The sequence below is a fragment of the Anguilla rostrata genome, chromosome 3 (genome assembly GCF_018555375.3).
Source record: "Anguilla rostrata isolate EN2019 chromosome 3, ASM1855537v3, whole genome shotgun sequence".
In the NCBI taxonomy this organism is placed as follows: Eukaryota; Metazoa; Chordata; class Actinopteri; order Anguilliformes; family Anguillidae; genus Anguilla; species Anguilla rostrata.
Window position 1 is genome coordinate 23,282,430 of NC_057935.1, and position 117,685 is coordinate 23,400,114.

A 117,685-nucleotide genomic window follows, 5' to 3' on the forward strand; every position below is an offset into this window, starting at 1 on the left:
TTTTGCTGTGCACTGTTTATACAGGGTTGGCGGCAATGTGTACGCTATAACCAAGTTTTGATTTATAAAGAAAATGAACAGTGGACATCGCAAACAAGAGCAATATCATTTTTCTGTTTGAGGAGCTGTGGTGTGGGAACACCGATTGTTTTGAGCGACCACATAACTACTCTTATTAGGACTGCAGAAATGCAGCCCAGCAACATTTAGGGAGTAAGGTGCCTGTTTTGATCAAGCTCCAGCGTATTATGTGGTTCTGCACTGGAGTATCGAAGACCCACAATTGGCACAGAGCAGTGGCCCCATCGTGACCGCACTATAAACCATTGAACCAATTCCAAAATGAGCAAAATCCCTCTTCTTCTAGCTGTCAGAAGCAGCAGAATACAGTTATAGTCTGTATCCCAGAAAGCCACTCGCTCATGCTGTATAATATACTTGTTTCTTGTAGTTGCATATGGATTGCTGAAGCACTTTATACTGGATTATAACACATGTGAACCATTACATGATTCATTGAAACCTTTGGCTCTGCCAAAAGAGAAATTTGTAAAAAAAAGTGTAAGCATCCAGCATACTTGCAGTCACTATAGAAATTGGATTTTTTCATATTTGCATATTATGTAATGCTATTTGTGTCATTAAATCATTGATACGAAATAGATTGTGTATTACTGACTGTGCTGGAATGCATGCTCGTCAGGCTGGTCTTTCATTTAATTAAATTCTTTCATCTACTGAAAGTTCAAAAGCAATGACTCATACATAATGTACTGATTGTACTAAAAGACTCAATTGCAAATAATTGGCATTCAAGACCAGCTGACTAACTCCTTATGCGCTGAAGCAGTTCCTCCTGTCTTAAACAGTTTGTCCTGCTTTTGAGAAAACACGCTTTGATGGCACCATTGCACAGATGTTGTAACTATGCACAACCTGTACCTCACCACCAATAGCCTTTCAGGTTTCATACTGCACTGCCCACCGCTGTTCTAGAGTAAGTGCTGCCCACTTCCCAGACGGTGCTGCAAGGTGAAGACAGATATTTCAGAATAAATGTTGTTGCTGTTGCTAAAAATGTTGAAGTGTTACAGTAGTAAAGTGTGCTAAGCAGTAGCTTCTACTGTATGTAGATAGTAATTGAACTAAGGGTGAATTAACACCATGTGAGAGTTTGCAGTGTGTGGGAAAGACCCTCTTGCATCGTGCTGAATAGCAAAGACAAGGGGTCTTCGCTGTGTGTTCTGGGGTTCCAGAAGAGCCAGTGTGGGTGCACACATCTGATTCTACTAATCAATCACTAGAGTCATTGCTAAGCACCTTGATTGGTAGAATCAGGATCAGGTGTGTGCAGCCACACTGGCCCTTTCTGGAGAAGACTGGGGACCCCAGCTCTAAAACATGAAAAGCACCTAATTAAGAAAAAATGAACAGCTTGTTAAAATTCTGGGATTGCTGTTGAGGTTGGAATTAAAACCAGCATACACAGGGGTACCCCAGGACCGAGTTTGAGAACCACTGAGCTATACGTTATAAAAGAAAAAAAAAAACAATAAATGTATTCAGAAAGTTGTTTTATTATTTTAAGTGCTATAAATAACATACAAAAAAACATATACAAATGTATAACTTAAAACCTTTCCCAATGCCCGCAGTTCTTATCTGAAAATATGATAATTGAGAAGTTCTATTATTTTTTTTGAGAGACAACTCAAAGTTTTATTTGTAAGACAAAACCAAGTATATTTACTAATTGCGTATTTACAACCTCAGGCAAAAGTGCAACCTATCATAATGTGCACAGTAGAACCAAAGTATCACAAACCTTAGAGTTATGGACAGACAAGTCAAATTAACATGGAACCACGCCATTGGCATATCCAATTGTGCTTCATCAGGCCTATTTATCATATCCATAGGATTATAGCTCAACAATCAGAGTAGCCAATTTAAACATAAGGCTATCGTAATGTAAGCTATGAGTCTAATCCATAAAGGATTAAAATTCATAAAAAAATATTTTGACATAACTTTCAAAGTTTCATGAATGACTGATAGAGATTCATATCTTGAAGATTCTACTTTATAACAGAATGCACACACTGTTGTTGCAGGTCTCAACAAGTAAATCATTAGTTGTCAGTGAAGTATGACTTAATATCAAATAAATAAATACATTGAATGCATTGTCTCCTCTCATGTTTAGAAGGAAAACAAGAAATGAAATTCTTTTATTAAATCGGTGGATCACCAAACTCAATTTGGCTGAAAAGCAATCTTAAGTTAAGATTGTGACCGTGTCTGAAACAGCCTACGGTGTCCTCAAAATATGTATTGTCTACTAAACATACAGCCCACTGTTTAGTGCATATTTTTAGTAAACAATGGACAGTATGTGAAAAATATCATCCATACTAGTTTCCAGCATACTGCAGAAGTGTCATAAGACGAACCGTCCTGCCTCATCCTCTCTGATTTATGAGACCTCAACACTCCCACACAATTCTGTGGGACCTCCTAAAAGTATGGTTCACTTCCTGAAAAGTGTGCTCGTGAATACATTCATCGAAACCCTGGGAAATAAGAATCATCTGGGAATGTGAACCACACTACTGTACATTTATTTAAAATTTTGCTTACTTGACAACTTTCTCATTCGGTGTTCTCAACTTATATACACAACAGTAGGTAAGTAAGCTGTTTCGGACACGGCCTGCCATTTCTCACTCAGGCAGAGCAGACAGTCCAGCTATCTTTGGTTTTGTTTTCCCACTTTTTGGTGCATTGTTTACTTTGCTTCATAATCAAATCCTTTTGAAAAAAACACAAAAAAAAAACATTTATGCAGGAGCATAAAGGGGGACGAAAGGGGGATGGTGGCCTCAGGGAGCTGTACCGCCATAAACTGTCTTCCTGCCCCTTGTTCTGAGAAAGCCACCCTCATGGAATGAGACACACCGGTTTTCAGTGCTTGGTAGTTCTTGGACCATTTTCAAAATGTAAGACAGGATCATAAGCAGAGAGTTCAGCGCAGACTAGACATGTTTATTTATCTTTTTTTGGCCCCTATTATCTCTGAAGTAAGAATGCCCAACTTGTGTGTGCAACCTCCTTTGTCAGTTTGTGCAGGCAGACCTTGGGAGCCTGATATACCAGGAAGGGGGTCACGCTCAGGTACACAATATCCCGCCTGACCCGAAATTCCTCTCAAGCAGCTTGAGGCTATGGCCAGTTCTCCTAACCCTAAAGGTACTGCAGTCAATCATGCGAAACCAAGCAATCATTTGCTTATCTTGAAGGCACCAAAGTAACTCCCTTCTGCGTCGGGGTCCAGCATCCAGGGATTGGACACCTTGACCAAGAGCCCATCCCCTTCCTTCAGGGCAAAGATCCCGCCCTGCTGTTCGCAGTACATGTTGTAGTCAGTTGTCCCCCATTGCTGGGTGCTTCCGCTCTTCATGAGGACCGTGGGCGTGATGGTGTTCTGGGTGTGCTTCTCATGATAGATGTACTGGATCAACTGTGTATTGTCCTCCAGCTGGTGGCTGGGTCTGGCGCCTGGCTCATATGCGTTGGCGTAGTATCGGAAGCAGGTCTTGGCGTAAATGTAATACAAACCCCCTACCTGGACCAGAATGCGACCGTTGTGGTACCGGAATCGTTCCAGGTTACCCTGGGCGTCGTTCCAATGAATCATCTTCACCTGAATCTCACCTTCTGCAAAAGGAAATGAAAGACAAATAGCGAGAGAGAGAGAGAGAGAGAGAGAGAGAGAGAGAGGTGGTCAGAGGGAGAAGAGAAGAGAGAGACAGAGAAAGAGAGGGAGAGAGAGCACATTTTAACTTTGCACAACATACTTTTTCCATTAATTGCACACTTGCTGCTTCGGTCCAGCAACTGCCAAACTTGCAGTGTCATGTGAGTAACAGTAAAGTAACACTTCATTAATCTGAATCTGAGGATAAACCTCAAAGCATGCGAAAAGCAAAAGGGGGCTTGGGGTATGGTGGGGGATGCTCCAGCTGCCATTTCAGTCAGCGTGGGATGGAGGACATGAGGAGTCAGTTATGACAATGAAGAGCTGCAGAGCTTTTAAACGTCGCCTAGATGCAGTGGTTCGTTAAGCGTTAAAGGTGACGCGTCATATCCTGAGCAGTGACTGAGTCATGCTGTCGATAAGTCAAACTGGAGTGAAACAAGAGAAAGGCAGGGACAGAAATGCACTACACTCCGGGTGGATTAGCAATGCGCCACTCGAGATTTGAGAGACATTTACAACAGACTGTAAACCATTGACCGCCATTTGGCCTAGCTGACCTCTGCCCCTTTACTTTGCAGTGCACTTAATTCATTTCACATTCACATTTGACCATCTGACAGATGCTTATTCAGATTGACGTACCCGGTTTGCATTTTTAGATAGAATCCATTTCTACAGCAGGACATTCACTTGATCAGTTCACCTTTGTCCACCGATACAAAGGTGGTGCCTTGCCTGGTAATCAAGCCTATTACATCTTGACTTAAATCAAAACCCAGTTACCTAGCCATTATACTTCACTGACACCGCTATCTTCTCTATTATTATTAGCCACGTGTGGCTTCAGTGCATCAGATGGACTTACTTTGGGCATAGTCAATGGGTGTCCTGATGGGCAGATGAGCCATTGGGGTGGGGCTTTTTATGTACTTTATTCTTTGTTTTTTTCTGGGTTCTCTAAGCGCCCTTGCAAGGATGGGACCCGTCTGCACCGCCTGCAAAAACAGAAGGAACATGGGTAACAATCTGGGACCTTATTCACATGGGATGCATCGGAATCAGGAAGCAAGAGCAAAGTTTACTTTGATCTTGCAGGATTCAATATCCAGATGTAAAAAAAATATATATATTTCAAGCCTTTGGAGTAAGAAGGCTGCACAGACTTTAAATAAATATAACCCCAAAATGGGAAGTTCACAAGGGCTGTGGAACATATCATGACTCAAAGGTACTTAACTCTGATCTGAACAATCCATTACTGTAGAGATGATAAATAGCCACAGTACATTCAATACAGTGTATAGCTGAGTACAGGAAACCCTAATATTTAACTTAATTAAATCCTTGTTTTATTCCGTAAAACTGTCATTCCCACGCATTTCAGGAATGACTGAAATTCATTTTGCTATTTTATTTTTATTTAACCTTTATTTTAATTTTTTTTAAAGTTTATTGCAAGCAAGATCTGGTAGCAGAATTAAATGCATGCACATTACAAAGGAAAACGCAAATAAAAAGCATCAAGCATGGGAATCACACACATGCACGCACGCACGCACAAACACACACACACACACACACACACACACACGTTCACAGGTAACAACCAAAGTATTTAATCTACCTATAAACTCTATAAAATCTACATATCAGCAAAATGTGGCATGAGTTGATATGTTTAAAAATATGTTGCAAAGCCACAAGTGAGATTTTAATCTTACCAGAAATTACATATTTTAACACATTAAGCCACAGGTGTCTTTTTGTAATACTGGAGGGTCGTCCTTGTCTGCTGAATTTCAGTGTGTCAGTACTTCAGTGCATAATTTAAGAACACTGATTGGCTAAAGGGTCCATACACCTTGTTCCCATGGTCAAAATTGGCAGCTGATTAAAAAAAACTACAGACACTGACCCCTCATGACTGAAGTGTTGAGATCCTTGCATTACGTTATCATAATTGCAGCTGTGAAACTTATGATAAACAAGGCCTCTGAGTATCACTTTCATTCCAACAATACTTGCTTCATAAATAGGGAGCATAGGAAAACATGCCAAATCCTAACATGGGTCATTTTATTACTGACAGAATGTAGAATATAATGTACATCAGCCAAGATGATTCATTAAGATACACAATCTCAAATCCATGTTATTTATTTATTTATTTATTTATTTTTACAACAAATTAATTAAACCTTCCAAGACATCTTCAATGTGTCCCATGGTAAAAACGTTACACAATGCAGGAGCAGCAGAGTGGATTGCAGCTTAATGAACCCGTCAAACACAGACAATGCAAAAGCACAGTACGTGGCTTGAATTTATTATGGCCAATATTAGAGACCTCATCAAACAATGATATCTTCTTCCAAAGTAGCCTGGGGTGGTTTAGGCAAATATCCCTTTGCAGTAAAAACAGCTAAAATGAGTCATTTTAGGTCAAGCTAAGCCATTAAATACAATGCTTTGCCAAATCCAATGTACGGTACGTGATCTAGCAAGGATAATGCAGTTTGAGTATTAAATATCTTTATATATTTTCAAGCGTTCATATTTCCAGCCATTTACATACAGCAAGAGCAAAGATTCACATGACATATTTCACACGCACACACAGACACACACACAGTGCACCTGCCCCCCTCCCCCCAAGATGACACAGATACTGTAATGACTCCAACATGCAGTGAAGTTAAACAACACAAAGATCTTCTTGAAAAGATATGACTCACAAAGAAACAAGCATAGATTCCAGCAAAAGCCACATTACAAAGCCACTGATGCTGATGTAGCAGAACTCACTGTGAACAGGAATCCAGTAAAGATGATGACTTTACTCTGGCGTCCAGACAAGAGTGCAATTAGTCCCCTGTTGTGTGTGTGTGTGTGTGTCTGTGTGTTTGTGTGTGTGTGTGTGTGTGTGGTTGGGGGGTTTCTTTTTCACAGTGGTTTAATCCTGCCTCATGTCATGGATAGTCCCATGGTGTTAAAAGGACCACACCTGTTGCCATGACAATGAGTGAGCCTTGGGTTTATGTGGTTGATGCTTGATACGTATTTCGTCTGACCACATTGGTTACAGAAATGTTTTGAGGAAGCTGTTGTGTGCAAAGACAGAAAAAAAATAGAAAGCGATAGACTATTCCCATGGTTGGGACAGAATTAGACTTTGACCTTCACAAGTCAGAAACTTATATTACTGTTTATATTCCCAATCAGTAAAAGAGGACACCCAATTTAAAATCATAATAGCGGCTAACAAATAAGCTATTGTTATTTAGTGGATTTATGAGGACTTCACTGATCAATCGTGTGTAACTGTATGAGCAAAAAATGTAAGGGTATGAAACAGCATTGCATATAGAAAGTGCAGTGTTAGAATTCATGAGCTAACACACATTGCAAATGCACAGTGTGCCCACTGTGCAGTCTGATAAGTCATCAAAAGAGAAACTCACCTCTAGAGATTTCCGCTGAACTGTAAAGTCTACCTAGAAAAACAACACAAGGAACAACTGAATTAACTGAAGCGTGTCTCAAATTAACTAAGTATGTGTCAGAAACAATGCAGTAAAATTCATCACTAGGAAGACATCTGTGGTGAGTCAGATCTGCATCTGTCAAAATACAGCTTTCCACTTTGTTCCACAGTAAAAGACGTCTAAGTGGCACGCTGCGTCTACTCTAACCTCAAGCCTCCTGTTGGTACTTTGTGAGTGCACCTGCTGTTTTACTGATTGTTGGTTTCCGGAATGATGACAGAAAATGCTGAGTGTCGCCCTTCACGTATGCTACAGGTGCTACTGGGAGCGCTTGATGTGGTGCACAGTATCAGCTCCTAAACTTCCGTTTCCCAGCAGCATCGTGACTAACGAAAACAGTAACAGATGCAGCAAAATAACAACCGAAAAACGAGAATCTAACATTTTAACATTTGCTGTTATTTCTGTTTGCTATTATTCCGGTTTGATGGCAATCCGAATGGCTGATTTGATTGGCTACTTCGTACAGCCACTGATCATGAACATGCCGACAGTGCGATCTCTGTGGTGCTACTGTACTATTCTATTCCAGATGGTAACAGATGTTCCCCACTTCGCGAGTGACCCAGGATAACAGTATCTGCCAAATTCCAATTATATAACGGAATGCACCGTACCGAAAAGGGATATCTCAAAGTGATTCCTCAATTTTTTCATGTAACCCTTTGTAACTGCAAGACACCATCCCTCTAAATCAGAGGCGAGAATATTTCTTTTGTATTTTCTCTTTTTTTAATGAATGCAACAAATTCATTTTCGTACCACAATTAGGCCTACTACTACCAGTTTTCAAAGTAGCCTATCCCATACAGCAGCCAACATATTTCCCAATGTTTCTTCGCCAAAATAAATAAATAAATAAATAAATGTGCTCGTTAACATCACCAAAGCTGAAAAAAATCCGACGTGAGCCAAATTAAACACAAATAAATAAGCAAATTCCACAAAGCACAAATGGTTTAAATCTCACGATGCAAACATTTAGATGAGAAGAGCAAAACCCACAATAGGGGCCACCTGAAGGTCTTGGAAGAAATGCTGCATGGACGAAGACGATCATTTCAGTTTCAAGGTAAAAGTTAGATTAAGACCGAGTTCCCCTTCTCCAAGCGCAATTTTATGCAACCTGACACCATTATTTTGCAGAAAAGTAGACCAACACTGTCCAGGCAAAACATGGTATTGAAATAATATTATGGTATTCTTAAACTGAGATAGGATAGGCTACGGGCTACGGGTACGCCTGATATGCATATAATGTGTTTCACATCGCATACTAAATCTACTGGAACACGGTAACAGTTTCAGAGCCTATACTTTGCGGTTCCTGTGCTATTGTATTTACTTTTTTAATCGCTTAGGAACGCCTCAGAACAGATGTTAATTACAATGAAATAGAAGAAAACTCACACCGGGAAATGTGCCGAGCTCACCGAATCCTTATTAGCTATTAGTTTTCCAAAGCATGTCACGCGCTGCCTTTCAGCAATAGCAACTCCCTCAAAGGTGTAGGAAATAAACTAGGGTAGCAAATCCAAGTCTGCCGCAAATTGAAACTTACTGTTGCAGTTCTTGGAAAGTGCAGAGCGCTGACTTTACTGACCGTACACATTTGGGAAATTTAAAAAACCATTCTAACATTAAGCTATGCATCCTGATAACACCTATGGCTTGCACGAACAGTGCAATGAGTAAACAACTATTCGCAATTTCATCATTCTTAATACTACATTATTAGTGTTTAACAAAGTGAAAGTAACAGAATTTTGAGTTTGAAATTCAAGTTGAAAACACAAAATGCTGACCGAAAACCATTCTGTAAAATGTGTAGCAAGAATTGACAGTCTTCGACCAAATGAATAGTGGTTAAACACATAGCCTACCTCGTGGATATAACCAGTTAAATGTAGCAGGATTGCTACACTCGATGCGACCTGAAGCAATCCCATGACAATGAGCGTTCCAAAAATAAATGACCTGCAACTCGGCTCAGAACTCTTGGCGGAATGTAGTCGCGGTTGACCATTCTCCATTTCACTAGGATCCCGCAGGTAACCGTAATTATCATTCGCTGCCATGGGCTCTTGCGTTTAATATTAATCTAAGTGGAAGGAAGCAAAATGATGGTAATGGATAGATATACACAGTGGGTGGGTAGTATGGTTAGCTTCCTTTACAGAGAAGAGCCAATCAGATTAAAGTAATCGCAATAATTAAGTAGTGTGGTTAGAGTACGGCGGTACAGGTTAAACTAGACGGTTCACATCACGCATGAAAATCACCTCTCAGAAAAGGGTAGGATAAATGGATTTTTTCTAGTTATAAGGAAATAGCCGCCGCGCGTAATCCGAGTGCTTGAAACTTCTAAGACACAGACATTGCATAATTTACCTGCAGCAAAGGCAACCAATGACATGACTTACTTTCTTGTCCGTTTGCTCTGCATTCTATCTAGAAATATTGTTTTGTTAATTCAGGTCTCCAACTTTAAAAAAGCCAGTGCACGTTTGGTGATCACTCGGGCAAAGTCTCCTATAACGACTTAAATGGCGGAGCCTAATGTCTTAGTTAACATAATGGCCAACAACTACTCTAAAATAATCGATTGCGTACACTAGCCTACTATCACTGCGAAATATTCAGAAAAGGCGCGTTCAGGATGTTCATTAAATAATACTAGCCAATATTGTCATTGATAAGTAGGGGAGAGTCGCCATAAATGTAAATTTTTGGATTTTGCTAATTTACTTAGAAAATAATCTAGCACTATGAAATTTCACTTCAGGCAACTTCTACATGTCAGTAGTCAGTAGCCTTAATTCGTTACTTTACATTAATCAAGTCGGATACCACTAAAACGCTCGCTGTCCGATGTTACATATACCACCTAGATGGAATGATTATTTTTGAGGTGTGGAATAATTCTAATAGTAAATTGAAACGTTCCGTAATGTGCGTCCGGAAGCAGGTTTTTTCAACACATTCTAATGTCAATCAAGGAAACACATGTGCAATGGTAACGAGAGATCAGCCACATCCTCATTGTGAAGAATGTGCCTATATTCATGAAAAAGCTATGCACACATTGATGAACAAGCGCCTTCGTAACTACCGTAAAGTCCGTTTTGGCAACGTACAAATCGATTTGTTTGTTTCTCATCACCCAGGTAAGCTTTTACGGACCACTCTGGTCTGTGCTTGCTGTAAATGTCTGTGACCAGGTAGCTGTTTCTTTCCAATTAATTACTTGGAGCATCCTGAAGATGATGCTGTGTCAACGCAACAAGCACATTAGCGGGACACATTTTACAAAACACTGAACTAACTTAAACGATCAAACACGTTGATGAGTGCAATGAATCTATTTCACAAATATGAAACACCATTTAAAATGCCTAAGGTCTCCCCTAAAGGGAACGACATGTAGAAGGTTTTTAAACACTATCGAGTGTACCTAATCTCCAGATCTGAAGCACTCTCCATGACCTCTCTATCTACCAACTCTCTCGTTTTTTCTTTAACGGCGTTCTGTAAAATAACAGCAAAAAGCACGTTGTTTGTTATAGCAATTCAGAGGCGGTGACTGCTTAAAATGATCTTTTTTTTTAATGTGGTAAAATTACTCCCAGAACATATTTTTACGTACCTCGATCAAAATAGATTTTTAGGAAAATTTCCCACGAAGGTTGTCGAATTTCTCCGTTCTTTTGGCAATTGGTAGAGGACTGAATTGCGCTTGTACAAACCTTAAATGGCTAACAGCACTATAGCAGCGCAGTGTACAAAAAGTTAGTAGCCGTGTTGCATTTATAGCGACTCTCCCCTGCGCTTTGGATAAACATTGGTTTATGTTTCCTTTCTCAGTGCGTATTAGTGATACGATATCTACACATTCAGAATTTGTAGTTTAGTTAGTATTAGCACTGCCGCTACTGCTAATATTAATCAGATGCACTTGCGTTTCTCCTACATTGATTCGGCCTGGGCAAGAGGTAAGAGCATCTGCAGAATGGATGTAATGTATTAGGAGGTCGTTAATTAACTGTCTATGGCAGCAAATGGGTCGTGCAGTAATAAAGTCAGGAATTAAGTTTTTTTGTAATTCATTTTTTTACTACACTTTTTAATAACGTTTACTTTTACAGTCCATTGTATGTATTTTCTAAATTTTGCATTGCCATTGTATTACAGACTGAACGTGTCATGGACATCTCTCTCTCTCTCTCTCTCTCTCTCTCTCTCTCTGCAGGGAAGTATAATAGTTTAGTGCACTACTAAAACAACATGTATTTCACAATAATTGTGCAGGGCTGAAGAACAGGACAGAATGTTGAAAAAATTATTTGACAGAAAGTGCCTGGAAGACAATTGCTATGACAAATTAAGAGACAAGGGAAGGTAAGAATGCTTGGAATTTTGGACGTGAAACAAAGATTTATGATTGTAGCAGACTTGATACAACTTGATCCAGGAGACTGCAAAAGACATTAAGGCTGTTCATAAAGATCCCTGGTAGTGCTGGGGTCATGATGGAACCAGAGTAAACTGGTGTTTGCTTTTCAGAATCACAGTAGGGCAGACCATACCCTTCATCCCAGTGTGAGGGAGACAGAAACCACTTCTACAACTAGGCAGCCTGGGGGACAAATATTACCTGCCATAAACATACTCTTGACCCTTTGGTCATGGAGAAAAAAAAGAAAGAAAGAAAAAAAATATATATATATATATATTCATATGCCTCAAAAATGTGACTAAGTCAAGACTGCATATCAATAGTGTCCACATACCCAGAATGATAAGGAGTATTTATGCATATTTAAATAAGGTATCTGACTTGAATGCACACTATAAAAGCAATAAATAAGTATTCAAGGAATCTACCCTCAAGTAAGAAATAGCTGAAGAACACAGTTGTACATTCACCGGCCACTTTATTAGGTACACCTGTTCAACTGCTCGTTAACACACATATCTAATCTGCATTTAGGCATGTAGCCATGGTCAAGACGATCTGCTGAAGTTCGAACCAAGAATAAGAATGGGGAAAAAAGGTGATTTAAGTGACTTTGAACGTGTCATGGTTGTTGGTGCCAGACGGGCTGGTTTGAGTATTTCAGAAACTGCTGATCTACTGGGATTTTCATGCACAACCATCTCTAGGGTTTACAGAGAATGGTTCAAAAAAGTGAAAATATCCAGTGAGCGGCAGTTCTCTGGGCGAAAATGCCTTGTTGATGGCAGAGGTCAGACCAGAATGGCCGGACTGGTTCGAGCTGATAAAAATGCAACAGTAACTCAAATAACCACTTGTTACAACCGAGGTATGCAGAAGAGCATCTCTGAACGCACAACATGTCGAACCTTGAAGCAGATGAGCTACAGCAGCAGACGACCACACCGGGTGCCACTCCTGTCAGCTAAGAACAGGAAACTGAGGCTACAATTGGCACCGGCTCACCATAATTGGACAATAGAAGATTGGAAAAAACGTTGCCTGGTCTGATGAGTCTTGATTTCTGCTGGGACATTTAGATGGTAGGGTCAGAATTTGGCGTAAACACTATGAAAGCATGGGTCCATCTGTCATGTTCTGTGTTTCTGTCTCTGTCTTTCCTTGTTGGGCCGCCAGACGGCGGCACTTCTGTTTTGTGTCCTGCTTGTACCCTGTTTAATTGTATTATTGTTTTCAATTGTTCAGTTATTGTTTTTTGGTTGTCTCGTTTTCCCTTCCCTCTCTGTGGCCTGATTGTGCATTGTGCCCTGCTGTGTCTCGTCAGTGTCTTGTCTATTTAAGTTCCCTTCTCCCTGACTCAGGTGCTGGATTCTTGTTTATTTGTTTGTGTGTGCCTCTGATCGTGTTTCTGCCCCGCGTGTTTCCTCCTGAAAGTAGCTTCTGGTGTTTTTGCCCACTTTCCATTTTTACGTGCTTTTGGATTTTTGGATTTTATTTGTTTCCTTAGTTTTGTAAATTTACTTTGTTTTCTAGGAGTTGCCCTGCGAGGCCTTTTGTTCCCTTTTGTTCCGGATTTGTTTGTTCTGTTTTTTGTTAAGTAAAGTCTTTGTTTCTTACCGTATGGAGTTTTGAGTTTTTTCCCCTCACTCTGCTTTTGGGTCCTAACCCCCCACTACTACCTGACACCATCCTGCCTTGTATCAACGGTTCAGGCTGGTGGTGGTGTGGGGGATATTTTCTTTGCACATTTTGGGTTACTTAGTACCAATTGAGCATTGTTTAAACGCCACAGCCTACCTGAGCATTGTTACTGCCCATGTCCATCCCTTTATGACCACAGTGTACCCATCTTCTAATGGCTACTTCTAGCAGGATAACGTGCCATGTACCAAAGCTCTAATCATCTCAAACTGTTTTCTTGAACATGGCAATGAGTTCTCTGTACTCAAATGGCCTCCACAGTCACCAGATCTCAATCCAATAGAGCACCTTTGGGATGTGGTGGAACGGGAGATTCGCATCAAGGATGTGCAGCCGACAAATCTGCAGCAACTACATGATGCTATGATGTCAATATGGACCAAAATCTCTGAAGAATGTTTCCAGCACCTTGTTGAATCTATGCCACGAAGAATTTAGGCAGTTCTGAAGGCAAAAGGGGGTTCAACCCGGTACTAGCAAGGTGTACCTAATAAAGTGACCGGTGAGTGTATGTACCTTAACATAGGTCTGTTTTGTTGCCCAATGGTTAAAAAAAGAAAAATGAGAAATCCTCAGTTTGAAATGCTGATTATTTTAGATAGGGAAACATTATGTGGAAAAAATCAACTTTCAAATAAAATAGGTACACATGTCTATAGTGGGGTGGTGCATATGTGTCCATAGTGATGTCCAGAGGGAGGGAGAGATTCAGTTGATGGGCCTTGTCTAATCACTGTCCAGTGCCCCCTGTTGGTCATTGAGACAGCTTGAGATTGCTTGCTGAAGCTGCACATGAAATACAGTATCTTCCTGTGACTCATGTTTGTTCAAGCTCGGCTTGTGGGCTTTAATGTGAAAAGAAGCAGTGGCATGACATTGTATTTTGGAGGCGAGCACATGGCCTCCTGAAGTGATACTAAAGACTGCATCCGTGAACATGGCTGGTGAATATTCTTTGAAAATAAAATTGGAGTAAATTGGAAGAATCATTGCATAATTATTTTCAAGCATCATCTACTGAGGACACGAGACAGGCAGTGCTATGAGGCAACAATGCTGTTGGCACAAGCATTAAAAAGCCGTTCCTGATATTCACACAGGATAAAAGAGCTTACTTCTGGTGGAGATCCCTGGGCTCCAGGCCAATCCACTCCCATATTTAGCGTTTTGGTTTTTCGTAAAAAACGGTTCATGGGGGATAAACAGCGAAGGTAGAAAATTGGAAACCATGCTTTCAGATCACTTTTACTGACTGTGTTTGCACATAAACACTAAGGCTAGACCAGACACAAGGTTGAAAACCACAAGGCTGAATCCCTATGGTGTCATCTTCAACTTGACCTTGTAGGCAGGGTATTAGCCCTGGCATTCCACCTTCAGATTCCAGTCATGGGCTAACAGTGGGAAACCTTGTTTTGCCATGGCCTGATTAAACTTCAGTTATCATTTGTGAGCGGAGAACTCAGGACAATGGCAGGAAGGTTTGGGTTCAATTCATACCCATGTTTTTCCCTGTGTGAGTCGTAACTGCCTGGCTCAGGAGGTGATGGAGCTGTTCAGATCCCACACTTCTCACAGAACGACAGAGCCAAACCCGTACAGCTGCTGATAGCTAATGTTCCCAAAGCCACCGGCTGTCACTTTTCCAGCGAAAAGGGCAGGGTGCAGGAGGGAGTTCACATCCTCCTTCTCATTATGTTTGAAGACAGAAACAGTGCACTAGCTGTAAATGGGACAGAAAAGAACTAATACGATGATAATAACAATAATAGTAATAATAATTATTATTGATGCAGTAGATGGGATCATTAATGCAGTTACACAAGTCAGTGAAGCCAATATATCTATTATCTTCTAGGTTTTATGCAGTGTAGTCCATGCACCAAATTTCCATATCTGAATGCTATTTCAAAGGCAAACTGAAAATACTGTGCAAACGATTTACATGGCAATACCATTGGGCCTCATTATAAATTCAAAACATACAGTTCATGGCAAAGGGCCTTTGGTTCTCATTTTTTTTTCTTAACTATATTTTTTTGGCACCTTCTTTCCACTAAAAGATAATGACCTTCTCTATTGTCTCCACAAATATGGTTGTTTACCAGGTGATTCAATGAAAACAAAACAGGTAATTTCCATCCCATAATTCTTGCTTCATTGCCACATTCTTTTGTTGTAATTAAAAACCAAAACAATGACATGATTGCCTTGATGAAGTATACACAGTTCATACAGTACATGCAGAGTGAGGTCATTCTTTTCTCTTTCAAGAAAACAGAAACATCTTACCACTTAACGTAATTCAGGGATGAGATCATCAATAAGAGATATATCAGCAGGAGAAGACAAGTTGTCAATTTATCATAAAAGCAGCCACCATGCAACCACAGAGTAGAGCATTGTGATTTGAGATGTGAGTCATAGACATCATGCTGAATGCTTTTCTTCATGTGTCCATCAGATGTGAAATAAGGATTAACAAAACCTCTAAATCTGCAAGTGTTAATCAATCATAACTGTAATTGTTTTTTTGTTTTTTTCATTATGCCTAGATGGTTCCTTCTTGTTCGAAGTCACAGAGAAATATGTATGTACAGATACAGATGACTGCATTTTTTGCATTATAAATTAAGCAAAAAATATATAGCCAGGGGATATTGAGATCATTTATTACAAAAGCCAAACTTAGCACTACTATGGAAATCTTTCTCTCAGTATTTTCAGATCCACACATGTCTTTCAGCTGTTTTCAAAGCACTTTTCCTGGGAAGAGAGATCCAATGAAAGATATCTTTGTGTTGCTATTTTCATTTTTGTTTCAAGTTCTAATAACTAGGCCCTGCATTTTTTTTATTGACTGACATTTTATTGTATATATTCATTGCTCAATTTAAATTTATGATAAACAATACAACTAGTGCATAGCGAAGGGGCTCAGATTCCTCAGTGTCTGAAGTAAACAAGGTTATTGGAAACAGTTTATAAGAGTCACCACTAACTGATATCGACAGCATTCAAACTAGGGCTTAGAAAGGCCCAACCGTGAGGTAATGCACAGAGCAGCATCATCGTATCATCAATACAATAACATTGCACTCACAATTTATGAAACACTTTTGTGAATGAGTCTAAATAATTCACGTGATAAGATTATTGGCCAGATTATTAGCCAGTTACATTACTCAAGATTATGCTTCCTTTAGCCAGTTTCACATGGATACCTTTGTAAAGAAACAAAACTTTGTGACTTCATCCCCGCTTCGGAACTGTGGGTTTTTCCTGGCAACATAAAATTTTGTTAAAGGTTGCAGGGTAAGTGACATCATCCATGAAGTCACCAGAGCTGAATCATAGGCAAACACCAGGGAGATATTCTGGGTGAGGCCGGACTAAGACAGCCTAGTGGAGGGCAACACCTTTCAGGGATAATTCAGGGACATGCCTTTGCATTTCCTCCAGAAGAATTCCCTTCACGTGCATTACATTAGTCTTGTTTTTACAGCTGGAAAGCCCTTGTTAGAAACACTGTGCCTCATGTTTTCTTTTACGACTACATTAATGAACGCACTCTTTGTTACAGAGTACCTCCAAGGATCCTCTTGTTTTCTGCCAGACGAATTGCTGGCACATTTTTCAGTCCCTGTGTCACTGCAAAGATTCAATTATTCTCCTTCTTCATCTCTGTTGCATAAACACTCCCGCAAACAGTAACAGTAAATTCACACCAGTAACTAGGTAGAGCAGATAATAACGTCTCGTTAAACGACAATGGATTCCTCTGTCGTATTTGTCTGTAGAAACACTTGGTGAGGTCTGAAGTTGGTGAGGTCTTACTAATGCCTACAGGTTTGACTTTGATATGCAATTTTGGAGTTTTTCCACAATGAATTAACTGGGCCAGTTACTTATTCACAGGGTAATAAAAATGCCTGGCTTGAGCTAGTAAAATCACAGATCTAGCGCCAGCATGGTCCTTCTTAATTCATGGCCTGGCAGACATATGTGGCGTAAAGCTTGGCAATAGCTAGTCTTGTCACAGTGTTATGGTCTCAGTATTCTGAGTATGTTTAATTAATTTTTTAAAGATGTGCATCCATGGAAACCTACATAAATGAATATATAATACCAACTGAAGATATCAATAAATCACTGTAAGAATAATGTCAAATAATACAATACAAATACAGAAGATATTAGAAAGCAAAGGAAGTTGCTAAAATGTAGATGTGAAGTCTCTCTGGATGAAAGTATCTGCCAATTGCTGTAAAAGTAAATACAGAAGGACCACAGGAGTAGACTGCATCTGTCATCTGCATTAGTCTCCTCAAGGGGGCAGTGATAATATGTTTTTGTTCACTGCATTCAGAATTCAGTTTGCAGTTGGAGAAAATGACTTGGTGCTTTTCAACTGCAATTCATGCAATTGAAATTATGAGTTGAGTGTTATATTGTTACTACAGAGTTATAGTGTTTCTTATAATGGAATCAACTTCTTTTGCTTTCATGGCTTGTGATTAACCTAGTGAATTTCGTTTCATTTCTGGACCAGAGATCTGTTAGTAATGGGGTCAAACAAACACACAATGAAAAATAACAGTACTGTACACATGAAAAAAATGCTTTATTTTTAGCCACAGCTTTCACAATTTGCAAATATAGTGCTTCAAGCTTATATTATGTAAACTAATGAGAAATATCACTAAGGGACAGGTAGTGCACTCACAGTTATAACTTACACAAATCATTAAATATTTTATTTGGCAAGATTATACAAATACAGTAAGCAAGAAAAATATATGTCAGTATACAGTACATGTTGTTTGCCTACAATGTGTAACTGGATGAATATAACTAACACTGCACAAGTAACAAAATATAACTATTCTTTTAACTACTGAGCCAGATCTATATAACACATTCGGTTTTTAAATAACATGAAATAGCATTGGGTCATTTTTGAATGAAAGGGATGCACGTGAATGTACATGAAATAAAGTGAATGCAAACACCTCCACACATACTGTAAGAGAACAACTCCGTTCATTTGGCTGATTCAAAAAAACCATCATATCACAATATCATTACCATCAAAAATAGCTTTTCATTAATTCTTCTAATATACTTCCATTAATGTGCAGTCTTACTTTGTCACTACCAGAGCGCTATTACCATTTAGTCATCAAACTTGCCCTGGGTTCAACACAATATTTTCATAAACTCTGTGTTTTTATGTAGACCTGTTTGAATATCAGTTAAAGTAAAACATTTTGGCAGCTTTCCTTGTCCATGTGCTTGCAAATAACTTGCATGTGATTCTCTTTGTTATGGCCGTCCCACAGATATTTGTGTGGCTTTGAAGAATAACTGATAATGATAAACACCACTGACAATAATACCCAGAGGAAGCATGCATAACTGAACCACTATTTAACAACTGGTTAACTATCCTTGGTTTTATTAAGGCAGGTGAAATGTTCAGATACTGTTCTGGCGTTGGTTTCTTCATGGACTATGCAGTTTAACTTTGTCTGAACATAAGCCAGGTTAAATCATATTACACTTTAAAAACATGACACCATGTAAGGGCGGTTCCCTGTGTGAGAAAGCACAAACTGACACATCACAGCTGTCTAGTGATGGTATTAATACCACAAGTGGCTCAATTTGCTGAGAACCAATCAATGGCTGCCGTTGAGCAAGGGAATTGCTGTGGCGTGCAGAAAATACTTGTGCATTTACCAGTGCAAATTACAAATACTTCTTTTCAAAAATTTTACCTAGCAGTTCCTTATTCATCGAGAATAAAGACTTACACTTAACACAAGCTGGACTTTTACTGGTAAAACTTAGGAAAACACACCTGGGTCAAAGGCATAACAGCAGCTTCCTCAAAATCAAACACATACCAACCCAAGGTGTACAGTACAGTGCCTTTTTGCTACTAGCTTACACCCTTACCAATAGCTTATACTGACAGATTTTACTCTACTTCTCTGTGATACAGTGACCACACAATTATTTGATGCTGTCTTTCCTAACCTTATTTAGAGAGAGAGTTCATCATATACAATTTGAGGTATTTTACACGTATAACAAGTTTGTGCCTTGCTGAACATTATGCTGCTTTGGGACATACGGACATGAGCTTTGTACGAGTAAAATCTTATAATCACGACACAAATGATTTGATTTAAGTGACCAGCTGTCCATGCTTTCAGCACTTGAGACCACACTGATTTCATTGGTCAGGATATAATTCAATTAAATTATTATTATTATTAGTATTATTATTATTATTATTATTATTATTATTATTAATAATAATAATAATAATAATAATAATTTTGACCCTATATGTGAATTTTTCATTATTACTCAGTGCTTAATTAATCAGTTAAATAGTTGATTATAAAGTTCACTCGCCTCACCTTTTTCTAGGGCATGAATTGGTTACTGATTTCAGTTCTCCAAGGTCTCCACTGAAGATGTAAGAAATTCTCAGTATTGCAAAACTAGAGCTACACTCCACAGCCCCAATTTTGTTTGGGCATTTTCTTACTATACGATGTCAGTTACCTACCATTTCTCAGACAGTTTCTTAAAAAAAACTAATTGATTTTTATCATTGTATATATGACAGAAGAGAAGCTTAGTTTTTGCGTTTTTGATTGAAAGGGGATAGTTCACTTTCTAGGGTTTTTTAAATATTATTTTAGTTTTAGTGTATGTATTCAATTGGCTAAGTGTTTGTGCATGATGAAGAATACGTTGGACAATTACAAAAAATTCTGACAAACTGCTGGCTTTACAATGGCTAATAAAAGAGTATTGGGAGTCTTGTTTAATTGTGGAAAATAGACTTCAAGTAACCCAAATAAATCAACTCAAATCTGCCAGTACTTCATTCCTTGAGTGCAGCTTAGGTTCCATGTGCTATGAATAATAGTTGCAACTAAAAATAATATTAAACAATTTTTTGAAGTATAATTTGTTAGTATATGCATGTACAACCGTTGGAGACACAGCATGTCTATACAAGCTGCTTTGGAGTTACTTTTAGTGTGTTTTCTTGCTTTAGACCACAAACAGCCAATCACCACAACACCAGCCACTGTAATACTGGTAGGCCATCAGAAACATCTATAAATCCTTCATCACACATAAAATCAGAAAACCCATAACATGAAAAAACTTCAATAAATATAGAATGAACACAGTCAAGAGGTTTTTTCTAGCCTGCATTATGTTTGCGCTGTAAACAATGGTTTGTTAAGTGACAAAGAAATGTGCCTATATTTTACACAGTAATCTAAGCACCGCTATTATGATGGCGGCATTTGATAAATAATCCACTGAAATAAATGGTACTTAGTGGCCAGAATTTTGAATCCGTTTCATACTGGTGTTATGTAGGCTCAGACAAAGGCTCTGGACAGTAAGACTCAACATCACATGAACACAACTAAAAGAAAACCAGCTCCATTTTCTAAACATAGCCTGAGCCCATATATCAAAATCTAGATTACTTTGCTTAAAAAAAAGCTTACAGTGTAATTGAAATGTAAGTCTACATAATGCTTGCTTAGTGTAACTAATACAGTCCTTCAGTTATGTAAAATTTCACGAACACGCAAGACGGTTTTGGGAGTACTAGTAGTTTCTGGGATTGGCTCCTGACCATGTGGAATCCAGGCCAGGAGAAGAGAGGTATATAATGGTAACAGTTTTCCTTTAAGGGATGGGGATTCCCTGACAGAAACGCTCTCTCATGAGGCGGTGCCTCCTTTCTTTCATGTCACATGACCAGGACTTGAAAACACAGTGCACAGATGATCGCACACAGATGGGATGTGGATACGTACTGTACACAAACGTTACAAATGAAAAACAGCAAGAACAAAAGCCATGACCACACAACAACGCGACTTGAAGTCAAAAGCATACTGTTTGCAACATCAAGAGTGGACAGCAGATTAATTTACGGCTCCCCCTAGTGGGGGGGGGGGATCCACCCCCAAGCAGTGCACGAGACTAAACACATTCCACCAAATAGGCCTCAGGGAACCCCATTCCTGGGGTGCAATTCCTGCATTTGAATTACATACCAACTTCTACAAACTTCATTATTTAATTACAGACCAACGCTGGTTCACTCAAAGGTTAGATCACAGTATAACATTTCATATAGGGACAGCAGTCATCCTTTTTTTTAGCTGTCATTCATTAACTCATTAAGAAATATAACTAAAGATGTAAGGTCATCTAAATGGTTGGGCTAATTAAATAATTACTGGCAGAAGCTGAAACGAAGGCAAGAAAAAGACATCACGTGCCAGAAACACTGAATTCTGGGCAGAGCGCATCAACATTACAGCACATTGTGTTACTCTACTACAGCCAGGTTACACGAAATCCAGGAAGAGACTCGGCCCTCAAGGAAGGGGGTTGCGCACCCCTGTTTTAGGCAGAGAGACAACACATTGCTGCGCAGTAATAGGGAGTTTTGTAGTTAATGGCAACCTTAAGACTTCACTACCTAGAGGGAGTTTAGATGCAGGGATCTACGCTTGCTCCAGCAACCACTGGAAGAAGGGCTGCCCACCGTGCCGGTCTGGCTCCACGCCCGGTTCCACCTCCTCGCAGTACCGGAGGAGGGCCTGCAGGAGCTCCCCCACCCTCCACTCCTTCTCCTTCACCTTCTGAAGCACAGCCGGTAGCTGCAGGAGGAACACAGGCATGCAGCTGGGTCAGCCATGTCAGGAAGTCACCTGAACCTAATTAAAGCCAGCATGCACCGCTGCGCTAGCGGACAGTTCAGGGAAAGCGATAGTCAAATCTGGCGCTCAACGCTAACAGCACGTCTGGTTTTCATTCTTCCCCTCTCAGCAGAGACCGATTCAGATCCGGTACACTGACAGTGCAGCTGAAACTGTCTTCTGATTCATAGTTGTAGCTTCAGCTTTGTAAGTAGCTTGGCTACCATTAGTCATGCAACAACACAGGTGGTGTGGTAGGCCACCCCTGGGCCAGGCCAGCTGCACCTTAATCAAAACTGGTCTGGTCCGTGGGAGTAAACACCTCTTGAGAACTGAGAAGGAAATAAGTATTTGCACAAAATTGCGTAAAATGGATTTTAATATATATAATTGTGAATAAATGCATTAATTAGTATAGCTCCTGGAAGCATAATGTTGCTGTATAAACTGCTGTGGAGCTCTTGAGTGTATTTTCCTGCTTTAGATCCCAAACCCCCAATATTCCCAATACCAGTCATTAAAAAGCTGGCAAGTCACCGGAAGCTTCTTTAAGCATCTAAAATATCCACACAAAAACTTTTTTGACAATAAAAAAACAAACACTAAAACTGAATTAATATAGTCCACATAGTAAACAAGTGAACTCTCCCTTTAACTGCGTATTCAACTGCATTAATTGGTCAAATACATTCTGAGTTTAAAGAAAAAAAAAAAAAAAAGACACTGCAGCTCTTAAGGACAAGGACCAATGATGTATGCACTCACCAGCTGAAGCTCCTTGTCAGGTGACTGGCCCAGCTGCATCAAGGGAAGGTTGGACAGGGAGGCTGCGATCCACTGCAGTACCACGCTCACCTGTGGGTCTGGGGCCGGTTCCTCCAGGTGTGTGGTGACCACCAGCAGCCCTCGCTCTGGGTGGAGGGGCCTGGTCTCCACACGGGGAGGCCCTGAGACAGGGAACATGGACCAAGATGCTGTCAGGGTGCGGTCATTACACATAGAAAAAAATAAAATAATTTAAAAATGCCCCAGTACTCCAACGAGGATACTGTGCTCCAGGAGGGTTCTATTCAATATTTATTTACTCAATGTTTTTCATACAGTATGCTTGGCAAAACGGAGGGAACAGAGAACACAGTTCCAACACATTGGAATGAACATGAAAAAATACGAGTTAGCAATGCTAAAAAGAGACAGCATAAAATTAAAAAATACATAAGATTTAAAATGTAAAACACCTTGAAAAAGAGATCTTGCTTTTTTATTTGTGTTCATATTTTTTTTTTAAAGTAATTATAATAAGCTGGCAGGTCAATAAATCAAACAAACATTTGCCTTGAAAAATATAGCATTTCTTGCTTCCATCTAAGGAATAACTTGCTTTTAGTCCTGTCAGCTTTGTTTTCTTTAGCTTCACCTGCAAATATGGAATTGAAATAATTACCATCTAGGTGCGCCTTGGCCTCCAGCTCTTTGTCCTCTGTGCCATTGCTACCACAACAGAAAAAAATAGAATTTGGAATCACAAAACATCAAAGAGAATATGTTAACAGGGCAGAGAATAAAACCAAATACATGCAAGAAGTTAATCAGGATAAAATGGAAGAAATGGAAAGACAGCAGAACTACATCTCCCAGCATGCCATGCCACACATCAACCTGCTCCAGAGATGAGTGAGAGAGTTGGACATGTTCTTTTTCTGTGCTTTGGCAACATATGATGCATCTTGTCATGCCAATAAAGCATTCTGAATTTTAATTTGGAAGAGAATGAATGATAGAGAGAGAATGCAGACTCATCAGAAACTTATGCAGCATGTAGTGCAGCTATATTTTAAGCAACACTCTTCACAAAAAAAAAACCCTTGGAATGAATGAGTGAAAAACATAATCCCACCCACCTTCCAAAACAATTCTTGTAACCACCATTCACCATTCGAGCTCAAACAGAAATTCCATTTACAAATTCCATAATGTTGACGTACAAAAAAGCATTTTATTCTTGTCCATCTTTAAAATTAAAATTTTTTTTAAAAAAGTATAATGCTGCCAGTCAAAGACATGTTTATGCAGTTTTCTTTATCAAAAATCTGATAAAGTTATTTACTGCACATTTGCAGAGCAGGGCAGGCTGGAGTTCTAATGTTAGACTTCTGGATAATAAAATGAGTAGAAAACTCCCTTATGATGGACAAAGTGAAGATGCCTTTGTGAGTGCGCAACCTATACGTTCACAGGTAGGTAGTGTCTAGAAAGGAGCCAATTCAAAGAGCTTCAGGATAAATGCATCAGTTTCAACCGATCAGAGACTCCAATTCTATTTCCAGTAAGGAATAGGCGTCATTGTAAATTTCAGCCAATAAGTGACATGTGCACACCATCTGTGAACTGTGTGGATTTGATAAAAGCCCTGAAGTTAAATAGTTATTTTCTGAACAGAGTTCCGAGAATGCCCAGTCTAATGCCAAGTATTACAGGGACTTTAAGGATAACGATTACTGGCTAGCATGTTAGCTTATTAATTAGTTTAATAGTGAGAATTTGCATGTCTAAATAGCTGAATTACTAATCTTAATATACAGTGCAGTGCTAGACACAGCTAGGTACTTTTGGTCCCAAAAATGTATATACTGAATATGGTGAACTTGACAATGTTTCGGACAAAGACATTTTTTCTTGATTTGGCTCTGTACTCCACAATTTTATACATTTTAATTTCACCATGTAGAAACTATAGCACTTTTTATACATAGCCCCCCATTTCAGGGGCAGCATAATGTGAGAGACATATTAATGTTATTTAAATGAAAGTAGTAATGTTTAGTATTTTGTAGCCTGTCCTTTGCATGCAATGACGACTTGAAGTCTGTGACATCTAGACATCGCCAGGCGCTGACTATCTCCTCCAGTGATGCCCTGCCAGGCCTGTACTGCGGCCATCTTCAGCTCCTGCTTGTATCAGAGGCTAGTTGCCTAAAGTTTTCTCTTCAGCATTTGAAATGCAAGTTCAATTGGATTCAAATCAGGTGTTTTATTTTTATTTCTCAGCCTCAACTTCCTAGACTTTCATTGTCACAACTCTGGTCCTTATGCTGACAAATAGCAAACAGACTCCAAAGGCAATCAAAACCCAAAAATCAAGACTAGATACTAAAAGCTCTCTTATACCTGCTCTACGGAAGGAAGCGAACACACCAGACTAATCAGAAACACCTGTGAAGTAGTGCGTCCCAAACATTATAGTGCCCTGAAATAGGGGGGGGGACTGTGTATAAAAAGTGCTGTAATTTATAAATGGTGAAAGAAAAATGTACAAATGTACCTGCACTTTAACCACATGTGAATTGTTTGATTACAAATAAAACATTTACATAAATGCAAATATACACTCACAAACATATTTAAAATCTAATAACAATATGAACAGTCATAAGTTGGTCATCTTGCAGTTATATTTCTGTAGCCAAACTAAATTATCTGTTAATATAACAGGTATGCATTTGAAAAGCACAGTGAATGAGTCATCTATTTACATTGAAAGACTAAAAGGTTTTGCATTTTAGAACAACCAATCAATCAGATTTAGCCTAACAAGTATGTGTGCGTGTGAGAGAGTTATTAACAATTTAAAAAGCTTTAACCCTTTAGACCACAGGTGTCAAACTCCAGCCCTGGAGGGCCGCAGTGTCCGCTGGTTTATGGGGTGTTCTCAGTACAAATGTTTCATTTAAGTAACTGATTGGCTAATGAACACCTTGTTCTCAAGGCCTTAATAGGCAACTGATTGAAAGCAAAACAAAAAAACCCGCAGACACTATGGCCCTCGTGGGATTACGTTTGACAGCCCTGCTTTAGACAAAGTAGAATTCCCACAGATACCAAAAAATGTAAAAAAAATAAATAAAAAAAACTTGATTTCAAGAACATACAATATATATTTCAAATATGTAAAGTATTTGGGCCCAGGTCTTTGTGAACTGAATTCTATACACTACTTATCAATCGGATTTGGCATTATGCATGTGTAAATGGTAAATGATAAATGGACTGCATTTATATAGCGCTTTTATCCAAAGCGCTTTACAATTGATGCCTCTCATTCGCCAGAGCAGTTAGGGGTTAGGTGTCTTGCTCAAGGACACTTCGACATGCCCAGGGCGGGGTTTGAACCGGCAACCCTCCGACTGCCAGACAATCGGTCTTACCTCCTGAGCTATGTCGCCCCTAATGTGTGTGTGTTTGAGTGAGTGTATGTGTGTGTGTGTGTCTGCATGCGTACAAGTTTACGTTTATGTGTGAGGTGGAAAAGAAAACACTTGTATTTCAGTGTATTTCAATGGAACACCACACCCACACTGACTGTCTCCTGAACCGCACCAACCTGTCAGATGGGGAGAGTGATAAGGGATCCTCACAAACCTCCCCCTCTAACCCCAGACTGCTCCAGCTACTGCTGTTCCCATTACTGCCAGGAGAGAAGATGAGGACTTAGCATGGTACATTAACACTGCCTTCAACAATACTGCTAGCTATTTAACCTCTACATAAAAGCTAAATGTTGTCTGCATGCTACAAAAGATAAAACACTGAGGTCTGGCAAAAATCATTTATCACCTTGTGTGTAGGTAGCGCTCAAGAGAATAAATTAATCTGTACAGATTTAGCTATATCTGTCATTTTTCAAAAGCTGCAATACACCACTGAAAGGGGAAGAGAAAATGTGCTTCTTTTTCTGGAATTTACAAATACTGAAGTCAAATAAGGAGTAGACTTCCTCTGGAAACTGGCCAGTTTCAGTGGGAAACCTTCCATATTTCTGCCCCATTTCGTTGCCTAGAACACCAAAAGCTCCAGTTGTTCTGCCCCAAAGCCTTTTAGTGTCTGGGTAAATTACTACCTGCATTTCACATTAATTTTCTCCATGGTTTACATGAAGAGATAAAGATTAAATCTTCTTCGGAGTTTTACATTAAATTGAGAATGTACCGTGACATATTTTGGCCACAAATCAGTTATTTTAATTTCATACATAAAATGTCAGTAAAATTGGTGGTCATTTCCAAGCACTGGCTAGCTGCAGTGTGTCCATGGATAACAAGCAGGCTGACTTAGTCTCCTCATGCTGTAGGATTTCTAAAAACCAAAACACACCAATATTTCCCTGATATGATAACAAATTGTATAAATGGTCTATGATAGAATCACACCTGTACTAAAAACAACAGACTAACACAAGTCATGAACAAACGTTTTTACTTTCTCCACTCTCCCTGAACGTGAGCTGAACAATGAATTGAAAATGACATTAGTAACACTTCTTACTCTCACAGGAAGTCCCTGGCAAAGGTACAGCATGACTAAAAAAAGGTTCCCAAAAGGTCTTCTAAAACAATATGCCCAGTTCATTCATTCCAGCAGTCTACCTCAATAAGAGTTAGAGCCACACTGGTGAAAAGGTGTGCGCAAGAAAAAACAGGGTGAATTAAAGAAAGAAGAGGTGTACCGTTAATAAACAACTGCAGGATCTTGCAAGGAATGTTCATCATTTTATCCTAACCAACCCAAAGGACACACTGCACCCGTCACCTACAGCAGCTTTCTCAGATGATAAATAATGGAACATCTTATGCAAAGGGTAAGGATGGATTATGAGGACTATAACCCGGTTCCAAATCAGCAGCTAGCGCGCTGCTACGTAAGCCGTGCTACACGTCTGGCTTGTCTACCTGTCGCTCAGATGTAAAAAGCTGCTGCTTTCATCCGGGTGCTCGTCCTCAAAGCTCAGGTTGGACCAGCTGCCGATGCTGTCCTCCCCTGCGCTCAGCTGCTGGCTCACCGCAGACTCGGACGTGTTTGTCCGCTCCCTCCCAGGCGGGCTAGGGCACAGGAAGCACGTGGCACCACTTAGCAACAAGACTTCATTTGCCCTTGTAAAGAGAACTTGACTTGGATACACAGACTCAAAGAATTAGAAACAGAAGACATTCCAGCATGAACCAACAATTAATGCCAGCATCACAGTGCAGTCAATAATATGAGCTGCTTTCTACAAAGTCAGTTCCTTCACTTGCTGCAAAGAAGTTTTACGCTTTTGGCTTTTTGGTCATATTCCCTCCTGTGTTCTGTTTGTGGGGAATCCAGTAACAGTGACCGGGGGAAGTGCCAAGAATTTTTTCAGAAGGGGGGGTGGGGAAGCTTGGTAGAGGGTTCCTGAATAACCAAGACACCTCTTTCCACTTTTACATGACTACTATATATTAGACAAAAAAAACAAACTTCTATTTTTTTTCTTCTGGGACACAAATCACTCATCAGCAATTACTTATAATGAAAGTTTCGCTTTGAGGTAAAGTCATTTTACATAAAACAGGTTTTACCTGACGCTGACGGCCCGGCAAATGTTCGATATAGCAGATGCCATTATATCTGTGGTTAGGCTCTCAGCAAAGCTTGCGCCATCATGCCCAATCCCACTGTCCGCATTCAGGCTAGTGCTGCTCAGCTCCCTCTTCGCTTTCTCAATCGCAGAGGACACCACTTCTTCGGCAAACACCTCCCTCTTATCCAAGTCAATGTGAATCTTTGGAATTTCAAGACTGCAAGACCTTGCCTGGCTACAGCAGCTTACAGTCGACACTTCACAGCCCCGCCCTCTTTTCCTGTGAACTTCCTGGAAGTAATGCCGGCCCACGCTGCTTAAAAACGGACGCTCCCTGACAGTACAGTAGCGACAGGCTCTTTCGGCGTACAAATTTCTGCTCATCCTTATCCTGTCCTCTAAAACAGGATGGCCTGCCGTTGCCAGTGTCACCTCTAAAGTATCGTCAACAATCTTCCTGGCATAGCGTTCAATGACTTGCACGACACTATCGCTATAAGTCCCATCATTCAAACTGCCGGTGCTGTGATATTGTTTGTATTTCTCCATATAAGGCAGGAAGGAACATGAACATGAGGTTTTGATAAGCCTATCTGGCACATCTCCTGGCTTGGCCTTTTTGTACAGGCAGGAATCAGTTAGCGATTTGGGCATACGAACAGAGGACAGTCTGAGCTTTCTTGTCACATCACATGTGATGTTGTAAGCCAAAGACTCTGCAAAGTTAACAAGTTCAATATATTCCCCACTGCTTACATCTCTGGCCTTCTGACATGTACACTGGTCAGCCTGTGTGTCTGTAAAGGGTGTCTCCAGAGCTGGTCTTCTCCAGACCTCACTGGTGCCGTCATGATGAAATCTCTTGAAAGACTGAAGCCTCGGACTGGACTTCTGCTTGAGCTTCCTTGTGGCGTGTGCTAGTCCCGACTTAACAGATCTATAAGCAAGTCGGCTGGCGTACTGATCCAAAATGAGCTCCCTGCTGCCCCCTTCCCTCTTCAGAACCCTGATGAGGTACCCGGCATATTCATCAGTCACACTTTCACAACTAGGGAACTTGGATGACAGCCCACTTGACCCGGAACCCTGGAGGTTGAGAACTGAAGTGACAAGATCGCTGGACCACTGGTCAGCTATGTTATTTAATCTACATTCTCTGTGGTCCACCTGTGAGTGACTTTCAGCAGAGTCATCTTGGCTATCCTTCCAGGCTTTGCGTCCATGCTGAGTAGAAGTCGTCATCATCTTCTTTACATCATTGATGACCTCCCCTGCTATTTCCCCGGCATAGGTCCATAAAGAATTTAAGGTTTCTTGTGAGAACCGAGCACTGTGCACAGGGAGGTTGGCTTTACCTTCCTTGTCATTCAACTTCCCCCCTTCTTCCAAACTCAAGGTGTCCATTTCAGTAGCCATAGAAACAATGTGGAAAGCAAGGCGCTCTGCATACCGAAGAGCTCCCTTCTGCATGATTTTATAGTCGCTTTCTACAGGAAGGTTTTGCTCTGGCCGGCAGTCTCCAGCCCGAATTCTGGATTGGCCCCTACCATCTCTTCCGTATTCCTCATCCTCATTCCTACATGCTTCCTCTGAAAGGGACCTCATAAGCTTCAGCATGAAGTCTTTCTTCTCCGAGTCAGCTCCAGCTTCAAGGGGTCCAGCGGGAGGCTGGTACTGTGGGGTAGATGGCGGCGTAGCTGGAGAAAATTCCTTTGCAAGCTTCCCTTTCAGCTTCTTTGAGAACTGCTTGATTTGTTTCTCCTGAGACATAGGCGGAGGCTGCTGCAGTGGGGTGGATGGAGGAGTGCCTGGAGTTCCACTCCATTTTCTCCCGGTGCTACTGAGTGCCTCTTCTGGAACCGTTTTCCTGTCACCTCGCCCTGCCATTTGGATATCTGGCACTTCCAAAGTATCCTTCACTGATGAAGGACGCGTCTCAAGCGCTGCATCTCTTAACTGCCATACATTCTCACGAGCATCTTTATTACAGGAAGGCTGTGAGGGAAAGTGGGAGCTCTGATCAGTAACACTATCTTTCTCCTGCAGGTAGGCAGCATCTGTTAGCTTGTCTGATACTGAACTGTGTTCATCCAGCATAACGTATACACCAGAAGTATTCTTCTCAAGTACTGTCCTTAGATCCACTTTCTCTACACTGTCACTTAGAAGACATTCATTTCCGGGGGCTGAGGTGTCAGTATTTCCTTGTACAGCTGTATGCGTGGTGGCAGACTTCACTATACCTTCATTGACGAGATCCTGAGACTCAACCTGCCGTGATGAGGGCATGCAACTTCCTATTTTCTTGCTCAAATAGTCAGCACAGTCCCCCACTGTCTTCTTCACTTTGGAAGTGGCCATGAGGTCATATGCTTCATTCACAATCAAGTCGACCATGTTTCCAGAGAAGTTCTGAAAATTACTCTTCCTGGATGATGTAGCTTCATAAACATTCTCATCGTTAGCAAAGACTGTTTCTTCATCATTGGCACGCATTTCACCATTTGCCCTATTGCCTTGCGCAGTAGCCAGCAGCAAGTCTGTCTGAGTTGCTGTGGATTTGTCCAGTGCTGATGTTGTCACTACTCCCAGTTCAGAGCAGTTGCTTTTCTTGGGACTAGTTTGTGAGGTGTGGCTAACACTGGATTTAAAATGACAAACATCTGCTGGATTCTGAAACTGGGAAATGCCTTTCCCTGCCACAGGTACTGGCACACAACTGGCAACTCCAGACATGCAGTACAAAGCTTTTCTCATGGTGCACCGGTTTTCCGGTGCACCGGCCAGTTCAGATGTGCCTGGCAATTCCAAGTAATTTGTAGCAGCATCACATGTCATTGTAGACGGATTGGAATCCTCAGCGCTGACATAATGTATGTTGTCCAGAGACACGCTAATGGCCGCCTGTGTTGTGAAGGTAACCTCCGCTTGAGACAGCTCAATGAATGCCTCCTGGAGTACAGATTCTGAGAGGTCCGAGGCATACGATGAAACAACCTCTTCCTCTTGCTCAAAAGACCAGTCACATGAAGTCGAGGGTGTGGACGGGTATGAGAACTGGCAGACCTCCATGATCCCTTCGAAGACCAGCTCCTCTGCAAGGTCTGCCGCAAACTGGGCAACAGTGTTGTTGAAGATTTGCTTCCTCACAATGCAGAACTCTTTCAGTGCCTCAGACATGGCTTCCCCGACTAAGAAGCCAGCTAAACCATTTACTGCACGTTCTTTTAAAACATATGCACGCCTCATGCCTATCTCATGAAAGGCCATTTGAAACACTGAGGAAGTTAACCTTGCAGCTAGATGGCAAAGTGTAGTAGTGCAAGAGGACACCCCTTTCTGTAGATCTCGGAAGGCACTCCCTAGGCTCCTTTCCACCAAGTCCGTAGCAAACTTCTGTATTCCATCTGTCAGTGTTTGCGATTTCTGTGATTTGGATATCGTAACTGTCTCCTGTATGTCAGAAAGTTTCATGAGGTGGCCACTGACGTTCTGAAATTCTTTATGACAAACGCAACTCAGGTTCTTGTTGATGTTCATGTCAACAGGCGATGAGTACCCACAGACTGAGGCAAGGATTTCCTTCGACATACTGCTTGCAAAATCCGAATACGTCTTATACAGCGCACAGAGGTCCTGAGGCTTGCGCAGTTCTGTGGTATCTCCGTCTGCCTTCCAAAAACACTCCAAAGAACCACCCTCTCCTAGAGGGCTAAAAGCAGACGATCTGACCGGACTGAAGAGAGCTCCATTCTCCTCACCAGAGGCTCGCACTTGCCGCGGGGAATCAGGGACTTCAGAGTGGGTACCGCTTGCCAATCCTGGTTTTAGTGGAGTGGGTTTCCTTATGTTGGCGGGGAGGACTGGATGGTCAAATTTCTGTGGATTCATAGCTTTAGCTGAACTGCCTCTGGATACATATTTTGAGCCTCGGTCCTCTGAAAGCTTCTTTTTATGCGTCTGGCCAGTAGGCGTTATATCCTTGTGCAACTTAGCCTTGGAGGTGTTCTCCAGAACTTGTTCCAGGTCATCAAACTGGTCAAAACTATCGAAAAACTCACTCACTTCTGAATCCGAGTCTTCTACCCCATCCTTGAGGACAGGGATTTTAGGAATGTCGAGCTTTGCTCTCAGACTTTTTTGATAACCTACTTCATCCAAGAAGATAATGGGGCTAGGACTCGAGCAATTGGACTCGTCAGACTCCGTAAGGGAGGTGGAGGTGAGACGGCCTTTCTCAGGACTGCTTGGTGTGTAGAAGCTCCACTGGCTCCCTGAACCTGTGGACCATCCTACTGCCGAGCTCTGTACAGAAACCGATACTTCAGGAGGGGTTGTCTTTTTGGCTGAGGCCTTCTTGGAGAGAGAGCGGATGATGACCCGTGAACCCGACTTGTCTTTGCGGTGGGAGGGGACAGTCTGAGAGGCCACGTCACGCCGGTTATGTTGACAGTAGGGACCAGAAGCTAAAAATAATGAGACACAGGGGTATTTAAATAACACATTAATTTAATTATGATTAACATTCTACAAACATTAGGCTGGCCTGCTTTAGCTTATAACACTTGTTTCTTTTTGAAAATTAACTATTTCAGGCTTTGAACTGATAGCTGAAAACAAAACATTTAGTTTGCAGTATGATCAAAAGTGATGTAGTGCTTGGCAATAAATATAAGCCAACATTTAATGGGGCATTCATATTTCACTGCCATCTAGTCACAACAATAAGAAAATCATTTTAAAGTCCATCTCCATGTTATGGGTAAACTGTAATGTAATCTTAGCTGGGGCCTGGAAATCAACTCAAACATTACCAATTTAACCAAACATTCAGAGAAACAACCTACATGGGTAATCTGTGGTCTCATCTTCCTCCAAGTGCTCAAAAGCAGTGACAAAGTCATCCTCGATGGAGGAGACCGACTGGTTGGTATCATCGTCTTCGGATTGGCAGGTGTCAGGTGCAGCCTTCTGTACAGACTGCAGCTCTATGGCGTACTTCACACCGGCAGTGTACCTGGCCAGTAGACCCAGTGTAGTGTTGACACTATTCTGAGGAGTGTGGGAGAACCGCAGTATACAGATGGCTTTCAACCAACCATTCTGGAGCAAAAAGAGAGGACATGACCATAGTCAACCAATGCAAAGGAACCAAGGTGTGCTGATTTATTAAGAAATTAAATTCAGGTTAGAGAAAGCACTGCAGGAGGGGGGGTTTTCACGTGCATATGAGACTAAGGGTTGGGTTCCACACATTGCTTTAAGGCACAAGGGATTTAGCGCATCACCTGAATTATTGACATTATTATGTTTTATTAACCTCATCTTTTAGTATTTTAGTGTTTCTCACTACATACTCAACACATCCTTACTGTGCCATTAAGTATTTTTAGAGCAATAAATTTTAATCTTAAACTTAACCATAAATGCAACAGAGCCCATAGTCATTCTGTTTGTGCTTGTTTGATGTGCACTTCAACATGCAGTCACAAGAAAATCATGCCCTGAACTGATCCAGAGTAGTTACTGAGTCTCTATAGGATTTATAATTCACCACCATTGTCTTTGGAGACAAGACAGAAAGTGCATACATAAAAAAGCCTTGCTATGTCCAATGTTACTTTGCCAATTTACAGGGATTGTGAATCTTATCTTACCAAAGGGCTACACTCTGCAGTCACAAAAACATACCAAACAGAAGAGCCAGACAAAATCATGCAGGAAAATGAATTAAGTGACTTCAATGATAATGCAGCAATTACAAGTGGTGAAGAAAAGAAACAACTGAAAATACTCTAAACACAATTACACTAACAGAACATATAGCAATTACAAAGAGCGCATACCATTACTGTAAATAAAAACGTTGATAATTCTATATCTTACCTGTGAACTACTGTCTTTTTTCTCCAGGAGATTCTTAGAGTCTTTGAGCAGCAGCAGCTCTTCGTCTCTCAGGCTGGGGACATGTAGTGATCTGAGCAGCTCAATCACATCACCTGGGGCAGCTGCCACAGCCTTTACACAGCGCATCAGACACAATTAATTTAGCTTTTTACAGCATTACAGAGTTTAGAAAAATTCCAAATATATATATATATATATATATATATTTGCTCAAAATGTGTCACAAGCATGATAAGCCACAAAGATTACTTTTATTGGGAATGCTGAAGATTTCTAAAAATTTTATTTACATAAACTTTGTGCAATGCAATTTTGAAATATTAAATATTTGAAGACAAGCACTGACCTGTAGTGTGGCACTGTCTCCAAGAGAATGACTGGGTAAACACACAAAATGAATCTAAGGGTGGAAAAAAAGGTGTGTTCAGAATAAAAGTTAAAATAACAATCAGAAGAATTTGGCCAAAGAACAACACAAATATGTCATTTTAACAACACAATCAATGACTCAGAAGGTAATAAAATAAAAAATAAAAAAACACCTAAAACCATGGTAAAATCACACACACACACACACGTACACGCAAATGCATACAAACGCACAAACACGCACACACAATGCTGCAATCTGCTCTGTCAGTTTGGGTCACTGCTGCACTCTCCTCCAAAACACAAGATGTCAGCTGCTGCTTCTCTTCACTCGACCAGTTAAGCTCACGCACACACAGCGTCACAGGGCGCCACTTGTAGCCTGTGCAGGTAGACTGTGGGTGCCCGATTGCCCAGAAAGGTTACTGGTGCATGATGAGATGCAATCGTCCCAACAACAGCAATCACATGCAAGTCCTTCCCTGAGCGACAGAACTTCCAATTACGCACCTCCCTGTTAGGCTATCAGCTACAGCAGATGTGGGTTTACTGTAAGAACGTGGAGCCCTTCCCACACTGGAACAGCATTAGCCATTAGCAGCTCTTAAGTTAATTCATTACTGCGGTATGGAAATACACACCTCAGTTACAGACACCGTCTCTCTGATCGGCAGGTCCAGCACCACATTACACAGCTGTTTTCTGCTCTTCACAAGGTTCTTCAGACTGAGTGTGGAGCTCTCCTGGATGGTCTAACCAACAGAAGGAAGCAAACAGAGAGAGGTTATCAAAGGTTATTAAAATTCATTGCATACCAGACCCGGGAGTCAATTAATTATGGAATTACCTTGAAATATTGAATTAAAGGGCGGCAGTATGGTGTAATGGTTAGGGAACTCTTCTTCATATGCTTGTTTTGATTGCCTCATTAGTTCATTTTTTGCGGGAAAGTGCTTTAGACAAGCCACTGAACTTTAAAAAAAACATATTTTTCCTTCCCAAGTTTATATTTGTTGCTTTTATATGATAATGTTTGGGATTGTAGCCTAAAATTTGCAGGTTCGATTCCCAGGAAGGGCGCTGCTGTGGTGGGACTTCCACCACAAAACAACATTGACCTCATTTAACAGATCAAGGCGTAACTGATTCACTCTCAGCGTGGCTTGGCAAAGCAATCTCTGACCAGAAATACTGCAAAAGGTACAATTTGGGTACACCACTACCCTTTCACATTTAAAAATGACAATAGGCGGGTAATTTGCATGTTCTTCAGCTGTGTCTCAGGTGAATCTGGAGGATATTAAGCATTCCCTATAGAGGTCTGACATTGTTTTCAGTAAAAATAAATTCACTGATGTTAAACCCTTGAAATGTTCTACACAACAGCAATGTGCATTTTCTTTTCAGTAGAACTTAAGCATGCAAGTAATAAACCTAAACTTTCTTTCTTTAGTGGCTAGCTTGCTAGTAAGACCCAGCCCCTACGTTTGTATTCAGTAGAAGTGGAAACCTCTGTCATGCCAAATATGCACTGTTTGCCATTATTGTGCTGCTTATGTCACAGACTGCTGAGGTCTGCATTCTACACAGCAGGAAGATGGCATGTTTCGATAGCAATACTGGACAGATCGGTTTCTGAGCAACATCACAGTTGAGGTGTGCACGCAACCCTGGGGCAGCATACTCAATTTTGCAAAAGAAAAAAAAAAACAATATCAACTTGTGATTGCAGAAACTGAAATGGATTATAAGCATACTTGTTTAACACTGAAAATATGAGCTGAGCTAGCTAAGCACAGTGAGCTCCATATTGTTTGAGACAAAGACTTTCTCCACAATTTTAGAACATCATCGCGAACAAAGAGAGAACTGGTGAGCTCAGTAATCACAAGGTCCTGGTAGGCCAAAGAAGACCAGTTGATGACTAAATAATACTCACCATAATAACAAAAAACCCCCAACCACCTTTTCGACAGATCAGAAACACTCTTCTGCGGACATAACAGTAGCCTAATAAAATGTTTTAATTAATAAAATTTATTGCGTATTTAAATTTTAATAATTAATAGTTAATAATAATTATGAATAGTTAATAAATATAGTGCAATGTAATCAAAATCAACTAACCTCTTTCCTAATGGAGGCACGTGTCTTCAGTGGGACCCCTCTGATTCGGGCACAGGCGTCCATGGCTGGGCAGGGCTGGGGCAGGACGCTGGCCACGCACCTGCAGTTGTCATGGAAACAGAACTCTCAGGCATTGGCACTGACGGAACAATACCGACAAAACGAAGGCTTCTCATGAAAAATCTGGGCGATGCCTATCAGACATTATTCCATAGTAAAAGTAATCACACACCAGCTGTTTTGGAGCAGGGGGATTTATTTATTTATTTATTTTAATCAACTGGGTGATGCTTCAGTAAGAATTCATCCTGGAAACTGGTGAATGCCCTGCCCGTTGCAGTAAGTGCCAGGAAGCCATACATTTATCAAAATGTATCAAAGGTATCTCACCTTGTCCCAGTCACTGTGCTGATACACATCCACTAAGATGATCCAGAAGGCAGAGTCTAGACTGTTGCATACGCACAAACAGCACAAGACGGCAGCCTTGTTTTCCAAGAATCTCTCATGCAAGTGTTAACAAAGCCCAGCCCCCTCCATCTTCTGCCATATGACAGGTTACAGGGTAATATGGCTACTGGCAACAATGAGATCATTGTCTTGAAGGTTGTGCAACAATGAAATGTAATGTTAACCGACAGCTAGTCCTCACTGTCTGCAGAGAGGGAAAAACATATACAGGAAAGTCACTCAAATAAAGCATTGGCATGGGGCTCCTGTCAAACTGAAGAGACGGCTTCCAAGAAGTTCTAAGACTGTGCTACCACTGAATTACGCAACATACCATTAGCAAGACGGGGTCCCAATATGACATGAAAGAAGGTGACAAATTTCACACTCCCTGATCCTCTCAGTGCTTAGCACTCACAGCAGCCTAATCCTTTTGTGCAGGGCCCAGGATGTTCAGGGCTTATCTGTTCATTTATTAATGTACCCTGGGTGCATAATTTTTCAAACATGGTTCTGGGCCCAATGAAACTATGAACAGTAACATAACTTTTTGAAAGCAGTCTACATTTGTACATGATTCAGTTCTGCATCCAGTGCTTTTAGTTAATGGGATAGTTCACTTTTTGGAGCAGGGGGATTTATTTATTTTTTTATTTTTTTATCAACTGGGTGATGCTTCAGTGACCAAGAATTTATCCTGGAAACTGGTGAATGTCCTGCCCGTTGCAGTAAGTGCCAGGAAGCCATACATTTATCAAAATGTATCAAAGGTATCTCACCATGTCCCAATCACTGTGCTGATACACATCCACTAAGATGATCCAGAAGGCAGAGTCTAGAGTCTAGAGTCTAATGGGATAGTTCACTTGAAGGGGTTTTAAAATAAATTTTCTGACGGAATGGACGTTTATGGTCTAAAGCAATGAAATAAACTCCAATGCAGCTTGTACAGCAATGCTATATTTCTAGATGCTATAGGTCTAATTATGATATAGCCTATAGCTCAATTGTAAAACATTTATTCATAATTGTAAACATAAGTATTTGTTTTTATACTGTACTTCCTTGAGTGTGGCAGTTTCAGGTTATGTGCACCATTGTAAACAATTCCAAATAAAATAATGTTTTGCCATTTTTTAAGAAAAATGGTGTAATATTCATACACATAACCTATGGAATCATAGCTTCACTGTACAAACTAGCCTACTTGGGAGTTACAAGCAGTTGTGTGTATTTTCTTGTTTTAGCCTGAATGCCATTATACCTGCCAGCCTAAAGCATGGCAGTAGTCATAAGCTTCTCTAGATAGCCTAAAATAGTGTGTGAAATACCTTTCTGGATCAATAGAGAACATACATTAAATCCCCAGAAAGTGAACCATCCCTTTAAGATATGAATTAAATGTCTCGGCAAATTTCCACCAGCAGCATCTGGCGCTATGCATTGATGACATACAAAGTTTGAACTTGGCAGAAAATCCAGCAATGATATGGCAGCATGAGATGTCAAACTAGTTTTTTGCTGATGTCAGTCTTGTGTCATTGCTTCCATCGAATTAGGTTCTACACCTGTGGTAATGCTGTAAAGTTAGGAATACAAGACTGATCTTTACATCTTTTCACTGATGAAGGCAACACAGTGAGATGTTTAAAACTGTTTGCATACTATCCAGTAAAAACTCTAAGTATGGATCATATTTGAATGCAGTTACTGCATTCCTTAGATGAGCACACCCATTATAAACCAAAGGACTGGAATTACAGCATAACCCATTTCTAATTAAAATGAAAAAATAAATCAAAATATTCCAGCTTCTCACAAAGACGCAATGACAATAACCCAGACAAGCTGCTACTGCAGCAGGGCAAAACAGCTTAAATATAACCTTAACCTCATAACCCGAATTTGGCAATGGAAAATAAGGTTATTTCTTATGCAGTTCTGTTGAATAGCTGCCTGAAGTTGTAACATGTGATCAGCAGTACAAAGAATCCCTTGATGATCTGTGATTAAAATGAAAATGTTTGTTGCTCTGGATCATGCGTCCTTGGTCTCATCCAGAAAAACACACGTAGCCTGGACAGGCAAATTACCATGCCCCCTCAAATATCCGAGAGAAGGTAAAAAGCTGGTCCGTTTCGCGGCCTGGATGAAACCTGAATTGTTCCTCTTGAATCTAGGGTTTGACTATGGGTCGTAGCCTTCTTTCCCGCACCTTGGCACAGACTTTCCTGAGCAGGCTGAGGCGTGTGATTCCCCGATAACTGGAACACACCCTCCAGTACCCTTTCTTAAAGATGGGGAAAACCACCCCGGTCTGCCACTCCAAAGGCACTGTTACCGACTTCCACGCAACACTGAGGATTCCTGTCTGCCACGACAGTCCAACAACATTCACCGTCTTTAACATTTCTGGATGAATCATTTCACATTCTTGACTATTCAGGAATCAAATTTGTGCTTTTCTGTTTTTTAATTTTTGTCCTGCTGTTAAAATGTCTTGCGACTACTGGAGCTTATGTCAATAACATGACAAGGAGATTTTTTGGTTTATTAGCCTATGACAACTCAGGGATAAAAGTAGCCAGTCAGCCTCAAGTTGGCCTTGTGGAACACACTGCATTTTAACTCCAGATTTGAACATACAGACTGCATTTTAATGATGGGTGGGTTACAGCACTTAGGCTATATTTTCATATTAAGCGAGACATTTTGTGGGCTCAGAAAGCTGGGAAAGTTGGACATCACTGCTATAGATTCATTTAGAAATGAACTTAATTTACATAATTACTTGATTAAAAGTCGTGAGAAGGAAGTCTAAAGCAAAAGCAAGCACAGAATATATAAAATTACTCCAAATGAGGAATTTCCTCATCAAAACAAGAACTGTGCAAAAGCAGCTTTGCACATCCTTTGCAGTCCAGACAGACCTAATACCCATGCTCGCATTGCATGGGAACGAGGGATAAGAAACCTTGTTTTTCTTTGTGTGGGAAGTGCCCCACTGTGCATTCTGGAGGTCTTGAAGGATTTCCAAAAATGACCTTATGGTCTAACTTCAGAAATGCATTGCTAGCACTCCAATGCAGAGGATCCCCTTGAGATCTAAGCTAGCATACCACACACAATTCATAGGTTCATTCACACCATTCCCAGACTGTCCAATTGTGTGCGCCACACTGTAATTCACTGTAATTTCATTTAGACATTTAGCAGTCTACACTTTAAACCAGACTTACAAAAGTGCATACAAAAGAGAGGCAAAGAGTCTAATGATACCATGTCATTAGTGTTACAACCAATTGCAGTTATTATACAATCCTAAATCATCAACTTAAGTGCCACGGTACATGCAAAGGGAAGATTGAGGATATATGGCTTTAAGTAGCAAATGGATTTGAGGGTATAATTCTCCTACTTTGAGGAAACTGTTAAATGCAGCATATTTCTTCTGCTAATGACAAGGAAAATGGCAAAATGCATGGTGAGGTATGATTGCATTAAGCACACAGTATGATTACTATCAAACTCCTATAAATGTAGTGGAGATGGACATAATTTCTTCTGGATTAAGTGCACACCTACACTTAAAAGGAACATAACGCAAACAAGGCAGGTCACTTCGGTATATGCGACAAAATAAAAATAAAAAAACATCTTTGTTTATCTCTGAAAAAAAGGTCTGACCATTCATCCATGCTCCAAAACATACGAGTTATAGTGCTAGTGCAATCATGTTACATTTTATATACATTATGTATATTATACAGATTCTTATTATTATTAGAATTAGACCATTTAAGACCAGATCGCAGACTGTCACATATTTCAAAAATCGGTTTCAGAAGCATTCAATACCCAGTACTGTAGGTCATTTCTCTATAGTGTGGAAAAGCCATTCAGCATTCGCCCAGTTGTACCAAATTTATAGAAACACCAGCGACTCTCAGAGAAGTTGTGTCGTATTAGCATTAGTAACACACCTACCATGGGCAAAACAATATCAAACGTACCTCTCACGGAAGCATACTGTCGCCTATAACGTTAGCAGAAAGTCACACGAACTGCGTTGTAGTGAGGAGTGTGCAACTAGTTCAGCAAAATGTTTATCTTCTAAGATATTATAAGCAGCTTTAGACAGCCAGGGCAACAATCTGTCACCAGGGCACAATTTAAGTTATATAAGCTCTAGTGATAAAAATAGGTCAGACTGTCGTTTGATGTATACCAGACGTGTGTTTCGAAGTATGGAGCTACGCTGGCCATCTTAAATGAACTTTATCGAAGACATACAATGCTGTCAAATCATGCAACAGTAGCTCGCATCATCACCTTGCGCCTGATGCATGCTTAAGCCATCCTCTATTTTAGCATTGATATGCATCCAGTGAGATACCGTGAAGAAGCTTTTTTGATGCATCGTAGGTTTGATGTAAATGCAGTTACAGCATATAGTCTCCCCTCCCCCCAAAGATTGTATTTGTCCATATAATTCTGCCCCGCCGTGATAACATTTCTACATTTGTCGTTTCAGGCACCGTTGGTCGTAAGAATAAATTTTAGAACAGCGCGTCCCATATTGCTTGTGTATAATAAGTGCTGCGACGAAAACAACGATAGATTCACTTTACATTCACATCTGTCCAGAATGTAAACAAGTGGGATTCGCGGTAAGAACAGTTTTTACGACAACGTAATACACATAAGTCCAATTTAACACGACCAAGGTTACAGCTAGCCAGCTGTGGACATTAAAATCTATGTTTGCATCTGCTATAGATGTGTAGCAAGCCGGTGTAGCATTTTCCTTATAACTGCGGGATGTCACGGGTATTTCAGTCTGTTATTTTTGAGAAAGTCAGACTCTACGGAATAACCAGCAAGTCAGTTTACGCTAGTTATATCCAAAAATGTAGCTACTGGCCGTACTAAGCTTATTTGAGATACGAACGCTAACTGATGACAGAGCATCACAAACAGGCATCATCAAAGTAGCGACGAGCTACAATTTTATATTTTCACAGGGCCGCGGCCTGAATATCACCCAAGATGTTGCTCTTGTATATTTGACTTTACATCGGAAATACATACAACAAAACCGTTGCAACAAATACTGTTAAAGCATCCCAAGATACAATCCTTAATTCGTGCAGCATTCACAATGATTATTCTCACCCGATTGCCGTCAGACACTTTGCTGCTCCCCTCTGATCATTTCACGTAACATGGAAGATTCAGGCCAAAGCAATCAAACCAGGGAAAAAAGCTGCCAGTAAGGAGAAATTGAGAATACTGAAACAGCGATTGAAAATAATAATAATACTAATACTAATACTAATACTACTACTACTACTACTAATAATAATAATACATACATACATACATACATGCATACATACATACATACATACATACATACATACATAAAATACAATACAATGTATATACTGTATACATTTGTACCGATAAAATGTGCATAGATCTAAAATTTGTTTCAAATACATTCACTATAGACGACAAAGATTGCATATGTTACCAACAGCAATCTAGGAATGATAATTGATAAAAGTTGGCCACAGAATGTTGTATTATTTGAAAAATTATTGGAAGATACACTGAATTCACAGTAGAAGAGGATGACTAGTGATGCCGAATTACGTAAGTATATGGGCGTTATAAATAAGATATGTAGGCCTACATGAGAGACAACGTGGTCTCTAAATGATGAAAATTAAGGTTTTTTCCCCCACAAAATGTAATAATTATATAAAAACAACAATGAATAAAGACATGGAACGTGTAAACAAGTAAACACGCATTCCGTAGGAATTCAGGCAGAAACATTATGATTGCATTCCGTTTTATTGATGTAGGAAGATATCAACTGGCAGCCTTTACAAGGCAGCGCAAAATGTACAAAGTTTAACAATTAATTTCTGCAGAATACAAAAATACACATTTCCGTGACCTCCATACTGTAATGGTTACCATGCATTTTACAATAAAAAGGCACAAAAACAATCACTTAATTCTCATAAAAATTACTACTTGACCATTGTTATCAGCTATCTATACAGGTAACAGTGTAACATTATATTCCAAAGGTGAAAACACATTACACATTACTTAATTGTATGATATGCAATAAACAAACATTGTATATATATATATATATATATATATATATATATATATAAATATATATATATATATAATTAAAACAGTTGTAAACAGAATGTAAACACACACTCTCTTCTCCTTCACCTTGTTACATGTGTTGTTCTAGATCAAAGATCCTCCTAACAGTTGAAACCAGGCAGTTTGTAGCTTTTTTTTTACACAGCGATAATTCCTCATGAGTGACATTTTACCTGGGGCATACATAGCAGGTTATCAGGCTGCAGGTTACTTGCCAAGCACATTGCACTTATCATACTTTCCACTAGGGGGACTCACTCAGAAACTCTTCTTCTAGGGGACATAATCAGTAAATGTCTGAGCTACCCACGGGACATTTGCAGCCAGTATTAATGGGTGGCTCTAATTAGCAAGAGAAAGAGTAAGAGGCAGCACTAAAAATGTGATAAGCAAATTGTATATTTAGATTTAAGATGCACTAAAGATGTAACAGGTGAGGACATGCAGACATATGTACAAACAGACACACTCACACACACACACCATTCCAATCCTAAATGTCATACTGCCTATAATATAGTATTGTATAGCACATTCACATAAATGGTATGTATGAGAAGAATTCCCATAAAAAGAAACATCCAGTGCAATACATATTAGCAAATCAATAAACACCTATCATAACTCATTCTAAGGCAGTGACCATTCACATGACCATGGCTAAATCAGATTGGATCATGCCTTGCTCATTAAAGGCACTGTATAATGTTGGGAACTGAATAATTACTGACAAGACAAAACAATAATAAAACAGTAATAAAACAATTTATTGTTAAACATCTCAAATATATATTTTTTAAAGCTCAACAATGACTGGAATATTTTTCAGGTCAGATTATTGTTGAACATTTGTTGAGGTTTTCCATTACCTTTTAACAGTTCTGCCCCAAGTTAATGATGATATTAGCTCAAACACTAAAGAAAGCACATGCTATTCTAAAGTTTGACATTCTTCTTCCCTGTGCTCTATCGTACTTTTAAAGCCTCATCCACATTGATGACATTTTGACTGTCCTTGTTTTCAGCTGAAGCTGAAGGACTGAGTGACTCTGAGTCAATGTATTAATCTTTGGTTATGAATCTTGAAATGAACCCCAGCAGAGCAATTTTGTGCTAAGGGATCGAAAATTCATTTTGTCAGTTTTTTTCTCTCCCCATCCATGTAGATCAAGCAAAGTTGACATATGACAGTTGGGGTTGCTATCACCGGTAATGAGTTGTGACAGCTTGAGAGGGCCATGAAGTTTAATTTCACTGGGTTATTGCCTTCTAATTTCACAGTCAGATGAGGTGGGCAACATATGATGGAACAGAGCCCTTCTGCATACGAAGGGCAGCCAGAGGAGGGGATTCAGAGGAAGCTCGCCTTTGATCTGATTGGTAATGTAATACTTTTCTCCCTCATGAATATGTCCACGTTATTCATTTCAGACAGAACTGGACATTTGAAACATAGAATGCTTCAAAGTCCTGGCTTGCCGCATCTTTGAAAATATGTCCACATCTGCTGATGGATAGTTTGGATTGGTCGCACTTCTTAAAATAATCTATTGACGTGTCTTAAATGCAGCACCCTATCCTTTTTACACTCTCAGACAAGCTTGCACCCACATTTACACATCCATCAGTTCTCAACATTACACAGCACTCAGTGGGACAGGACCTATACAAAAATCAAGACAGTGGGTTGGGTAAAAATACAACAGCATGAAAATGATTCATGTGTTAAAGCACTGGAACAGATCTGCACTCTTGAGCAGCCAAAACAGGAGGATTTGTCTTGTAATAAAATAACATGAAAACATAACCCAAAAAAATAGTAACATTAATCAGTCTGAAACAGTCTATACACATGTATTTTGACACCCAAAAAAGTATTCTATCCCAAAAGTAATAAACTAAAAGGGACAAAATCCTGAGATTCTGAGTAATAAAAATTGAGACCAATTTTCGCCCCAAGTCTGATACTGACTAAATAATTGATTGTAGCTGTGCAACTATTGCCTCAAAACACATTTCCTCTTTCCCATTATTACTCATGTAAGTTTTACATTGTAATAATAACAAAATGGGAAAGACTTTCATTGTAAATATATTTTTTCAAATATTTCTTAAAAGCTTTTGAATGCACCTTTTGGTTACTGTTGAAGTACACAATATGTACTTGCTGTAGTGCATTCAGAAAGACATTTCAGTGCATGCCTCCTATATTGAGCTGCCAGCAATTAGTTATACTAGCTTCTGTATATACAGCCTTTTTCTCAAATCACATGATACTTACTTTGGCTCCCAAATTCAGAAAATGTTTTGTACAGAAAATAAGATTGTAATACATTGATGGGTAAAGGTGATGGCCTTTTCAATCAATTCAGTTTATTTCACCCTTCTTGTTTTGCACTCAGAAAAGTAAAAAGGAGCATAATAAAGTTATTCAATAAAACTCATCACACTTCTTCTGGATCACATGTAACACTGTCTGCATACTCATATGCAGAGCCTCATATAAACATACGTTTATGGAAAGGTGATCTTTCTATTCCTTTCTTTTCTTGTCTCATTAGCACCTTCTGGTGGATAACAACAATGAAACACTTTAGTGAACAGTGGCTGAACTTTTCAATATCTAAACAAACTACAAAGTGCATAAAAACAGTTTGATTATTTGCAAAAAGTATTTTAAAAAAACATTTCACCTATTGCATCTGATAGGAGCACAACTGGACTATTTTGCTGTCTGTACTAGGAAATATAGTCACTGTTGTCATGTTTAGCACACAATCTAGGAAGCTGGATCACTGGATCAACAGTGAGCTATTGGAAGCATTTGGAACAATGAAAACATTTAATTTTACGGATATTATCCTTTAAGGTCCACTTAACTTAACAGCCCCCAAAACACCCACCCACCCATTATGTTTTCCACAGAAAAATATCCAAACATAAAGCTATATAGTCAAATAACTGAATTGAAATAACATTATATTGCACCTTTATCAAACAACACTCACTAATATCAATTTTCTGGTGCACTGCACGGGTTCAAGTGTGTGAGTTAGCAAACTGTAACATACATAAATATACCATGCATTGCCCCCACCATAGTTAAAAAGCATCATATTACCACACGTGAAATAAATTAAATTATGGCACGTAACGGCTAAAGGACACAGCTTATTGACACTGAAGAATAATGCAAATATTTCAATATTTAAAAGGCTAAGGAGGACGGGGCTACTTCAGTGGCAACAGCCAGCATTGATATAAAACTTGCTCATGTGTTCTTGTATATTAAAAAAAAAAAATCTAAATCAGACATCATGCAATAAAACATATACCCATGTCAAACAGGCACAGCATGCACAGTTATCTATGTCACTGTTTAAAAATGTTTTTTCCCTTTCTCTACCATGAAACCAGTGAAGTTCACTGAAGCTAGACCACAATGCATTTCTTTCATCCTCTCTCCCTGCCTCTGTGTAATGTAAAATGGTGTTTTTCAAAAGCAAGATGTTTCTTGGACTTCACCCACCTTCCCAAATGCCAGTTAATCTTTTGCAAAGTAGTGTGGCAAATGGCAATTGTGAAGTCATATATAAAACCCAGAGTATAGGTTTGTGAGAAGTTGCTGCTGTGCATTATTATTGATTATTATTTTTTTGTGAGAGAAGAGGCAGCCGGTTAATGATGAGGTACTATTGTAATTCTGCCATTCACTGTATGGAGACTGTGATAATGCCTTTTTTTTGTGAAAATCAAAGCCTTATTGAAATTTCCCATCCTGTTCTTGCATTCTTTGGCACCAGTACCATTTGAAACAACCCATTCCTATTCTCTTTTTGGCAACAAAATGGTGGGAAATGTTCCATCATCCTTCTCCCTCCATCAACTCTTGGGCGACGGTCGTAGGGTGACCCGCCCCTACTCGTGTCCTTCCGGGTCACAGGTCAACAAAGGCATTCTTGGCCAGGTCCTTAGTCCCCTGCAGAATTCTCTTCACATGACCCACTTTCGATATCCCCAGATCCTATCAATACAACAGGAGAGAGGGTCATCAGAGGGCACGAGGCGAGCAGTGCCAAAGGTTAAACTTGAACGCCACACTTCCTTTCCTCTCAGTGAGAGCATTGGGGTTGCCACGGCACCACCGGCAAAGTTCAGATTCAGCTGGGGTGCCATCCAGTTGAGACACCTGTCACTTGTTGCGGAGCCACACTTACAGGGACAAACGGATGCGATGCAGGTCTGGGCTTGACCGAATGACAGGACTCAGAGACAGATGTGTGGACAATACTGGAACGAGCACTGTGCTGCAGGGAACCATCGTAGCTTTAAGACAAATTAAGTAGCCTGGTGACCTAGATTTTGTTTCACCAAACACCAAATAAAGGGTATAGATTTAAAAAGCTTCTTATGAATTCTAACCTTGCATTTAAAGAAAAAAAAAAATCCTCAGATGTTTTCCATCTCCCTTTGAATTTAAACTTACAAATATACATTTAATTTTACAGGAAAATCTAAAGTACGTAGCCAGAGAAAAATCAACTATAACATCAGTCTATGTTTAACATTAGCAATCTTACTATTTGCACACATTTGATCATAGTCAAACCAAATAAGAGTTAGTTGTTATTAATTACCAGCATTTTATTTATGGGATATTGGAGACCTGTGGAAATATCCTCATAATATTTTAAATATGATGTAGAGTATATGCTGCTATTTCACTTATTTCAAGTTAAAGCCTTCATGCATAAATGGGCAACATGGTATTTTTTTATGTATGCAGTTGGTAAGGCTAGTTTACCGATATTAAACTGACATTGTACATGCCAGTTGTGTAATCTCTGCCTTTGCTTAAAGGTTGCTGATGATACATTATCTTGTGTACAATTAGAATTATAGGGGGATAATATGTATTCAAATGGCTTTTCTGTGCACTCCTTTTATAACCTTCAGTGATGATATATATATTCAGCCTTTATAACATTAAAAGGGTTTAATCCAAAGAACAGCAGACCGGCACAAGGGACACAGTGGATCCATGAGCGTGCTCAGTGTGGATGAGACAGACAGGGACAAAACAGCGATGCACGCACTTACACAGTCAAATGGGTTTGAATCTGTGTGCAACCACAGCTACTGCTTCTGAAATCAATAATGTTGCGTTTATCAGGCCTAGGATCTGACAATCCAGGGCTGCAGTGTCTGCTGGTTTTGTGTTTCGTTACCAAAGTGTTGAATTTAAGACACTGATTGAATAGAGTCTGCACACGTTAAACCTAAATTTGCTACTGCTCATCTGGAGTATGAGATGCAATGAGAGTCTGGATCAGTTATAACAGCTTTATAGGAAGTATTGAGTTTTGCCTTTGATTACCAACTTAGTCTCACAAACAGAATGTTAAAATTTTTGTGATTTTTGAGAAGGATTCACCATATGCACAATGACATGCATTTTCTTATTATTCTATACAAATAAATAAATAAATAAATAAATAAATAAATAAATAAATATGAATATACATTTTAAATGGTGGGTCTCCTGGAATTCAAGATAACTTACGTAAAGTTTTCCGTAGTATGGCATATTCTTATGTTATGTTTTTCATATCTTACAGAATGACTGATAGAACATTAACCTGATTAAAAGCTGCTGTCAGGGAAGTGAAGTCTATAGTGGGATGTAAGGAATGGTAATGTAGCGTGTTTGTTTCCTCGTCACACAGAACTACAGATCCCATAATTCCCAAGGCTCTAGTGTCATTCATGAGTTCAGCTTCTTGCCAAGCTCATTCCTTGTTTAAAGGTCTCATTTTCCACATTCATTGCAGGGTTGGGGTCAATTCTGTTTAAATTAGTCAACTTGGTTAATCAAATTAAATTATTTAGCTTAAAAATGCTTACAGAACAATAATTGTTTAATATTTTATGATAATTTTGTTAAATTTTTGTTTCAATCCAGTTCCTCCTTGTGATACAAAATTGTTCAGTAACAAGTGTAAGTGGATATTTTAGAATTTGAGGATGTCAAGACTGGCTGGCTCTGTCCTTATTCCAATGCAAAAATCCTACAACCTTTACTGTATACACTACTGCATTCCATATGCTCTGGCCACCAGGCAAGATTTATTTCACAGGATGCATGGAAACAGTCCAGCCTCTGTAACTTGCATCAGTGAGGGAAAGATCCTTCTCTCTTTCCTTGCTAAACCTGTAAGAGATCTCCTTCTGCTTCTGAGAAATTTGCCCCTTTCATCAAAGTTGGAATGTACACACGACCCCACAGGGCTGGAATGAAACTCTGGGCTTTACGACAGCTTTTTGCACAGGGGAAGCCAAGCAGAGCAGTGCAGAGTTGCAAACGACAGCAAGCAGGGGAACAGACTGAGAGACAGAGAGAAACGAGAGACAACAGATCCGAGAGTTCGGTTGGTCTAGGCCGGTGTTCCTCAATTTTCAAACCAAGGTGAATAACGGCCCAGCGTGTTGCATAGAAAATACACAAATGAGCCTATCCACCTTGTTAACAACTTCAACTCCAATGACAGTGTACATGCTATACATACTGGTGGCACACTGCATGAGTGGATGCATATCTTTTCCATATTGTGGTTCACTGGTATAAGAAAACGACAGCACATTGCAGCATTATAAATGGTGCAAAAAAATGATGAAAAAAAATCTGTGCAGTCATTTTGTGAATGGAAGCCAATACTGAATTTTCTTCATTGTGGCCCATGTGACACATGATGGAGGCATGCAATAAAAATAATCCAAAGATCGAAAATCACCGGCCTAGACCGCTTGGGTAAGAATCTCAAACTACAGCCTTGGAGGGCCACAGTACTCTGCAGGATTTTATGGTTTCCTTCCAACCAGCAACCATCCGGGAAGTTCTTGCAAACAAGGTTATAAATGACTCTTTAGCCAATCGATGACTTGAATCAAGCTTACACCGGAGGGCTGAAAGGATGTGCGACATGACGAAAGGCGGGCAGACACTGTGAGACCTCCGGGCCTGAGGTTTGAGATCCCTGGGTTAGCGCGAGAGGCTCAGAGCGTTGGCGTATACCTTCAGGTCCCTCCTCTCCAGGTGCAGGAGCTCGGAGCCGCGGACATCGTGGCGGATGAAGGTGCCTTTGTACTCCCCGAGGCCGAGCTGCTCCAGCCAGACGGCCACTTCCTCAGTGCCCCACCTCTGAACTACACAGGTCAAGAGCACAAAGCCCCCTTCAGTGTACAGACGCACCACGGCGAGCAGACGGGGAGGGGGGAGTCAGGCCCATAGAGAGTGAGAGGGAGGGAAGAGGGGGAAGGAGAAGGAGGGGAAGAACGTACAGTACGGAGGACGGAGGGGAGGTGGCGGCAGCAGCTGGCGAAAAAGGAGGTCGGGGGAGGTCATCACGGACAGGCCTCTGGTCACTGGCACCCCAGAGTTTCTTGCATGCAGGTTATTGTAAAGGGTGGGGCGGAGGGGGGATAAGGATGAAGCCTGTGCATGGCCCTACTCTCACACAGAGGGCATGGTAATCCCAGCAGTCACCTTACAGCCAGTTGCAGCCGGCCCTGACAGAGGGCCACTTCCACCTCAAGTACATCATAAAGAGCATCTAGTATAAAACAGACGACAAGCCCGCTAGCCTTGGGACTGTCAGGTTAGGGCAAACAGCACTAGGCATCTGAAAGTCCAATTACATTTCGAGGTCACAGCACAATTTACTGACAACTCATAACCAGAGAGGGTCGCTGGTTGAAATGCTGAACAGGGTGCTGCACTTTTGACGTATACTTTTTTCACTTCTGCTCAATATCCTGCAGTATAATAAAACAAGCTGTAAATTCAGGCTATGGGTAAACTACAGTATATAAAAATGAATGACTGAATGGAAAAATCTGCAGGTATAAGCAGCGTTCATTTTACAATATAGTAGGGAATGTAGAATATGGGAAATGTGTGTGTGTGTGTGTGTGTGTGTGTGTGTGTGTGTGTGTGTAGGTGTGTGTATGCGTGTGCACGTGTGTGTGCGTGTGCGTGTGCGTGTGTATGTGTGTGTGATTCCCCAGCTGTTTATGTTGGACAATTACAAAATGACAAAAGCAGGTTTGTTAAATACATCATACCACATATTCTATAGACTCACCAGATATTCAGCTCCTGTGTTCCTTTCGTCCTCTATGCTTCTTAACTACGAGAGTTTCTGGTGCTATGTTACATTACAGAACATCCATTGCCACAGTATTGTCCTTGGTCATGTCCCTTAATGCATTTTCATAGAATGCTTAGAATTGGAATCCTTGGCTTCAATGTTAGGGAGACAGCACTTGCAATGTTAAGAACAGGGAAATTAGTATCTGGTGAGTCTAAAGAGTCTGCGTCCATATTTTGTTCCTTTCCCTGGGTCTACTTCTTGTAGTCTGTGTGGGCTGTCTGACTCTCAACTGAGGGACTTTACGCCTATTGCGTGTGTCTGTGCAGGCTGACGGTATCCGAGCAACAGGACAACACCATGGACAGAGAATGTGTGCGTAGTGATGTACATTTATGGGCTGGGTTTAGACAGAGGATGACATCACAGAACAGACAGCAGGAGAAAACTTGTGGAACTCTCTGTAACCATGATTTCACCACTGTCACACCCTCTCCAGCACCACAGTTGGGTGGGGCTTTGTGTGTGCTGGCAGCTCTCCATTGGCTCAGGCCATTGTGGGCATGTGTGAAAGGGGAATATATGAGCAGGGTCCTCACCTGACTGCTGGCTGCACTTTTTGGGTGGTTTTTCCTTCATGAATTTTGGCACAATGCGGAACACGGTGCTCCGGCTGTTCCTCTTGCTGTATTCCAGGGCGTGGTCCTGAGACACAGAGACAGAGCATTGTACACCGTCCTCATTCTACAAACTTCCTGCCCACCCACTGCATCCTCTGACCCAAGCAGGACGTGGCAACAGTGAATTCAGAGCAGGGATCAGTGGGAGAGGCCAATGTGAGCAGCCAGTGAGGGTGCCTGTGTGCAGGTTGTGCAATATAATCAGGCAATGGGGGTCGCCAAGAGAGGTGTGTGTGTGTGAGTGTGTGTGTATGTGTGTGTGTGTGTTTGGGAGGGGTGGGTGTGGGCAATGTGAGGGGTGGGGTCTCTATGGTAAGCAGCCAATCAGAGTGGCTGCGGTCGTGACCAATGTGAGAAGCACATGAGCTCGGTGTTTTAGGAGTTCATGATATGGGCAAGTGAGAAGGCAATATGAGATGCCAATAGGAGTGGCTGTGTGGGGTTGGGGGCAGCCAGTGTGAGTATCATTGGGTGGGGCTTCTAATGTGAGAAGTGAATGAGAGCTGCCATGATGGGGGTTTCCCATGTGAACAGCCAACAGCAGTGGCAGTGGGTGGTCTCACCTGCTCCTGATCAGGCTCCAGAATGTGGTGGAGCCAGGGGATCTCCCACAGTTTTCCCAGCTCCAGCTCAACATTATGCAAGGTGCTGGACAGCAGCTCCTCATGGGGAGGCTCCAGTTGCTTCAGAGAGAAAGCCAAAACTTACAACACTGCCTTAACAAGCCTTTCCGACTAATAATTCTGATAACTTAAAATAACTTCTCTGAGCAAGGTTTAAAAATCCTCATAAGGAAATTCATTTTTGTCCTCTGTAGGGGATATGAGTTTCTAGCCTTAATCTCAAGAAGTACTCTACTAAGCTAAAACCTACAAGGTACATTCAATAAAATATATCATATTTTTGAAAATATTTTCACTGCAATATATATTTTTTGTATTGTGTTTACGCATTTTGCATTACGTCAAAAAAAATAAAAATTCCGAAACATTTTTTTTTCTCCCGGGTCCCAGGGGGACATAGAAAAACAATGGGAAAAAAATGTTGTACAGAAGCCCTGTATGTTCACTGCAAGCCTGCATAGCAGCGATGTAATGTAATGGTTAGGGAACTGGGATTGTTATTCAGGTTTTATTCTCAGGTGGGGTATGTAATAAATGTAAGCTACAATTCACTCTGGATCAGTAGCTGCTAAATAGCTAAAGGTAAATCAATGTAATGTAGCCCAGAGTAGCGCACTCACCAGAGAGACCCTTCCCACCAGCAGTGACTCAGTTTCGTTGTGAAGGGCTTTCACAGTGCTGGCCACTTCGATGGCAGTGTTCCTGGCCAGACTCTGTGGAACCCAGGACAGGGTCAGTGACCAATCAGTAAGCCTGACCACACCATCATTTATAAAAAGAACAATTCCCTTAGGGTACTTACTGCTGAACTGTTGAACAAAGATATGTGCAAAATGGCCACCACTTCCTGGTGCTTAAAAACCAAAGGCTGAACTCTTTACCATCCCTGGGGCTCTTTAAATGTACTGCAGGGGGTCCCAGGCCAGATTTAATATAGATTTGGGATAACAATTCAAAACATAAAACCTTTTACTTATGATGGGGGTCCCCTGGATGTCATTGAGTCAGGGTGGAGGCCCCTGGATAAAAAAAGCCTTAAAACCTCTGCTTTACACCAACAATTATGCAGGCAACAAAGTGATATCAGAAATGCTTTCTTAGCTACACAATAGCTGGTGTAAACAGTTACGCCTTTGTTCTTCATTCAGAATAACGTGCTGCTCAGTTCTACTCAGCTAACAGGTAGCCAGCTTGTGTGCAACAATTTCCTTTGGCTGCCAAGTTTTATTTACAGCATGAGAGAAATTCAGGAAAAGAAGGTGAATTAGAGAGAGGACGCAGTGTGGGGTTAGTTCAGCTGAAAACGGTAAACAGGGGGCTCTCTCACTTCTGGGAACTTGGGGTGTGTCTTGTTGATAGCGTGAGAACTAGCGTTAACCGCATGAGCCAGTTCCTGCTCGAGGATGCCGTGGACCTTGGCCGCGTCGCAAATCCTGTTTGACAGAAACAGAAGTCAGAGGTCAGATCGCAGCGCACTGTGCACTGCCATCTTTTACCACCACACAGGCCAGAGTCCACAGACTCTGCCCAGTTGAAACACCTCTTACTACAGACTTCCTACAAAGGCCAACTTTGAAAATGTCAGTTTTTATTTCCACAGTAGAATTACATCCTTTCCTGTTCTGTGCTACCCTGGATAATTTCTTGTGTATGTACTATAATTGCTTTGCTATGTGGCTGCACTGGGTTTTAACTTATGTCAAAAAATTCATTTATGCATTCAGTCATTCAACTTGATTGAATATATAGGCATATTATTTCTTGTCCCAAAATCTGGGGGCCCAGGGTCACCTAGTGATGAGCTCTTCTGCAGCACGGGCGCACATCTGGACGAGAGCTGCCTCCTCCTCGGATGCCAGGTCAACAGACTGCTGGGGGTACAGGTGTGGCCGCAGTGGGTGCTTGTCGTACTTCAGCTTGTCCTCCCAGGACTTAAGTGTGTTCTCAAATGCCTGAGCAAACAGACAAGACAGGACTTAAGCTGTTCTCAAAGACCTGAGCAACAGACAGACAGGACATAAGCTGTTCTCAGAGACCTGAATAAATAGACAGACAGGACTTAAGCTGTTCTCAAAGACCTCCACAAACAGACAGACAGGACTTAAGCTGTTCTCAGAGACCTGAATAAATAGACAGACAGGACTTAAGCTGTTCTCAAAGACCTCCACAAACAGACAGACAGGACTTAAGCTGTTCTCAAAAACCTCCACAAACAGACAGACAGAACTTAAGCTGTTCTCAAATACCTGAGCAACAGACAGACAGGACATAAGCTGTTCTCAAAGACCTCCACAAACAGACAGAAAGGACATAAGCTGTTCTCAAAGACCTCCACAAACAGACAGACAGGACTTAAGCTGTTCTCAAATACCTGAGCAACAGACAGACAGGACATAAGCTGTTCTCAAAGACCTCCACAAACAGACAGACAGGACATAAGCTGTTCTCAAAGACCTCCACAAACAGACAGACAGGACTTAAGCTGTTCTCAAAAACCTCCACAAACAGACAGACAGAACTTAAGCTGTTCTCAAAGACCTCCACAAACAGACAGACAGGACATAAGCTGTTCTCAAAGACCTCCACAAACAGACAGACAGAAGTTTAGCTGTTCTCAAAGACCTCCACAAACAGACAGACAGGACTTAAGCTGTTCTCAAAGACCTCCACAAACAGACAGACAGGACTTAAGCTGTTCTCAAAGACCTCCACAAACAAACAGACATTGCACAGACTTATTGGATTTTGTAGACCAGGCTCTCTTTCACACAATTCATAACAGGCTTTATAAAAGCACCCAAACATCTGCAAATACACAGACACAAGCACTGTCTTTTTCTTTTACCCTGTCTCGAGTCAGCATCTGTGCCCTGTTCTTATGCTGAATCTTAATGACCCCTGGGGGCTGGATCCAGGCCTCTCCATCCACCTGGATAGGAACCCCCTCCTCCCCCAGGATGGTGATCCTCACAGAGCGACACTGAGGGAGACAGAGGGGAGACATGGGAACATCGTCCCGGGACCCAGGCTGTGGGACAGGAAGGAGGGTCGAGCTGATGGGCACCTCACCTGGGCGATCCGGTGGTGCTGGAGTTTGATGACCCGGGATACGGCCATCTGCATGCTCCCAAATACAGCCACCACCTCCAGGATCTTATCATCAAATGATGGGGCACAAAAGATCTGGAAGAGGTGCATTTAATATATAGACCTCAAACGTAGCACAAGGCAGATCACAAAGTCACCCGCCAACAAGAGATTAGGATTTCAAACATTCACGCTTTCCGATTGCTACGCCATTGTTCTTTTAAACATGTTGGTCAAAATGACACACTGCATTTGTTGAAGATGGTCATCAAACTGGGATTATACACAATTTTGGATGACACACAACAATGGTGGACTAGAGACAAAATGTTCTGTATAGAGCTGCAACAAAGTGGTTTTTCCAAGCAGGCTTTTATCTCTAAGAAAGAGATGCAAGCATAATTTTAATTACACTGAGAAGCACAACACGGTCAAATTAAAATTATGTTTCCTCAGGCCAACCTGGCCAGTGCCAGGTTAAAATTAAAGATCCTTGGAGGGCAAGGAGGGCAGTTATGTAAAAGAAAAGCTCAAACACAGGGGACAATGTCATACAGAGTAGCACACACAGTGAACGCTCTGCTCCATGTGAGAACATGTGACCCTTATTGCTGCAGTTCAGAAACACCACCCTCGGAAAGCCCGGCTCTCAGTAGACGAAGCTTGTTAGGTTCACTGGCATCTCATACAGGGGTGTTATTGAGAAAGCAGCTGTTCAGTAGTGCATTCTTACTATGAATCTGAACTCAGGGTACTGTATGTATGGCTGGAAACAAACATTGACAACAAAGGGAGGTTTATCCGCTGTTTATGTAAAGCGATCCAGTTCCCTGCTGCTTACTGTTGGAAAGGGAAGTAAACAGCAATGTCTGTTAATGAAAAAAGCCCTGTTTATAAATAAATGTAATAAACTTTAGAGGCAACAAAACATCACAGTAGGAATGCTGTCATCGATTAAAGGGATGTTTCTCTTTCTGGAGTTGTTTTTTTCATATTATATACATTTTGTGTATGCTTTCTGTTGGCCCAGAACGTGTTTCTGTGCAATGGATTCTGAAAACCTGTTTGCTTTACAATGTATGGTGTAGGGGCATTTGCAGGTTGCACTCTTTTCTCCAGAGCATATTGTAGAACAATGTTATGTTTCCAGATTAACAGCATTATATATAATATATATAGCATTATGTCATAGCATAATATTATTATTATTATTGTTATTAATGACAGCAACAAAATAATGATGAACACTCACATCATCTTCTTTAGTTCCACCCCAGAAGTTTGTCCCACCGGCATAGCTAGGAATATTCAAAACTGCAATTCCCTGCAGACTGGGGAGAGGGATGTACTGTCCATCACACTGAAAGAAAAGAAAAACATGGAATGGATGGCTGTAAATATGGTGATATGATGATCTTTCAGATCAGTGTTTTGAATATTATGTAGGCCTATACTTTCATATCAACATTTAATCCCCTAGTTATTGCTGGAATGGAGAACCAAGGTCCCAGTTGAGGTGAGTAATCAATAGTTAAGTAATCAATAAAATCTGTGTTTGGAACGTTTTCCTTTGAAACAGTTTAAACTATTTTTTAATCTGACTTAAAACTATATGTTAATGAATAATTTCAAGATAAATCACTAGCGCATTTTTATCACAGGACACTATGATGCTGCTGAGGTAAATATGGAGCAGTGGATTATGGGTGATGAAGTCCCTCTCCGAGTGATTAGGCCAGCCCATGTCCTATTGTTCCTGTCATTGCCTAAACCACCAGAGATCTCTCACCTCCAACTGAACCTTCTGCTCCAGGTTCTTATAGGTCCTCTGTAGCAGCTCCTTGGTCCCCAGAACTCCATACCACATCAGGTTCTTTGTGCGACTCCTACGGGTGACAAACATACACTGAGTCCACCAATTTATTACTGGGTTTAACCAAACTGATTTTTAGCTGGATATATATATTTAAACGTTAGTCCTATTGTCTACCAAATTGAAATGCCCAATATATGTGTGTTCCTCCTGAATTGCTGCAACCTCCTTTGTAAATTTGGGCGAGAAGGAAAAAGAGGAGAAATTCCAACTCACCTGCACTTTTCTGGGTGCTCCTCTCGTTTGTTGTTGAACTCCAGGGAGATCTTGGCATCCAGTCCAATCCCAAAATAGTTGTTCATGACACATTTTTCCAAATACCCCTCCCTGCAGGAAACATAAATCATGGCTGGTTTTAATATTTAGATGAAGACATACTTTTAGATGTGTGTTACTTAGAGGATGGAGGTAATGTTCAGAGCTAAACCGAACAAGCATGTTGGAGAATAATAATGAGAATCATGCAATACAGAGGCCACACAATTTATTTCTTTTGTAGTAATCATGATGTCATAGTTGCAGGAATGGAAACTGTAGAAAAATATAAGACCCACAGTTACAAATTTTAACAAAAACAAGTGAGCCAAAGTTCACTACACTAGTCATGTAGCCCAGGTTTTAAACAGAACTGAACCCAAGCACCAGAAAATTTAAACTGCAGCCAATAACCAGTCAGAGACTTACAGTGAGTCCAAGTCAGGGTCGATAAAGGGCGTTGCTCCAAAAGGATCAATGTTGGCCAATAACATCTTACTGATGATGGAGCTCCCAGCTATGGATGCAGCTAGGCCTGCCCTTAAACCTGCAGGAACAGAGAGATGGAGGAACCAAGCAATGGGTACAGTGAGTGGAGCGAGTGTTTGTGTACGTGTGTGCGTGTGTCTATGTGTGTGTGTGTCTGAGTGAGTGTGTGTGTGTGTATGCGCGAGCACGTACCAGGGCAGATGATCCGTGTGTTGAGCACAGGCAGGTTCTCCTTGCTGGTGCTGAAGGGGATGGAAAAGGAGCCGCAGGATTGGCTGCTGCGGCTCATTCGGCTCTCAGGAGGGGAACATGGCGTCAGCGCAGCTGGAAAAACAGAGACACACGTCAGCTCTCTCCCAGGATCCTCAGGTCCCACCCAACCAATCCCTTTCTCCCATTAGTAGTGTTACCTAGGGCCTAGCACTGACTGATAATCAGGTGATATGAAAATGCCTCTGATTTCACCTGAACAGATCTCAAAGCATTCTTTTCCCCCCATTTACTTTCACTAATGATGTTCTCTGAATTTCCAGTAGGTGGCAATAGTGAGTCATCCTGTTTTCCTTTCCCATATGGCACCTTTTTATTTGTACTGTTATTTACCTGTTCTTGTAACAGCAGACACACACACACACCCACACACACATTTAATGATAGAAGCTTCAAGGCAGAATACATACAAGAAGGTGACTCCAGCTGCTTAGTGTCTTCATCCTTCTCATTGTCCTTGTTGTCATCCTCGCTCTCATTCTCCTTAAGCTCCGTCGGTGACTGCAGGCCCTGCTGCTCCTCCGTGTGAGCGTTCTGCTCATCCACCACTGAGGAAGAGCCAAAAAAACAGGAGAAGAAAGAGAGGGCAAGAGGAGGGGAAAGAAAAAGGTGAAAAAGAGGGGGTGAGAGAAGAGAAGGGAGAGGAGAGAGTAGAGAAGGGAAGCAAAGAGAGAAAATTGAATTGAGGGGGTTTGTAACAGACTCATAGAAACAAAAAGACAGTAACTTCTACAGCCTTGAATATATCCAGCCCAATTTCCTCAACTTCAATTAGGGATGTAAGGATTGCACTGACATGCAGACCTTTTCCAGGCCTTCAAATTCTGACTGTCACAGTTTGAATTAAGTCCCCTGTCAAGTTTTATTTGGACAATGAATGGGCCTTCCCCAATTGAAAGGCATTGCATGTAGGATGTACTGTAATGCTATTTTAATGTCACTGTCAGGCTCTATAATTGGAATTGTAACATTGCAATGTTAATGCCTTACAATGTTATTGTAAGGCATTGTATTGAGCCTTACATTGTCATTGTAAGGCTCTAACATTGGAAAAGCGTAGCTGCAGTTGTGTTATGCACCAGCTGGGATTTGAGCTCCAGGCCTACCTTTCTCAGCCTGCTCGATGATCTGGCGCACAGCTCTCTTTAGGCTGTTGGCACGCAGCATCAGCTGCTCCCTTGGCCTGAAGCATTTCTCCGTCTGCGTCTCCTCCAGCTTCTCCTTCAGCTCCGACAGCGACTCCTCGCTCATCTCCTCGCTCAGCTCGTCCTCCTCCTCGTCCTCCTCCAGCTCCTCTTCCACGATCGGTGGAGTGGTGTGAGGTGGGTGGATCATGGCCTGGGCCTCCGTGTTGAGGGTCTGGAGGAGGGAATCCAGCTTCTCGTTGAGGACGGCACACTGGTTGGGAGGTCAGGAAGAACAAGGTCAACCAATCAGATGTCAACCAGGGATATGAAACACAAGCTCACAGCATTGATCCCAGGCAGGAATGTCAAACTCCAGTACTGGAGGGCTGCAATGTCTGCCGGTTTTGAATATGTTTGGTCTCTTTAGCCATCCAATGACTTAAATAAATCACAGTATTTAATGAAACAACAGAACCCAATCAATAATGCAGCTCCCCATGAGCGAACCTGGAGGTCCCTCCTGATGGTTTCAGGTGAAGACTCAGATTAAGCTGAAGAAAGTTTTCATGGCAGACATTACATTACATTATACCCAGGCTATGCTGACCCAAACTGCAGGCATTTAGGGTCGTACCAAAGCAATTTGTCCCTGTCCGTGACTGACCTTCAGAGACATGACCTCAGCTCCGTCAGCATTATCAGTAGATTTCTCGTAGGATTTCCCCACTTTGGCAACAAAGTCCTTCACCGTCTCACAGAGGACCCTAGAGGAAAGTGGAGAGAGGAGGTCTGTCTTGTGTTCTATTAAGTGCCATGGAACAAACCCAAACTGCTGACCTAAACTGCAGCAGAAGGAACATAGAGAACCCTCAACAAGAGAACTTTGATCTGTTGCATAGCGGGTTTTTAAAAGGAATTTCACTTTTCCTTATTTAGTACTGTGAATGTGGCAGCCAACCATTTATTCTTTTAAAATAACATTTCTTATTTTATTCTACTTTATCAACATGACAGAGCCATGCGTTTGTTAAGGACGCACTTTGCGGAAGAAATGACCACAGAGTGCTGGTCGGAGTTGAGGATCTTGGTGAGGTGGGTGGCGACCGAATCCTCATAGCTCGAGATCGGAAACTACAACAGACAATAGAAGACGAAACAACCTTCACACACAAATGAATCATAACAACAGCACATCAATGCACTGAGCACAAGTGAGAAGGTGAGATAAGATCCATCTTTTATTATATCATCAAAATGAAAGATAAATTAACTGATGCCAGTGGTTCTCAAACCCCGCCTTGAGGAACCCCTGTTTATGCTGGTTTTTGCTCCAGCCATTCTCTTGCTCAGTTAAGGTTGTTGAACACATAATTTTATTTTTCCCTTAAACTTGTTTAAGGAATCCAAAACAAGTTTGGCTCTTTATCATTTTCTTTGTCTTTGAATTCTTCATTATCTACCAAATTTTTAGTTTAAGAGGTTATGTGTCGACACTCACCAATTAGGAGCCTACTGATTCACCTCAGTCTTTAATTTGATTATTTACATTTTTTAACCTCTGTAATCATTTTCGATATAGCACAACGTGAATATGGGAGTTTTATTCTTCATGCATATCTTTATCTGACATAAGCTGTTTTAAGAGGGTAAATAATCCCTCAATTGTGGCTGAAGGGAAAACCAGCATAAACAGCCTTAATTGACTGCCTTAAAACACATCACTAATTTAACCACTAAAATTCTCATTAAAATCATAGTTAAGTCACACTTTGATCGAATCAGTTCAAAAGTAACTCAAACTCATTTTGGATACACGGTATACCATATCCTTTTACTTAATTACTCTTAATTAGTTATATGAATTGGGACAAATAAAACATATTTGCAATGCGTCCTCTTAAGGACAACAGAGGTAAATCCTGATGGATTGGGAAAGTTACCTGGCAATCCTCTGACTCCTCAGGTGTGCTGGGACAGCTGTGCTTGGGAGGTATTTTAATCTCATATGTCATAATGCTCCACCTGGCGAGACAAGGGAACAGCTGTCAGTTAAACTCACACACGGCTGGTCTGCAACTACCCGTGTGGCCAACTTAAATTCACCATGAACCAAATGCACAGGACAGATCCTCTTTCAGCGACAGATACAGTACAGCGAGCACCGACAGATTCTCCAATGACTGCTTTGCCCCAAGACACAAGGGCTGTGCAGCATCGACATCATTTATAAAAAGATTCCAAAATAGCATTAAAATGGATACTATTACCCATAATGCAGTCATTCTACAATGCAGTCGGAGCTGTCATGGTAAAAATGACTTGAACTTTTGCCGTATTTTCTGCATGGGTTTTTAATATCACTGGTTCTTAATATCACTAGTCTAAGAAGATTCCATCTAAAATATCTCATTTATTCTCATGAAATATCTCAGAGGCAAATTCCTGATGGCTCACTGCAGATGAGGAGTTTCAGTTTTATAGATTACCCTGTAGTGCATTTGAGAAAATTGCTTTTCCTCTACAGTACCAGCAAAACATGAGCAGAATAAAAAGCATTATGGGCAATACTGCATTATGGGTAATATTTCTGGTAATATTTCAAATATTGTTGGTAATAATTTTTTTTAACATTTGAAGCCTTATAACAACAACACCCCTATCCCCCTTCCCAAGCCCTTTCTGCACAACTGAAATCCCCCAAGGATAGCCCCCACATCAACCTAACCATCCCCGCCCACCCTACAATATGTCCTTTGCCACATCATGGGTAATAAAATCATCAAACTCCCCCATAGCCACCTGTGCCAGCGTAAGACAGTACCTGTCCAGCATTTTGGTGCTGGCCCGCTCCAGCTTCTCCAGGATTTGTGGCAGCAGTGTGTCATCATCGCAGGATGGCCCCCAGCCCAGCACCCGTGCCAGGTCATTACCCGTGCCCAGGGGCAGCACCCCCAGCTGGCACTGCAATGCAAATCCACCTCTCAGGCAAATGCATGTTTGGCAAGCTCTGGGTAAGAGCATCCCAATGCAATATAAAATGGAAAACTATCCAATTAGCAATTAAGTATCCATTCAAATATTTATCTCATATTTGTCTGTTTATCTGTATATCCATCTATCAGTCTAAGCTCCTTTAATCCCTAGTCAGACTTATGTACCTGTTTGTGAAGGTTCAGCTTGTCGATTTCAGATAAAACCCATCCTACGCTTCCATCTCCTCCACACACCAGGATTCTGAAGTTGTCAAACTTATGGAACAAGCGCAGTCTGTGGGGTGAGCAGAACAGTGAGGACCTCATAAAAATGAAAACTGTACAAATTGGTCTAGAAGTTTCTTCCAAATGCCAAAATGTATTTGCCTCATTTCAACCATGTTATAGCAAAGTAATACTGCAGAACAGGAGTTTAAACAACCCATTATCCCCGATTCAAGTCATTTTAAAGCATGATGGCCTGAATCAGGACACAAGCGGTGTGGATTTAAAAGCGGTACTCTAGCTTACCCTAAATGAGGTCCACCGTTTATCAAGTCGAACACCTGCGCAGGGTTGAGTAGCTGCTTAAAGCGACGCAGGAACTTCACCCCCTGGTTGTCCCCGCTTTTGGAGTTGACGAAGACCAGGAGCGGGCTGGCACAAGAGGGTGGGCATGTGGCCTTCCAGAAACCTGCCAAAGAAAGAGAGTTTAATCAATGGTTCTGATGAATTAACCCAATCACCTCTATAGCCTTATGTGGTACCCTTAAGCATTTTTGACTTGTTGCATATGAAGCTACACGACAGCCACCTGAGATCCATATGAAGCTACACAACTGCCACCTGAGATCCAACATCGCTTCCAACATTATGGTCATTAATATGAAATTGGTCCACCTTTTGCTGCTAACACAACTTTCAATCTTCTGGGAAGACTTTGTGCTAGATTTTGTAGGAGGGATTTACTTCCATTCAGCCAGAAGAGGATTGTGAGGTCGATGGGAATGGATTGGGAAATTAGGCTTGGCTCACAGCTGGCTTTCCAATTGAGCCGTAAGGTGTTGGATGGGGTTGAGGTCAGAGCTCTGTGCTGGCCAATCATGTTCTTCCACACCGATCTTGACAAAACTATATCTATATGTACCTTGCTACATGCCCAGGGACATTGTCATGCTGAAACAGGAAAGGGCCTTCTCCAAACTGTTTCCTCTTCAAATTATAACAACCTACATGAAAAATTGCAATTGAAAATAATTTTTGAATGTAGACTCCTTGAAAAAATTACTAAAACTGAACCCTTTATAAAGGGGTGAACAAATGTGGAAACTAAATATGTATCTGCAAGTGAGGATACATAAACAAACTTATGAAAAATGAATGATAAGCATTTATAAAGTATTATATATTATTGCTGCTATTATTATTATAGCTTTGAAGCTTACCCGTTTTCTGTGTACGTATCAACTATACTTTGCCATATTGTCAAAAATAATATTCCATTCAGTAACCAAATTGTGTGTGAGAGACCTGAGCATATGCAGTTTGCAGATGTCAACACGTGTTTTTATTTTGACAGCTTCTTTCTCGCCCACGGCTCAGCCCAAACTATGGAAGACTGAAAAATGTCATTTTAATAAACTGAACATCTCCCTCTCACACTTGTGACTGACATGTGTCAGGACTCAGAACAGCGACACCTTTTGTGTAGGCGTGAAAGGTGATAAACTGTAAATGACGTAGGTCGAGGTCAAAACTGAGCGTACGCAAAGGCAGCAGGGCAATAAAGATGGCTGAACAATAACAGCGGTGATTGATGACAGGAGCAAGGGTTCTGTAATTCTGTGACGTCAAGTAATATGAGCTCAACACAAGCTTGCGGAAGGTAAACACTTTCCAGTCAGAACCAATAAAATCTTTTCTCTCTCGCGCACGTGTACGTGTGTGTTTTGCCAGGACGTTGCTAGGGGCTGAAATACCACAAGTCAGGGTCCCTCGGAGGGGCCTCCACAGTCCCCTGTATGAAGCAAAAAGTTGAGAAGCCCCAGCAGTACTCAAATGTGCACCAAGGAGAGGACAGTCTGCAATATTCAACTCCACCGCCATCTTGTCTTTCTGATAGTTCCTATCTGTATTCATCTCTGTTCTTTCCCACTATGTAAGATGTTTCCCCCATAGCAGTGCTCGCTCCTCTTTCTCTCCTTTATCTGTCATGTCCTCCCTCTTCCTTCTATCAGTTCTCTCGTCTCCCCTCTTTCTGTATCAGTCCTCTCTCCTGCTTATCTTCTCCTGTATTAGTTCACACTCCTCCCTCTCAAGCAAAGGACTCATTATATCAGAACCTGATTGCTGTTGGAGTAGCATGCTCATGAGAGGTATTGAAATTGAGCAGGTTTTGTCAGCAGCACACATGAAAAGGTCACATGACAAAATAGCTGCCAACACCTACTTATCCCGCAATCTTTGGCAAAGCCTCAGTTTTTCTCCCATAATTTACTCTGAAAGGTCACTGGTTTTAGGAATAAACTGTTGGTCTTCAGTTCTTTTCAAACTATGCATAGCTATTGCATATTGTTCTGTCACTAATGTTAAATATACTCATTGATGTTTGATACATCTGAACAGTATTTATTTTTTATTTTTTGCTTTTCAATGATGAAATGGTTAAGAGTATGCTTATGGTGGCCTCAATTCGGCTCCAGACCACTGGTGAATAGCCCTGTTTAAGCAGTTAATGTAAAAACAGTCCACGATGAAACCAAATATTCTGTTACACACTTTATGACAGGATTTAACACTTCTTTCATTTTGGATTTTTGTCTTCTAGGAAGGGTCACTAGTTTTGCTAAAACATTTTACACACAGGAATTTACAGGCCCAAGAGGGAAACATCTGTCAGTAGGGCACAAGAGCTTTGAGTAGCAGACAGATGTCATCCACAATTTCGGTGGCACATTTTTGAGTGCAAGTATTCCACCAGAAAAACTGGATAACCCCAAATTATGCACATTTCTCAATAAGTGTGTAAGCAATGGTAAGGCAATCCCTTCCATGAAACAGCTTAAGCAGCAGTATGTGCTTAATACTGCTGATACATATGAAAGAAAATAGGAACCATTCTAGACTGCTGACAGCACGTCTGTGGTCACAGATGAGTCGAAACTAATGGCACAAACAGTTTATGTTTTTCACATTATATTTATTAATGGCAAACCCACAGGAGTTATTAAGTTTTTTATCAGAAAGTTATGCTACACAGTGCTTCTAACAGAGCAAGGTTCAGACCTACTGTTATGACCGGCTCGAAGGGCCGCAACAAACAAGCCCAAATGCACCAAAAAAACAATCCGGAAAGTGATTTAAAAACAAAAACTCCAACATTTATTAATATAAATTACAAACTAACACGCTAACTACAACATACGAAAACCCTACAAAGTACCCAAAACAAAACGATCTCCACAAACCACACACAGCCCCAAAGAAGATCCTCCCCAGCCTCATACTGCAAGGTTTATGTTAGCCACAGGCAGGTGGAGGCAATCAAGCAATTAGGTAATTACCTCCACCTGCTCTACCCAGGCAAGCAGAGGCAGGGGACGTTACACCTACCAATAAAACCCCCACCTCATATGAACCATGCAAATAAAGATGGGGCAACGGGTATTCAGTTGTGCCACACCATTCCCAGTACCTCAAATTCTAATGTAGATTTGTGGACCCGGAGACAGACTTATCTCACAAATACTGCAGTGCTGGCACAGCTCAGGAAGTTATTTTGTATAAGGTTCAGGGGGCACAGCTCATGTCAATCACAGAACATAGCAAAAGCCTTGTTGAAATAGTCCACTGGTTTAAGAGTGGAGAAATCAATAAACATGACTACACTTTTAATTTTTGAGCGATTTAACCGCTCAAAAATTAAAATCAAAACGCTGGCTCAGTAGACGCACAGCACAGTCCAAACAACAAATGCGTCAAAACATTCAGAGAAGTTATGGAGAAATTCACGTTATCACCACAACGCACTCCAAAAGAAACCATGTTTCTTTGAACTAGGGCATAGATTCCTTGAGACTGTTAGGCTTTTTGAACCCAAGCCAGCCCGCACACTTGACTTGATACAACTCTCACCGGACTTTATTCCAGGATTTGACAACAACTGCTCTTCCAAAGTCATCAATTACAAATTATTTGCGCAAGAAAACAGCACCGCAATGGCACTGAGAGTTTTCTTGGACCAAGGCAAAAGAATCTTTCCAAATATTGTTTGGAAAGCAAAATGATATTTTTCCATTCCAGCCACCTCAAGTCAATGCAGAAACGTGCATTTGCACCAGGCATTGTCAAGCAACGACAGAGGATATGGACCATGATTAAATTCAGTCACAAAGTTTAAGCCTTACATTTTAATTTCATCGGTTTTAATCAATTTCATTTTTATTAGCATAAACCTGCTGCACGTCATTTTATTATTATGAAAACCCTTCTATTTATCTTTTTTCGCAGGCAATATAACTGTACTTCCTATGTGTATAAACTGCTTCCCACAGACTGAAAAAAACAGCATAGCACAACAATGAAAATATTAAAAATATGCCACTGACACATCTGTTGTTCTGATAACCACATTCAATGCAGTGTGAAACAGTGAGGTAGCACTGCTGTCAATCATTGGTAAGTGGCAATGGACTTTTCGACGTGGAAGACTGGGGAGGTTGAGGGCCTCATTGTTTAACAGTTGCAATCAAAGAAAGCTCTACTGACTGAAATGCAGGTAGGAAAACTTGCAACCCTAGCTATAGGAATAGCAAAAAATATATATATATATTTTTTAAGTTGACTGAGCTAATCATGGGCTTATTGACTACTTCGCAGTTATTGGATATGAATGGGGACTTCTTGATGGTAACATTATGTTATCCACTTTGACAGTCACCCTGTATAAGTGCACCTGCCCTATGCCTCTAATATAATGTAGGGTAATGTAAAGTGCACAGCACATTGGACACACTGACCCCCAGTGGAGCCCTTACCATCTGAGTCAATGCTGTTGAGGGCAGTCGGTGGGATGATGGACACCTTGCACTGGCCCAGCGGACATTTTCGGGGGTACAGGTCCATGCAGGCTGTGTGTACCTGTCCACAGCGGGTGTAATGAACAGTGTGAGTTTGGATATGCCGTAATTATGGCTAGAAATATATTTTCTAATTGCTTTTCATGCAAACACAACAAAACACCTGATGCCAAATGTTTTGCAGTATTTTTATGAGCTTATGAGTTGATTTCATACAGAACACTTTGCTGCACAGTTTTCAAAGTACTGTAGAAATGTAAGAACAAAAAAAAACAAACAAAAAAAACATTCACAATCAAGTCAAGATAATGACATAACATAAACTCATTCATAAAAAATGACACATTAAAAAGCAAGCTGTGAGATTCTGGGGTCCTCACCATGGCCTTGCACCACAGACAGCGCCAGTCCTGCAACCGCAGCACGCTGCCGCAGGTCTTGTCGCAGACGGCGCATTTGGCGCTGACCGGCAGGTTCCCCTCCAGCCACTGATGGGGCATGGCGATCTGCAAAAACACACATCCGCACTTTCAAAAATGAACATATTATAAACCTTAGGTTTAAGGGCCCCATTTTGGCACCAAAGGTTGTGCAAATATGCCCAGTGACGGGATGAATTGCGCACAGTATATTTTCACCTCCATCAAACTGTAAATTTTGACAACTGTAATAAAGCCACTTGTGTCAACACAGGTTGGGTGGTGAAATAGGTGTAAAAAAAAACAACATTTAGCGCTGTGCTAATCTGGTGTTGAATAACTCTTTCTAGCCAACCCAGATGACATTTTAACTCAAAAACAAATGTGAGCAATTTAATTTGTTTTTAGGCAAACTGACCCACTTTCCTCTCTGGAAATCCCGTTGTAGAGCACCTGCAAAGGTCTAAATTCATTCCTCTATTCTCTATTATATGTCAATGAACATGTGTCTAATTCATTATTCATTTATTATAAAAATTTTAATTTACTTCTGTTGTTATGTTTGAGAGTATCTACTGAACATATGTAACCGATAGGTGCTGCCTAAACAGTCATTTTGAAATGTGCACTGTTTTTGAATTTTTTGAGTGATAATGTGTTCTTCTTAATTTGCTTGTAGTCCATTTTGTATCTCACTACGAGCCACTACAAGTTTTTTTTTTTTTTTAACCAAACACTGTATTTTTAAAAATTGTATTCTTTAGCAATAATATCAAGACTTGGAAAGTGATTTGTTTTGGGTTAATACTATTCTTTTTTGAATCAGAGCTCTCCAGCACTGTCATGAAAATCTCTATTTGGATTAATTAATTAATTTAGATTAATTTCTACCTTGACTTTCAAAATAAGACCCTGAATGTTAAAATGGAAGAATGTAGCGAACGTGTCCACTTCAGAAAATACCAAAACTGAAAGTTATTGTCAAGAAAAGCTAGCTAGAATGATTCATGGGCTGAACTGTGTTTTCAAACCTAGCAATGGAGGGTTCTTGTGGTGTCAGAATAGACAAAAGGCAGATCTCCCAGCTTGAGTTAAACCTAGCACCTTTTGATGAATGAATGCATCCATTAATGTGTCAAACAACGCATTAAAAACGTGTGTTTTATTGTACACAAGTGTACCGTTGTTTTTGTTTCATCGTGCTGCTCCCTTGGTAACTCATTCCTTGAAAAAAACAAACAACAAAAACACACACGGATTCCCAACGGACCAGGACACATGCAAATGATCTGTTAAGATAATTTGTGTAGCCAATCAAAGCCCTTGTTCTTAGATGCAAATCCTAGCCATGCATGATAAGTACAAACTGTCCCAAGGTTTAAAGTCAGGATTTTCATCCCTTATTAATAGTGACACATCTCCCTCCAAGACTTACAATCTGCTTGCACCAGCTGTGTTAGTAGGACAGAACAGTAATTGCAATGCTCAGCTGGTGAACTGCAAAGTGAAAATGAGCAGAGGGGCTAGCTGCACATGATTTTGAGGATGTGTGTAGGCTGTATGTACCATCAAGGATGGAATGGAACAGGTTGCACTGATGTGGCGGGGATACAATTACGACTGGGCACTTCAAACTAGGAGAGAAAATAAAGGCAGGGGACACGAAGGCAGGAGTAAATGTTAAGACTAGACTCTGAAGACCAGCCACTCACCCCATCCTCATCCTCAATGATGTCTTTCCCAATTGATGCCAGGGTCGTCCATTTGCAATTGTTTGTGGCCCTGACTGCACATCTTTTATGGGCTTTGAACTTGCACACTGCAAAAGAAAAACCAAAAAAAAAACAAGGAATGTACACTCCATTTTGCCATGCTTATCAAGACATTTTGCATTGAACACAGGGTTTTTTCATCAAATCTAATTAACCTTTCACAGATTGATTCAGATAAAAAAGGTATAATAAGGTATGACAGAGTGAATATATGACAGTCTAGTAATAGACAAGAAACTTCAAATTCAAATTGGAATATATGATTACGGGGTACATGATATGATAAAATTGTTTTTATTACCTGTCACACGGTATTGTAAGTTTCAGTTCAAACTTGCCAGTATGTATCACTGTTCATCCATTAAAATTAATACATGCACATATGCATACAAAAATGGACACACACCCCCATGAATCCTTGTGACTTCACCATTCCATTTGCTGATTTTCCTTCAGGGCATAAAATCCAATCCAGAACATTCATCTTCCAGGGGTCCAGTACATAAATCAAGCAGCTGATTGCTATTCTATCCACCTCTGTGGTAATGACCGGGTTGTTACATAATCAGACCTGTTTCACTATGACTTCCACCCACATCAAGGCAAAGTACAGTTTCCCATGGCTGTGCCATACCAGATATTTCCTAATGCATCCAACGAATCAATGTTTTTATCATGGTTATCTCAATCCAATAACAAACTACACAATAGCCACAGATTTGTACTCTCGACAAGTGCTTAATAAACTATTGCTATTCTGCATATACACATTAGTCTTTCAGAGATACTAATATTTCATATTGGCTTGCATTTCAAAAGACTTAATATTTACAAACTGGCCACTCTCCAGTTAAATCATAATTTAACAGTATGCAAACCTATATGATTTTCCCTATACTCCATGGTTCTATATTCTCCTAAAGTTAGACATTACACTAGCACTGCTAACTTCACTGGTATTGAAATCAAGACTTGCTAATTTGTCCCAGCAGTACTTTTCTCACTGTGCTAAACACCAATGTGCCAGAGAGAGACACATACCTTGATCCTCAGGAAGAAAGACAGTACTAATATACTCTGGAGCCTTAGCATATGTGAATGTGAATATCAGGAATGTGCTGTGACACAGTCAATAAGACAGAATAATTCAATATGACAGTTGAGTAGTTGAGATAAACACTGACACTGCTAATGAAACCTGAACAATGAAAAACAGGTCCTGAAGGCAGATCACAGCACCACTAACCATCACCACCTCTTCAATAAAATCAATAGTGTTTTTAAAAAACATTTGTGTTTTTTATATAGTAGATATGCCCTTGCTCCTATGGATCCTATGAGAACACCCACTGAGGACAATGTGCAGTAGTCATCTACTATTCTAATTTGCATTTGCAATACCTCTCTAATGTTCTCAGTGTGATTATTATATAAGGGAGATATATGTGAATTATATTCCTCTTTTTCCATCAAATTATCATCAACCTGTGTTCATTGGTTACTGCAAAACAAGGGGAAGTTGAGCGCAGACAGTCTTTACTGCTCCTGACACTTCAAAATTTTACATTTTCATCATCTGAAAACCAGGTCATATTTCCAGAGGTTTCATAATCCTGTCCTGATTCTAACGTGTGGTGTGTGCAGTGAGCCTGTGTATTAAACTTTGCTCCAAAGTTCACTAAAATCCCAAAGACAAAATGTCAGGTCTCATTTCTCCTTTATAACCCTACCCAAATGAATGACAAGCATGAAATGGACAGAGCAAGTTCGGTCAGGAAGTTCTTGCTGCAGTCAACCACCAAGAACGGGACATTGTTTGGTAGGCTATATTGTGGTGGTCCATCATTGTTAGCTGATTCTACTGCCATTTTATTTGTAGCCACTTCCAGTTGTTACATGTAATATGTAAATTGTGTCTAGGCCTAATATTTGTGATATCATGATTACTTGGTTAAATTTATTTTGCTGCTGGTAACTAAAGCCATGCTCCATTTTGGTGCAAATTGGAAATGGCATGAAGACTACCATTGACCGTAGTATTATACATTACATCTCATATGCATTATTGCTCTTGGTTGATTTGTATCCTGCAGGGTGTTTTGCACATTACTGCTGAGAGGATTGGTCTCATAGCCTACTACATGTCTGCACACAAATACTATAGTTAATAGATTAAACTGTTTGATCTGGACATGTATCATGGGTGGTTTTGTTTTAAGGTCTGTCTACATTCCAGTTATTAACAATTCTATGACTGATGCTTTATCACTCCTTTCTGTGTGGAGTTTGCATGTTTTCCCCGTGTCTGTTCGTGTTTCCTCTGGGTACTCTGGTTTGCGCTTTCATACCTAGTTAACTGCTTTCAGTCATGTAAAATTCAGCTCGCTCTATCAAAGTCCTTATTGCAGGCATTCAATTTAATTAAATAACATTTATATGGCATACACTTTTATCCAAAGCGATGTACAATAACTGATCTTCAGGAAACAGCAGGCACTCTGCTGCACACATAATTTACTACCACTATTACATAATGTTAGTCCAATGTCTGATCCAGGATCACAGCTAGTGTTCTGTCTCCATGCTGGAGGGGTATCGATATGGTCGTCCTGATCTTTCAGGAAACAGCAGGTGCGCTACTGCACACATCGTTTAGAGTTGGCACTTGGATGATCTGCTGTTTGTGGGTATTTGGATTTCTCCTATTTAGTAGGGGACATGTATCGTGATCCTTATTTGACAGACGTGCCTAAAGCAGATAAATTCTGCACTAAACCAATAATAATTACTTTGCATATTCATTAATATATTAATTTAAGTACGCAAGGCATCATGACTGAAATGAGTAATGCACATGTGCAAAGCAAGTTTGGTCAGGAAACTCCTGCTGCACCTGACCAATGATCAGCCATAACAACCACATGTTCTCATACTCAACCAATCACTAACATACATCATCACTCTTTCTCATACTCAACCTATCGCATGCACACATCACTAATGGAGCGCCTTTTTTAATCCGACAGTCAGACCTCTCAGGTGCTGCTCATTGCCTGCATTGCTTGTTGCATGTTACGCTTGCTACAGCTCACAGAACTACGCTCACCCTCCACCACCCCTGCTTCCACCTGTTGGTTTTATCTGACCTTGTAGGTACTGGTGGGTTCTGGTATTTCTTCCATTTAGTAGCAGATATGTATTGTGGTCCCTGTTTGATAGGTAGTGCAATCTAGTTAGACATGCCTAAAGCAGATCTATTCAGTGCCAAACCAAAAATAATTACTTTGCTTATTTGTTAATACATTAATCTAAATATGTGAGTTGTCCTGACTGAACTATAAGAAGGGAAATTGGCAGTACAATTATTCAGAAAGACTGTGAAAAGGATAGTAAATGTCAGTATTACCCAGGAACCACTTATGTTCTGTTTACAGGAGAATGAATCAACTATGCCTGGCTGGTCAATCAATGGCAGGTTCTGACAAAAAGAATAAGATGATTTTCACAGCAAAATATAATGAATGCTCTAGAGAAAAAAGAGAAATGTAGAAGTGCAAAACGATAATTTTGAATCAACAGCAAATCTGACAGGAACAATTCTTGTTGCACTTGAACCAGAGTTATTTTGAAACAGATGAAAATGTTATTATGTGAAATATGCAAAGATAAGTGATACTTACTGGTTACCTTACATGCAAAGTAGAAAGATCTATCACCACAACAATCATTAAATTACACGTAAATGACTCTGATGGTAGTTTAATATATGTAAAGTAATGGAATTGAATTCATCTCCTGTTACTTGACAGTAATTCCTGAGTTACAATGAAACACAGAAATTTGTTTCCTCATTTTCTTTCCATATGCATTTTTATGGTTAAATGGTTTTAAGTGCCCTTAAAAAGTACATGCCTGTATTATCCAATAAGCTAAGTCATGCTTTTCTTCATACCACTATTATCTAGGACATTAGCTTGATACCCAGGGGCAAATTGTCCATTTTCTCCAAAAGTTCTTATTCCATCTGAAAAATATCTGTTGTGAAGCCCTGTATGACAGACGGTTCATATATTATTGATTGCTTGGTTTATTGGAACAAATGCGAAGAGAAACCATCCTTTCCAAAGCTTTCAAAAAAGATTTTGTGAAACTGCTAATGTTTACTTCCTTGTAGCTTGGACTTATTCAGCATAGCTAAATTTCCATCTGCTTGTGTTGTCATGCTAATTACCATAATCTTTTAATATGATTTCAGTCCATTAGCATGCATAATGCATGACATATGGGCGCTATTTTTAGGCGAAGAGCAATTACGTGCATGTTTCTGCACTTTTCTTCATATTTTAAAAATGGCAGTTCATCCACACAGAACAAACCCTGTTCAGTTGAAACCTTTGATTTTCTTTTTCTATTTAAACCATTGAATGGCCAGCTGTTCATTTCAGTATTTCTATTTCACTATTCTGATGAAAATGGAATATACTACAATATACAGAACATACTAAAAATAAAAGGCATAGCAACACACAAGAATATATGGGCAAGTATCAAGTGTTACTCTCGGATATTGAAAATATTATTTTTTAAATAATTGCCATGAAATATGATGTATATATATATATATATACATCTTTTTTCCCCCCCACAATCCAGTGTCTACTATATTTTGTAGTATATTCTATTTTCATAAGGGTCTCAACCTTTCCGATCAGGAGGTTGTAACTATCCTTATCTGACACTATTCTCTCCTTTAATGCATCTTCTGTTTGTATCGCTGTCTTAAAATGTCGTTAATTTTTTAATCCGTTCAATACTGCTGAGTAATGATACATCGCTTTATTATTCCTAGTTTCACTGAATTGGGAATCCTGGATGGTATTTGTGCTTGGTTCACTGCTGTATACAGCATTATCAGATCCATATTGTTCTTATTATTGCAATGTTACAGCAAATGCACTGTTCCTCGGTACTTTCAATACTTTCAAACTCATTTTAGTCCCCTGGGACAATCAGCTACTGATAGACTCTTTATTCTTACCTCTAAGCGTGTTAGAATGAAATTCTCACCAACAAAGGGAATTTAACCACTAAAGGTATAGTTTTGACGCGTCCACGGTACAGGTTTTATTCTGCGATTATAGATTATTATACTATATTCATTATTGTACTAATCTCATTTCCAGCTCCATTAGTATAATTATTCCACAGGCCACAATTACTGCTTTCACCATTAATGGCGGAATAAGATTATGAACTCCCTAAGATGTCTGGTGAATTAATGTCTTATGCCCTCCAGCAGGTCGATGAATCACATAATGCAATGAGAACGGGGGAAATAGAATGTATCCAATTTCACCTATTTTTACTGCATAGGCTCAGAAGTGTGGTTAAATGTCTCTTTGAGCAGCAAAAGTGAGAAGCAGTGAACCCACGAGCTTACCTTCGCAGGAGAGGCCATGGGAAGTGACCCCAGAGAGACTGTCTCTGCAGACGTTGCAGAAGGTGGGGCGGGCGTGGGAGCAGGCATACCAGTTGTGCATCCCTGAGAAATGTTCCACATTAAACTGTGCCGTCTGGCGAAGGAGAAGTTAGGACAAGTTGGCAGCGCCAGAATAAAGACCCCCCCAAAGCCCAACAAGAAACACTTTCACAGAGCTAATGGCTTCTTTTCAGATGCGTCAGAAACCACTTGCACAATACTGTATCACATGCACCATGGAATTAAAAAATATAAACTCAAATCCAATAGGAGATTCTTAGAAATCCTCCCCTAGTGTATTACACCACACACACTCCCCTGATCCACAGCTTCACAAAGCTCCTGCTAGTACATGGAGAACGATGGAGGTCTCAAACTGAAGTCCTGGAGCAGTACCATCTGCTGGTTTTGGTGTGTTTTAGCACATATTAACCTAATTTAAAAAACTGGCTAATGAGTATACACAATTTGTTTCCAAGGCCTAAATTTATGATGATTTAAAATAAACCACAGAAACCTGAAGACACTGCAGACCTCCGTTATTGAAGTTTGAATTACTGCCTCGATTCATTGAATTATTTATTTGCCCAACAGCTGGCCTTTGCTAGCTTGGCTTACATATTTCAACTTTACAAATTATTCATGTCATACACCTGCACATAATATAATTACTAATATTATTACCTAGGGCAAAAACCACAGATGGGTTTAAGAGCTGTTTACTAGCCACTATGTCAACCTGATGCCCTGTGGCACAGTATGTATTCTACTGGTACTGCAATAAGACAGCAGTTATGGAAAAACCATCTCAGTGGATTCACAGAGTGAAATTAATGCATCTAATTCTTCTGTCTCTGCTGAGGATATGAGGGTGTGGTGCTGCAATGGACAGGAAGGAAATATGATGTTTTTTTGTTTTTTTTTTATGTTCATTAATGCAATTAGATTCAAACCTTGCGAAGAAAGAAAAAAAAAGAACAGCAACAATACGCAACAATGTATGGTCTGAGCTTCATGCAGCCAAGAGGGAATGTGCTCACCTTTACTACCACCAGGGGAATTGAAGTAACTTACAACAGTGGTTATTTACAAAGACGATCATTTTTAACAATGACGGTCACCGTGTAAGAAAATAGCAAGCTTTTCTTACATCCTGCTAGAGGCAAATAGCAAGCTGTTCTCACAGTTGAGGACCGTCAATTTACTGCTCTCAAGAGCTAAAAAGACCCATCTTCCACAGCTCTCTTTCAACTGTTTATTTTGCAAATAAATCAGGCTGCACCTCAAAAACCGAGTAACGACAGCATGGTTGTAACGCCCTGGCTGGCTATAAAGACAGACTCCCCTGCTTTAGGATGCCCATGCACACGGATCATCATTCACTGGAAATGTACTGTGCAACTGAAAATGATGTCAATCTGGAGCCTGTGAAAAGCAGCTTTTAATCAGCGCATGAGCAAAGTGGGTAAAACATAAATAAATAAACCCCCAAATTATATTATTTAATTATATAAAATGTACACTGAATTTATAAATAAAAAAGCATTTAAGCATTTATATCAGAAAAATAAAAAAGGGGTCAGGAATTCAATCATTGTTCTATTTTTTTTTTTTTTTTTTGGCCAATCCAAGAATGCGGTGTTGCACAAAATGAAAAACAACAAAATGAATTCCAAGAAAACTCTAAGGTTACTGTAAAAATAGAAAGTCTTACCTCATAATGCTCTCTGGACTGGACGGACTTTAAAGAACTGATCCAGTCCTCCATCTCTTTTCTATTCTCCGCACAAAGGATGAGTCTTCGGAATGGGGTGATAACCTGAAAAAGATATTCACCTGAATGAGTGCCTTTCACCCTGGCTCTCACCTACCGCTCTGTTCATCCGAAGATGTGTCCCTTCTTTAAAATGAGAGCTGAGTCCACCACCCCCGCCTCTACCTTCTCTCCCCCCCAACCCTTCTCCTCCTCCACATCCTCCTCTACCTAAACCTCAGTTTGAGTTACATTCCTCCTGACAAGCAGAACACAGTAGAAAATCGCTAAAAGCCTGTTTCATAACCAAGACCGCCTCTGCCAAAACCCCACCTCTCAGACACTCTGCTTCTTATTCTCTCATTATTTATTGATTATACCGTCTTCAAGTTTTTTATTTTTTATTTTATCTGTTGGAGCAGTAGGAGTCTGCCTGTCTCCCATGAGAGCTACATAGCACATTCTGATTGGGAGATGTGTGCCTGTGTGAAGAAGCCCACAAAGAGGAGCAGCATCTTCACTTATAAAACACCACAGACCGTGCCCGGGACCGGAGGCGTGTGCATTCCCACAAATCACCGCCAAAGTGTTCAGCCGGCACAAGCTACATCATTACCGGCCACTCACAATGACTACAAGATTAGAGTGCTGTCCAATCACATTTCCATCAGTTAGATTTAAAGATCCAATAGAGTCAGTTTGTACTCTAACAACTGTGACATACTGCAATGCAGTGTGTGCCAATGGACTAATGTACTACCTTACGGTGCTTGTCTCATCTCTTAAAAAATAGAATATACTGCAATATATTGTAAATATTCAGACTTTATTGGAATACGATGGAAATAGATTTTGTTTTTTGCCCAAAAACATAGCAACATGGTAATAATCTGTACACCCACCTGTATATAAGTATTTCGTTATATTTTCTGATATTGAAAACATATTTAGTTTCAATATGTTTAGTAGTATAAGTAGTATATTTCATTTCCGTGAGAGATATTCATATTGTTCTTCATGTTTACACAGTAGATAAAAGGACTGTATTCTTATTCAATAATACTATGCTTATCATGGGTCTAAAGCAACAGCAGTTGCATACAGCTACTTGTTTGACAAGGCATTCGTCGTATCGGCATTCACGTGCAGGAACTACCGTATGCACGGCTCATGTGCAGTACCTGTAAGTTCTGTGATACTATATGCTGTACGAGAATTTAAAATGTCGGACACTGTCAGGGACAGAGTCTGCTCCTATGGGCATAGCTGTGTTTGGAAAAGCACAAGATCTCATGAACAAACATTGAGCTTGTTCTAGATTCTAGTCACCTGCACTTCCCTGTATGACTCTCAGAGGTATATCACACATCAATGCAAAGATAAAGTGAGACATTAATAAAGCAAGCCAATAATAATAAAATAATAAAAATATATATTTTTTTAAATAATAAAAAACAGCAACAACAACAACAACAACAATAATAATAATAATAATAATAATAATAATAATAATAAATTAATTCATTAATCAATTCATTTAGTGAGACAAAGAGTGTAGCCAGAGTGAAGGGAGATGAAATCGCAAGTAAGTAATGGCAATTACATGCATGGTTGTGTGTGTGTGTGTGTGTGAGCGTGTGAGTGAGTGTTCATGTGTCCCTGTTATTTCTGCCTCCATGGCAATAAATTGGAACTAGCTCTGTTTTGCTCATTTCACCAGAGGGTCAAATTGAAATTCCAAGGAGCTCCTTCTCAAAGCATGTCCCTGCATTCGGCAACAGGGAGGCTAAACCCCTGCCTGGCTGTCAGAGTGGGCTGGTCATAAACTCAGACATTACATCATTAAAGACCAGCATGCATCATGGATACCTGCAACACTGTCAATGCATGCACTGCATTGCATGCTTGATGAAAATAAAAAATAAAAATTGGCAACAATTGATAACTCCTGGCCACTAGACTATTTTTTTTTCTGAATGATCATTTAAAGCCATTTCCATTAGTCAATAATGTTATGATGTATAGCAGGTTTTATGCTCAAATAGCAATTCTCAAATACTCTGCCACGTTTGCAATGGTCTGCAAAAAAATGTATAGTCCTAATTTAAAATTAAAGAATCGTGTGGACATATTGCCATATTTAGACCAATAGCCATTGTTTTTTTTAATCATTTACCTATGCTGACTTTGTCTTTAGAGAACTGTGCTGCCAGAGGAATATTGCCTTTCAGTAAGGTCAAAGCCAACGGGTGTCAAATTTAGCAAAAACAAGCAGAAATCTCTGATTGGCTTAGATTCCTCTGTTTGACGCAATCTCAGCTGTTTACATTGGCACTCAGCTTTCATCGATGCATAACTAACTCCCAAATTATGCTTCTTAAGCGCTCAAGGAGGGGTATGTTGGAAATACATTTTTTAATGACCTACCGGCTTTGAAAGATTTATTTCAGAGCAACACTTTGAATAAAACTTTTAAATTGTTATGTTAACAAAACCTTTAAAATGTTAATTAAAATGAACTAATGCATTTGAGAAACTAATCATTCACTAATATATTCAAAAACTGTTTTACTAACTAAGCCATTATTGCACTGTTTATGACAACAGCAAATTACAATAACTTACTTAAGTTTATTTAATGGCTTTTTAATGGCATAAGCAATGCATCTTCCTCTGATTCAAGAAACAGCAGCTGACAATTTTCGGAGGAGAGCTTGTGCCTTTCTGTGCACTCCTGAAGGGTGTACAACAGGGCAGTCCAAATTCGGAAACACTGATGTAATATTAAAATCATTTCAAGAGAAAGCTGGAGTTATCGAAGTGGTTTTTTTTTTAACGATTGAGGTAAATCTGAATCCCCATGCCGTAAATTGCTGTTTTCGCTCAAATCGATTTCAAGGTGGACCACACCGGATAAAGGCAGAGAGCAGTCCGTTAATCTGCCAGGGAGAAATAGAAACGGACATTTCAGATGAACAAAAATAGAAAATGCGTCCGTTCTTACGCGGAGGGTGGGGGTTTAATCGAGAGTGGTACGCAAACGTGAGGCTTGATTGAAACAGAGTGACGTGGTGAGTTTTGAGTACCTAATATAGTCATCCAGGGACAAGTATCCTTTTGTTTCACCCTGTGAGTGGGTGAAACAAATAAAATGGAACACACCATTACTAGCTATACTGTTGTGTTCCCTTCATTATGGTTCATTAGTGAAGGCATATTCAAATATAAATACGTTTCAAATGAAGTCGTGAATGCCTTCGCAGAAATTGGCTAATCTGAGCAGAGCATACCCCCAGGTATGCTGTGAAACAATACTGAACGTGAAATTAAATGCAAGTTATTTTGTCTTGGCAGGCAACCGTGCCACTTCATTATAGCAGAGGTTGCCAACCCCTGGTCCTAGAGAAATGCAAAGGGTGTGCTGGCTTTTGTTGCTGATCAGCATTTCATTCCTCAATTAAAGCAAATGATGACACAATTCACTCACCTCCAGCATATTGCTGATTATAAGGTGGAAGCAAAAATCAGCAGACCCTGCACCCCCCCAGAACTGATCATCCCGGCATTAGAAATTATATCTGACAATTATCAATTATCTGACACACATCCAGCTTTGATTTCTGTACATTTCTGCTTGATATTTGTGTATGATATTTGTGTTTGATATTTGATCAAATCCATGGCATCAGCATGGATGCCATGGATGAAGAAAGCAACAAAAATCACAAAACACAATTAACAATGGGACGGTTATGTAACACAGCCAAAAAAATTATAAATATATTCAGTAACCCTTAAATGATTTAACAGACCAATCCATTTTTAAATGACTACTCGATGACATCACAGCATAAATGAGCTTCAAAGCAAAAACATGGGGATCAGAGTACAAGACCTCAGAATAAAAAGACACATCTTAATACCAGAGAAGACATTTCTGTGTACACCAGAAATATCACCATATACCACACAACAATTAATTAGACATTTTTAACATAATGCCACACAATGGGGATATCGTTCATCTCCTACAAGAAGCAGGAAACTCTTTTATTGTTTTCTTTAAACTAAATAACATGAATAACTTTCAGGTGAATTGTGAAGAGGATGGCTCTGACACACGATCAATGATTGTGTAACAGGCTCCAGTCATTCGGCGCGTCTCTGCGGCGCAAGTTACACGATGTTCCGCGTGAAATTGATCTGCCCCTTGAAGACAAACACCCGCCCTCACTTTGTTTGAAATACCGCATTAAAGATGGCAGATAACATTACTGTCTAAACGAGGGAACAGTTTGCAAAACAACATTCCTTGAAAGAGTTGTTTTGTCTCTAAAACAGAACACACAAAAAAAAGACGCTGCAAAACCACCAGCACTAAAGGGCTGAACTGTCAAGAATGGAGAGAGACATTTTCTACCAGCCACCAGAACATTCAAAATCAAAGTCTCATGCTATTCATTTAAAAGCCAGACCACTCGGAGGGACACTGTACCCAAAGGGGGGCGCGCTCCGATGATTAACCCACAGAAGAGCCGTTAGCAGGTAAAAGGCAAGCACTGCTCTCCCCTCCAGTGGGAGGGACAGAAAAGCTTGGTGACCCGTTGCCTGGGAGCTCAGTTCCTCTGGGGTTTATTCTCTTCTGCAGTTTGTGCGTTACTGTTCAGCTGCCTCCCCCCCCATCAGCTGACAACCACAGACATACACATGTGTATGCACCCAGACACACATTTGCACGCACACACACGCACAAACGCATGTGCACACATGCAAAGATGTGAGAAAACAGTCACAAACACACAAACATGCACACAGAGACATGCACACACACGCAGACACACACAAAGACACACAAGGACACATGCACATGAATGCAGAAATGTGTATGCTCATGTACGTGCACAAACACACTCACACATATTGCACACAGATACTATATATATATATATAAGAACAGCACATGCTTATGTACATGCACACAGAGCAGGCTGCAAGATAGTCTAAAGCGCACATACACACACGCACACACACACACACTTATTCAGCAAACAGATTTTCATGTCTCATAAATCCCCATCCTCTAACAATTTTTTTTTATCTAAACAAGGTCTGAATCAGTTTCATACACTACAAGATGTGAAATCAGCAATCTGAAATTGTATTATATTACAGTCCCCACATTATATCTATGCTCTTTTAAACAGATTTAGATTTCAATCACACAGAGCACATTTTCCAGGTGCATACTTGAAAGGGTTAAGTCCCAAAACAACAAACCCTTGTGAATAATCAAGTCACGTTTCTGATGAGCAAAAGAAAACCGAAGCTTGCAAGCAACTCACGCGTGTCTCCAAGTACTACATGTCACACAAAGACCTTCAAGCAAAATCCAGCTCAAACCAACAATCTCAGCAGGACCTTGCGATACTACCCAGCCATAAAGACAACAACGCACAGGCAAACTTCCCCTCAAATGACTGTCGAGAGCCCTGTTTCACAGCAACATTAATCAAACATGCCTCATCCCTTAGATGCAAAATGAAGACAATGGAAATTTATGTGACACTGACTTGAAGACGCCGTTGGTCTGCTGGATCCCGCGGCGATGATTCCTTTGCAGAGCTCTTCCTCTCTCCTACCTACTGTAAATGCAATGCCTGTCTGAACGCCTGCACATCTTCTAATGAGGGAAGTGTGATCTCCCTCTCTCTCTGTCTCACTGTCTCTCTCTCTCGCTCTCCTCCCCCCTCCTTCTCCCTTTCCTACACTGCATCCCCTCAACAGCCTGAGGAATAGCCCACTCCAGCAGCACGGAGCATCACATGGCATGACACGCTCTCCCCTTAAGAAACCGCAGACCCCCAACTGAGACCCACACACACGCACACACACACACACACACACACACACACACATCCATGAACACACACATGCACACTTGCATAAACACAAAGTGTATGGACAAACATACACTCTCACACATGCATGCAGTCTCTCTCTTTCTCTCTCTCTCTCTCTCTCCCTCACTCTCTCTGTCTTTCTCGCACGCATACACACACACACACACATACGCACATGTAGGAGATTTCATGTGCACAACCTCCCCCGCGCTTGTTACCTCTTCCCCCCCGGTCCGAGCGGGAAAACCCCGCTAAAACAAGAGGAGCGCTCGGCCTCCCGGCGTCGGTTTCTTTCCCTCCGCTCCTTTCTCGGCTCCGCCGGGAGAGCTTCTTCAGCTTCAGCCGTCAATTCCGCCGCGCGTGTGACACCACTCCGAGGATTCCCTTTTTTCTTTCAGTCCGAGCGCCGCTCTCCTCCCTCCCCAGTCCGCCCACGCTCACACACACTCGCACGTGCCTGCGCCTCCCCGGGGAGCGATACGGCACGCACCTCTCCTCTCCGCCGCTCCTTCGCTCCAAAGATTTCTGGCTGCGGCTGAGCGCCCCTGGCGCGGTAGGCCTACTGCGCGCACAATCGTTCCATCTCTCAAAGAACCTTCTATTTCCACACCCCAAAAAATGACGGGGGCATCATTTTACAATGCAAGGCAAAATACCATTTCTGCAGTTGAGATCTTATATACAGTCTCACGTACACAGATGTATAAAGCTATTATGTACAGTATATTTTTATTCCCCCCAAGAAGGGAATCTAATTTTCACCATTTGAATATAGGAATCAGGCCAAGAACATCTTGTTTTATCAATATTTAATGTGTACTTAATGTAGTGTACTGTAGTCCTACTTACTAAGACATTAATACAATTCCTCAAGCCTGGCAACTTGCCTCATATTCAGGACACAATTTGTATTCTTGTCAGTAACAAATTCTGGCTCACTTTAAACTAGGGATCTTTTCCTCCAGGGCTGGCATTAGCTTAAATTTGTAATAGGGTACAAAATATGACTAGTACTCTCATTTTACTAATAGATGGAAACTAATAAGGGTTTTTTTGCTGCATTTGCTAAGGGTAGCATGGACTGTAGGCTACATGAAAAGGATGCTATTTAGTATTAAAACTTGGAGAGAAATTGTTTACTGCCTTTTAAAACTTTTAAAAGCATACCAATTTCTCAGGAGAATTATTATATGAGACAGTAAAAAAGTCATAGGGCAATGAATTATTTGCAAATGTGCAGTACCATAAGACAATGTCCTTTCACAGATCTTTCAGTGATACTGCCTCTCAATTATCACCCTGCAGGGGGGTCAGACAGCACTAAATACATTTTACACCATTTATTTATACAGAGGTGCGGGTGTGTATGAGGGAAACAGGCAGGGTTCCAGTGCTGTGTGCAACGGACCTGCTGTGGCTTGATTTCCTTCTAGAACAATTAAATCTCATATAGGAAGCAAATATGACACTGAACCTTGTGTGGTACAAATAATTGAAGTTTTAAGTAGTCCAGTTTACCTAAAGGGTGCATTCCATTGCTTTATTTGTCACGCCCCGACTATCTGAACTAGCTGATGCGGTGGCTTGGTGGCTGTTAAGGCACTGTTGCTGTGTGTAGACGGGGCTCAATGTCTTGTATCAAACACATTGTCCAATTACAGGGAAGGGAAAATAGACTTCTAGTGTGCATGGTAATTTTGATTATTAGATTTCCATTTAAATAATTGGAATAGGAGCTATTGTGAAATTTGTTGCAATTTTCTGAATGCCTTCATATTGCTTTGCACCTAATATTAACTGTGATTAACCCTCATGTGGTTGCATAGATATTTCTCAAAATAAATCATCTAGAGTACAGAAATTGGAGTTCAGTGATAAACCAATATTAAATGACAGAAAATGTGTAAGTATAGCATTATGGTTTTCAGATGTAAATTTTCAATCTCATCCCTTTTTAAATGAATGGCTACTTGACTCATGAATCACAACATACCACATACCATTCCCTGCGATCAGTATCAAATATTTAACACAAGTTAATTTTTAATTACAAAAAAAACTAACTGCATACGCAACAGAATAAGTGAGCACTGCCAGGAGAGACAAGCATTCTTAGACCCACACATCCTCATCCACAGAACGCGAGTTGTCATGTTCAGGACAGCACGCTAACTGCAGAGCTATTTATAATTCCTGTTCTCCTTGGGGCTTTCTTATTTGACCTCCATGCCTTTTTATAGCCTACCCTGGGGAGCGCGTTGCAATTTTTAGAAGGACACACTTGCTTTCACCGATCCTTCCCCATTATGAGTCAGACGCTTTCTTCTCTCGAGAGCAGTGGGGAACCAAAATGTGCCCCTTGGGTTGTGTATTGAATTTACCCATAGAAAGAAACTAGAATTCAACTATAGCCTACCTACATATAATGACACAGAGTGTTGAGTAAAATGAGCATATAAAGTGATGGAAATCATTTGCTTTTTAAAAATACATTCGGACGCAAATGTGGGGCTGAGCATCTCCAATCCCCACACCTATTTGGAATCGCCAGACATCTGCAACTGCAACCGCGTTCATGCTGCGAATCTCACTGTCGAATCAAGAGAGTACAGAGATCCATGAAAAGGTCAGAGTCAGAGGAAGACCTTCCATATGTGGTTTTTGCATTCTGTCCATGGGCGTCTGATTGATCAGCAGGAGTGGCTAGATAGTGAATGCAACGAACGCAGACCCCTAGCTGACTGAACCCTCCCATACCGTGAGCAATGACATCGCCAATTGCGTGTCACCATATGGAGCCAACGGGCATAGTTGGCACTGCCACGGTCCAGACTCGATCCGTCCGTGAGGCTCATCCATGCCCCACAGTATGGTGTCTAAACTGAATGAGCCATCCACTTTTAACTGAAGTGTTATCTCCATAGCCACAGCCACATATGATAATAATGAAAGCATTAATATGTCCAAAAGGATAGCACGCAGTCATAATATTTGAATCAGCAGGACAACACTCAGTGGCGAACTGACCTGCAACTCTAGAACATGGCTGTGGGTAGAATGGCCAATAACAACCCAAAGCATGCTTAAATTGACCGTCTTTATATCAGTAAAGCAGTTAAGTCTCCATTGAATTGTATGAAAGGTGCTGAACAAATCAAATTATTATTACTGGTGTTGCCGATGCTGCTGCTGTTGTTGTTGATGTTGTTGCTGTTGTTCCAAAATAATCTCTCTAAATGAAATTAAATAAAAAATAGTTATGGTCATTGTTAGGGTTGTCACATCATTGGATAGAATTGGTTGCTTATTTCAGAGTGGTGATTGCCCAGAGCCAAACCCTTTTCAAATCCATGGCAGTTTAAGTGTGACTTGATCATCGGGTCTGCTTTTTGAGTTTGGTTATGCACTGCTGTAGCAACTGATCTGATTGGAGACTTACAGTGAAACTGTTATTGACGTTCTTCGTGCTTGACTCAGCGACACTCGCATCTGATAGGTCCACTTCGTCAAAAATGAGTGACTGAGGAGGAGGGGAGAAGAGAGAAGAGAGGGAGAGACTCGGTAAATTGGTGCAACAACAGGAATGCACTCAGGCCTCAGCAAGACTAATGGTGCTAAAGAGTGGCAGCCAAGGATAAAATTCTTCACAGAAATAACACAAAATCCTTTGCACATTCAGCTCTTCTCAATAAAGTATAATAAGCAAAAATTCTTCTTGAGTAGATTTTATTCAATTTATTTATTTTTTTTTGCATTTATTTAAAATCTATTTGACTAAAAAAAACCTCACTTCCTCGGTTACAATATGGTCAAGTAAGGGTCACCCAGTGGCATTCCTGGCCACTGTCAACCATGGAATGGTCAGGTTTCTTATTTCAGAACATAGGGGGGTGGTCACTGTGTAAAAAGGCATTATTTCAGCCTTGTCAAAACAGACAGATGGTTTGCTTTCCCACTACAATTAAAATACACTGCAGAAATACAAGCAATTTCCTAGCCCAAATGAATTAGGTATGTGGATGACACACCATTTTGAGGTACACAAAGAGGTAAGTGACAGTATAGGGGAAGTTGGACCAAACTGATTCAGGATTCAAGGAACTTTCATGGCAGTTTCTGGGAAAGAATAAAAAGGAATTTCAAAAATTCCCAAACTGATGTGGTAATCTTTTTCTGTACATTTTTCAACCTTCAAAGTCAAAATAAACCTCTAGCATCCGCTACAGAGGAGACATGATGGGGCACAAACAATGTTCTCTCTGAATGCCATTATTATGTGACCATGCAACTTCCTTCCTGTTACTTCATCATTGGCCACGTTTTGATTTCCTTTGCCATGCTTGCTCGTTTGTAAATCTGCAAGGAGCAGACTCAGGAGGTTTTTATGTGTCCCATTTATTCAAAACATGTTTGTAAGCAGCCTCTACAGGCATGACATTCATCCAGTTGTATGCACAAATCAGTAAATCATGCTCAAGAATAGTGGCATTGTTTTTGTTACGCTAAACTAGGTGCCAGTGTTTATTTGAGCACACACTTTGATAAATCATGTGCAACCATTAAGTAATGCTCACGAGTTAATGAAGTCATGGGCATAATATAGTAATTTGTGCACATAATTTAATATTTTTTTTCCATGTCCCTTCAGGGATCTCTGAAATGTCAGAAATGGCAAAAAAAAAACCCTCCCCATAAATGCCTACCTTGGCATCCTTGGCATAGTAAAGTGTTCTGCCCCTCAGTTTGAAGTAGCGTCTTTTCCATCGCTGGAAGGAGCTGGTCTGTTTTAGCAGTAGTCCCTCCTTCACACTCGTCTAGAAAGAAACAAGCACCGCCCCCCAAGAAAAGTCATTTTAAATACAAATCAATACACTTGTTCACATTACACGGTCTACTCCAATGGTATTTCTGAAAGTGTGTCACTAGAATTAATGAATCAGCATCCAGCACACAATTATTCAACACAAAGCTTCCAAAGCTCATTGACACCGGACAGAATTGTCCTACGTAATTATGAATCATTGAATCATTTAATAATGCCAAAGTGTGTCTAAAAGGAGATGGAACCGTACTTTAATCACCTTAGTAAAACAGTGTAATGACACTGTGGGCAAATACCACAGTGCTGTTTTTCTTCTTTACATTTATTAATTTCTCCTAATTTGGAATTCCAGATTCGTATTCATTTGCATACATACACATCCTCCTCCAGAATACATGATATATCAACCGCTGTTTCGCTTCCTTTGAAGTTTGCTTTCATCTAACAAGGCACTGAGTCGGAGGAGAACACTTCACAAGCAGTTTCTGCCCTGGCTGACACTACAGCCAATTATGCTTCACCCTGCGATCACAACCCACACTGGCACAATCTGGTTTCAAAACCACCCATGGGGCCCACGTACATGCCTTAACAGAATGAGACACCCAGAAAGCTTGGGGTTCTTTACCTTTGGCCAGAACAAATATTGCTCATAAACACCTTTGAATTGAACTGATTCAATTCAGCAGCTGTTCACTAACACAGTCTGTATCTCTGCTGCTCATAGCTTTGCCTCTATCCCCAAATTCTGTGACATGAAGGTAACTGGCACACAAATACACCTCTTAGCGATTAGCTGTTTTGCTAATGCAGCACAGTGCCAACAGCCCAGCACACACTGAGAATGATTAAAGTATTGCTGATATAGCTCCATGGGGAATACAGAGCAAATAACCTTCAGTGTCAAGGCAGATATTCAGCCAAGAATGCCAATGACATAATTATCAAGAAAAAACAAATGTGTATGATATCAATGTCCTGCACACCGGTACTAATAATTCTTAATATATCACCTGTACATAGTGTAAATGCTATGAACACACATGTGAGAAAGTTATAAGAGAAACAGATGAGCACCAGAGTTTGGATCAATTGCATTCCAGTTCAATAAATGAAGTGAAACCCATTTAACTAATTAAAAATTCCCATAGAACATCACAGGGCCTTTTATTGAAATTTAATTTAAATTAATTTCCTGAAATGAACTGGAATGGACCCAGAGTGTCATGGGCTCTAATACGCAGTGAAGCCCTGTACCCATCGCCTCTCTGCACAGGAATCTCTGTGAAGATCACAAACACTCCCAAGGGCAATTTCACGCTCTGGAGACGTTAGAGAAGGTGCACAGGAGACAAGAAAAGAGGCTGTTGCTGGAGTGACTGGGTGTTACTTTGAGACAATGTAAACACAGTAATCCTCCGTCTCACTGCCAAGCAGGACAGGGCCCACTTCATGTTCCACTCACACTAAAGCTGTAATCTCACATGCAAACTGCCATTTTTAGGTCCAGAGTTAGCTGAAATCCCCTGCTACTGGTCCCACAAAAAATAAATGTTCAATCACTTGACCCAGTGAGTTTGGGTGCAAAATGTTAAGTAACACACAACATGTTTTTCCTGTTTTTTATATTTTGTCTAAATATTCCTTAGGATTTAGGCTAAATATGAATCTTTGTTTACAGATTTAACTGACATGTTTAATAAACCTTTCAGTTCATATTTACAGATTTCAAGGACAAATCTCAAAATATACATGCAAAGTAAGTTCTATACACACACACACACATATATATATATATATATAACTTAATATATAACTTAAATATTAAATCTGATTTTCAAAATAAATATTTAATAAAAATATTTACCTTGTATCCTATATCTCAATGAAACCATTGTTTCAGAAACAGATAATTACTGAAAAATATATATTTAATGTAAATTATAAACTGTGTTTTCAAAAATTATGAAATGATGACCCATGATGTGATGCAATGTAAATAATAATCACTAGTAGACTGCTTATATTATGCTTTCTGCCAGCTCATTTTGACAGCTTGGTCAGCAGTGTTGTGTTTTACTTGACATTTGGTACCCCATAGTGACCTAGGACAATTTAAATTGCTATTTATTTATTTTTTTATTTATTTTGGCAGATGCTTCTAACATGAGAGAGTATTTATCAAATTGATATGAATTTCTGAATCTACGGACAACAAAAAATGTTACAGGCATTCATGATAAAACAAAGAAAATCATGCAAAATGTTGACAGGAGAGGCAAGTCATGTGACAGCAGCCAAGAGGTTATCCAGATAATGATTCTCTCTTTGCAGGTCTGCTTTTTGACTGCAGTGAGATGTGACCACTTTCAATAATAAACAAAAGAACAGAGACCAGGAAGTTGCGGCGGTCTTTCTCTCTCATTCATCTAGTAGATATAGATTGAACATGGAAAAAATGAGCTCTTAAAACACAACAGGAACCCAGAGGCATACAGAAGGGATATTTTTAGCAAACGGAATACATGCTCTAGGGGGTGGGGAGGCGGGGGGAGGCGGGAGGGGCAGTGAATTACAAACAGAAACCCTAGGCTTGTATATGACGCCCGGGTGCACAGCTGTGTCAATTTAAGCGGAGAATTCCCCCTTCAGCAAACACGGGGACGCAACGCGGCGATGTCTCCAGGGACCAGCATCCTCTCCTGCACTTTCCTTTATATAGTCAGCCTCTCTGGGCACGTGTTTCATCCACCAGACTAGAGCAACACTCGTTATATATCATACTGAGACCCAGCAATTCATTTTCATCTCCTGTAAGTAACATGAGTCTCTGATCTTAAAATCTCAGGAACCATATATTCTACAATGCTAAAAATGCTATTAGGGACATTCAAAAAATATAATTTATGTTTTTGAAAATATTTTCACTGCAATATAGTTTTGCCATCCATGACATAGAATTATATCAGCAACAAAAAAAAACTTATTTTTTTTCTGCCAGGTCTGAGGAGGGTATAGCACTTGATTCAAATTATCATTTGAAATGATAATTTTCTAAATAATAAATACCATCCATAAATTTTAAAAAGGTCAATTTCTTCTCAAGCTATTATTTCAGAAGAAAATAATGTGATTGTACATTTCGGTCATAAACATGTTTTGTTGAGAGTTCTTTTGGACCTATCAGTAGGAGTGATTCAAAATTTTACTGAAAGCTGGAGTTTTAAGGAATTTTAATTATGCATATGAGCCAGGTGGTGAAGATACACCTCCCTGAGATTTGATGTCTCACAGTCAATTTCTGATGTTCTTGAGTAAGCACACATTTAACCACAATCACAGCAGGAAATGCAAGAACAATGTAATGAGCAAAGTCCCAACAATTATTTTTCTAATCGCTTGAACTGAAATCCAATGTTAATTTTCAATAATTTGACATCTTCCTAGCTTTTGTGGCAAATTTCACTGCCGGTCACTGCTACAGTAAACATTTTGATCCATTGATCCATAAATGCAAACAGGACAGGGCAGAGCCAGTGACCCTGAAAGGATTAAAGATTATATTTAATCACTTTTATACAGTATGTCCTTGAAAAGCCATAAAATGCCGTTCCATTTTCACCAGATATAAACTCTCCAGAGCAATGAATGGGGCTGTTATATACAAAATTACATGAACATCAAATGCTCATGTTCTCATGTTATAAAGACCAGGCACTGGGACGTACAGACAAACATGCAAGTAACAAGAAATTCAATGTTAATATATTGAATTGCCTATTACTTATATACCAAATTCAATATTACCACCTACAACAAATGCCTGACTGAGACTTCATAAAACCACATGCATGGTGGCACTGAGACAACATTCCAGCCTCAGCTCATCAAATGTAGCTCAACATCCATCAACCTTAGATATACTTCTGTCAGTCTTAGCTAGGCATGTGAAAATTCCTCAATCTAAGCAGTATCTTTGTCAGTCTCAGCTATACGTTATCAGCCTAAACTGAATATTCTTCAGTCTAAGTTAGACCTTCGTTAGTCTCAGCTGTACTTTGTCTTTGTTAGCATGCTAAAAATAGCAGTAGCCATGACATGAAATGAATGACATGGAGCCAACATTATCTGAGATTACACTGACTGTGAAGCGAAGATTAGTTACATGTATTCAACATAAATAAAAAATCATCATAATTGTTGGAGGCGGTCTGGAGTCAAAGTTCAGGTTCTGAGGAAGAGGTGCACAAGTAGAGCTCACGCATTTCGGGATTTCGTGGAAACTTCTGCTTTTAATTATTTAACTAGGCCAATTATCCATTTGATATAATATCTTCGACAGATCCTATAGGTCATGAGCTACAGCTGCAGATTGTGAACATGTCCTTGCTGAAAACCTTTCACTGTTGTTTGATAAATGAGAGAAACAACATTACAGTGTACAGTTGCTTAGCACAATAAGTCTTTGCAACAGAACCTACTTTAAAGGTTCCAATTTGAAGGTCCAAATCATGGTATAATGGTCAAAATATAGCATATTACCTTGAAAAAGTGCTGCGGTATTTATTTACTAACTGTACAACATTGATTCCACATGAATATATAAGGGAGAAATTACATGGCTGTAATGGTTACAGTCAAAACTAGTATAAAATGAACACTGCCCTCACATATATATACTCACAAATCAGAGTTTTCACATAAATGATGAGGCAATTCATAAATTTATAAATTTAAAAAGATTTTTGTCAGTACACTCTGTTTGGACTGTAAAACAGAAAACAGGAAACATTTAAAGTATAAATGTTTCCATGTTTTTTTGTGGCTTGTACTTTTTTAATTGCTTTTTAAAACTTGTCTTTTATTTTTCCAGTTGGCAAGTGAGACAAGCCACAATCTATAAATAGCGCCTTTCTTCATTTAATTATCAGGGGGAGAAGAGTTCAGTGTCAGAGAGACATGTACAACCCCCCCCCCCCTCTCTCAACAGAGAGAGAGAGAGAGAGAGAGAGAGAGATCTCATACAAACACACTCTCTCGCCTACTCTTTCACTTACATATACATACACACACATAGGCAGCACATGTACAGACATACACTTCACTCTCCACAATCAACAAAGGTGCACCGAGGCTCAGAATAGCAGTTCCTGGACAAAGGGAAATGGGAAAACAGGCCTTCATCCTGTGCTTGAGGAAATGTCTGTAGAACTAGTCCCCACTTGGCCACAGACACACCCCATAATGATCCATCAATGTGTATAGTATATGCAGAATTTTTTCACCATCCCTAAATCTAAGCCCAGCATGGGTTTGAGTGAATTTTGAATGGACGCACAGGAAGTAATATCTCTAGTGTGTCATACTGATATGCGTGCTTTCTGGAGCTTTTCTGATCCAGAAATGCGTGCTTTTCTAAGATTAGAAACGTGGAAAAGATGGCTTTTATTATCTACCAATTGAAAAAAAAATTTTCCTGTGCTTTTATGTACTGCATGTAACAAACCAGTCTGTCCCTTGCCTTTGGACTTTGCAAATCGTTTTCAACTGTCCAGCATTGTGGAATATGTTTTAAATTATTGGTTATTTGAGATTTTGGTAATTTTATAATTTTATAATTTTTAATTTTATTATTTTATTTAGTCAAATGTTTAATGGAGAAATGGGTCTCTTCTTGTATATGATTATATGTTTGGGTTAGTTACATTTTTCATTGAAACTTTGTGTTTTGGCAAAGTGTTTTCAAGTGTTTCAATTGAAGCATGCATTTGTTCCAGGTCTACAAGTTGTCTAACTCAGCAGAGGTTGAGATGGTTCGATATTTAGAACACCTTGTGATTCACTGCATTGATTCCTTTCACAACTCAAAGCACGACGTTTCACTCCAACATATTAACAGCAGACCAGCTGCTCCGCTTTGGGTATCCACCTTGTTGAGAGCCAAGAAAGGAACGTGTCACGCTGACATCTCTCAGAATTAAAGCAATAGCTATATCTTAGACATGTGTGAACCTTTCATTTTTGTTTCCAAGAGGCATCTGCGTCTCCATCAGCCACTTTAACCGCTGAATAATACAAGTGCAGTTGTACCCATTTCAAAATGGAGAATTGCTCTTTTTTTGCTAACAGAGAATAGCTCAACAATGATCACTTAACTCATGCTTTCTCTTCCGTCCCTGCTAATTAAGACGGCTTTTCAAAGGTCCATAAAAACCAATGGAAGAAGCAGACAAAAAAAGATTTCTTTATGCCCGCGTCATTGTGTCTCACTCCTCTTCCTAAGTAAACCACGGCTGGGAGATAAGCTACGCATCTTTCCATGGAAATGTCCGTGCTTACGCCACACACCGTTTTGGTTTCTCATGCATATATTTGCATCAGTAATTGTGTGCAAGTGCTAGCAAGAACTGCATAATTCAAAACAAAATAATAAACATAAATTAAATAACGTGCACTGGTTGCTGCTCACAGATCAAATGAAATAAATCACTTGGGAGCATAACAGCAGTGTGGCATTATTATTTTTTTGTTCTTGTTTTAGATCACATCAGTAATGCTGACATCTCATGCAGACACACCAGTAGGGTCTCCAGAGAAACTGACTTATGTCTGAACTCCTTCCTTATCAGAAGATAAAAGCAGAAGAAAGGATTCCACTGCTGTCATGATACAGTTATTTTGTCATTCAGTCAAATGAAGCCCATATGAATTTAACAAAAGTGAATCAGACCAGGACATGGAGAGTGCAGAAAATCTAAATCTCATTTAAAAAGCCGTGTGGATTTGATATTGCCTGATTAATCAGGAAACACTGATTTCCAGGTGATTCTTGATTAATGTTAAATATCTCCGGGCCCACTAGTACTTGGCTTTATCACCGAGCATTCTCAAAGCTCTTGGTGAGGGTGCTGATAACATACTCAAGTCCTCCACCCCAGGTTTAGAAAGTTAGGATCAGAAAATGAACATGGCTGTCGTAATCAGGAAAAATCAGGAGCAATCACATCCCTGATTGTAGCTGGGTTGTTTGAGCTCATTTGTGAAGCGCTAGGCACTAGGTTGTTACAATGGGTTGAAAGGCAAAGAATGCAGGCAGGAGGAAGGACTCAGGCCTAGAACATCACCTCCACTCCTGTACGTCTGCAATCCAATCAGCACTGGATTAGCAGGAAGGAACCAGTGTACTGGTGAGCACTAATGCACTGAGTATGGTGTTAGACACCAGCGAAGTGGTTCTGTTTAATTCGATAAGAGCCACTGTCAGATGTCCCAGCGGCTCACTCCTGCGATGTTATCACCACTTTCCTACTGTGTCTATCAGAACACACAGACTGCAGCTCAGATGACCAGCAGTTTGGGCACAAAGAAAGAGCGGCAGCCATCTCCATGTTAAAAAAAAAAAAAGATAAACTGAAATAGCGCTGTGCTGGATATCCACCTGCAGAGTGCGGATACTATGTTACTACAAGGCAGCCAATAGGAAGATTCTGAATGGTGTCACATCAATTCTTACCAAATTTTAATCCAGATGCTCATATGGTCATACTGCATATCACCCAACAATCCAACCAAACAGGACATAATGTACCACAAAGGTTGTTGCAGCCTGTCGCACATCATTTACAGGGAAAGCAGCATGCGAGGCAAATCACACCAAAGCGGTATGCTGCCTGAACACGTCCCTAGTGTACCAAGGGTGTGTAAATTTGAGCTCCAGCCCTTGGAAACAACTAAAATCAGAACACAGCACTGTACTGTAAGCATGAATTTCACACCCGCCCACCTGCCAAATGTGTGATATTTATTTTTAAAAATACATATTCGGTGCCACGTCATTCTGGTTCTGGTTTTGTGATCCGCACAAAAAGGTTAGAGTCTATCTCAACATGAAACTAGTGCAATATGGAGATAACATTTTATGAAATATATTATACGAAATTGTGTATCAATTCTAAATGGCTAGAAAATTTAATCTATTTGACAAAATGGCTGCCTCTCAAAAAAGTTAATTTCAAGCCTTGAAATAGGCTTTCGCTTCAGTAAGCGGTTTTCTTATGTTTTTGAGTTCTGACATAATTCATTTGGATTGTGATACAAATATTTTTTTTGCTTTCAACACAGTCTCGTATGCTGAAAGACAGAATAAAACTTAGCATGTGCTCAAAATTAGCATTTTTAAACTGCTGAAGCAATACCTCATATGCATTAGCCATGCACATGCCTCCTAACAGAAAGATTAACTACTTGTATATACAGTGGGTCATATCAGGCTAAATTTGATGTGGAAGAAGTTGTCCTTTAAATTTCAGCTTGTCTGTGTGATGTCTTATTTTCTCAGGAGAGAAAATTTGCTTAGAAATAATCACCTACAGTAACTGTCTAGGGCCTGGTTCAAACTCTCTAAAGTCTTGGTTGCTGCGAAGACACATTTTGATTACCTAATTCAGTTAACAATATTAGGTCAAGCATCTCATTAAGGCTGAAAAGACAGGCTGAAGTTACATCACATAGTGCTATATAGCACAAGACACCACAATGTTGCTGTAAGTGGCACAAGAACCGACAACGGACACTGCGCTGGGGGTGTGATTTCTGTCTCTGCATCTGTGGACTAGAAGTGTCTGTACAGTGTTAAAAACATTTGGCTATCGTGCTCACCCAGCTTGCTGGTAAGGAACACATTTCTTGACTGGTGCATGAAAACCAACGCACCAGTCATCAAAGTGGCTAGTAGGCGGCTAGCACTCAAAAAGTAAATTGTTTGATGCTTAAGTATTTTTATTTGCACAATGAAAAGCACATTGACAAGCATTTAGAAGAGGTGCTTGAAGAAGGCAGAGTGTCAAAACATCTGGACTTCACTACACAATAACAATAACATATTCAGTGTTACCTTACCTCTTACAGTGTACATATGATCCATACTGGACTCATATAAACTCCGGCAGAGTTGAATTAACACTGGACATTTTACTGTGCACGTCCAGTGCAAAAAAAAAGTCCTTTAGCATCAGACAAACTTTGTTTTTGAGCGTGCAGCCTACTGTCTACTTGTTACTTTGATGTGCATTTGCACCCATCAATGTAGAATGCACCCCCCCCCCGTTCTGTTCCCTCCATATGCTCTCATAGTGGAGCCAGACGCTTCATTAAGACGCGCCAACCACCAGAGTAGCCGCAGGCAATGGTGGCTAGAACAGCCTGGAACAGGGAACCTGCTGGCAGGAACTCCATCTGCACAGATGTCCGCTGTCACCGGTGCTCCTTGTCTCAGGCGACAAAGCAGAGACTGCTTTTCAGCAGCTGATGATCATGCACACTAATCAGGCCTCCCAGTAACTTTCCACCATCTAGGAACATGCATGAGCTCTGGAACACTCCCAGTTACTGTTGGATGCATCAAACTGATATCAGACATCTGGTAGGCTAATCACCTGCCAAGCCTGCAAAGGTCATTCAGTGTACGTGTTCAAAGAGCCCATTCTCCTACCTGATGTTCCACATCATCCTGACACATATGAGGATAACTGGGACTCCCATCACTCATGCCCATTTTTAGACAGTGGAATATTACTGGGGTAAATACTTCCAACAGCCGAGGAAGTAGCATGTGAGGGTTAACAGATTAGTGCAGTAATGACATCTAATTCATACCAGTACAGTAGATATTTGGCCACATTCAGACTACACACACACACACACACAGTACAGTTTTTGTTGTTTTGGCTCTATACCCCAGCACATTGCATAACACAATGAATATGAAGTTAAAGTGCAGACTGTCAACTTTAATTTGTGGGTATTTCCATCCACATTGGGGGATCTGTGTAACAATTACGAGCCCTTTTTATACCTAGTCCCTAGGCCCCCATTTTAAGGGGAGCAAAACTAATGGGACAAATAAACATAATCAGAAATAAAGTCATAAGCATATTTAGTACTCGGTTGCAAATCCTATGAATGTGATGACTGCCTGAAGTCTGTGACCCACAGACCTCCCCAGATGTTGAGTAACATCCCTGGTGATGCTCTGCCATGTGTATACTACTGTTTATAGGGAATTTTGCCTTCAGTCTTGTCTCCAGCAAGTGAAACACACGTTCAGCTGGATTCAGGATAGCAAGTCAAGAGCATTCCACTTTCTGGCCCTGAAAAACTCCTTTGTTGTTTTTGCAGTATGTTTCGGGTCACGGTCCTGCAGCAAGATGAAGGGCCGACCAATGAGTTTTAAGGTATTTGGTTGGATCTGAGCAGATAAGATGTTCCTGTACACTTCAAAATTCATCCTGCTGTTGCCGTCAGTAGTCATATCATCAATGAAGATGTGAGCCAGTTCAAGTGATGGCCACGCATGCCCAAGCCATAACACCACATACACCATGTTTCACAAATTACGGGGGTGCTGTGGAGCAGTTCCTTTCTTTCTACACACTATCCTCTTTCCACTACTTTGGCACAGATTAATAATCTGTCCATAAGACATTGTTCCTGACTTTGTTTTTTAATTTAAAAAATTGTTTAATCGTAATTGAATGTACTTTTTAGCAAACTCTAACCTGGTCATTCTGTTCTTGAGCTATACCAGTGTTGCAGCAATCCCACTGAGATTTTACTAGTGTAGTCTTTGACACGTCTATTCCTACATCTTCAGAAGAGTTCTTGGTCTGTTGGACAGTTTAAAAGGGGTTTTTCTTCTCAATAAAAAGTATTATGCAGTCATCCACTACAGTGGTCTTCCATGGTGCATCAGGTTGTTTGCTATTGTTGAACTCACCAGTACATTATTGCTTCTCAACAATGTACCAATGGTTAATTTTGACACATCCAATGTTTTGACTATGCCTCTGAGAAACTTATTCTATTTTTCAGCCCCAAGATGGCCCAGTTTACTGGCATCGATAGTTCTTTGCTCCATGTTGAGAGACAACAGTAACAGACTCAAAAAGGCAGACTCAAAAATAAGAGTGAACTCTTGACCTTTTGCTAGCTTTCTTGTGCACAAACTAATGATGCAACAGCACACAGCTGGCCAAGAGACAGCTGAGCAGTCAATTATCCAACTTACTTTTGTAGCTTCGAAATTCATGGTTGACAAATTAAAGGGCATAATTTATGTTGTAGAACAAGACATGAAACTCCCAAGCTTATGTTAACCACAGACCTTATTTTCTGCAGAAATTGAAATCCCTATGGGGAAAAAAAACATTGGAAATCTGCAGCAGGAACCCATGGTGGATGAAACCTCTGGATTGGCCAACAAAAACATGTCATCACTGTAACACTCTATTAACCATTAGTAAAATAGTCCAGCCCTCTTTAGCGACTGTTTCTATGTATGACAAAAGAAGATGTAATCAGCTAGCAGGATCCACTTAAATTAATCAACACGAGAAATTACTTATTTATTTTATTTATGTATTTATTTATTTATTTGACAGGGACAATACACATTGATCAACATCACTATTATGTGATGTAAATGTGCCAGATTTAGCTAGATCGCTAATTTCCATCTGTTGTCCCTGGGCAGGCTGATGTTAACACATTAATAACAAGCAGACCAGACTAGAAGCCATGGTACAACATTAAAAGTGCATAAAAACTGACACACAGAGCTTGTAAGCAGGCATGAGCAAATGATTTTTAGAAGTACAATCTACAAAAGTATCTTTTAAAAGTAATTTGCCCAAACTGTGGAAATGATTATGCATCATTTTTTAACAACGTATGTATGTAACAAGGTCAAATATGTTTTATTGTGTGTCAATCTTCCACCTTAAATCCCCAGGGCTGGGGAAGGTTTTGTTCAGTCTTCACGTGGCTTTTTAACAGATTGGACTTTAAAAAAAAAATTTATTTAACCTTTATTTACCCAGGGTAGGTTTGCTGAGCACGGATGCTCTTTTGCAGCAACACCCTGCTTCACATTCATACACAATCACACCTGGGAGCTGCCCAGTATAACCACAATCCTCTATTGTTGGCCACTGAGCAGCTCCACTGGAGGGAGAGAACATTTTTTTAGCCAATTAAATCAGGGGATGATTAGGTGGCAAGTCTTTGCGAGAGCCAGATCTGGGATTTTAGCCAGGACACCGGGGAACCCCCTACTCTTTGCGAATAGTGTCATGGGATTTTTAATGACCACAGTGAGTAAGGACCTTGGTTTAACGTCTCATCCGAAAGACGGAATCTCCTACAGCACAGTGTCCCCGTGACTGGACTGGAGCATTTGGGTTTATTTGACCAGAGGGAAGATTGCCCCCTGCTGGCCCACCAACACCACTTCCAGCAGCAACTCGGTATTCCCTGGTGGTCTCCCATCCAAGTATTAACCAAGCCCACACTTGCTTAGCTTCAGCCAGAGTGGACTTGCTGGACTTGCACATAAAATGTCAAGCGAGGGGACATCTGGGTCCCAAAAAAGGGATTCCCCTAAGTGAAGTTTGCAAGTGAAGTTTATAAGGGTGTAGCAAAAGCTGGATTGGGACGCAGCCACTGCATTTCAGGCACAGAAAACATTAACGCACACACAAGCTTGATTAACAGCTCCATGTCTGGGGGTATGACACAGAAAGCAAAATAAATTTGATTGACACAAATTGGACCAATCATTTTAGAGAAATCACGAAAAAACCCCAGGGAGGCACTATGGACAGATTACCCTGAGTACTCACTGTATCCTGGACCGCTTATAAATTTAGCTCACAGTATCCCAGACAGTTAATAATTTTGCATTTCTGACTCTAGAAATTCGGATAATAAGATAGTTCTAATTCTATTGGGCGGATTTATTACTTTTGAATATTTTATAAGTATTGAGAATAGTTTTATTTTTGTAATTATTCATGCGCAGGAATACAGACGATATCATGTTAATTTCTTTTTATTTAAACCATTCATTTGTGCATAAAAACTAAGCCTATAGGCCTGCATCACGCATGTTGCACACTAACAGTCATGTGTTTCATTTAAATTAACAATTAATTAGCAATAGCAAGAAATAAAAAAGTGCGATAGTGTATGAGTATATAAGTAGTGTCTAAGTAATGTGATATTGTTGCCTCTAACTTCACACTACAACAGACGTGGTTATTACAACTCAACACGTAAAGAGGTAACTCCTGAAACATTCTGTGACATCTTTAGCAGGCTATGCTAAAATGTATTCAGAGATAACTTTTTATATTAAACCCACGATCTGTCAGAAAACTTCCCCACCAGTCAAACTTTGAATTAATTCTATTTAATCACTTGGCTAACAAGGTAATAGACTAGATATGACATCTAATGTTATTAACAAGCAGAATTGTAGCTTACTTTCCATCAAATGTAGGCCTATGTCTAGATTACACTATTAGTAATAAGCTGCGAGTGTGGTCATCCACAAAAAAATTTTCACAACCGACACTTTTCCAAGTTTGTCTTCGGCTTGGAAATAGAATAAAAATAACCCCCCCCCCCAGCCATCCCCCGAGACGGGCAGGATAATGTGTCTGTTTTGCAAGTTCCCCAACAACACCTCCAGAAGAAGCTTTGCAACTTGTTTTTTCCACTGTCAGTTACAATTATATTGCAGACAGTGTCGGAAATAAATGTTGGAGAAAGGCATACATAACGAATTTGTGGACTGCAGTGTCAAGCATAATTTGCTAACAGTCAATTGGCTACTTTCACCAGATGACTTTAATCAGATATTGTTTTTGTTGTTATTGGCAGATGTAGCTAAATGTCCAATGGGGAGAATTATGTATTGTGTGACTGGAGCTTTTGTGATGATGAAATCGGCAGGAAAATGGAGGAGGAAACAATGAAAATAACCAAAGGTTGGGCCTTCATTATGTAGATATTGTATCTGAATTCTGTGTGTTTACATACTGGAGTAGAGGGCACAAAAGTTAACGTTCTTAAGGGCTGAGAGTCTGTGGTCATTGTGCTAATTTCAGCGGGAAACCCTGAAAAGTGCTAAACACTTGGTGCTGTATAGGCATGGTGGGCCATGCGTAACTTGGTGGATGGCACACCTGTCATTCCAGAACTCATGTCCTGTTTGCTGAGAACAAGATATTGGGAGATGCACTGACAACAGAGCAATTGTCAACGCTTCTCCAATTGTTTGCAGTTTTATTATTGTCATTAAGTGGCTGTCATTTGAGCAGTAATAGAGTGGTGGTTCGACCAACAGAAACTCACGATGCTATCATGAAGCTAGGTGATAACAAGATGTGTGGAACAGACAACATAAACAACTTAAAATTTGCAAGCCAGAGGCTAGCTCCTCTCTTAGCTCTTTGTTTTACTGGGTTTTTGATGCACGGTATCCTTCCAGATTCTATGCTGTCTGTCCTTCTAGTGCCTGTTATTAAGGATAAGGCTGGGAAAATAAGTAGATAACTACAGACCCATAGCCTTAGCCAGCATTCTTTCCAAAGTGGTAGAAAGAATTATTTTAGGTTACAAATGTATATTCTCACCACTGCGCATAGCTGTACGAGACACCAGTCTAAAATCTGGAAACACTGGCACAAGCCTGTACGGTTTATCTGAATTTTTTTATAACTTTTATGACCTGTCTTTTTTGTCTGTTTGTCTTTTTAACCTGTTTGTATATATATGGACATTCATTCCGGAATAAAGATTGATTGATTTGGACATCAAGGATAACCCCTTAAGTTGTACCGGCCCATATTCAGGCCAGAGTGGGGTCCTCACCATCCATGCTTTTGGAAATCCCCCAGACCTACAGTACAAGCTGATGAATACTGAGCAAGCAGTATAGCAAATGGGATCGAACATGCCCGGCAACGACTCGATCTGGACAGCATAAGTTCCGCCCAGTACACAGCCAGCCAATGGCAAACTATTATAGTGATGACTGAAACACATTTTAGATAATGAAATTATGTTTCTAATGGTGCATAGTCTGTTCTGTCAGGCTTGCATGAAAGGACATGTGATTGTTTCTCCTGCGTAAATAAACAATACCTATTTCAGTACACACACTGAAAACATTATACACCAGCAAGAAACATTATTGAGACTTTATGCATAAAAAGGTTGTGGTTTTACAACAAAAAATTATTTTGCTATGCCTAAATCTAAACAGAGATCTCAAAATTTGGAGGCCATGGGATAAATCACTTGTCTGAGTGAATATTTCTGAGGAGGACAGTGAAAACAGCTTTGACTCCACAACAGAGGGCATGTTCAATGAAGGACTTGATCCCATTTTATATCAGCAAGCATCTAAATCCTCAACATATATTTATTATTATTCAGTACTTAGAATTTTTTTATTTTGAAATACTGATGGGGTGGGATATTTGATGAAAACTTCAATCAATAGACCTCATTCAATGGATTACTAAACTAGATAGCTACAGCAATGTAGTTATTTTCTACAATCGCCCAGACCTGCTGCTGCCAGAGGTGGGAAGGGGAGAACTAGGAGGGTGAAGGTGGCAGGTAGTTGAAACTCACACATCAGCACACATTTTCCACTAGCATTTAGAATACAGTGTATAGTAGTTTACACCTCTGAACACCCATAATATCATTTTGATACACAGTGTCCTTTTGGTGTCTCCAAACCCACCTAGGCATACAGTAGCTTAGAAAAAAACAATGCAGAATGCTCATTTTTACTGCCATTGTGATTCAGTTTGAACCAGGATTAGTCCAGAGTTGTGGCCGTGGCTCCATTTTGTTTCTAAACCCACCAGACACACCCACAAGCATCTGTATCCATTTTTAAAAAAATAATATTTTAAGTGACAGAAAAACTTCCACTTCCACTGGGTTTCAGCTTAGTTAGCTTACTTTCTTTCAGAAATATTTAAAGTAATTCTGACTCTCGAAAAACAAACCCCCAAGGTTTACCTTTCAGAAGAGTCCAGGATTATGCCTATAGTAAAAAGCGTTCAAAAATAGTACCCATTTTCTTTTGGGTATGTTATTTTTAGGCTTTTGCTAAAAAAGGGGCGATGCAGAAGGGGTTCAGTAATTTATTTCAACAGAACTCACTATGAAATTACGAACTCACTATGAAATTACGAACTCCCTAAGAAATTATAGAACATGACACTGGTTTATGAACGTTCGTAATTCAAAACAAAATAAAAATAATACGACTTTTTTGGATAAATGATATTCTTATTTTAGTAAGTAAATGGGTGTATGCATGCCTATATCTACTGCAGTGCCATAAAAAGTGCAAAAAACTGGATAAAGAGTACACGGGATTGTAAACAAGTGTTTCGTCTCTTTCAATTTGCTGTCAAAAAGTGCATCAAATAAGAAAATAAAACCATGGTCACATTTTTATTCAGTCCGAAGATAATTCACCAAATGGGTCGTGTTTAACCCAAAATTATAAACAACTGGAACGTAATTTCATTTTATTAAAAAAAATATTATAATAACATCAGCGTAAGCCTACAATTAGACCGCAGCGGGCAGTTTCAATATTCAGCACCGCCTAGAACGGTTTGGTGACCGTAAATTGTCTCAGTTCAGTCAATAGGCCTAATGTTGAAACATATTTTTGGTTTTACTTAAAGCAGTTCAAAACTGAATAGAAATCTTGTGGCTATTTAAAATATTATTTGAGGCACTCCATTTACAAAGTCTTCTGCTATTTTCTCCTGCATTGCAAGAACTAACATCGCACAGAGAATGTACAGTAGTAGTACATATTAACCAAAATATTGTCAATCTTTCGTTCGCAGAGACGTGCATTTCAAACAGACAAAATCGTCCTACTGTTTCCACTGTCTGTTTAAAGATATGCCACTTGTTTGATCCTATCTCAGGTATCTCCATCTTTTGCTCACCTTGGTCCTGATCTGGCCAGAGGTGGACACTTTTCTGATGAGTTTATGTTGCCCCTCTTGTTCTCCTTCGCTGTCGGATGACTCGTCCACTGGACCCGCGCCTCCGAAAGCACCGACAGCATGATGTTGTATGCCGGCGCCGCAGATCCCCGCAACAGTTGGCGCTCGATCTTTCTCCGGGTCCTGGTGGGCAGAAAGACCACACCACTCCGTCTGATTCTGGAGCGCCTTTCCTTTCCTCTCCGGCACGCCAGAGCTGGACAGCGGCTGAAAATCGGCTCTCTTCGCCGCCATCTTCCGCTATCTTCTTTCACTGAAGCAAACACTTTTACCTATCCAAGAGACGTAAAGGGATCACCTGAAAGCGTACAGATCTGCCATATTTATGTCAGCGTCGTGCCATTGACCGCTTGCTTTAAAATGTGTTTCAGAACTGACAGGAGTTAAGAGTGCCTCCAGTGTCTCCCAAATTTATTGACGAGAGGAGGAAATATCAGTAGCAAACCCTAGTGGTTGCAGGATGAGATCATCAGTCCTGACTTGGAGTGCAGTTTCACGAAAAAGGTGGGAATTGTTTGGATTATAAAAGCTGAAAAAATAATAGTAAACTACAGGTAGAGTAATTCATCAAGTAGCCTATAATTGATCGTTTGTAAATAATTCACATTAGGAAAAAACTAGTGAATCGATAGGCTTCACTATCGAATGTCGTGATACAATTCTTTTTAAAACATCGTCCATTTGAAACTTGTTGCTCCCAGTTGTAAAATACAAGCGAATTAAGTTGATTTAGCATTATTAAGAAGTAGCAAAAATTGGCAAATAATTCAAATGGTTCAAATGAAAAAGAAATGCACCTGCCGCCTTGCAATGATTAACCTTTATTGGCTGATACATTATGTTACTGGCTGAATATTTGTCAGTCATCAAATTATTTGTCAGTCATTAAACACCATTTGAAACATGTTGGAACACGCATACATGGTAAACACGGTAACAAGCAGAAATAAATCCTCACTCATTTATAATGTAATATCTGTATAACATACTAGACTACTGATGGAAATTAGTCTGAAAAATTACATATTTACTTCTTAATTTCAGTTTTCTGTCAACGAGATTCAGTTGTTGTCTATATTAATTTGCGTTTCCCAAAAGTTTGTGAGAAGGCGTGCATGTGTGTGTATTTGTTGTGTAGGCTACATTTGTGTGTTTTCACCAAAACGTGTGCTATATGTCAGTTTGTTTTACAGTATATGGCAGCTTATAGTTAAGTGTCCCATTTACTGCACATCCGCAAAGAAAGGGCTTTTTTCCTTCATTGAAATATAAATGAAATTATACTGAAGGAATTTTTGCTCTTTGCATTGTACAACAGAACACTAAAAACTGTCAAACAAAATGATTCGTTAACAGACTAGTATGATGAAGTGTGCATCTAGTTTAAAGTAAATACAGGAAAAGAAATGTTAATACTCGTTTATGGTTGTTTTAGTGTGTTAAATCTAAACCAGAAACGCACCATGGAAAAGTTTATTGAGACACTCTGAGATGTGCTCGTGTTATAAACATGTCTCACGGCTGGCTGGTCTCAGTACCTGTCACAAAACTATTTTGGATAGATGTTGTACCTCAGGACACAGTTGATGCTGTAGCTGTAAATGGTGCTGTATTTGTAGCAATGCCTCTGTGTTAGCGTTGTGTAGAAATCCAAACATCCTGCAGGAATAGTACGAGATGAAACGGCAGCAATGCGATTGGGTTGGTCATGTGTTCTGGGTTCACCGAGGAAGGTTGTCATGCTGGCTCAGCCAATGGAGGAGCAGGGACATCGCTGTGACAGGACTGCCCAAACACTGCAAAGAGGGCAGCGATATATTGAGATGAGAAAATGTCCTAAAATAGAAACCAGCTGATTTTACTCTAAGCATGTATGACTTTATTATTACTATTATTTGTGCTTGTTTTTGACATCATATGAATTGCAACAATGGTTGTTTTCTCAAAGAAGTATGCTGGTTTGTGCTGCTTATGTTAGTGAACACCATTTTGCTCCGCACCACTATGTGCCACAGTTTCTTCACATTAGAATATCATTGTGTGTGTGTGTGTGTGTGTGTGTGTGTGTGCGTGTGCATTCTATATAGCATATATAGCCCATATGAACTCTATAGTTTTGGAACAAACATCTATTTTTTTATTTGGCTCTGTACTCCACTATTTTTGACTTATAATCAAACAATTCACAAGTGGTTAAAGTGCAGATCCTCAGCTTTTGTTTAAGGATATTTGGTATTTTTAATATATATTTTGGTTTCACCATGTAGAAATGAATGTAGATTTCTGAGCTCACCAGTTGATTTTGGTTTGCCTAAGGTTTGGCCTATGTCTCTGATTGTTTTTATTTTCTTATTTTTCAGCCTCATAATGGCTTTCTTGACTTTCATTGTCACAACGTTGGTCCTCTTGTTGATGAATTCCAAGAACACACTCCAAAGGCAATCAAAAAGCTAGAATCACAACTAGATACTGAAACCTATCTTATACTTAAACTAAGGAAGCAACTGAATGCATCTGACTAATCAAAAACACCTGTGAAGCCATTTGTCCCAAACATCATGGTGTCCTGAATTGGGGGACTATTTATGAAAAGTGCTGTCATTTCTACATGGGGAACGCAAAATGTATAAAGATACCCTTCAATAAAAGCTGCAAATGTGCACTTTAGCTACTTGTGAATTGCTTGATTACACTTTTTTATTACAATCAAAATTGTAGAGTATAGAGCCAAATCTAATAAATGTGTCTTTGTCTCAAACATTATGGAGCTGACTCTTATTTCAAAGCACTTTAAACCCAATGCTTCTCCTAACTGGAAGGTTACTGTAAATACTGGTGGCAGTTCAGGTAGTAAAACTCCAGTGTGTGTGTGTGTGCAGGAATTCTGGGAATGCCCTTGCTACTGTTGATTTAGCGTCAGGCTCTGGCAGGAACAGACAGGAAAAGGAAGCGCCTGTGCATCAGGCAGAGCTATTTTTAGACACTGTAGGTCACAGGCCTCCGTATTATGGGAATAAAGGAATTTCTGCTGCAGTTCATCACTTCAACTGAGTAAATCCCGTTTATAAATCCAGAGTAACTACCACGTCATACTATCCCTTTCAGGCTCTGTATCAAATTTGCTTAAGAGTAAAGAAAGATTTTTAAATGAAAGCCGCTTGTTTTTCTCCTCTGTTTTTTTAGTTACATTTTTGTTTTTCCCCTCCCGGTGTTTTACCCTATACTTCTTTTTCTTGCTGTCTGCTTCTGTTTGTCCTACTGACATTCTTCTTGAAAGTGGTCGTCGGTGGAAACGAAAAGCTCGGGTTCCAAGAATCAGCGGTTCTCTGTTCCTACCCACAATCTTTATAAGGAAAGGTTTTTGATGTTTCCTTTTATTGAAAAAAAATGGGAATTCCATTATTGGTCCATTACCAGCCCATTACCAGCACATGTTATTATCTTCAAGAGACACTGCTTTAATGGCTGTCACTGATAAACATCACAGCATGGGAAGTCTATTAATCTTATTACTGTGTTGTGTGTGTTATTAGGTAACACTGGGTGCCTCATACAGAATGTTTTCAATAATGAAATTGCCCCATAATTTTCCTATACCACCCCCCCCCCCCCCCAGCAGAACAGATTTTATGCATTTATATTTTATTTTTGTAGTGATTTTGGATGCCCTGCTCATTCAACCTCTTTTATTTCAGTTTCTCTATGCCTCTTAACACAATTCTTCAATCAAGGTCAAATATAAAATAGACTGTGTCTCATCATTTGCCTGTTGGTATAATTATTGTGTGGTTTGTGTGTTATCTCTTTTATTAGCTTTTTGTGGCGTTAAGCAGCTAACCACTCTCGGAAATAGATTTGCTCAGGATCTTGTTCCTCTTGGCGAAGTCAAGCGTTGCTGCACTGTGATGGATCCTTTGTCTAAAGCTAATGAATAACAAAACAAATCAGATGAACTCAATTCTTTGGAAAAATCCTTTCATAAAAAGGAGATGGGCTTCACCTGCCAGGGCAATAATCAATGCTGTCAGAGAGACAGTAAGGACTCCCAATCCTTGTTAATTGTTATGCTATATCTGCATTGTTACATAGCAATGTGTATTTTTTTAAAAATTCATACCAATATTTAATTAGAAAATTGAGAGAGAGAGAGAGAGAGAGAGAGAAATTTGGGGTGAAGGGAAGGGAGTATTTGATTTTAGGAGGAGTTTGTATGAGAAGTTCAGTAAGTGGCAGAAATGAAGAAAGGCCAAGTGCCACTGCAACAAAAAAAGGCAAACACTGCTCATTCTGAGTGTATTTATTCATGTACATCTAGTTTAATTCACATCCAGGGAACATGACTAATTCAGTGTAACTGAGGGTGGTGTTAGATGCAACACCTTGTCATTTCGGCGCCTGCTGTGTTCACCCACCTAGCAGAAAGGCCAGCAATGTTAAATCTTATCATCTCTGGGCGGGCAAGTGTTTTACTGAGCAGGCCGTGAGCCAAGATGCAGGTGCGCTTCTGTTCCTTCAGGAATGCAGAGATTAGAGGAGGAGAAGAGAGCTGACCCAAATCCATCACAGACTCTATCCCTGCTCCCTGCTGCGCCTCACAAAGTGCTTGACTGTGCTGCCCCACTTTCGGCGACATACTTTTCCCCTGGAAAATAAAAAGGGGAAAAATAAAGTCTGAAGCTCATATCATACAGTACGTCCTGGCAAGAAGGCTGCTTATCTTGCGGAATATTTGCAGTATCCCCATTTGCCATTGCTGAGTGAATAATTGTGTTTTACTTGAATGCTAATTTTGTTTTATTTTGTTCTCTTTAAAAAATTCATTGAAGTTGCATTGCATTTGATGATGGTACTTTTTTACTGGAAGTGTTCTCAAAATATTTAAAATGAATTTAATATGAGATTTTTCGACCTGATTTTTTCTTCAAATGGCAATTTGAGCTAGCTCAGTATAACTACAATTAGTCAGAGCAATATGAGCCAGGGTTGTTCACTGATATATTACAAAGATATACCTTTTCTGAACCAAAGAAAAAATGTTCAACATTGGTTAATCCCTTTCCATTTATGAAAAATATATGTTCTTGTGGTCATGCTACTTACGGCATAAACATTCTTTGTTTGAGGCACTGAACTTAGCCATTAGTGCAGGTCAATGTCTGCCTCGTTGCTTCCTGTCCTACCAAATTAAGAGTGGTTCTGTTATTCCTTCCTTGTAACTTTGACATATCCAAAAAGAAGATATTTAAGGGACATATTATGTGCTTATTTTCCATCAGAACCCTTTTCACTTTTGATAAAATATGTGGGGACATTAGCCTTCTGTTACTGGCAATCCTTTCAGCACATATCTTGGCAACTTCATACAAAACTAACCAAAAGCTATAATTAAATATTATATAACAGATGATGTAAATGCATTTGTCATTATAGAAACCTGAAGAAATAGACCTATATCTCTTTTTCAACCTGTTTTTTTTTTCTTCCCACATGCTTGGCTATTAATGCTACTTATAAAGCTTCCATTTCCTGTGGTACACCAGCCTCTTCATACAGCAGGTCCTAAATTGAAAAGGAAGAGAAGAAAGAAGCATAGCTTTTGTAGGTGATCAAATGTATTCTTTTACAAACGGCTAATTTGAGGGGACATATTTGAAAGGAAACTGATGATGTAATTTGTCGGTATTTTGAAAAAGGCTGTACCTAGTTCATAATGTGCACAATGCTGTTTAGTATTGTCTGCAGTGTGTGTAGAGCTGATATCCCCTGTGGGTATATCAAAGTGCAGGTTACATAGAATGCTCTACTTTTTCACCTCACAAAAAAGATGTTCTCCATTTTTCTCTGAATATGCTTTTTATTTATTTTTGCAATTAAAGGGATAAGGAGTTTCATGTGACCCCATTCCCCTGTTAGCTTGGGTTTTCACAATAAATAACAAGCCAATTGCACCATGTAAATGTACATGGTTGACCAGTGAGGACAGTGTTAATTATAAAATTAGGGTATGTTATACAGTAGTCGGTGACAGTTATTGTGTTATATTTCACAATATGACACGAGGCACATTGTTATTGTGTGACCGTAGCAGGAATGCTGTGCTATTTGCATGTGATAGCAGGGGACCTGCGAATGGGTATTGCTCTTAAATGTGTCATGATATCAGCACTGCAGAGGAGGCGAAAGGGAGCTAAAGGTTTCCTCTTGCTCTAAGTCTGGCATTTCAGCTAATACCCAGAGGCGGTTCTTCGGGTGGTGTCTATGCTGTCTTTCAAGTCCATTGGGCTTTTTTTTCTTTATTAACAATACACAAAATAGGTCTAAAGCAGTGCCAAGGGAGGGCTTATAAACAAAAGAAAAAATATCTTGGGTGTTTGTTTCAACAGGCTGCTTTTATTTATTTATTTATTTATTTGTTTATTTATTTATTTATTAAAATGTTTTCAACATTGTGCCTGAGATAACTATCATTGCAGGTAGGCTATACGTATATAAACCAGAATGTGTCAGTATAGTGCAGATCTCTGCTGAAGCATAACATCCTCCCCTCGCACAAATGCACACAGAAAATGATTTGGCAATCTAGTCATAACTTTTTGAGATATGCTTGGCCTGATGACAGTGCTAGTGTAAAGGTCATGGGGTCACCATGATCAATAGGTTTTTTTCTCTTGGGAACATGAATGTGCACAGCATATTTTATGGAAGTCTGACTGTTACTTTTTAAAATATGTTATTCACAAATTGAAAGTTTGGCCTGATCATGGCATTAGAGGAAAGGGCGTGGGGTCACCAAAATCAATAAGTGTATTCCACTTGGAAACAGGAATGTATGCAGCGAATATCATGACAAGCCAGCCATTCGTTTTCTATATATCTCTGTCACAGATGGCTGGACAGATGGACAAATGCTGGATGGATGGATGAACGGGCGTCATTACATAACCTCTTTACATTACATAAGTCAGTGTAAGTGTGTGCAATTACTGAAAAGAGATGAAATTAAGCACTTTAGAATAAATGGGATCTTCTTTACTTTTCATTGTGCATTCTACTGTCATCATAGCCATTTATTGCCAAAAGGTGCTTAAAGTGCTTACATTTTATGTCTTGACAAATCCATGTGGCAAATTTGTCCCATTATACAACGATTCGCTGCAATCACTGTTCTTTTTTCAATGGCGAAGATTACCAGGAAACAGGATTTAACAACATGTTTCAAGTGAACCAGTGAATTCATTTCCTCCCACAGAGGTAGACAGAGAATATTATGTGGTTGCAATAGATCTATACAATTGGTGCCGATCAACCAAATTCAGGCGTTGAAATGCCAGTTTGAGCTGTTCTATGTGTGTGGGTGAAAGTCTTTATATCTGAATGCTGTCATGTGGGAACTCCAGCAGATTGGCTGGCCTCTGCACTAAAGGAACCAGTTCAGACAGTTGAGTTGACACATGGCCTGGCTACATACTTCAGTGTCCTCGATGTGCTGCCCTCTCATTATTGAACCAAAGGCAACACGGAAGTGTATGGATAGCAACTGTTTTATTTCATTTATTTTTTTATTTAACCTTTGTTTGACCAGGTTAGTCTCATTGAGATTAGAAATCTCTTTTTCAAGAGAGACCTGGCCAAGAAATGTAGTATAATGGTTAGAGAAATCTGGCTTTTAACTCAAAAAGTTGCATTCCCATGTTGGGCACATCCATTGTATGCCTGAGCAAATGTGCTAAACTTGAATCACTTCATTGAATTTACCATCTATGTAAAATGTATGTATGAAAATGCATGTGGTTCTAGATAGATGTCTAGATAAATGCATACATACAGCGAGAAACACTGCTCTCTCATTTCAAAATCAGAAGGTCCATCTGCCTCAGAGAGAATACATATACTTTACCTACATTTCTGTTGATGATAAAATGTTCCTTGCATTTACAAAGGATGTGGATTTTTAAATATAAATAATTTATCGTAAGTCAAGTTTATTATATTCTTTCTATTTAAAAGCTTAGACAATGGGCAGCTGGGTGGCTTATCCTGCAAACACACAGGGTTTCAGCATGGTGATGCTGACAATGGCCAGTAGTCACAGTAGTCATGTAAGTCACAACATTGACAACAGTGCCACTCAGGGAGGAAGGGCTTCAGTCAGCTGGGCTGTCCCTTCCTTGCATGGAAAAAACCTCCACTGTCAATCAGTGTACCTTTAGTCTACGAGCTGTACACTAAGCATACTGCTCCAAATATATTCAATATTTGAAAACTTGTGAGATTCAAACTTGATGAAGACAAAACACATGGCTGACACTTGACTGGAATAGCCTAATACTCACACGTATCTTGATTATAACAATATTATCCTTAACATAAAATGTGCATGCATTTGTATGCTTGTCCTGCTCGAATCTATGTAATAGGTGAAAAGTATTTTGACTGATATTAGATCCAGGTTTCTTGATGAGGAAGGTTTTTTGAGCGCGTGGTGACATACTAAGGCTTTTCCAAATAAGGCCTTCCCTCTGCAATCCCGTCACCATGGTAACAGACATGCTTCCTGGGTAGGGGCATATAATCGCCCCCGTAGACATCCTGTATGCAATGATTGATTGGCTAATTTATTGATTCTCTCATTGAGTGAATAATTTTATTTAACAATTAAAATACAAGGGAATCGTATATACTGTATCTCAGAAGGCACATGGCATAATGTTTGCACTGCAAGAATTGTCAAGGATAACACAATAAAGTTGTAAATCCTATCTCCATTTTGGTTCTTCTGTAATAGGTAGTCAAAATGGCAGGATTGCTAGAGGCTATAAAGCATGTCACATATTGTGAATTTGTACTGCTTCTCCCCAGTCTCTAAAAGCTAATTCTGTACCACTAACCTAAATGGTGATTAGTGATTGCATTACATGACATTACATTCATTTAGCAGACACACTTGTCCAGAGGGTCTTAACATGTAGGAGAAACATAAGTACATTCCCCTGATTAAAGAGAGAAAGAGAGAGAACGAGAGAGAGGGAGAGAGAGTGAGTGAGTGAGTGAGAGAGAGAGAAAGAGAGAGAGAGAGAGATTTCAATTGCCAGGAGCAGGCCAGCAAGCAGGAAGCTGAGTGCCCCACTTTGACTCAACACTGTCTTCCTCTCTCATTCCTTGCCTACCACACTCACCTCATCCCACCCCCAATGCACACAGAGTTAAAAAGCAATGCCTTTTTCACAGCCCCGCAACTGCCTTGCATCTCCTCAGCTTACCTAATAAGGCTTCGTAGCCGAAGAGAGCAATTAGCGCACATTAACAATTAAATCACTCTTAGACAAGCCAGTCTCACCGTGTTATTTCACCATTCACACAACAGATACCCTTATCCCTGACTGTTTATATAGAACAGATTTTATTAGACACAAAAGACCAGGAAAATTCTATAAATACTAATTCCGGGCAATAAAAATGTAAAAATAGACGAAGAAAAAAAGCATTACTAGTTACTTTCATCCAAAGTTATGCTCCAGTCATCATGAGTGAGAGGTCAACTGGGGGTGATGGTTCTCGGAGCGGAGGGAAAAACAAAACCCAAATGGAACACCAAGGCCTGTGTCCTGTGCCAGAAGATTCCACAATTTATTCAGCGGAGATGCAAGCTTTCTATTAATATCACAGACAGCGTAGGCCGTGTGTCACTGAGGCATGAGGGAACCGTGGTCAGGGCCTGCTAGGGTTCATTCACCTCCGCTGTAAACTGAGCTGAAGAATATACAGATGCGTCTTAAACGAGGGACAGCAGGCTCCGAGGAGGGCCAGTGCGTCTTCCAGCTGTGACTCTGTACAGACGGATCCTCGAGGACTTTGGTCTGACGGTGCCCGAGATTGAAAAGGGCTGGCTGGCGGGAAGAATAACAGCAGCCTCGTTTTTTCCTGGGTTTCTATTTAGACTTGGCCTTTCCCCAGATGGTAATGATTTATAACAGTGGGATGTCACTTCTGGTGCTAGAGCACTTCAGGGGCTCCCCGTGTGGGGGGAGAATGGTGGCACAACCGGCACCTCTCGGTGACCTCTCTAGTTCAAGAGGCCCCTGAAGAGGGGGCGCAGAGATAATTTTACCGTTGTAGTACAGCACCTCCTGCTGGCAGGCATGCAAAATGGCTGGTACCTCTTCTCAAACACAATGTTTAAACCAGGGGTGGCCGACGTTAGTCCTGAAGAGTCCAAATGGGCTGCTGGTTTGTGTTTTCACCTTAAAATCAAAATCCAGTTAAAATCCAGACCACAAAAAACAGGTGAGACAGGTGCATAATAAACTCCTTTAATCCCTCAATTAAACTGTTCTAACAACCTGCAATTTTTATAAATTGTTTGCCATAATACTGGAGAATATTGTGAACATTAATACACTCAATATTCAAACCACTGAGAGTCTCCACTTCCCGTCATATTTTCAAGGAAAAATATCTTCTTCTAAATGACAATTTTCTGACACTCAGTGGTGAATATGTGTCACTACAGCTATGTTCTCACTCTGGGGATAGTGTACCCCTCCCTTCATGAACAAGAAAATGCTTTTTGTCTGAGTTTAATTTAAACATTTTAAAAAGTAAAGGCAATATCGCTTGAGTGATCAACTCATTCATCGTAAGGATATTTTATCATTATGCATTTTTGTGATCAATTGGAATATATTTTGGAATCATTTGACTGCAACATAATGTTCCATTATTAAAACTGACTGTTTATCAACTTATTAATTTCATCAATAGTAAAAAGTCATGTGTGTCACATACATCATGCCAGATTATTAGGAATTGCCACCCCAGAAAACCACATCAGAATCCTGCCCTGCTGAAAGGCTGCAGTACTCTCTTTTCACACATGGTGACACCCCTCTCTCAAAAATAGCCTAACATAGCAGAAGCTACATTTAAGAAAGAATCCAGTTAACAGACACCACAAGCTATTTCTGAACAATGCAAAGCATTCACTGCAGTCATGCAACCAATGATATGGAATTAGCTAGTCAATTGACCAGTACTGTATGGTGTTTTAGCTGAATATGTAATTCAGTGGGCTACCCTGAATGAATACCATGCGCTTCTGTTGTTCAATCCAACTAATGTCGTAATTCTTTAATTATCACCATTATCTTCTATGAAAAGTAAATTTTTCAAATTAACAAAACCCCAGGACCAAGAGTGATATAAAAATGATTTGTTCAGCTTTCCACAGATGTCCAATTGACCAAAGCTGTGCTGACTGTTATGCCCATTTCATTTGGAAGCTGTCATGGAGAATATAGGAACATATGTGATGTGTATGTGTGGGCATATGTGTGTGTACATGTATGTGTGTTAGTGTGTGCATGTATGTGCGTGCGTGTATATACGTGCATGCATGCATACTGTATGTGCGTGCATGTGTGTGTCTGTTTTGTGTGTGTGTGTGGTCTCAAATAAAGGATTAAAATGCATTGTACTCAGACTCTTATTTGCTCTAGATCTTTCTCAGGTGCGTTTGTTCCCATTCTCATACCTTGCTCTGTGCCTCTCCCTACTGTCACGGCCCATTTCAGTACCCACACAGAGTACCTCAAGGGGTCACTGAGTTCCTTTCCACAGAGATTCCTGAGTGCAGAGGTCCCCTTTGATCACTCCCTTTAAATACACTGCTCAGTAATGACATCCTCTAACACAGGGCCACCATCAGGATTTCACCGCAACCTCTCCACCGGTTCAAAAGTTAACCTTCTTGCCTGATCAAACATCTTTATTTAGCTTTAACAGAGGTGTGCTAGGTTGCGGTGCTCCTGGTGTTAGGGTGCGGTTTATGTTTCTTTGTAGAACTTTGGCCTGTGGTGTGATTCTGTGGATGTGGTGCTTTCTTGGCTCGAGGATGGCCGTCACTCTCACTGTTCTTTCTTGAGTGAGGAATGGTGTAGTATCCCACCACCTGCTGTAGGTTTGGATTTGAAGAAGAACAGTTGAAAGGGGTAAATTATTCTATGAAACTTGTGTTCAAAAAACAATGGCAAAAGCATGCAGACAAAAACACACACACATGCAAACATCAACACGAACACTCAAATGCACGTAGGTATGCACATGCATGCACTCACACACAAACACACATGCACACTCACATGCACGCATGTACACACGCTCACACACAGAAGCATACCCACACAGACACACATGCACATTCATACACACATTCCATATACATATGCAAAGGAGCGAGCACAAACACGAACACACACATGGGCAAACACACGCACACATGTGCACACATGCCCATACAAAAATGCTTTCCTGAAGAAGTGGCAGTGTGACAGGAGGATGGGCCTGCGGCTTCTTCTGGGGCTAAATCTCTCACACTTAAGGATCTTGACTATGACATCC

General features: G+C 40.2%; 3 protein-coding genes across 11 annotated transcripts; all 3 read right to left on the reverse strand.

Annotated features, from left to right (window-relative positions):
• Window positions 1-1,557: 1,557 nt before the first annotated feature.
• On the reverse strand, window positions 1,558-9,484 carry LOC135250511 (tumor necrosis factor ligand superfamily member 11-like). Of its 2 annotated transcripts, none has more exons than XM_064326843.1 (4): window positions 9,189-9,484; window positions 7,222-7,254; window positions 4,626-4,755; window positions 1,558-3,717 (listed from the first exon to the last, which is right to left on the reverse strand). In XM_064326843.1, exons 1-4 carry the CDS (start codon window positions 9,381-9,383, stop codon window positions 3,281-3,283), a joined length of 795 nt encoding a protein of 264 aa, XP_064182913.1. In that variant the 5' UTR covers window positions 9,384-9,484; the 3' UTR covers window positions 1,558-3,280. The 2 variants fall into 2 exon arrangements, with proteins under 2 accessions (XP_064182913.1, XP_064182914.1); XM_064326844.1 differs by lacking the exon at window positions 9,189-9,484 and adding an exon at window positions 8,311-8,579.
• An 8,583-nt stretch (window positions 9,485-18,067) lies between these two features.
• On the reverse strand, window positions 18,068-42,711 carry LOC135250512 (A-kinase anchor protein 11-like). Of its 3 annotated transcripts, none has more exons than XM_064326845.1 (12): window positions 42,629-42,711; window positions 37,004-37,103; window positions 35,518-35,628; window positions 34,854-34,907; window positions 34,487-34,618; window positions 33,448-33,703; window positions 28,599-33,066; window positions 27,948-28,097; window positions 26,603-26,686; window positions 23,666-23,712; window positions 22,987-23,168; window positions 18,068-22,182 (listed from the first exon to the last, which is right to left on the reverse strand). In XM_064326845.1, the coding sequence occupies exons 2-12, from the start codon at window positions 37,064-37,066 to the stop codon at window positions 22,027-22,029; spliced, it is 5,703 nt and encodes a 1,900-aa protein (XP_064182915.1). In that variant the 5' UTR covers window positions 37,067-37,103; window positions 42,629-42,711; the 3' UTR covers window positions 18,068-22,026. The 3 variants fall into 3 exon arrangements, with proteins under 3 accessions (XP_064182915.1, XP_064182917.1, XP_064182918.1); XM_064326847.1 differs by lacking the exon at window positions 42,629-42,711 and adding an exon at window positions 41,467-41,984; XM_064326848.1 differs by lacking the exon at window positions 26,603-26,686.
• A 585-nt stretch (window positions 42,712-43,296) lies between these two features.
• LOC135250513 (diacylglycerol kinase eta-like) lies at window positions 43,297-107,020 on the reverse strand. Of its 6 annotated transcripts, none has more exons than XM_064326850.1 (31): window positions 106,861-107,020; window positions 105,230-105,561; window positions 88,279-88,389; window positions 87,015-87,095; window positions 77,637-77,741; window positions 75,884-76,016; window positions 70,384-70,490; window positions 68,633-68,758; window positions 68,211-68,313; window positions 63,706-63,868; window positions 63,361-63,469; window positions 63,024-63,163; window positions 62,143-62,224; window positions 61,242-61,333; window positions 60,867-60,966; window positions 60,182-60,473; window positions 59,486-59,623; window positions 58,998-59,129; window positions 58,746-58,863; window positions 58,278-58,388; window positions 57,978-58,074; window positions 57,441-57,548; window positions 56,171-56,284; window positions 55,947-56,081; window positions 54,893-55,053; window positions 54,429-54,534; window positions 53,722-53,814; window positions 53,042-53,161; window positions 52,398-52,503; window positions 50,724-50,854; window positions 43,297-47,675 (listed from the first exon to the last, which is right to left on the reverse strand). In XM_064326850.1, the coding sequence occupies exons 2-31, from the start codon at window positions 105,521-105,523 to the stop codon at window positions 47,589-47,591; spliced, it is 3,795 nt and encodes a 1,264-aa protein (XP_064182920.1). In that variant the 5' UTR covers window positions 105,524-105,561; window positions 106,861-107,020; the 3' UTR covers window positions 43,297-47,588. The 6 variants fall into 6 exon arrangements, with proteins under 6 accessions (XP_064182920.1, XP_064182919.1, XP_064182921.1 ...); XM_064326849.1 differs by having other exon boundaries at window positions 106,828-107,020; XM_064326851.1 differs by lacking the exons at window positions 50,724-50,854; window positions 106,861-107,020 and having other exon boundaries at window positions 105,230-105,856.
• Between the last annotated feature and the right edge of the window lie 10,665 nt (window positions 107,021-117,685).

Coding starts and splice junctions, on each gene's coding strand:
- LOC135250511 (XM_064326843.1), bottom strand. CDS start 9,383: ATGGCAGCGAATGATAATTACGGTTACCTGCGGGATCCTAGTGAAATG. Junction 4,756..7,221: donor TTCAGCGGAAATCTCTAGAG/GTGAGTTTCTCT, acceptor CTGTTTTTGCAG/GCGGTGCAGACGGGTCCCAT. Junction 3,718..4,625: donor ACCCATTGACTATGCCCAAA/GTAAGTCCATCT, acceptor TTCCTTTTGCAG/AAGGTGAGATTCAGGTGAAG.
- LOC135250512 (XM_064326845.1), bottom strand. CDS start 37,066: ATGGACGCCTGTGCCCGAATCAGAGGGGTCCCACTGAAGACACGTGCC. Junction 34,908..35,517: donor AGACGGTGTCTGTAACTGAG/GTGTGTATTTCC, acceptor TTCCACCCTTAG/ATTCATTTTGTGTGTTTACC. Junction 23,169..23,665: donor GGCCAAGGCGCACCTAGATG/GTAATTATTTCA, acceptor TCCCTGTCTCAG/GGCCTCCCCGTGTGGAGACC.
- LOC135250513 (XM_064326850.1), bottom strand. CDS start 105,523: ATGGCGGCGAAGAGAGCCGATTTTCAGCCGCTGTCCAGCTCTGGCGTG. Junction 68,314..68,632: donor GTCTGTGGTGCAAGGCCATG/GTGAGGACCCCA, acceptor CGCTGTGGACAG/GTACACACAGCCTGCATGGA. Junction 61,334..62,142: donor AGGAGTCAGAGGATTGCCAG/GTAACTTTCCCA, acceptor TGTCTGTTGTAG/TTTCCGATCTCGAGCTATGA.